The sequence below is a fragment of the Abramis brama genome, assembly GCF_963993115.1.
Source record: "Abramis brama genome assembly, chromosome: 7".
NCBI lineage: Eukaryota > Metazoa > Chordata > Actinopteri > Cypriniformes > Leuciscidae > Abramis > Abramis brama.
In genome coordinates, this window is record NC_139969.1 from 10,611,826 (window position 1) to 10,733,721 (window position 121,896).

General features: G+C 37.6%; 5 protein-coding genes across 10 annotated transcripts; 4 read left to right on the forward strand and 1 right to left on the reverse strand.

Moving 5' to 3' along the window:
- Positions 1 to 3,836: 3,836 nt before the first annotated feature.
- On the reverse strand, positions 3,837 to 80,506 carry pard3ab (par-3 family cell polarity regulator alpha, b). Of its 2 annotated transcripts, XM_084119219.1 has the most exons (25): positions 80,143 to 80,506; positions 64,005 to 64,106; positions 54,233 to 54,416; positions 53,943 to 54,124; positions 52,409 to 52,552; positions 47,220 to 47,299; positions 46,228 to 46,311; positions 45,380 to 45,505; positions 44,036 to 44,430; positions 41,642 to 41,781; positions 41,414 to 41,542; positions 40,789 to 40,824; positions 38,848 to 39,036; positions 37,894 to 38,064; positions 36,970 to 37,120; positions 33,162 to 33,345; positions 32,786 to 32,919; positions 30,775 to 30,819; positions 29,654 to 29,884; positions 29,282 to 29,501; positions 26,975 to 27,082; positions 25,929 to 26,159; positions 8,720 to 8,837; positions 5,755 to 5,882; positions 3,837 to 4,786 (listed from the first exon to the last, which is right to left on the reverse strand). In XM_084119219.1, the coding sequence occupies exons 1-25, from the start codon at positions 80,260 to 80,262 to the stop codon at positions 4,360 to 4,362; spliced, it is 4,059 nt and encodes a 1,352-aa protein (XP_083975345.1). In that variant the 5' UTR covers positions 80,263 to 80,506; the 3' UTR covers positions 3,837 to 4,359. The 2 variants fall into 2 exon arrangements, with proteins under 2 accessions (XP_083975345.1, XP_083975346.1); XM_084119220.1 differs by lacking the exon at positions 30,775 to 30,819.
- A 2,964-nt stretch (positions 80,507 to 83,470) lies between these two features.
- crema (cAMP responsive element modulator a) lies at positions 83,471 to 97,178 on the forward strand. 5 transcript variants are annotated; one of them, XM_084119268.1, is made up of 9 exons: positions 83,471 to 83,637; positions 85,652 to 85,690; positions 85,979 to 86,078; positions 87,682 to 87,798; positions 88,548 to 88,633; positions 89,640 to 89,788; positions 90,022 to 90,210; positions 94,710 to 94,866; positions 94,985 to 97,178. In XM_084119268.1, the coding sequence occupies exons 3-9, from the start codon at positions 85,989 to 85,991 to the stop codon at positions 95,127 to 95,129; spliced, it is 933 nt and encodes a 310-aa protein (XP_083975394.1). In that variant the 5' UTR covers positions 83,471 to 83,637; positions 85,652 to 85,690; positions 85,979 to 85,988; the 3' UTR covers positions 95,130 to 97,178. The 5 variants fall into 5 exon arrangements, with proteins under 5 accessions (XP_083975394.1, XP_083975395.1, XP_083975393.1 ...); XM_084119269.1 differs by lacking the exon at positions 85,652 to 85,690 and having other exon boundaries at positions 83,473 to 83,637; XM_084119267.1 differs by lacking the exons at positions 83,471 to 83,637; positions 85,652 to 85,690 and having other exon boundaries at positions 85,785 to 86,078.
- Positions 97,179 to 99,820: 2,642 nt separating this feature from the next.
- LOC311086388 (tripartite motif-containing protein 16-like) lies at positions 99,821 to 103,403 on the forward strand. Its single transcript, XM_084119264.1, has 6 exons — positions 99,821 to 100,467; positions 100,636 to 100,731; positions 100,929 to 101,162; positions 101,266 to 101,425; positions 101,596 to 101,655; positions 102,025 to 103,403. The coding sequence occupies exons 1-6, from the start codon at positions 99,880 to 99,882 to the stop codon at positions 102,555 to 102,557; spliced, it is 1,671 nt and encodes a 556-aa protein (XP_083975390.1). The 5' UTR covers positions 99,821 to 99,879; the 3' UTR covers positions 102,558 to 103,403.
- Positions 103,404 to 105,263: 1,860 nt separating this feature from the next.
- On the forward strand, positions 105,264 to 108,651 carry LOC311086387 (tripartite motif-containing protein 16-like). Its single transcript, XM_084119263.1, has 6 exons — positions 105,264 to 105,913; positions 106,081 to 106,176; positions 106,370 to 106,603; positions 107,045 to 107,204; positions 107,318 to 107,374; positions 107,516 to 108,651. Exons 1-6 carry the CDS (start codon positions 105,326 to 105,328, stop codon positions 108,067 to 108,069), a joined length of 1,689 nt encoding a protein of 562 aa, XP_083975389.1. The 5' UTR covers positions 105,264 to 105,325; the 3' UTR covers positions 108,070 to 108,651.
- Positions 108,652 to 110,650: 1,999 nt separating this feature from the next.
- Positions 110,651 to 119,878, forward strand: dnaaf11 (dynein axonemal assembly factor 11). Its single transcript, XM_084119266.1, has 12 exons — positions 110,651 to 110,786; positions 110,963 to 111,130; positions 111,228 to 111,305; positions 111,573 to 111,745; positions 112,695 to 112,876; positions 113,250 to 113,429; positions 113,608 to 113,682; positions 114,866 to 114,928; positions 115,062 to 115,131; positions 115,434 to 115,529; positions 116,663 to 116,745; positions 119,562 to 119,878. The coding sequence occupies exons 1-12, from the start codon at positions 110,777 to 110,779 to the stop codon at positions 119,752 to 119,754; spliced, it is 1,371 nt and encodes a 456-aa protein (XP_083975392.1). The 5' UTR covers positions 110,651 to 110,776; the 3' UTR covers positions 119,755 to 119,878.
- The last annotated feature ends 2,018 nt before the right edge of the window (positions 119,879 to 121,896 follow it).

The following is a 121,896-nucleotide window of genomic DNA, read 5'->3' on the forward strand; positions in this document are numbered from 1 at the left end:
TGTTGTTATTGTTAACTAAAAAGTTTTCAGTAATTGAAATAAGCTGAAATAAAAAGAATGCAAATATAAGATAAAAAACAAACAAACATTTAAACGCCTTGGCAACCAAATTAAATAAGTTATAGTATATTAATGCATTAATTGTTCATTAAAAACCACATAATGTTTCTGCTCTATCTGAACTAACAGTTGATCAAGCCACTGATCCAGTAAAGCAGAAACAACGAGTCTCTGCTAAACGTGAACCCATTCAGGTAGTGTGGCAGAACACTTGCCTCGGCTTCTCCTGAATTTGCTCTCCTGCACACCACTTTGTCTCACAGATGAGTCTGTCAGACTCTCCTGCAGTGAGTGTGTGTGTGTGTGTGTGTGTGTGTGTGTGCACGCTCTGCCCCACGGTCAGAATAAGATCTTTTTCATTTACGAATTATAAACCTCAAACTCAAGCAAACACATCTACTATGCTGAAACACACACACACACTCTCATAAATACTTAAAAAATTAAAGTCAGGAACGCTTTTGGGTGCGTGAGAACTATTCACTGTTCTTTTTATCTAGTTGTTTGTGTGAGAGAGAAAGCACAAGAAGAAGAAAAAATTGATGTGAGAAAAAAAAGTGTGTGTGTGTCCGTGTGTGTAATTAGCACATCTGTTGCTAGGTTCCAGGTGAGAGTGGCACCTTCAAAAACATCTGGAGGAAGGGCTGCTCCATCTGCTCCGGCCCAGCACTCTCTGCCTCTTTCTTTCTCTCTCTCCATCTTTTTCTTTCCATTTTTATCCTGGTGAACATGCACATTTTTAAATATTAAAATAATGCACCAGTCGTTTCAATAGCAATAAGAATCGTATGGAATTGAATGATATTCCACTAATCAGTGTTTCAGGCTAAAAGGGAAGGTGATGTACAATACATTCAAAAGTTTGAGGTCAGAGAGATTTTTAAAGGAATTAATATTTTTACTCAGCACGGATGCATTAAATTGATCAAAAGTGACAGTAAATACATTTATGTTACAAAAGATTTTTATTTCAAATAAACTGGATTAATGGTGCTGAAAATTCTGCTTTGCCATCACAGAAATAAAACATTTATTAAATTAGAATTTAGTTATTTTAAATTGTAACAATATTTCACTGTTTTACCATTTCACTGTATTTTTTATTCTATTTTTGTATTCTTACTGACCCCAAACTTTTGAATATATGCATATTAATTGTCTTTGTATTATCTTGCAGTGGAAAAATGTCTTAAAACATAATTTCACCCAGAAAACCCCATCAGACCATTTTAGTATGTCGTTTTGTCTACATCAAGTCATTAATGCAACCAAATGTGGAGTATGTGTGGCATATCTGGAGGAAAGGAAGTGAAAGCTTGACAACCTTTCTATTTTGACTGACCTCTGACCCTGGTGACCTTCTCTCCATCAATGACAGAATGACTAATTATGCAAAGCAAATGAAAATTCTAGAAAAAAAGGCTAGAAGGTGGAAACAAGATCAGCAAAATGTCATGATCAGGACAGCTGGCGTCAGAATAACTCCAGCACAAACGAAAACTCGGCAGATGATTTTGCTAAACTAAAACAAAACAGCAAGACTAAGGAGTCAGCTGACACGACATTAAAAAGTTACCGTAGTAAAAGTAAAAACATTGAAAAGTAGTAATATTGAGTTAATACAAATAAAAACACATTCTCTCCTGTGAATTCAAATCTTTGCGGTTTCATAACCAGAAGCTGCACAATGTTGTGGCATCATTGAGTCTTATTGTGAGTGACGACACGCTGACCTTTTGCAAGATGGCGGGCATGCCGACGTGTCTAGAGTGGTTGAATGTGGCATCTACGTATACATTTCTATGGATCTCTCCCTCACAGACACACACACACACATATGTGAAAACACAGAGTGTACAGCAAACAGAAGAGCATCCCCTTCCTTTATTTTACAAGAGTTTTGTACAGTCCAAAGTTAAACAGCTGCTGTGTTTCTAAACATCACCAATTTCTCAACAGCGTATAAACAACACAAAATAACAGACACAGGCAGAAACAAAAAGCAAAAAACCCTGTACAGAGTCCTGTAAACAAACTAACACAAAATATCCAGAAAATCATACATTAGTCCATTGGAGACCCCATATCTCTGCCCGCTCATGACCTCTGACCTTTAGAACACTTATGGAGATGGTTGCTATCCTAGGATACACACACACATAAATAAAAGAATCAAAAGGCTTTTAAAAGGTATTTAACGCTTCTTCATTAAAATTGTCACAATCTGGAAATTTGACATTTAAAAAGGTGCAAAAGAGGTTTTGTTCATTTGAAAAGGTTAAAAAGGGTTGAATGTACAAAACAGGATGAGCAGGGCAAGATCAGGAGCAAATTTCCATACTGGATACGGAGGAACAAAGAAGAAAACAAAGTGTCTTGATTGTTTAGTCGTGTCGTACTGAGGCTCTTTTCATGCTATCATCTTGATATCCTCATACACACACACACAGACACACCAAACGCACCCAACCATCTGTGCCTGGGCAGTAGAGTGTGTTGCGCACCATGTGTCCCACTGTTATGTGTCAAGCGAGCATGGGCTGGCTCATATGGCACTGCCCCCGTGCACGTACACACACAACGCTGACCTAGCCTCTTACACTCCAGTCTGAGAGAGTCTCAGCTCAACGGGAGCTCTTGACTCAAAGCCCAGAACTATCAGAGACTCAAAGTTCTAGTCTGAGAACTCAAACGCATCACTCTCATGCAGATTCACTATATCGGCAGCTGTCGGGGGGCGGAGCTAATATGCAAAGAGGCGGGGCTTAAGTGATGCTTCTGGCACAGGCTGTAAGACCGCGAGTGGGTAAGGACTTTCTATTTAAATGATCAATAAAATCCATCAATCTATCATGTGCTCCAGAGGAGTGTGTGGCTGTTTTTGAAATGGAATACTAATGTACTGCATACTGTGCAGAGTGCAGTATGCACTGAATACTGCTTATATGTGGAAAAAGTGCATTATTAAATTTAATACTCGTTTTGTATGTATTTTGTATTTATAAAATTATTTTATATCCAATTATGTGTAAGAAAGTCTCAAGTTTTGGTAGTCTAAACAAATGAGATGACACTGGGGGCCATATGACATAGCATTATAAGCTATATGTGTACAGAGTTATACATATACACTTACATATGCATATGCATATATATATATATATATATATATATATATATATATATATATATATATATATATATATATATATATATATATATATATATATGCATGTATATATGTATATGTACTGTACATATATACTCTGCGTATATATGTGTGTGTGTCTACACAAGCTATACATGCTTTTATTACATTCCATGTGTATAATCACATCGCTAGGTTTTTTTACCCATACACACACAGTGCTCGGCAACCCAGTATACACACATACATACAGTTAATAGTATATATATATACTACAGAAATGGTAGCATGTCATTTCAAACACAGTCTCTGTGTGTGTGTGTGTGTGTGTGTGTGTGTGTGTGTGCGCGCGCATTTATGCATGTTTAAGGGAGAAGGGAAGACAATCTTTTTGTCTGAACTTTCACAGAGCGCTGTGGCCTGTCAATACAGGGGCAGCTGGTGTGGGTGATGAAAAATTCAGTGTGTGTCATCTGGGAGACAGGAACTCACACACACACACCTGGCAGACAGCAGTGGGTCGTGGGTTCTGTGTCTGTGTGTGAAAGAGCTCTGAAAATTTAATGAGGAGCATCAATTAATGACCTGCTATCTGTGACCCCATTTCCTTTCTCTCTTCTTTTCCTTTGAATTTTTGGGATTTTCTCTTTTCACTGGATTCCCAGGAGTCTCTGACTGTGTATTTTGTACCTAGATTTGTCGAGTTCTTCAAACATATGACTACATCCAGTGGTGTCGCTAGGTTTTCTGGGCCCCCTGTAACTCAGTCCCTTTTTTCCCCAAAACTAGCGACTCCCCTGACTACATCAAATACAAGTTTAACTGACAACTTTTACCTGATGTGTAAGAATGAATCTGATAAATCCTAAAAAAAAGCTCTACTTCACAAAACTTCATTAAAACCTGTGCAAACTGCAAGTTCTACATGGTTCTAGAGAGGAACAGGTCTGTGTCAGGCTGATTGTCAGAGCATGAAGGTCTTCAGAGCGAACCAAGAGACTTCTTGCCTCTGGACGCACCAATGAGCCAATGTCGATCTGGGCAGGACCACTGTGACCTCATAAAGAAAAGGCACTCGGGGAGTCTGTGTACAAGTGGCACACAAATATATGTTTGTAAGAGAGCCTTTGTTTGCGATTGCCTCTTTGTTCTCATGACAAAAACGGGTGCGTTTTCTCAGGTGTGTGTATGCGGCTGAGTCGGACAACCTGTGAAGGGGACGGTGGGACGTCCTGTCTGTGGGGCCCTTTAGAATCCTGTGATTCGTAGTCCAGCCGCATCGATGGGCATCTTCCTTTGATTTCCTGTTCCCTGCGTCTCTGCTCCTGTCGCAGGAGCTCCTGGGCCTCCAGAAGGACGCGTGCATTATACACTCCACCCACCGAGGTACCGCCGGCTCCCGGGGGAACGGAGAGGCCATTCCTGCAGCCGTGACGAGGAACGGTGCGCGGGACGGAACGATGTCCCTGGTAGCTGGAGTAACGCCCGCTGTCCTTCGCTGCCTGGAAACTGTCTCCGGCTGGACACGTCCTCGTCCAATCGCTCTCTGACGCCGGGGTGGGCGTCTTACGAGGGTGGCTACACATGCGGAGAAATGGGAAAGGTGAAAAGCTTAGTGTATATGTTTAAAGACATTCATAGTTTGTTCATATTGAAACTGGAAACAGGGGGCGGGACATATCAAAGAACTGCTTCCTTTTTTTTTGTGCCAATATCCTTTAGTTTTCATCACAGTCCAGCAAAAACACTTGACAGCTTGTATTATAGACGAGCACAATGAAGACACTTTCAAAATGAATAAAATCCAGTCAATTCCTTCATAATCACGAGGAGGAATTTATTGGATGAATTTTTCAACAACAAAAAAAATTAACTTTTTACATTTTATTTAAAAAAAAAAAAAATCTACATTTTGTCTATTTTTCTTATAGAGAGAGAATATAAAGTTGCTAAAACTGAATTTTGTCAACTTTTTGGTGTACATTAGCATATAAACTACCATTCAAAAAAAATTGGGGTCAGTATTTTTGCTCATCAAGGCTGCATTTATTTGGTCAAAAATACTGTAAAAACAGCAATATTGTGAAATATTATTACAATTTAAAAGATCTGTTTTCAATATACCTATATTTAGAAAATATTTTATTCCTGTGGTGTCAGAGCTGAATTTTCAGCATCATTACTCCAGTCTTCAGTGTCACATGATCCTTCAGAAATCATTCTAATTTGATGATTTGCTGCACAAGAAACATTTCTGTGCTGCTTGAATTTTTTTTGGAAAGCATGATTCATCATTTATTTGAAACAGAAATCTTTTGTAACATTATAAATGTATTTACTGTCACTTTTTTCAATTGAATGCATCCTTACAGAATAAGTATTATTTTAAAAAACAAATCATACTGACCCTTTCTTACAGCTAATAGACATGGACTACAAGCCACAAGCCACCTAATTTTGATTTCACATGGTTGTTTAAGTGCTTCGACCAATAGGCCTAAATAACGAAAAAGCACCATTGGCATAGATTCCACACAAACGCGTACCGTGGCAGAGAGCTGTACTGTCTCTGAGCATGTGTGAAAGCATCTCGGGCTTCCTGCCTCTGTAACTGCACCTCCACAGACACCGAGTGACGGCCAGATGAAGCCTGCGAGTGCGAGCTGCAGTTCGACTGTAACAGAAACAAGAGTTATTACCATGTTACTTAAACACAAACAGGTAAAAGTTCAGTAGAGAACGACTTTATGGAGTTATGGAAGGAGCATACAGACAAACAAACACTTAAGCTAAGCACTTACCAGGTTTCACTGATGTTTTTTTTGTGTAGAGGTCTGTGACATTAGTGCAGAAATGTGTTTGAATGCAACATTATTACCAGTCCTATGACCTTTAGCGTATTACTGCGGTTAATGAAACCATTAGAGTAGATTATAACCTATAAAATATTCATGGAGTTGGTTATTACTCTTCATAACAAAATTACAGCTACATTACAGTCCTCAATAGTTATTATAAAATTATCCATTATTCAAATGACCACATCATTAAAAATATGTGCAATTATTCCAGATCTATTTATCTCTATATTCTGCTCTACGTTAATTCCCAAAATCAATGCGAAACAAAAACTGAAGTATATATTTATTTTTAGATGTAACTATATTTATTACATAAACAGGCTTTTTTAACAATAAAATTCTACTTAAAATATGTTTTAGTTCTAAACCCTCATACATTTTTCATCTCCAGTGGTGCTAGTTTTATTCCTTCAGATTCAGTGACTTAAAGCGGTTTATGTGATCCTTGGCAATCAAACCCATGACCTTGGCATTGCTAGAGACATGCTCTACTAGTTGAGGTATACGTCTACATACATTATGCACTGGAATGAGGGGGTCACAGCAGACGTTAGGTGAATGTTAGATAAATGTTAGCTGGATGTTAGGTGAATGCTAAATGAACATTGAGTGAATATTAGCTCATTTTATGGTGAGGGGTGGATTTGTAGTGATAACATAATTAAGCACTTCTGTAATGTAATTCATTAAGAAATCACACACACACACACACACTAACACTTGGTCGGCACGGAACATAAGGGTGTAATTATAAACAATAAAAGACTCATTTAACACCGCCTCTCTCTCTCTCACACACACACTGACGGCTTTGTTCCACACTCAGAACAGTGTAACTGCGGTAAATTGCTCATGACCCATAAGAATCCATTTCTTTTATGGCAACATTTACATTGAGTTCCCTGCTCTCGTCACGCTCGGTCAAACAGATGAATGCCGTCCCAGGCATGCTCAATCAAGAGCCGATCCACACGGAGAATTCCATTAACTCTAATGAAGGAGAACAGCATGCTGGGATTGATTGACACAGCTTGCCAGCCATGTTGCCGTGGAGACAGAGGTGTTGAAGGATGAAGGATGTGTGGAGCCGGGTCATTTAGCCCAGTTCATTAACACACACACACACACTTCACTGCCTAAAACAACATCAGCGTCACAGGAACGTACCATTTGTTTGCTAAACAGATTACGGCATTAAAGGTCTGATACGAATGCAGTAACGCTATCTGATTTATAACAGCCAATGATGTTAATGTTGACTCACAAACACTCACGAAAAATGGTTAGTGGTCAAAAGTGGAAATTTTTCTGTTTATTCTCACCTGTCATCTCTTGAAGAGAAAAACTCCAAGAAGAAATGATGGACATGTTTGAAACACACCTGAATTGGATTTGATTTGGCTAGAGAAACAAAACTGACTCATTAAAGAAAACCACCCACCTTTATTCTGTCGCCTTTTGTTTTACAAAAAAATAAAGGGGTTTTAGGCATAATAAAAATAAAAAAAGGCCTTAGAATTATCATGGGGGTTTTGGACGTTTGGAAACTGGGAAAAATTTTGGGACTTACAAGGGGGAAGGTAAAAGACATTGAAGACGTTATTTAATACAGTTACATAATCACTACCATTACAAATTAAAACAACAAAAATAATTCCATACATTAAAGGTGTTTGAAAAAGTTGAGAAGATGAAAAAGTTTAAAAGACAAATTTACATTAAGGAAAATACACACAATACTGTGTGTAACAGTTCATTGAAACTCTCTCCCTGGAAAGATGATTACAAATGAATAATGTTAAAAATATTCCACACAGAAGAGTTTCTGAAATGGACAAGACCCCTTTTTAAGGAAGATCATTATCAAGTGCAACTCATTCCTGACTTAAAGGAATAGTTCACCCAAAAAAGACAATTCTGTCATCATTTACTCTTGTTGCAACACAAAAAAAGACATTTTAGGAATGTCTGAACTGTTTTGCCCATACAAATGAAAGTCAATGGGGTCCACAACAACTGACCTTCATTGTATGGACAATTTTGTGTCCATAAAAAGAAAATCAGTCATACAGGTTTGGAACGACAGAACTTTCATTTTTGAGGTGAACAATCCCTTTATTAGGACCTTCTGCACAAGCTTAAAGGCATAAGGGTTTTAAATTTACCTCAATCCAGATCATCATATTGAGTTCACACTCAATCCAGATTCTAATGATCTGGATTTAAATTCAATAGCTTAAATACTAAACAATTTCAGTCAAAAAAACGTTGATTTTTACTCTCAGACACACATTCACTCTTTCATGCCACAAACACACACATACTCAGCCAATCACAGTTCTTGCCTTAATTCATGATCTGCCGAAGCCATGGCTGCGGTGATATGGTTGAACAGATGAATGGATGGGTGAACAGTCCAGATGGATGAACACATGTGATGTTAGCATTGTTAGCGGATAATGTCAGTGTCAAAAGTGACATGCTCCTGCATGCAGTGGTCTCAGGTTAGCAGTTAGCGTTATCCCAGGCCTGGGGGTCATGCACGTAACCGCCCCAGTCCTCAGACTGTCTTATCCTTCTTGGGAGTTCCCAGAGACCATGGGCGTACGTCCAGTGATCATGGGTGCACACACACAGCTCACACACTCACCCAGGTCTGCTCCAAGCTGTAGGAGCGCTGGTGATCATCTGGCTCTACCTCTTCTTGCCTGATCTGCTGGAACTCCTGGCGTAAGCGCTGAATTCGGTCGTGGTTGCTCGGCGTCAGCCTGTTTGAACAGGAGGAAGAGGTCACATGATGAGACATTACAACATTACATCATAATCCCTTTGATCCTATACTCTCCGGGATGACAGGTGTTGGAACTGCGACCCTGTCTAAAAGGTCGCCTAGTTACGCTCCACTAACTTTATGAGAACAAAGGTCAAGGTGTCACACACGGTGCACAGATGGTCCAGATACCTCAATAGGCAAAAGACATGGACTCTCTGGGCTCCTATGGTCCACAAGATCAGATCAGGAAAACCCATAGGAGAAATCACCAGACACGGACAGTATACGTATAGTACAGACGTGAATGTGTGTGCTTGTGAGAAGGAACCAGACAGATTTCCTCTTATTAAAATTCCATGATCACATGTTGAGTGTTTACGATATAGAAGACAGCAACTGGGGATTTTTACACATGAGCAGATGCCCAGTTTTAAAACACACAGATGCAGTATAAATTCTGTCATAGGAAATGACTGAAGATAATTTGAGAACACAGTCGCAGACTACTCAGCACATATGGATGTGTCTCAAGTACATACATACATACATACATATATAGATACATATACATACATACATACATACATACATATACACATATATATATGTATGTGTGTGTGTTATAATATATGATATACAATATTATATATATAAATTAGAGATGCACCGATTACAATTTTCTTGGCCGATTCCTATTTCCGATTTGTGTGACCAGCCAATACCGATTTTTGTACTGATTTTAAGAACTATATTTGACAGTATACACAAACAAAAATCTACTTTTCTTCAATGCAAACTTTTATTTTCATAATAAAAGAAATGAATAAACATTACAAATTTTCCCCACACTGCACTAAATTACAGGATCTTATCTCACTTAAATAACTCTCATTCTGTCAAATAAAGTGCTCTAGGACTGGAAAGATGTACAAATAACAATGAACTGAAAATGAGTTGCTTAACGTTAGAAGTCCAAATATCAGTCAGCTGTAAAACTGATTGCTGCTTCGGGATCGGCTTGTAACAGGCTGCGTGTGTAACATGACACGAGATTAAACAACTCAGGTAACGCTATGTCGTAAAAGTACCGCCTACTCGGTATTGTATATTTTGGGCAATTTATCAGATTTCTGAAGCCTCTGTCCTGAAATATGGAGAACGGCTGGTCTTCCAGGGCCATAAATTCAATAATTTTCCTCATAATTGCTTTGGTCTTTTCACTGCTCATACCAAGGAAAGACAGGAGACTGCTGACTTGTGGCTGGCTCCGAGCTCTGGCTAGCTTTAGCCGCTTTCCCTTTTTAACTTCTTCAAACTAGGCATGTTCAGCTGATGGTATTTTAAGTGTCTAATAGAGTAGTGCGGGTATGACCTAAATTTGTAATACTGATGTATTTTATGTCGTAGAATAAAACGTGAAAGTATCTTGAGTTTGTGTTAACCACAGACCTTGTTTCAGCCATTTACTTTGGGACGATGGAACCGGAAGTGCTAAAATGCTAACTCGTTTCTGTGTTTTGGCCTAAACATGCAGATCCATGCATGTTATTAATTCAGTGTTCACTCTGATGGATTCAATTAGTTTCTGAGAAGAAAAAATTTGAATGATTCAAACCGACTGTAATGCGTGAGTCTTTTTGTGCATTTAAAAAAAAAAAAAACGACTGGCTCGTAAGAGTAATCTGTTCATGATTCAGACTACACTAGTCACAATGTATTGTTGTTTTTGAGCCCAGCAATGGTTAGCATTATTTGGCGGCACCCAGGGTTTTGTAACTCGTCACATTTCAGACTGTGCAAACTCACAACAGAATTATAATTTCACACATTTGACGTGTCAGTGCAGATTCAGCAGCGGCTGAGCGGCGCCACTGACACATACAGAAAAATACATATAGGTCAAACACTCATTCCAAAACCACCACTGAACTCTTACTCTTGGCATTGAAACACTTAGACCTGATCTAATACATACACCAATCAATACAAACTCATCAAAAACACACAAATACATCAACACCATGGAGCCATTTAATCCAATAAGAGGAATCAATGAAGAACTGCTGTAATGTTTCCGGAAAGTCTAAAAGAATAACCGTGCAACATCTAAATGCATTACAATGCCCAGACGAGCAAAGAAAGCCAGTGCGAGTGTGTGTGTATGTGCTGACACGGCAGTAACAGTACCTGTGTGAAATTACATTTCCATTGTCAGCTGCATTGACTTAAACACATTTGTTATGTCCTGACATATTTCTTTTTTTCATGTGCACACACAGATACAGTTTGAGCCAAACAGGATGTCCCTCTGACCTCATCATAGGATTACTTCTTTCACTGCCAACAGCTGGAGCCATTTAAAACAGTGGCATAACTCTTAGATCAGATTGAGAGACTCACAGGATTACACACATTCATTCTACACACGATGTGGACACACAGGGGAGTATAAAGGTTCACGTGACCAGTTGAAGTTACTCTGCAAACCTACAAAGCATAACACTCAATAATAGTACTCACTCAGTACTTTCAATATGATTAATCACCATAAACGAATTACAACAGAATGACACAAAGCCAGAAAATCCAATACATTTATGAAAATGCAACATTCGTAATGTCCTAAAATTGCTATTTGTGCAGACTAGCTATTTGTCTTCACAAATAGCTAGTTTCTTTGCTTGTGTGGGAGACATTAGACAGAAACATTAACAAAAAAAATGTGATCTATTTTTGAAACCACCCCTCCCCCCCCAAACTCAAGGGCAAACAGCTTTTACACTAGAACTATTGTGTTACGAATGAAAGCACTGTATATTTACGTGTATTGATTACATTTTTTTAAATTTTAAATCATATAAAATGCACAATATAAAGTATTATAAAAATCATTCCAAACCTGTATGACTTACTTTCTTCTGCGGAACACAAAAGAAAAATAATTCTGAAGGACAGTGGAAACCAAACAACATTTGAGACATTTCTCAAAATATCTTGAGTGTGAGTAAATTACAGAATTTTCTTTTTTGGATGGATTCATTTTTTTTTATCCCCTTAAAAGATCATCACCACTGTCAACACTGCTCTACTTCCTCCTGGCATTTTTATCTAACAGATGTGAGCTCAAAGCACCAGAATCAGGTCAAAATAATCAATACGCACCAACCATGGATAAAAATCACAGCATAGTAATAACTTGACTGTTTTATCACTTTAAATGAACAGAAAGGGAGTTGGGAGTAAGAAGGGATGAAACCAGATCTGTTTAAACTGACTTCTCACAGGTAAACACACATGCTTATGAAAAACACAGTTTAAGTGGGCACTTGAAGTTAATTTACCCCATTATTTTTCCTCAGCTCTATAAGAGCTGCCATTCTGTGGTCAAGAAAGTGCGTCACAATCAAAAGTGCACTTCACTGTAAATTCATCATTGATATGATTAACGGTCCAACCCACTATAACAACCTGACATTCACTCTCTCACAGCCTCATTTACAATCCTTCCTCACACAGCCTCATCTACCACTGACTCTCAGAGCCTCATCTAGCATTCACTCTCTCACAGCCTCATCTACCATTCTCTCTCTCACAGCCTCATTTAGTATTCAGCCTCTCCTGACATTCATCCTCTCATAGGCTCATCTTGAATTCACCCTCTCACAGCCCCATCTTGCATTCACTCTCTCACAGCCTCATCCAGTATTCATCCTCTCACAGCCTCATTTGCAATTCATTTTCTCACAGCCAGATCTACCTTTCACCCTCTCAGTCTCATCTAGTATTCAGCCTCTCACAGCCTAATCTGACATTCACCCTCTCACAGCCTCACCTATAATTCTTCTTCTAACTGTCATCTACCATTCACTCTCTCACAGCCTCATCTAAAATTCAGCCTCTCCTGACATTCATCTTCTCATAGCCTCATCTAGCATTCACCCTCTCACAGCCTCATCTTGCATTCACTCTCTCAATGCCTCATCCAGTATTCATCCTCTAATAGCCAAATCTACCATTCACTCTCTCACAGCCTCATCCAATATTAATCCTCTCACAGCCTCATTTACAATTCATCCTCTTACAGCCAAATCTACCATTCACTCTCTCAGAGCCGCATCTAGTATTCATCCTCTAATAGCCTCATCTAGCATTCACCCTCTCACAGCCTCATCTATAATTCTTCTAACAGCCTCATTAAGCATTCACTCTCTCTCATTTACAAATTACCCTCTTACAGTCTCATCTAGTATTCAGCCTCTCACCGCCTCATCTGACATTCATCCTCTTATAACCTTATCTACCATTCACTCTCTCACAGCCTCATCTAGTAACCAGCCTCATCTAACATTCATCCTCACAGCTTCATCTAGAATTCACTCTCTCAGTCTCATTTACAAATGACCCTCTCACAGCCTCATCTAGCATCTGCCTTCCGCATAAAGTAATATGCAGAGAGGGAGAAGTCTGATTATAATGACTGTTATGATCTGCAGGACTCATTACTAAAATAGCACATCTAGAGGATGCAAAGCCTCTGCGTACAGTCATGCAGCAAAGCTTTTAAAACCACTGATACACAAAAAGATAGATATGAGCAGATAAAAATCTTTCTCTCTTCATAAAAGGAATGAGTGTTCCACCTGAGCATATAATGCAGCATCTAATATCCATATGTAAACAGCTTCTGCCTCGTGAAAGAGATTTGGAGACATATGGTCTCCTCACGGGTCATAATTTGTTTTGAGAGTAGTGTGCATGTGATGTGAGGAATTGTGATAACGTCGGTTTTAATGTACTTTAAAAGAGCTCCAGTCGCTATTAGAGCATATAAGAATCACTATTGCCGTGGTAACCATGCTTTCCTGCTGAAATGGATAGACCACATTATTTTGGGCAGTTCAGGGCTTGCTATAAGTGCACAAATGTGTCAGAAATGCTGCTGTGCACTCAAACACCTTATTGAGAATATAAACATGAAAGCACAAAACAAAAACATTCCCTATGAACAGACAATATATCTATATCCATATCAGGATTGACCAATATTATAACTTTTTTTTTTTTTTTTTTTTAATTGATGGAGTCTGATTAGGTTGATAGATTAGAAGCTAATATCAAGTCTTGTTTTTGAAACAGTCATACTGCCCACCTCCAAACTCTTGTAAAGCTTTTCTGCAAGTCACAGCTGCCTGAAGGGACTGACGGGGTCTCTGTTCAATCTCTCTCAATCTCTGAGTGAAACAATATGTGCGGACATTACTGTAGCCACTGATACGCACTTAAACACAAACAGACACAAATGGGTGGGCATGTGTGTATTTGTGCTCACTGGAAATTGAGAACAGGCATAAAGTCCTGCCAGCTAACACTGAGAGGTGACAAAAAAAAAAAAAAAAAAAAAAAAAAAAAAAAACAGGCGCCAAGACTGTGGCAAACAGTTTCACAATGCAGAGCAGCTTACACACACACATATACATGAGGCTTTTGAGGCTCTTCCTGCTTATTTTTATTGTACAAGCAGCTTTTACATGAGAGTTATTTATCCATCTACAGTACATACTTTTTTGATCAAACAAATACAGACAAAAAATATTAAAATGCACACATCTCAGACTGTTTTTGTAAGTTACTATTTTTTGCCTTTTCCTCCCCTATGTTTAAACATGCAGGCACATGAAGTTGTATTTCAGTACTAACAGCTTCAATTAACCATTGTTAATAACTCTTAGTAATGTTAGAGCTGTCAGGGTTTTAATTGTGTTTCAACACTGTTCAGACTCTGAATTAATAAAGAGTTTAATAAAGCTCTTTTTAATAAAGCGTTTAACTCTGCAATTGACTTTCAGAGAGTCGAGTTACTCCGCTTAAAAGGGATCGACACAGTAGGAAAACGTCTTTAAAGGAGATTGAAGGTTATAGTGAGTATCTGTTTAAACGATGGTGTTGTGTTTATGTCAGATGTGCTGCTAATTTGAAACATACGGGAGCATAAACTCTTCAGGCAGTGTGTGAGGAATGACTCTAGTGGTCCATTGGGCTTCGAGTTTAAGTCACATCAAAGAATGACCTTCACATAAACACTCTCTCTCTCTCGTGCACACACACACACACACATACACAGATGGTCGAGGTCCAGAGGTGCTGTTTAGGCTTGTGTGGGATCTGTCTTGTAAATGGCTCAAGAGGCCTTTGCACACTCACACACAGAGTCACAGAGACCTGTGTGTGTGGATAAACAGTTATGATTGATTTCAGCACTGTCAGAGTCAGTGTGGTTCATCTCCCACGAGACACTGGTAGCAAAGTGGCAGTCAGACTTCACCTTTGAAGATAGGAGATTGTGTACATATGCCTTTCTGATCTGTTTATTGCGGAAACACTTGCAGGATTCACTCACTTTAAGTCCAACTGAACCTTTTCACAGACTGTGATGACACGTTTACACAGTTATCAACACTTGTGAAACAGTTTTTCATAATCTTTTTTTAAATTTTTTTTTTATACATTAACAATGCTATACTTATCGTTATCATTGCAATAACAATGCGTTATCTTACATTGGCAGTAAATTACAAAAAACAAATTAACACTGCTGAAAATTTGACATCTCTATTTTATTCCCTCTTTGGGAAAGTCATAGAAATGCCTTTCTGTGGATTTCTTTATTTAGCTGTTGGGGAAAGTAGGCAGCAGGGAGAGTCATGGCCTAGTGGTTAGAGAGTCAGACTGGTAACCTGTTGGTTGCAGGTTCGATTCTCAATACCGACAGAAAATGACTGAAGGTGCCCTTGAGCAAGTCACCTAACCCCCAATCTCTCCCCGGGCACCACAGCAAAATGGATGGTCCACGGTTTGCAGTGTGTGAGTCTGTGTGTTCACTACTCCTAATGTGTGTGCACTAACTTGGATTGGTTAAATGCAGAGGACAAACCCTGAGTATGGGTTTACCATAATTGGCCTAAACGTCACTTTCACTATTGGAGCAAATAGGCTACAATACATATTCTCTTCAACCCGTGGATTTGAAAAAAAAAAAAACCCCACGGCAACAGTGTAAAACTTGGCAACAATGACCACAGACAGCAAATATGTGAATATACAGACTATAGACTTTTGGAAACAATCAAAAGAACATATTAAACTGCAGTACAACAACCACAACAAATAGTGTATGAAAAAAACATTTTTTTACAAACCCACAGACACCATTTTTTCACCCACACAGAGACCTAGATACACTTACAAAAATGTACATTTCCATCCACAGTTTCTTACTACTAAGACTGTAATACTTTGTAACATCAGAAAACACCAAAGTATATGCATTAAAAATGCCATTTGGTAACTAAAACTGAATGTTTCTGTAAGTGTAAAATTCTTTGGCCTACACTTTTTTTGTGTTGAACTCCCATGCGACTGAGAAAGTATAGCGCACCTCAGCTCAACAGGCTGCACCATTTGAGGTATCATTCATGTCAAGGATGCCTTAAAATGTAATATTTATTATGTGCAATAATAATGATGCAAGAGGCAGCAAAAACGGGAGGGAGGTGGACTGCTTCTAAACAACTGACTAGAAAATGTACTTCGATTTGAAAGAATTCAATGATTATAAAAGAAAATTCCCTTCAGCATGAAAGACCTTCACAGTAGTATAGACTCTTATGGCATTCGGGGGACAATAGGAACTTTTGGAGCAAGAGAGGTGACATTTCCGCAAATGTCCATCAACGCTTCTTCCTGAATTGTATGAGCGAGACTGAAAAAAGAGCAGAGAAACTCTAGATGACCTACTTTCACCCTGACTGGAGTAAAGTCATCAGGAAACCACCGGACCATGGAACTATCACATACACAGTGCACAAGGGATACACACACACTTTACGTACAAACACATAAGAGTGGACCATACATCCTCTTTTTCCTAGATATGTCTGGATTTGTAAATTGGCTAAAACGTCCAGGTTTTTTTGCATTGTTTAAAGAAAAAAAAAAAAACTTCTGGAACCAACGCTGCTGAAAAAGGGGGCGGGAACTGTTGAACTCTATGGGGATCATATAGTGGTTTACACGTGGTTGCCATGGTTACAGAAGTCAATGATGTGAGTGAAGGGTGTGTGGTTTCCATGGTTACCGTCAGGCATAGGTGGGCACATTAGTGTGGTGTGGTTGCCAGGGTTACGGCACTGTGCATTGCGGGTAAAGAGCTTTCATTAATGTGACCAAAAGATAAGGCTAATGGACTGGCGGTTCACGAGCAAGGAGTGTGTGTTTGTGTATGGGAGTGTGGTTGTGTGTGTGTACGAAGCATACTGACTCCTAATAGTATTAATCCTGTGCATTTAAGGGAGTCAGTACTTATTGATTTCTCATTACTTCTGCTAACAGAATCATGTGTGAGATGTGTGTGTGTCAGATCGATAAGGCCAGAGTGATTCCCCGTTCTGATCATTAGATCTGCTTTGCCGATCAGTATCTTGACATAGGAGAGGTTTTACATTCAGAAACATTTTTAATGTCTATGACACAGCCCTGTAAACTTTAACATGAGGCCAGTTTAACAAGTCTAGACACCAAAGTAAGACAAACAAAGAGACAATGTGAATGCAGGGATGAGTATTAAGTGAAAAAGAAAAGTTTTTTCAAACCTCTATGCTTCTAATCGTCTTCCAAGGCAGCAGGAGACTCAACTAGTGCTGGTTGACTTCAATATAGTTCAGAGTTAGCATGTTAAAGTAGCAATGAAATGGAAGTAGTGACAGATTTGAGTGTACAGATTACCAAAAAAGAAAAAATGAAAGGTGGGTACTTGGTTCTAGTCTTGCAGGGGTGAGTTTAGACTAAATATTGGGAGTCCTGCATAAGTCACCAGAGAGAAGTCTTGTTTTACTGGAAGACCAAGTTATAACATTTTGATTAAAAATAACGAGAGAAAAAAAAAGAATCCATATGTATGGATGAATCGTAAGCAATAAGATCCATAACATGGATTTATAAAATAGATCTTCATTTCATGCCGACTTTAATGGAATTCTTGGAACTAAAGTTCTTCCACAATGATCTATAAATCTGCAAACTTCAAGACTTTAAGTTTTTCTTGACAAACATTCCTTTTTCTTGGTAATTATTGTAATAGGTCACCCTAAAATGAAAATTAAGTCATCATTTACCCACCCTGGTGTTGTTCTACTGCAGTATGCCCTTCTTTCTTTTTCAGACCACAAAAGGAAAAATGTTCTGCTCGCACTCATCCATATACTGTAATGGCAGTGAATAGCGACCAGCATCAAGCTTTGAAAAAAGAAGAAAAATCTACATAGCACACAGAGACATTGTCTGAAATAAGTCCATTGTGAACCATTTCATAAAAAAAATTCAGAACTGAATGATTTCACTGAGCATTCTGGGATTTCTTCTTGAAGCATATATCTAATGCTGCCTGCAATTTTGGCCAAAATGAGCATAATGGCTAAGTAGGCAGTTCGCTAGGGTTTGGAACAGACATAATGTCTTCACAGGAGAGATTGAGTAGGTGTGTGTGTGAGTATGTGATCTGTTGGCATGAATGCTCTAATTGGCTCTCTGTACTTCCTGTAACTCAAGCAGTCAGTCTTGTTAGCGGCACCTCACACACTTCACTGTACCTTTCTACATGTCAGTCAGGACATGTGACGCGAACAGACCTACAGAAAAACTCTGTTAACCATCATACACGGGCTGAGGAAACTCCCACTAAGTGTGCCTGAAAAAATCAGCTCATATTTATATCCAAGCCATGATTATGAGTTACGACGTTTGAATATGAACTCATAATGACTCATTCATCTGAGTGACACATTCTACAGCAGCCATTAACAACACAGAGAGTGAGATAATATTTCTAAGCTAATGTCTTATAAACGCACGCATACACGCAGAGCTCACAGCATGACTGGGCATGAGCGTCGACAACAGAACCAATTAAATCTGAACATGTAGCCGTGCGCACAGGGGGACAGTTTTAATGTCACACTGGAGTCACTTCTCTCTGAAATATGAAGTCGCCTCACACCAGTAAAACTGTCGGCAGCCTAACGTGGTTTAACAAAAACCTCTGACAAATCGCTAACTTATGAGGTGCCATTTCTGTTAGGAAGTTACTTTAGATACAGTGACTAAAACAATTAAAGAGTTTTCATTAACTAAATAAAGCTGAAATAAAATCAAATATAAATTAGATGAAAAATTGTGCCTTGGTGTGGGAAGAGTGGGAGAAAGAAAGTGTGCTTTCCATAGATAATAAAAGGTAATAGATAATAAAATGTAATTTAATGGGAAAAACATGGAAATAGTTGTTAATTTTTATCCTGTTGTTTTGCTTGGTCAGTGTCTTTGAGGATTTTGGTTCTTTTGCTGTTGTAGGCTGTAAGGACCTTTGATAACTGAAATGTGTAGAAGTTACAGACCCTTTCCAAAAAATTTGAATATCATGGAAAAGTTTATTTATTTCCATAATTCCATTCAAAACGTTAAACTTACATAGATTATAGATTCAGGGCCCACAACTTAAACGATTTCAAGTATTTAGTTGTTTATTTGTAACTAATTTGGGCTTCCAGCTCATAAAACCCACGAAAACAGGATTTCAAAAAATTAGAATATTACATGAAATCACACAGTAATTACACAGTGATACCATGGTCATTGAACCAGGTTTTGGTTCTTTTGGCAGTGTGGGCAGGTGCAAATCCTGCTGGAAAATGAAGGAAGCATGAAGTGCTCTGAAAATGTCCTGGTAGACGGAGACGCAGCCGTCTACCAGGACATTTTCAGAGCACTTCATGCTTCCTTCAGCAGACAAGCTTTATGGAGATGCTGACTTCATTTTCCAGCAGGATTTGCACCTGCCCACACTGCCAAAAGAACCAAAACCTGGTTATAAAATATTAAAAAATTTTGAAATCCTGTTTTCGTGGGTTTTATGAGCTGGAAGCCAAAATTATGTACAAATAAACAACTAAATACTTGAAATCGTTTAAGTTGTGGGCCCTGAATCTATAATATATGGAAGTTTAACGTTTTGAATGGAATTATGGAAATAAATACATTTTTCCATGATATTCTAATTTTTTGGAAAGGGTCTATATATGGAACTGTAATGCGGACAAGACTTGCCTGAAACTAATTTAGCTGTGCATTTCCTGAATAATAACTGCACACCTTAGAAAGTTTGTCAACCATAGCCTGTAAAAAAAAGATGGACGACAAGTCTCCACTTTCTTTCATTGTAGAAAAATGAAGCCAAAATATCCCAGAAACAGTCGTTGCCCATTACGTCATTTGGAACCTGAATGCGGAGTTGCGGTATCAAAGTCATACGCAAACACAGCTGTCCATCATGACGTTACACCCCATTTTTATAGCATCAAAGAACTAACTAAATCCAAACTTCTTGGAAAAACAAACACTTAAACATTGGCCAGCGTGATCAGAACTACCTAAAATGATAGAAACCAGTGTAATTGGATTTTTTTTAGTTTGGCTTGCGGCAGACATCAAGACAGCTTAGTTTTGGAACAGAGTCGCTATTCATTCCTTCACATGCTCAAGCCTGGTGTTTTCACGCCAGATGCAAGATCTACTTTACAAACAGTCGCACATGACACCCTAGAATAAGGAGGAGGAGAACAAACCACACGCAAATTTGGTTCTTAAGTGTAGAATGCTAAATACACTGAGAAACTAGCCTACTTGCAGTGGAGCTATATCCTGAAAAAACTAAGGCGTATAAAAAGACAGGGAGAGGAGAGGCACGTTCCCGACAGAAGAACAATGTTCTGTCAGTAAAGTAGGTCATCTTGTTGAGGGGTCAGAGAGAGGGCATCCACTCATTTCAGCGGAACTCTTCAATTCACACACACACACACACGCACGAACGAACGAACGCACAGCACACACACAAACACATTTACATACTGATCCTATCCTATCCTCATTTTCTACTTTCTAATAAAGAGACAAATGTCAACAAACCCACTCCTATTCTAGACACAGTGCAAAGCATGTCCTGTTTACACCTGGTATTAACATCAGTTTAAAAACACAATTTTGTGTTTATGTTTTTATTTCTGGATATTTAGGGATAATAATTGGCAAGCCAAAAATAGCATGTTGCTACCAGGTGTAAACAGGGCCATAGAAGTCATCAAGCAATTACCTTCTAATAAAAGCTACAGAGACAGTCCCAGAAGCAATTAAGGGCATAGTGGTGATCGAGGAGGTCTGGGATCTCAGTAACTCTGGTTTTTTGGGTCACCCTGACTCAGTTCTGAACTTTCGACCTCTATTTGATGTCACATCTCCAGTGATTACAAGTTTAGGCACACAAAACCGAGAAGATCTTAAACCATATGCCACATCACACAAAATACACAATCTGATGTCTCAGTGGAACATTCAGCTTTTAACAGATGGTTATTATCTGCTAATGTCTGTTTATTGTAGTGCTCAAGATTGTCGTCTGCATGTGTGGCCCCTTAATTAATAATCACAAGTTGTGGCAGATTAAATCCATTAGATGACACTGCAAATACTGGATTTAGCTACATTATGGGAGGCCTGTTTGAGCTCACTAAGTGAAAGAGAAAGATTTCTTCTGTTTGTGTCACTTGTCAATGTTAATCTACGCAATATTTTCATCAATAACAGACGCACAAGCTCAGAGACAGAGTTCTGCATGAAAGAAGAATTCTTTCTTTTGTGTTCCACAAAAGAAAGACAGTCATGAATAATTTATGACAGAATATTCATTTTTGGCTGAATTATTCCTTTAAATGAGCATTCACTGACTAGCCAGAGCGAGAAGGAAAGCGAAGGAGAGAAAATTACTGAGAAAACTTATCTCAGTAATTGTCTCAGAGAAAAAACAACATGAAAAGGGTAATGTAGCTCTATATTGTGTTGAACGTCTTCTGATCCATTCATCATTAGAGCATGTAAGTTGGCCCAAATGAGAGATGGTTCAACCACCAGCGCTGTTGGGCTTCATTAATGTCACCCCCCTGCTGTTCATTTATAAACATTAAACCACAATCAGACACAAACTCTCAGCGGCTGGGACCACAGACCACCAGCCTCTACAAACACACTGACCCCTCAGCGGATCTTTCCAAAACAAACCATGAGTGGAGTGTGTGGAACAGCCGCAGGGTCTGGAATATCAGCTGTGTTATGCTCACAGAAAAAATAACTTCCAATATAAACCTAAAGGACGTAGCATGCAAAAAAAAGTATATTTTACTTCTATCCTAAGATTTTGATGTGCTATATATAACACTCACAACAGAAAGCTCCCTTTCCCAGTCCTCCCAGAGCAAATATTCAAAATAAGGCCTGTTTAAAAGTAGAGTTTCAGCCTATTTCTGCTTCAGAAAATGCATGATAAACCCATTTAGCTAGTTTATCTTTTACTATACAGGATTAAAACAACAAAGCGACAGGCAAACAAACACTTTCTGTACAGTAAATCAGAATCTAAGACTTCATTTAGCAAATGCTTTTAAATAAAAGATAACATTTCAGATAAACAGACTTCTCAGAATTCTCTAGAATGTACTACACACTTATAAACATAAGAATCTAGCTGATTTATAAGCAGGTTACAATTACAGTTTGGGGTCTGTGTCATGATTTAGATATGAGGATCTAAATGCAAATTCCTCATCCTCATGCAAATTATGATTCATGACAGTTGTCATCAAGTTTTTACTTAAAAGGGTTTGTCCATAAAGACAATTTTCCAATTTTGTTATTAAAGGATATACAAAAATACATGTATTTTCTGTATTTTACCCGTATTTTCTGACTACGGTTGGTTATGCTCTACTTGCCTATGGGGTGTGAAACGATTATATCAGAAGTCATTACGATACTGCATTCATAAAGTATATTAACGTCTACTTTTACATACAAGATCTAGTAATATTCAACAACTCGGCCCATTCCGTTTAAAGAGATAGTTCACACAAGACTGAAAGTTCTGTCATTATTTACTCACTCGCATGTTGTTCTTAACCTGTATGCCTTCCTTTCTTCTGTAAAACATAAAAGCAGATATTTTGAGAATATCTGAATAATATTTTTTGTGTTGTTTGGTTCTCAATGCTCTTCAAAATATCGTTTGTGCTCCACTGAATTTTTACAGAACTTTCCTTTTTGGGTGAACTATCCCTTTAAAATACTGTGAACTACACTGCACACATTCAGAGGACGTTAAGCAAAAGCAAATCAAAAGTCTTAAATGTACAGAAGCACAAACAGCTTATTCAAACCTAAAGGTTAGAGGGTAGTGTAGACAACGATCAGGTAAAAAAAACAAAAAAAACACCTTGACTAACATTTTCCACTCAACTTGAGAGAGAAAAGAAATGTGTAGAATATGTTGCTTTTAACTGAAATCAATCTATTTAAAAACCTACATAGGTGGCATTTCCTTACAGTGGCACATCTGAATTTCGCTACCACTCATTGCTTTCCTCTTTACTCATTTATTTCTTTTAATTAGCAGTGGTGTCACACTCTCTTTACCCATCTATAAGCTGTGAGTTTGTTTCTGACGCTTTGGTTTTTCTTAATCCCAGCTTTTTTTTTTCCACGCAGCGTGCCAGGGAATGCTGATAATGAGCTTAAACTTGTGTGTGTGTGCATGTGTGTGTGTGTGTGTGTGTGTGTGTGAGTTCTCAGCGTGAATGCTGTGGGATTAGTCAGATGTTTACCCTCTGTGTGCGTTTGGCTGCTTTAATTGGCCTCTGCAACGTTCATTCTTTAAAATTCTCTACAGGGCTCACAGTCAACTCAGCAAGAGTACACAAACACACACACACACACTAAAGATCGGCAGGAGAAGGGAGGAATGTTGATTACACAGGGTGGTGGGAGACCTGAGACATGGACAGCGGCCCCATGGTCATCAGCTCAGATGTGAACAGCAAGGGCTCAGATATCCTTGCTCATAAAGACAGAGAGAAAAAAACCTACATAAATGGTGTGTGTGCGCACGTTGTCGCTCTCTGACTCAAATATAAGAAGTCAATTTAATAAAACCTGAGAGAATCAAATCCCAGCTCAGAGAGGAGGGGTCAGGAGTGGAAATGAATAAGAGAGATTGAGTTTAATTCATTTAAACAGCCCGTCTTACACACACACACAGCGCAAGGCATTCATCCCTCTTATTTTCTCTGATCCTTCCATTAACAATAAAATCCTCAGAGTGAGTCAAGAAAGAAAAAAAACCCATACCAACAGATCACAATAACAGAGATTAAACAGATTACGAGTCGAAGATCACAAACACACGTTCAAACAAAGCCGCATGCAGTCTGGTGGGTGGACAGAGACCCCAGAGAGAGAGATATTTATAATTGAACTCACACCTTCAGACATCAGCCACCGCTCTGATCTCCACACACTCCACACATATATATATATAAACATACAACGGACAAAGAGAGAGAAACATATAGAGAACCTTTTAGTATGCACAAACATCTCCTAAGACTCCTCACCTTGCATCTTAATGCATCATTACACCTCAACTGGACTTGAACTGCGTTGGTTTGTGTGTGTATAAGCCCTTTATCAGGCTTCAAAAAGTAGTTCTGCTGACTGAACAGATATATTTCTCATTTACGTAAAGTTCTGCACTGATGGTCTTAAACCATACTGCAGCTGACAGCCAGAACGCTGCAACGCTCTGATTTCTAGGTCAGATGCTCGGTATATGTATGTGTGTGTGTGTACGTGTGTGTCCAGCTAAAGCAGTTACATTGTAAAAATGAGACTATTATAGTTGGATTTCCACTGTGACCTCTTTCACCTCTTTCTCTGGCGTTGTCCTGAGAGTTTAGAAACTAACTGATGCCTCCAGATTGCTCATTTTCCGGACCCAACTGTGCATTTCAATGGTTTTCACAATACAAGTTTACTCAAGAAAAAGGACTTGGTCTGAAACTAGCCAAAGTCTCTTCTGTGAAATGTGTGAATGTGTGCGCTTTAGTTTAGGGTCTGAAAATGTGGGAAAAAAACAACTTGCAGGAGTCCTCACTAGGAAAAAGTTTAATAAATGTATGAAAAATGTTTTAATTAAAATCTAAAATCTAAAAAGTTGTGTGCATAATGCTGATGCAAAAAATAAATCAATAAAATAATTAAAGCTGAATGAAAAACAAGAAACATGTTTCTGTACAACCTTATTTAAAATGCCGCACTCATTGTCTCATTCTCAATGTCTATGGATGATGTAGACCGATTAAAAGATTTAAATAAAAGATTAATCATAGTTGCTAAAGAAAAACTGTTACAATAGGTTACAGGGATAGATGTTTTTTCCTGCCAATTTAATGACACTAAAAATGACTTCATGTTGATGCCAATGTCATCATCTTGCCATTATATGACATAACAGCTTCAATTCGCCTAAATATCCTAAAACATCACATCGGGCATTTCAGTCTTTTCAGACTGCCACAGCAACAACAACTTGGTTTTAACTAAAATGACCTGACAGTTTGAAAGAAAGCTGATTGGCTGAAACCCAGAAAACAGGAAGCTGTAAGATCACTATATATGCTATACTGTTTGCACACACACACACACACACACACACACACACACCCACACAATGGTCTCTAAAGACCATAAAAGCACACCCACCCACACATTGTGCCCCCTTTAAGATCCCCTTCCCTGTGCAGAGTTGTGAGGATAATTCCCACAGTCCCGTTTTCTGCATCTCTGTGGAATGACACCCACTTCCTGTTCCCTGAGGGTTCTTACAGGAAGTGGCCTTCCTGTCTCTCTCCGCCTGTGTTTGTTTTAGTCTCAGAAAAAACATGCAACCCTCACACAACCCAAACAAAACATTCTCACAAACTGGGTTTTATGAAAGCCCTCGAGAATACTTTCAACACTTTATACGACTTAAGGAGAAACACCTCAGACAGAGTGTTTAGAATAGCATCTTGACTTCAAAATGGCAGGTTAATCCATTAATAACTCAGGAAGTGGAAGGACTATGATATTTAGAAATGAGTGTCGTTACAGTAAATACCTGTCTGGCGTGGAGGGGTGCCCGTTGCGGCCGTTCTGTTTGTGTGTGTACGGTGAGTCCGGAGGTGTGTGGATCCGATGGTACCCGCCGTGCTCCAGCGAGCCGATGCCGGCGTACGGGGGCTCCTCGGGAGGAAGCGAGGTCAGGGTGGACTGGCTAAAGTCCTGGATCTCAGCATAGTCTCGTTCTCTGGCCTGACGCTGGCGAATCTCTCGCGTTTTAGCCTGGATCCTGCATTGAAAAAGCAATAACAGAACACATATTAAAAATAACAGAAAAACAAACAAGGAATAACAGATAGATCAAGATGAACGAAACACTAAAAATGACGAAATGAAAAATTTTTTTTTTTCCAGATTTATGTTGTTCAGTTTGGTACTAACCTAAACACTCGCCACTTGTTATAATGTTATTTATAAAGTCTTATATTTTGGCATCTTATTTGTTTCTTTTTCATGTCACTGTTTTTTGTGTATATTGATGCTTTGACAACACGTTATGCAAATAAACACAAAAGATGATTTTGGAAAATGTCAATTTTTTTGTCCATACAATGAAGATCAGTAGGGTCTCATGTTGTTTTGGACCCCATTGAGAGCTAGTTTCTTCACACGGGACCTTAAAAAAACACCTATATAACCTCCATCAAAAGCAAGATGATGAATGAGTGTACGAGTAGGAGATTAAGAAAGAAATTGAAAGAGTGGTGATATCTCAGCAGGGTCTCACAGGACAGAAGGGAAAACGGGAGGGGGTTCACATGGCATTATTAATAAAACAACATGAACACACACACCTGCAGGCAAACATACACACAATGAACTTTAAATGACAAACCTATTACACAAACATATAAAAAATATCAAAGTATCATAGTGCTTTAACAAAACACATTGACAAAACAAACAGGACTCAAACAATCATGAAGGAAGAGGGTTTGAGGAAGTGGGTACGGCTGGCAGGTAAAGTGTCAGGAAATGCCTCTGATTAAAGGCTGATGATGGGGGAGATTAGCTCTGACTGTGTGTGTGTGTGTGTGTGTGCACCTCTCTTGTTCTTGTCTCATTCTGCGCATCTCCTCCTCCGATACATGAGTTTCCTCTGGCTTCCACTTTGCACCATCCAAACGCTCGTCCTTACGGTACTTCCCAAACCTTGAAAACACATTTCAGGTTGATGAAACGGTTTCAACATCAATTAAAAAGCTAAATAACAGTGCATCTTAATTATAAAAAACATAAATCAATTTTTTTGGAAGCTGCATTCAAACGCTACTTGGCTCAAAAATACTGAGTATTCAACAAAAACACCGCTTCAATTTTAATGGGCACTTCTCCTTAAAATAAAAGCTCTTAAACCTGTCTGCTCTATTTAAACCGACATTAAAGCTCTTAAACCATCTATTCTAATTCATTTAACAAACTAATCACTGTTTTGCAACTCTGCAAAGCTTTTCTGCAAATCTTTGCTTTATCAAGCATATAGATTCATTATTATTCCGCTGACATGTGCATGTGAGCTGACTGAGGTGTGTGTGAGAAAGCTGAGTTTTTCAATACGTTTGTATGCGTATGAGTTCTGATATTCGGCAGAGCTCATTAATATGTAGAGTGCTCATTAATATGTAGCAGGTAGCTTTGGCTCAGTGAGGCAGATGACAGCCATTAAAACACTCCACTGCCCCAGCAGCAGTCTAAAATATCAGACTTTTCAAAAATGATTTATCTATTGCTGACAGATTCAAAAACCTGCGTTCTTGCTCTCTCTCCCCTCTAGTCTTCTCGTATCTCTCTAAATAACTTCATGGAAACTCAAACTTTTCTTCTGTGTCTTAGATTTGACTGTCCATTCTGCCTAGAGCTCAGGAACATACTGTCACTCCACAGAGCACACAAACTCACAGCCCATTAATATTATTCATTATCAACCACATTATTCTTTTTATTAATAGTACAGGTAATCTAGTTAGATGCATTGTGGTTGACCGTCTATATATACTACTGTTCAAAAGTTTGGGGTCAGTCATTTTTTTAAAAGAAATGTATTCTTTTATTAGGCAAAGATGCATTAAAGTGATATTACAGATATTTGTAATGCACCAAATCAGCATATTATAATGATTTCTGAAGGATCATGTGACACTGAATGCTGGATTAATGATGCTGAAAATTCAGCTTCGCCATCACAGGAATGAATTAGTATTTAGTATTTTGGTATTTATTTATTTAGAAAGCAGCTTTCAGGCTACACAGTAACTCCAAAGTGCTGTACATTACAAATAATGTAAACAAAAGAATACATACACTACAGAAGACAACAGAACACCCACCAATAAAACACCCATTAATGTATTAAAATGTAATAGAGAACAGGTATGACTTTAGACGGCACTTAAAGGTGTTTAAAGATGGGGGAGATCTAAACACAAAGGGCAGGTTGTTCCATAATCTTGGGCCAGTGACAGAGAAAGTGCGATCACCGTTCAATTTAAGACGCACTTGGGGAATACTTCTTTTTTTTTTTTTTTACAATTACATTTTAAAATATATTCAAATAGAAAACTGTTATTTTAAATTGTAATAATATTTCACTGTTATTAATATATTACTGTTTTTACTAGGCTATATTAATGTTATCACACAAATGTGGCCTTGAGCATAAGGGACTTCTTTCAAAAACATTAAAAATTCTTACTGACCAAGTGATGTAAGCACTGAAAATACTCAAATATTGTATGCAATTTAGAATTTTTCCATTAGATATTTTCCATCAACAGTCTTCAGTAATTAATACTAAAAAAACAACAAAGTTTCTCTTGAGTTTCATGCATTCTGGGACTACATAAACTGAAACAGACATTTAATGTTTTGACTAAAACAAAGTCTTTTTCATTTATGATTTAGCATAAGTGAAGTTTGCTAAGGCAACTGCAGCGCATATCTAGAAACCAGGATATTAAAACATGTAAAGAAACTTTGCTATTTTAAAGACCCTAGCAACCACCTAGCATAGCTCCAGAAACTAGAAGACCTTTGCAACAACATAGCAACAATGGCCCAGCAAATATCCACCTAAGAAATGTGTTGGCAAGATTTGTATGTGCAAACACCACTCATTTCTTAACTCACTTCTTTCACTAGTTTTGTGTTTTCTGCCTATTGTTGGCAAAGTCTTTGAGTCGGAACATGGTTGCGTCGGTGGGAGGCTCACTAGTCTTTTTATTCTATTGTTGGATTTTGAGCTAATTAAGGACATGAAGAAAAAGTGCTCTGGGCTGATCTGCGCTCTTATCATCATTATTCTTAGTCTCTTTTATCTGACACAAAACACTGCTCAGATCTGCTTTTAATTACCTGAACATCTCTCCAAGGCCCTTGAGCATTCCTTTCTTTGTTTTACCCTTCTCTTTCTCTGGCTTCTTTTTGTCCTTCCCCCCTTTTTCTTTCTTCTTGTCGTTTTGAGGTGGGTTGCCATTGATCAGCTGTTGCTCGGTGACGGGAAGCGGAGTGAGATCAGCTACCGTGGAAACCGAATCCCGCCCTGAACGAGAGCTTCCTTCTGTGTCCTCATCCACTACAGGAAGAAAAAGGGAGGGGAAATGCTATTATCAGTCGCAAAAAACAAAACAAAAAAGCAAAAATCAACATCAATTAATCAAATTGGCAGCCGTTATCACTACATCTGCTGAATTTTAGTGCGTTTAAACCAATCAGGAGCAGCCGTACATGTGTCCATGCACTCCTCTTCATCTCCATTGGCTGCTGGCTTGTCGTACGATTTGTCGATTGCGGCTCGGAAGCTCTCGTTGCAGCCCCGCCCCCGTATGATGCGTGGCCGCGGCCGGTGAAAGGGCATGTCGCCGTTGAGAGTTACCTCGGCGACAGCCGTCTGTAAACTTTCCAGAGAGCTGGACTTCTTTAGGCCAAGAGATGGGCCAACGTCATATGAAGAAGAGCCTGAGGAAGAGTTTGTTAGTTAAACCACAAAGTACAATCGAGCAGTTAGCATGCAGTCCGCACAAATCTCAACCATAACCCAGATAAAAGTTTATTAAAGAGTGTGTGCTTCTATTGTATGTAGTCAGCCATGGAAGCAAAGGTGTGTTTCTGTATTAAGTGATGAAGATAAATGAATGTAAGTGGAGGACAGGAAAGATTGCATGAATTTATCTTCATCACGCAGCACGGTCTTACTGAAGCGTGTCAGAGCTCCCCTGCTATTTTAAATATAATACAGCTGTGTGTTTGTAATACTGCAATATTAAGATAAGATAAATTTTCACAACAAAATGCTTTACAATAAAACTAAAAACTGTTGTGCAGGGCAATAATATGTGTAAAGAATATATATAAAATTAACTAAAAGTTTGGGATCAGTATATAGATATATTTTTTATATGAATGGTTTTATTCAGCAAGGATGCCTTAAATTTATAAAAAATGACAGTAAAGACATTGATAATGTTACAAAAGATTTCTAGATTAGTAAAAGCTTCCACAAAAATATTAAGCAGCATTGTTTGCAACATTGATATAAATGTTTCTTGAGCAGCAAAGGAGCATATTAGAATGATTTCTGAAGGATCATGTGACACTTGAGACTGGAGTAATGATGCCGAAAATACAGATTTGACATCACAAGATTAAATTACATATATACATATCGTTATAAAGTATATATATAAAGTGTTGCTTAATAGGTGCTAAAATAAAAATGTTGTGACAAACAGTTGTGACAAACAGGCCTAGGAAAGTAATCAAAGGATGAAACACTGAAGAAGAACAGGCAGGGATGTAACAATCATGTAGTGTGGAAAAGAAGTGAGTGTGTAAGTGGTCATGCTTACCTGGGTGGTTCTCTGTGCATTGTGTGAGGTTAATCTCATCAGCCACTGTGTGAGGGGCACACATACATACACATACATTCACAGGATGGTTAGTTTGACCATTCAACATGCAGCAAGCAACCGGGCAAGTATCACCATCAACAAATCAGAAGACAGAAACAATCAGTCAGTGTTCATTAACAAAACCATGTGTTTCCATAGTGATTCTGCTGAGTCAGAATTACCCTTTTTCTACTGAGACGGTGCCGGTGCCCAAACTGACCTCATTCCACAATTTTCAACCAAAGAAAAGGTGTTTTGGTGGGGTTTTTTTGGTGAGAAAAACATGATTCGTATTTGTCTTATTTAACCTGCTGATATTAAAAGCAGGAATCACTGACATTATGGACCGAAAACATAATAATGCTCAACTCAAGCTAGACAGCTTTAAAAAATAAAAAATGAATATGTAGTTCAGCTCTAGAGTCAGTGGAAACACTGAACGGTTTCTCAGAGAAGACTGCAGAACCCTTGTCTGAGCCCTGGCACCAGCTCCATTTCAGTGGTAAAGTGGTAAGTGAGGAACATCCAGCAGAATTGGATCAGTGGAAACAGTGTTCAGATTAGAAAGCACATGCACAAGGGAGACCAATGCAGACTTAGTGACGGTGGATGGTGAATGGTGAATGGTGATGCTCAGAATGAGAGACATTCTGAGAAGTGCTCTTATAAAAGAGAGGAAAGTAACTTGAGCAAATGGATTGGATTTCAGGGTGGGATTTTATCTACTGGGACTGACCTTTAGAGTATCTAGGTCCAAGCAAGGTGTTTGGGACTGATCTTTAGATAAGGCAAGTACGTCAAACCTCTTGTCTTTGGGACTGACCTTTAGAGTATCTAGGTCCAATCAATGTGTTTGAGATTGACCTTTGGAGTATTTAGGTCCAAGTACTGTGTTGGGAGTTGGGACAGACCCTTAGAGTATATAGGTCTAAGTAATGAGCTTTGAGTTGATCTTTAGAGTATTTAAGTCCAATCACTGTTTTAAGGACTGATGTTTAAAGTATTTACTGTTTTTGAGATTGACCTTTAGAGTTTTTAGGTCCTAGAACACTGTTTGGGAATAATCTGTAGAGTATCTAGGTCCAATCACTGCGTTTGGGACTGACCTTCGCGATATTTATGTCATATTACTGTTTTTGAGATCGACCTTTAGAGTTTTTATGTCCAAAAACTGTGTTTGGGACTAATCTGTACACTAGAGTATCTAGGTCCACCAATTATTGTGTTTGGGACTAATCTTTAGAGCAGGGGTATTCAATTAAAGATGCAAACGGTCCGGTCTCTATTATTTCCTTCCCAGCGGAGGTCCGGACAATACTTTTTTGGAACAGTTATACATTTCAATCGGGCCAGCCATAGTACTTTGTAAAATAAAAAATCCTAACATTCAAAATAAGTAGCTGATCTATTTTTCTGCTCACCGTGTTTCTGCTACTTTTGTTGAAATAGCCGCGTCAACTGCAGCTCTTAATGGTGTGCTAAACGTCTTTAGCGAGAGAGAGAGAGAGAGAGAGAGAGAGAGAGAGAGAGAGAGAGAGAGAGAGAGAGAGAGAGAGAGAGAGAGAGAAGCAATGCGCACGGAACAGAAAGTGCTTGAACGAATCGTGTTTGGCTCCAGATAAATATATTGGAGGATGTAGCTCTGAAAGATCATTACTGTAAATGACCCTGAGCACTTGTGGTGTGAACCGCTCCATGTTTTTATGCACTGCTCACTTTAAACTGTAGAAACGGTAAAATGGCACAATTATGTCTCAAGGATGGAACCAAGTCGATGTCCGGACCACGGTCCGCCATTTGAATACCACTGCTTTAGAGTGTCCCGGTCCAATCACTGTTTCAAACTGATCTTTAGCACTGTGCTGTAGGGTTGATGTTTAGAGTAGCTAAGACCACGCACTGTGTTTTCAAATTGATGTTTAGAGTATCTAGGACCAAGCACTGCATTTAAGATTGATCTTTAGACTACCTAGGTCCATGCTCTTGGACTTGCGGGTCTTGACGATGTCGAGTTGGCCTACGTCTCCATACTGCTTGGTGCGTTTCTCAGACATGCTTTGCCTGCCAAAGCCTTCCCTCTGAAACACCCCCTCATCTTTAGCACTGGAAGAGATGAGGAAGGGATCGAGAAAGAGAGAGACATTAAATCACAGCACGGTGTCCAGCCCTTGGCCCTGCTCTAATAACAGAGGCTCCTTTGACAAACAAAGGAAAGGCCATGGACTCAATTACTGCAGGAAGATCGTCAGAAGAGTCGGACAGTTGATGCTCAAAATAGAAACAAAGACAATAGATACTTCAATAAATAAATTGCAAAACTTTCTAAACTGTCCACTTTTATTTACCTGTCGGGAAGCTCTTGGTCCCAGGGTGGCGGTGGTGGTGTCTCCACAGCGAAACCCATGTCATCGTGTGAACTGGATGACGATTGGTCAGACAACTGGGTGGGGAGAACACGTGGCCTGTCGTCTTCAATTATGACCGTGTCATCCTGAGGCATGTTCACCGTCGGTGAGAGCTGATAATGATCTATAATGAGAGATAAGAGCAGGAAGGGGTGTAGGGACAATCAAATTATGTTATTATTATAAAGTAATCAAGTAATTCAGCTAATCCCAATCATGGTGGGGGTTTCATGATGAGCAGATGGTAAAAATAAAGATAACAAAAAAAGTGTAAGTTATAATTTATGCAAAAATAAATCAACTCAGTCTGAGCAAAGCAGATCAAAGTCACAGAGAATCAAGAGCAACAATGAATAATTTCTGTTGTACCCTGCATGTAGTGAGATGTACAAATGAAAGACTTTTAAATGCAGTGCAGGCTGGGTGCAGTTTGCATGACTGCTTTTTCTATATTTGTTTGTGCAGAAACCTTTTGCCTTTTGATTACAGATAGAAAGTATGCATTTTAGACACGGGAAATAGTTCTGTTAGCTTGTTTTTAATCTGTTTAGAAATTTCCCACCCTAGTCTAAAATAAAGCCCATGAGAAACACTTTGCTTTTTCAGTATACTTTGATAAGTGAAACCGCGTGGGATGTAAACGATCACACAATGCACTACGGTTGGGAACAAAGTGCTTTCTTAAAAAAATACTGGACAAAAATGATTCTCTTCATGCCATTTAGTTTGATAATAGTTCTTGAGTATCTTTTTCCACTAAACAATGTACTCGAGATATCGTACACGAGATATCCAAGCAAAACACACACCAGTATGTGCCTTTCCTGGGAATCAAACGCATGACCTTGGCTTTGCAATCATCCGGCTCTACCAATCTACTTGCACCACTTTTTTCATCGGCCTTGGTTCCAGAAGTATTTCTACCATTTATTTTCCCAATAGGGACTTTCGTTAAAATTTTCGTTAAAGCGCTATAAGCCATAAACCAAACCACAACATTTTAAAAATTTGTTTTTAGAAAATTGTCTTTTTGTCCAAGGTTAAAGACAGTGTAACTAATTAACATTCCCTAACATTATTTAGGGAAATAACTACAATCCCATGAAGCCTGGCAAATGACAATCAAATTAAAAACGACAGAGAAATAAAACTATTGATTTAAAAATGTTGATTGTGTACTGTATACATATTTGTAAAATATGCATATACAGCATATAAAAACATTTAAGGTGTTAAAGAGTGTAGTAAGTCCATTATGTCATTTGCAGTGATTCATGGGAGTGGGCAGTCACTAAAGATTTCTTTTGGGCACAATTTGTTTGTTGCGATTCTCTGATTGGGGGAGATTTCTTAGCAGAATCATGGGTAAAGTAGTTTTTCACCAGGAATTCTTCTGTTAAACATGATTATTTAAAAAATAAGTTGTCTGATATCTTCAACAAAAGCACCTACCACCGATTAACAAACCAGTTGCTCACAGTAGGTCTGTCTTTAAAGGTTTACAAGTTATCACTAAAATAAATTCCCCATGGAGAAAATGAAAAGGACTTTTACTTTCGAAAGCCAACCAAATCCACTATACCCCTCCACCAAACAAATGTCTCATAATAAGCCAAGTCACCCAAAAAACAATTCAAATTTTCATAACATTTGTATAAGAGACATTATCCTGCTGTCTGTTTACACCTAACCTCACCCGTGCAGATGCACACCCAGTCAGCACACAAACTACAACATCCTCCTCCTATTATTGACACACATCTTCTGGGGAGTGTTTGAAAACAGGTCTATAGATAGACAGTCACATTCTGATAGAAGTGAGTCTGTATCTCTCTGCACGAGCCTTCGAGTAGAGCGAGCTAATGAAAGCCTGTCTGTGTGAGTGTAAATGGATGGTATGGTATGAGCATGACTCTGCATATATATATGGTGAATGGAAAAGCATATGCACTTCTGTATGTGGCACCCTGCTACTGTCATTTCCCATGAGTGGATTCAGTTGTTGACAGGCGGGATAACAGCTCCGGCTGGGCGCTCTCTCTGTCACACAGAGAGCTCTCAGTGAACCTCCACAGCTCTGCATCTGTTTGTCCAGGGTAACACTCATATGTTTTCTGTTAGACCACATGTTTCTTACACACTGCAGCCCAGAGATGCCAGTTCTTCTTCTGAAACCTGATGCTGCGTTCAAATGTGATCATAGAGAGCATCTGGTGATGGTTAACTTGCAAAATATTGCAAATAATTACTTTCCTGAAAAAAATAACAACGATGCATTTCCCAATGCGTTTTAGTTGATCTGAAGACCATAATATATGTACTTATGCGTGTAATTTTAATAAAATGAGATTAATTTATTAATTAGACTAGACTAATTAGACTAATTAATATATATATATATATATATATATATATATATATATATATATATATAAATAAATAAAGGAAAAGGTTTTATGTATTTGAGGAAAAGTGTCAGTCTAGCATCTGTTGCTGACTCATAGTCTATACAGTCTCAAATTGCCTGTGCTTAGCACTTAGTCTTTAATAACATGAGATTTTGGCCAAAACTGAGCGCCCACATAGCTATAGTAAACTTTATAGCCTCTAAGTTACTGCCTCAGATGCGGCCGTTCTAATGACGGACAAAACATGCATGTCCTAAGTTCTCCATTGAGCTTGATTTTGGTCAAATGTTATTAATGACACATGCAAGTATATATAGTATATCAACTATATTGCCAAAAGTTTTGGGATGTCTGCCTTCTCATGCAGATAAACTTTAATGACATCCCAATCTTAATCCGTAGGGTTTAATATGGAGTTGGCCCACCCTTTGAAGCTATAACAGCTTCAACTCTTCTGGGAAGTTTTCCACAAGGTTTAGGAGTGTGTTTATGGGAATTTTTGACCATTCTTCTAGAAGCACATTTGTGAGGTCAGGCACTGATGTTGGACGAGAAGGCCTGGCTCACAGTCTCCGCTCTAATTCATCCCAAAGGTGTTCTATCGGGTTGAGGTCAGGACTCTGTGCAGGGCAGTCAAGTTCCTCCACACCAAACTCGAACATACATGTCTTTATGGACCTTGCATTGTGCACTGGTGTGCAGTCATGTTGGAACAGGACGGGGCCATCCCCAAACTGTACCCACAAAGCTGGGAGCATGAAATGGTCCAAAATGTCTTGGTATGCTGAGGCATTAAGAGTTCCTTTCACTGGAACTAAGGGGCCAAGCCCAACCCCTGAAAAACAACCCCACACCATCAAACTTTACACATGGCACAATGCAGTCAGGCAAGTACCGTTCTCCTGGCAACCGCCAAACCCAGACTCGTCCATCGGACTGCCAGACAAAGAAGCGTGATTTGTCACTCCAGAGAACACGTCTCCACTGCTCTAGAGTCCAGTGGCGGCACGCTTTACACCACTGCATCCGACGCTTTGCATTGTACTTGGTGATGTAAGGCTTGGATGCAGCTGCTCGGCCATGGAAACCCATTCCATGAAGCTCTCGACGCACTGTTCTTGAGCTAATCTGAAGGCCACATGAAGTTTGAAGGTCTGTAGCTATTGACTCTGCAGAAAGTTGGCCACTATATATATATATTATTAGTTACTAAATATGTAAGTCTTTTGAAATAAATAAACGTTTACAAAACATTTATATTTAGACATTTTAGAGAGGTTCTGGGCACTTTTTAGCTGGTCAGAAATTACACACTTTAAATTTTAAGTGTTATAACTCACTCATTTTTCGGTTATTTGTGCTGGCTTGCGGCCTCAGGTTGTCATCAAGCCCCTCGATTCCGTATAGCGAGTGCGAGATCCGTCGCTCGTGGTCATCAGGGGACGGACTCAGGGTCCGCTCTAACCCCCGGGGACTGCATCGGCTCTCACCCTGACAGAATCCAAAAGAACATGAGGAACATCATGATTCAATTAAAGCACACAACCTAGATCATAGATTTATCTTCTCAGAGATGTAATTGGCTACTGTGGTTTGCGTTGTGGTGACAGAGCGGTCAGAATCAGCTCTGCTGGACTCAAGACTCCTGTCTTGTTCAGACGCAGACACTTGACACAATGGGAAAATCTTGTGCATTTATGATTCTGCTCTGGGTAAGACAATTACCATCAGCCAAACAATTTATAACAGCCCAGTGACAGAAAACAGCAAGAGACCATCATAGTTTCCCCTTCAGAATTACAGAAAATACATCTAGAAGGTCCTTGTGGACAAACTTGAGAAATGCAGTGACCTGATTACCTGCTCTTTAAACGGATCAGACGTTCTCTGGAGAAAAAGAAAAAAAAAGAAAAGAAAAAGAAAACAGCATGCGGACAACCTTAATGTGTGTGTGTGCGCTGAAGTAGAGATGCTCTGAAACTGTGTCTGTTTCTAAATTCAAGGCAAAACTGGAGGATTTCAAATGTGAGCCATGACAAAATACGATCAACAGAGAGAGAGAGAGAGAGATCTGAGATGCAGTGAGCTTTATATTCTGAACCAGGTCAAGTTGAAAATATTTATTAACATTTTATTTCAACCCAAAACACTAATGAATGTCATTTACATAAGTAATACATTAAGCACTATTCACACATTGACATTCACATGAACAATGATCAAAGCTTTCAGGAACTCCTCAGCTTGACTCTTCTCCTCTTTACCTCGAGGCGTTTGTTGATTCTTCTTGCCACGATCAGCTGAATCATCCCTCGCTTGTTGCCCTCCGTTGACATGGACTTGCGCAGCGTTTCCATGGCATCCTGGTTTGTCTTCCCTAACAACGACTCCCCATTGACTGCGATTAGCTGATCGTTGACTCGCAGCCTTCCGTCCTACACCAGAGAATGAGATTATGAAGACCATTCATACATCATTCAAGACATTTAAAATAACAAACTAATAACAAATAAGACAATGAACACTAACAAGTAAACAATTTATATAACAATATTCAAAAACATTAATAAAATATATACGCTACTGTTCAAAAGTTTGGGGTCGGCAAATTTCAAAAAAAAAAAATGAATACTTTTATTCAGCAAGGATGCATTAAATTGATCAAAAGCGAGAGTGAAGACATTACAAAAGAATCTTATTTTAAATAAATATTGTTCAAGGAATCATGAAAAAAATTATTAATTTCCATTTCCACTAAAATATTAAACAGCATAACTGTTTTCAACATTGATAATAATAAATGTTTCTTGAGCAGCAAATCAGCATATTAGAATGATTTCTGAAGGATCATGTGACACTGAAGACTGGAGTAATGATGCTGAAAATTTAGCTCTGTCATCACAGGAATAAATTACAATAAAATTGTTATATACAATTAAATTGTAACAATATTTTACAATATTACTGGTTTTACAGCATTTTTGACCAAATGCCTTGGTGACCATAAGATACTTGCTTCAAAAACAGACCCCAAACTTAAGAACTTAAGTGCTTTTTCATGATGGAAAATAATAATATACAAATATATAATATTAAAAACATTATATAAAATAAATTATTAAAAAATACCCCCCACCACAAAATTACCACAAAGATCATGAAAAAAGCAGATTTCGACTGGATCTGCTAAAAAAAAACATATTGTGTATACATCTAACCTTACATGCTGCTCCTCCATTGATAATAGACTTGACGAAGATGCCCAGGTCAGCGTGGCTCTCCTTTGACCTGTTACCCTTGACACTGACTCCTAATCCCGCCGAGCCAGAATCACTCAGAGGCACTTCCAATGTCAGGAACTCCCGCGTCCCGTCTGGGGTTAAGACCAGCTCCTCCTCTTCTACCTTCTACAAAGAGAGAGAGAGAAAGAGACACACAACTGTAATTGTCATCTGTAGTTTTGAAGATGAAACAGCCATTTAAAAGCAATGATTAAGGTCTCAGGTCAAAAACTGAGGAACAAGGACAGCCTGGAGAGAAAGGTTCATTGGAAAAAACATAAATATCTTCATTTTAAGACACTACCATGGTTTGTGGACTCTGGGGTCGATCACACACTACACATCCGTTGTCCTGAGATTATTTTAAGACATTTTCTCACCCTCAGGTCATTCCAAACCCATTTCTTTCCTCCGTGGAAGACAAAAGGGGAAATCATCAGGAAGCCTCATTGGAAAAGAGTCACCAGTACAATTTTTCAAAATATTCATTTTGTGTCTCACAGAGGAGTATTCCTTTTGTGTCTCACATAAAGCAAGTAAATAATGGCATTGGCTGAATAGTCATTTTTGAACGAATTATCCATTTAAAACATGACAGGATAGCAAGTGTGCAACAGACTTTAATAAACACCATGAATCTCTGCGCTAGTAGTTTTCGATTTAAGTCATTCTCCTGTCCATTACCGTCGCTGACATGCACAGCTGCTACTTTCACCTGCTTTTGAAGGAAAATTCAGCATATGTAAATGAGGCGGGGAGGAAAGCCTTTGTGAGAAATGATGCCTGCCAAACCTCTGCTCTCTGATTCAGACACATAGATAATAAACCCATTACGTCTGATGCTCTCCTGACCTCTCTAGTGACTCCCTCATGTTAGCGTCTGCCAGTGTGTGAGTGTATGTGTGGGAGAGAGAGAGCGAGAGAGAGAGATGTGACGGTTTTAAAAAAACATCTACTGAGTGACTGCTCTAGAAAGTCTATCTTTATTGAGCTTTATTTACCTTCACTTTAATGTAACAACCTCTGACACACACACACACACACACACACACACACACACAACTTGTGTTCAGAAGGTAATGGATGACTTTCATTTAGTTCTCTCCTGCTCTCTGGACTGGCACTGCTAAAGCAGATCTTATCAGCCTTGAGGGGTTAATGCACAAACAGCGGCGAGTGACAGAAAGAGAAAAACAGACAAAAAGGAGAGAGAGAGGCAGGATGAGCTTTCACACTGACAGTGTTTTCTGAAGCGAAACAGCTGCGGCTCTATACAGACAAAATGTGATTTGAATTTAAGGTGCACAATAATAATAATCACATAACCAAAAAAAAGTTCACAATTAGATGCTTATAAATCAATAAAAAATACTTCACTGAGGAGATCACAGCATGATCTGTCTATTAATAAACCAGAGAGACAGACACAAACAGATTGAGATACATAGAGAGAAAGTGAGTCAGAGTAAAGAGATAGATCACCCATACATTTTTGAAAATGAAATAATTTAGTCACCTTTTTGGAATCGAAATTAGTAAACGATAAGAATCAGAATTGATGAAAAGAATTGGAATCGTTATAATTTAAACGATACCCAACCCTAATGGCGAAAAAAAAACTGTGTGTGAAAGGATAAAGTCATGAGTTTTGGAACAACATGAGAGTGAGTACATGAATTTACCATTTTGGGTGAACTATCCCTTAAAGAAAGTGCGCTGGACTGAATCAGAAGTGTTAAAGATCCTCAGAGACACATGTATGTACCTTAGTGACAACTGCACTGAACCTCTCTGTTAACAGTTCCTGCATAAGTGAAAAACCTCACCATGTACAGATGTAGAGAAGTGTGTGTGTGAAAATGCGTGCGCAGTTCTTACCCATTCTCTTGTGTTCTGCATCGCTGGTTCTGTGTTCTAAAGAGAGCGAGGGAGGAGAGGACTATGGTAAAACTGCAACTGAAAAACCATGAATGCTTAGAAACAAACACATGCACACATTGCAACCAAAGATGGGTCCTGAAGATCACTCAAACTGGGGTTAATATCAGAGGGTGAATTCAGTTAAATTGGCTTTTTGCCTTTAATATGAATGTGAAAAGTGACCCAATTTACCTGAATTGACCCTTCTAAAACTAAGAGGGAAAACAACGTAGATGTTTTCAAATCAGTGGTAAAATGAAACTAAACACTAAAAAGGAAAAAGCTAAAACTGCAAATAGTGGTTGAAAATCAACAGAAATAAAATAAGCGAGAAAAATAAATAGTCCTCTTTATAGAGTTTTCACTGAAATGCAAATAGAAATGGTGTGTGAAGAAAATTTGAAACTGCAAAATTTTAATAACCTTGACTCTAACACACTACTTGTGAAAGAAGTGCAGTGAGCCTCAGTTATATGTCGGAGATGCTGTGCGATAGTGATGGACAGTTTTGTGAAGACATTAGCAGGAGGATTTCACACATCTCATAACTGTCACTCAAACACACACAGAGACAGATCCTCACCATCTCTCTGGGTAGAAAGGAGTCTTCCTGTCTCAGTACCAGAAGACTCACAGTCCCACCCATGGGAGTCGCCCTCAACAGAGAAACCACCTCCTCTTGACAACGCCCATTAAGATCCACCCCATTGACCTGTGCCAACCACAAAATCATTTGATCATTTGATAAGTCATTCTATATTCAGACTTTTTTATTCATTTATAAAACTAATTTTATTAATATATTCTTCACCTCTAGCAATCTATCGCCTGCTTTCAGTCGCCCGTCCTGTATGGCAGCGCCTCTCGGCAGAATGTTCTTCACGTAAATAGGGGCGGAGCCTCCAAGAGGGACGTCTCTTGATGTGATGCTGAACCCGAGACCCTCAGGCCCTGTCAGACACAGAGAACACAGTTGAAAGACAAACAAAACCTAAGGACATATACAACTATCCATTTCATTCAGAGAAACAAGCGGTTGTAAAATTAAAGTCCTATTAAATGGCTTTTATGGTTGTGCACAGAACCAATGCAGTATAACACAAGCTTACTGGTTTGGTGTCACTTTCTGGTAAGGCAACAACAACAATTATAAAAAATAAGAATAATAATGGAAATAATAACAATAATAAATGTTTAAAAAAATAAAATAAATGAAAAATAAATGAAAAGTAAATTAATTAATAAAAAAAAAATTAAAAGTAAATAAAAAAAATAAAAAAATAATGATTGTAATAATAAAGAAAATTTAGTCGCAAAAAAAAGAAAAAGTCATGCAGTCCGTGAGGATGTTTACGTCGGGTCCTTGTGGTAAGTACAGTATGTCGGGCAGGAAATCCATCATCCATCCATTTCTGCCGTCTCTGTCTCCGTGAACTGGAGCGCGTCACAAAAATGAACCGAAACAGCGTAAATAGGCTACTTGGCCCCACAGACATGAGAAATATATCTATAGAAAGCTTGAAATGTCTACTTTTAAACAAAACAATTAAAATAAAAAACAAATACACTCTGATTACGTAATCTGTATGAAAGGTGCATTTCTCTCTAAAGGCACATCCACTGAACTGCGAAGATGACAAATTCTTTGCAGCCAACACGGACTCGATACTAGCTTATTAATAAATAATAAAAATGTCTTCCTTGCTACTTTTTCAGACACATTCATAATCATTACTTTTGCCAGTGCTTTGCGGACAGCTTTATGCATGTACTAGGCTATATATTAAGCCTATATTAAATGCTTATTATAGTTTAGTACCCCCCCTCCCCCTCCCCCTCCTCCTCCTATATATTTAAGTAATTAAATTAATATAAATGATTAGTCGACTAATGGCTTAAATGACCAATTACTAGAAAAATCTTTAGTTGGGGGCAGCCCTAATAAATTAGTAAAAAGGCTGACACAGAGTTGAGAATATTTCTGGTGCAAAAACAATATCTATTTTTTATTTATTTAATATTATATACAAAAATGTGTTTAGAAAACTCTTTTAATCAGTTTAAGTCAGTTCCATACTGAAAATAAAAGTACATGTGAAAATACTGCAGTTTAAATGCATTTATTTCGCTCTCTAGATTTTATCCACCCCATTTTTGAGTCTGCTTTCTGTGTCAGATTTCTGTCTGTCTGCGTGTGAGCAACATCAGAAGCTTGCGGCTAATATAAAAAATTGAGCTAGAGCCTGTTGATGGAGACTACAAGGCTGGAACAGAAGCAACCTGGACTATAGGAGGTCTGAATAGCAACACAAGATCGTGACCTATTGACCCAACAGCAAGGGCTATATCTTCCAAGGTTCAGAAATTGGAGCCTGTGTGAGACGGCTGAGCTAACACCATCTGAGCATGAGAGAGAGAGAGAGAGAGAGAGAGAGAGAGAGAGAGAGAGAGAGAGAGAGAGAGAGAGAGAGAGAGAGAGAGAGAGAGAGAGAGAGAGACCCCCACAGGTAGAGTTCAGTCACACTTTACACAAAGAACACTGCAAGATTTCCGGTGTGTGTGACTTGGGTCCAATAAAACACTGAGAGAATCAGACAGGCATATGGAAACACATCACACTGACACGAGGCGCTGCCTAGCAACGATCCCTGCACCGCTGTTCCGTAACCCCGCTGCCACCCCATGCACCCGCTGGGCCACCTGTCCACACACAGGTGCCAAGACTTGTGCCAACTGTTGTCAATCATTTCACATCCCACACCTTTACAGCAGGGACACACACACACACACACAAACAGGAAGGAGCTGTTGGCAGATAACAGAGCAACATTCTCCCAGTTGAGCAGACTCTGCAGGATGGCAAAAATATGCTCAAGAATCCAGGGCATAAACCATATTTTAAAACAACATAATTTAGTAATACATGAAATAAAAACTAACTTGCAATAAAATATAAAATGTATATAATTCATTGGGATTTTCCAAGTTAATTTAGTACAATTAATTATATTAAAAATGTAAAATAAAAAATTGTAATGCCTATTTAATGATTTAATTGTCTCAAACAATAATAAAAAACTGTATCAATCATCTTCAATTTGAGTATCTTTTCAGTAAATATTAATTTATGCAGTCAATTTGATTAAATACCAGTATAACAGTTTTGTTTATCAAGTGACAGCCAACTTGAAGTTTTTACTGATACCTTTTCTAAGCTGGATTCCGAGCTTCCGCCCAACCTTCTTAGTGAAGCCGGATGTAGGGGCGGGGCTTAAGCCTCTTTGGGGAGACGAGGCATGACCTGATGGAGGTTTCCCTGATGAACCAACAGAATGATGAGGGGGAGAGCTAGTGTCCAAATGGTTAATGGGTGGGTGTGGCCTGTGCTGTGCCAGTCGGTGAGCGGCGTGATCCAGTCCGGCATTGTCGACCAGATCATTGGCGAGGGAATCTGGGCTGAAACGTCCAGAAAGGTCAATGTTCGCTCTGGGGTTGTTCTCATTATGGGATATCTGCTCATACTGGGATCTCATGGGGGATGGAACCACGTGGAACAGGATGACGGGAGAACGCATTGCCTGACGAAACATGTTCTGAGCTCTGAGAACATACAAAAACACAAACATTTAGGTTAAGGAATACCTTAGAATTAAATTAAACTTGTGCAATTGTACATTTATGTGTGAGTGGATGGGTTTTAATGCATCACCATTCAGACATACAGCTAAACAGAAAATATAGGAGGCTCATTTAAAGGGATAGTTAACCCTAAATGAAAACTCTGTCATCATTTACTCACCCTCAAGTTGTTCCAAACCTGTATGAATTTCTTTCTTCTGAAATTTCAGAATTTCTATTTTTGGGTGAACTATCCCTTTAACATCAGAGAAAAGGAGACACAAATGGGTGGGTATGGATGGTTGGATGGATGGATAGACGGACGGATGGACAGAGGGAAAAATGGATGGATGAATAAAGGAACAGATGGATGGATGGATAGATAGATGGATGGATGAGTGATGGATGGATGAACAGATGAGGATGGACAGATGGATGGATGATGGATGGGTGGATAGATTGATGATGGATGAACAGACGAACGGATAAACATGAGGATGATGAATAAAGAGATAGATGGATGGATGGATGGATGGATGGATAGATGGATGAACAAATAAAGAGGTGGATGATGAATGGACGGATGAACAAATAAAGAGATGAATGAATAAACAAATAAAGAGATGGATGGATGAATGAACAAAAAAATAGATGGATGGATAGACAAATATATGAATGGAAAGATGAATGAACGGATGGATGGAGCGATGGATGCAAGATGAATGAATGAACAGATGGATGAATGCATGGATAGAGGGGTGAAAGGATGGAGGGAAAGAAGGAATGAAGTAGTAAGTAGAAAATCATCTGTGGTTTTGACTGACCACAATCAGATGATTAATCAATAATAGCGGCAGGCCAACAGAGTTGAAGAGAAAGAGTTAAAGTGACAAACAAGCACTCTGTACACATATCAGAGTTCAGGTCTTACTGCTCAAAGCGGACATTCCGCAGGTCTCCGTTGTTGATCCGAACGATGCAGTCATTCTCCTGAAACAAACCTTGGATATCAGCCTTTCCTCCACGCTCCAATCGCTTCACCAGCAGACCCAACGTCCTGCAACACACACACACACACACACACACACACACACACTCTTGATCTATGCCTGGGAGCCAGAGATTTATTATTCATTTAGTCATAAGCGTCATCCATTTGAAATGAAACATTAATTTGATTGATATCGAATTGAAAGAACTTGAAACTAATGCAGCATCATAAAGCACTTCTGAACGAAAGCTAATTTCTCAAGATAAATAACGCTCTTCATCTTTTTAACTCCGTGTTCTGTTGCTAGCTCGCCGCCTGAAGATAGAAGCAGATCACAGAGATACGAAGCGGCTTTTAGCTAGATTAGTTTGCCTTTTGACCGCTCACATACAGATGCTGTTTAGATACTCCATCTCGTCTGGACAGATTCTTATGGACTCTCTGCAGAGGATTCAATGACTCTTTAGAATCACCTCAAATCAAACAAGAATCACTCAGAACACATACAAGGTGAATTTAGGTGATGCAGAAGGAAGATTTTAAAGTGAACTAAAGCAGAGCTCTTGTTGGGTTAAATTAATATTAAATGTATTAATATAATATTCCATATGCAAACTATTTTAACAGTTCAGGCAAACATACACCAAATATATTACTGGTTTATTGAGTGCTGGCCTCCATGAACAAGCTTTATGTTGAGTTGTTGAGTTTCATCAGCAAAAAACTATTATTTTATTTTTACTTACGGCCCTTTTATTGATATAACATTGGGTTTTGGTGACAGTTACCTGCGGTCTCGTCCGCTGAAGGGCACCACGTGGATGCCGAGTGGACCTCCGTCATTAGACACTTCCACCAATTTCACGATATCACTGAAAGACCAAGACAAAAAAAAAAAAGAAACCGTCACACTCAGAGTAAATATGCATACAGTTCCACATAAAGATCCATGGGGGCGGAGTCACAACATGCAAACAGAACAAATGCTCTGATTTGCTGAGATTCAGCTGTCACACAAACTACACTCTTTTGTGATATAGACATTGACATTGTAGACATTGTATGTTCATGCATCTATATAGACCATAAATGCCTCAAAAATGTCAAAATATGTCCTAAAATGTGAGCTAGCATTTGAGTCATTATCTTTATCAAGAGCCCCTTTCACACAGCAATCCTGGTAAATTACCGTAAAATTACCTGAACGACTTTTCCGGGAAACACACAAATGTGCTGGTCACAAATGCAATGGCGGAGTCTTTTTAACGGTAAGATATCACCAGACCTTGTCATACTACTGATCCTGTTCTTTGTTCACACGCTGCGTCATACCAGTAATTTACTGGTAATATTACTACTTATCATGCAGGGAAATGCAGCCAGAACTGATTACCAGTATTTTTAAAAAGATCCTGTTCACGTATGATCTCTTAACGGTAACTTACCAGTAAAGACTATGTATGAAATGGTTCTAAAGATTCACACCAAAACTCTTTCATTTTGGCATCAATGTCATCATATCTAGAAAGTGTCACACAGAACTGTGAAAGACTCGACTGAGAATATAGATGACAGTTTATAAGAGATTCATCCAAAACATTTCAATCTGATCTCAGTGTTTAGAAAAAAAACTGTCATCTTTTACAATAAAACTCAAGAGCTGAAATGTTTCATTACCTGCAAATCAAACTGACAGCATGAAGGAGAGATTCACATAAAATAAGAGATAACATCACTGTTGCTGTCAGTCAGCGAACGCATGTGTGTGTGTGACACTTACTCCAACGATCTCACTCCCATGTGTTCCAAACATGTATCTGCACGTCCTACAGGCTCTATCCTGCCGTTCTCCTCCTCATCCTGCAACAAGAACAAAACTGTTTTACCCACAATGCATTGCACTCAACAAAACCCCATCCAGCAGGACATTTGACATGACATCAGTGAATAACAAAAGAACACGTATATATGACATGACCTGGGTGAAGACTTCTACTGGAAGCTCTGAAGTTCTTCTTTTTCGAAACAGTTTGAAGGAATTCATCCTCTGTTCATACATGAGATGTTTCACCTGATACACTACGATCAGGTGAGAGAGAGCCCATGCTCACTACGGTCACTTGATTATCCAAGTAGTGCCAGACTACCAGTGACACACACACACTCTCATTAAAGTTTCAGTAAACCAACAGGTCCATGTTCTGCTGCCATGGCACCAATTATATGTTCTCACATACACACTTTCAATGTCTTTGAAGATAGTTTTCATACAATCGAACTATTTTGGACCTTATACTGTCATACAATCTGTAATTAAAGAAGAAAAACAACACACACATGTAACTCTAGGTCCAAACACAACACTGGGCCTGAGACAGTTACATGAATTATTCAGCTCAAGGGAGCGGTGGCAGTGAACAAAAAGGATAGAGAGAAAAAAAACAAAAGAAAAGGACAAAGATTTAAAGCGTCGTTTCTGAAGAGAGTGCATGTGCATACGTGCTCTAGTGTGTAAAAAGAAGCCTATGATTGAATCTGGAAATAAATGCGTATTAGTCCTCAGATGCCATGTCCGAAATTTATAGCAAAAAATCTGCCATTAATTCGATCTCAAATGGATTAATTAATATAAGTTTTAACTCCACCACTCCGTGACATCATTAACCAACTTAGTTGAACGTTGAATGAGTCACATCGTTGAACGGGAAACGCAGCCCTGATTAGTTCGCCTCATGTTGCTTCACTGTTACATTGGTGGTTTATCTAGGGCAGTTGGTCAATCACTCTTTTCCTCCGGGAACAAGGGTTTTCAAAAGTGTAATACAGAGAAAAAAACAATAGAAGGAAGTGGAGAAAATAGCTTTGATACACAATACACCCTCTACGGCAGACATAACCATCCCGTTTTATATAACAGCTGTCTGATATGACAAAGAGTGTGTGTGTTTGACAGCATAACTGTATCAGACCGGCTCTGACAACATCCAACATGCTTGAAATGATCAGATTCGGTTGCCAAGCCATTGTCCTGCTCGGATCTGATCCAAACCTTTCCCTCGCAAACAGAGATTGTTTTTCACGGTGACTGTGTAGCCAAGTATTTTTCTGGGATTTTCTTAAACTGAAATGACTAATATCATAAGAAAGCAGAGCCTGAACAGTCTGTTTTTTCCCCTCACTGAAGCTGCACAATAATACATAAATTCAACGGTAAACCACGATGGGACAAATCCACATTCACAGGATAATGGCCTCGTAATTCAGTCAATTATAAGTATATGGTTGAGTGTTACTCCTGCTCTTATTTTGGAGATGGCAAGCCTCACTTTAATTTGCTGAGGTGTTGCTATGCATGATGAGAAAAAGGCAGAAGTAACAGAGGAAACTGTTTAGTCTTTCATTATTAATCGGTGAGAGACAGACCAACCTCTGGAAGAGGGTGAGAATTTCAGAAAAACATTCCAACCAAAAGGGAGTTGTTTCCATCCATCCATCTGTCTATCCATCCATCCATTCATCTATCTGCTTATCAGTCCATCTGTCCATTTATCCATCCATCCATCCATCCGTCTATCGTCTGTCTGCATTTCAGTCCGCCTGTCTGTCTGTCCATCCATCTGCTTATCAGTCCGACTATCCATCCATCCATCCATCCGTCTGCTTATTAGTCCGACTATCCATCCATCCATCCATCCATCTGCTTATTAGTCTGTCTATCTATCCATCCATCAATCCATCCATCCGCCTGTCTCTCTGATTATCAGTCTATCCATCATCCATCCATCCATTCGTCCGTCCGTCTGCTTATCCGTCTGACTATCTATCTATCTATCTATCTATCTATCTATCTATCTATCTATCTATCTATCTATCTATCTATCCATCCATCCGTCTGGCTGCTTATCAGTCCGACTATCTATCCATCCATCCATCCATCCGCTTATCAGTCCATCTATCCATCCATTCATCTGTCCGTCCGTCCGCTTATCTATCTATCTATCTATCTATCTATCCGTCCGTCCGCTTATCTATCTATCTATCTATCTATCCGTCCGTCCGTCCGTCCGTCCGTCCATCTATCTATCTATCCGTCCGTCCGTCCGTCTGCTTATCCGTCTGACTATCCATCTATCTATCTATCTATCTATCTATCTATTTATCTATCTATCTATCTATCTATCCATCCATCCATCCAGCTGCTTATCAGTCCGACTATCTATCCATCCATCCATCCATCCATCTGCTTATCAGTCCATCTATCCATCCATTCATCCGTCCGTCCGTCCGCTTATCTATCTATCCATCCATCCATCCATCCATCCATCCATCCATCTGCTTATCAGTCCGACTATCTATCCATCCATCCATCCATCTGCTTATCAGTCCATCTATCCATCCATTCATCCGTCCGTCCGTCCGCTTATCTATCCATCCATCCATCCATCCATCCATCCATCCATCCATCCATCCATCCATCCATCCATCCATCCATCCATCCGCTTATTAGTCTGCTTATCAGTCAATCAATCAATCAATCTATCTATCTATCTATCTATCTATCTATCTATCTATCTATCTATCTATCTATCTATCTATCTATCTATCTATCTATCTATCAATCAATCTATCTATCTCTATCTATCTATCTATCTATCTATCTATCTATCTATCTATCTATCCATCCATCTATCCATCCATCCATCCATCCATCCATCCATCCATCCATCCGCTTATTAGTCTGCTTATCAGTCAATCTATCTATCTATCTATCTATCTATCTATCTATCTATCTATCTATCTATCTATCTATCTATCTGTCTGCTAAACACTAAACACAGTGGACTGACAAAGTGAACATGAATGTAAGGAGATACTAAAGAGAAAAAAACAATTACTGTGATACAACTGAACTACAGCAGCACCTACTGGAGAGAAACTGAGATAAGAGGAGAAAGAGAGATCTATATATAGTCTTATCTCATTAGCAGTCTAAAGCTGAGAGTGATTTATAATCGCTGTTTTACCTTTATGATTAATTACAGACACACACTCACTCTCACACTCCCCTCCTCCACACAAACCCTCTCTTGCTGGATCTTCTCTCTGATACACCAGCCTTGTGTCTCTTCTCTCTATACGTGCTCAGCGCAACTGATTCAGAGCTTGCACAATTCTCGGTGTCTAATAAACACAATATAACACAAATAGACAAACATTATCAGCTTTATTCAGACCTCATTCACAAAAATGTTTCTTTTAAACAGTAGAAAATCTTTGCATGTTTCTTTATTAAAAAGATGAACTATTTATATTTCAGGTTTTTTTTCACTAACATTTTTGTTCAATATATTATAAAATGTAATTTATTTGTCACATGATCATTCGTAAATCATTTTAATATACTGCTCAAGAAACATTTTTTATTACAAAATTTGAAAACAGTTTAATATTTTTATTAAATTTAATTAAGCTTAATATTTTTGTGAAAGATGTGATAAATTTTTTTCAGGACTTTCAGAAAGTTTTATTTAAAAATGGAAATCTTTTGCTACATTATAAATGTCTTCACTGATCAATTTAATGCATTGTTCAGAATAAAATAGTTAATTTTTTTCAACAGTAGTGTATATCAAGTTTTGAGGTATGTGGCATTATGTAAGAATTTTGATACAGAAAATCAAATGTAATGGTGCACTTTTGTTAAGAAGATTCTCGTGATCATCTCTGACTACCAGTGGAAATGTTACTAATTAAAATAAAAGTTTTTTGAACATTTTCCTGCCTCAAGAATCAGTGTGCTTTGCCTTCGCATGTGAACTGAAGAACAGTGGTTTTGTTGTCAAGTCGAATATAGCCCCCCATACTTTAATAAGAGCCTGTTTACAAAGCCTGCATTGCATTGTGACAGATTCATGAAACAATCTGTGCTAAAAATGTGCCGCAAAATCTTTTCAAAATTTGGACGTTTAAGCCGTTCTTTCCTAACACTGGGATCTCTCTGAAGAATATGGAGAGCAGCAGGGACCACACACAGCCAGAAAATGCTGAACTTTCACACATTTTATTGTTATTTTCTCTGGTGTTTAACAATAATAGGATCCATCATGCTTTCCACTGATTACCTAACCATTACTGGCCTACCAAAGTATCTGATCTCCCAATAGGAGACACTAAATCACTGACATCTGATTTCGGTCTGAAGTTAAATATTTGTGGAAGTTCACGGATTAATTTTTATAGCCTAGTCTCAATTAATCATTTTTGTGTACTTGACAAAGTTTTAAAATGTAGAATGTACATCGCTGTTTCGCTGCTGGCAAAACCAGCAATGCAAGTTTGAGAGGTGGCGCCCCGACAAATCTCGGGAGAATCACGACTTGCTTTACGGCATGACGTCACATACATCAGCGACATACGAAGCAGCCTCTATGGAAGACACTAGCATGCATTTCAGACGTGAATCATGGCAGAGTCGATGAAGAAAACGAAGAAAGCGCGGTCGGAAGAGCGCAGAAATGGTTCTGCGTGAGTGGTATTTACGACAGTAACGTTAAATACAAGTACTCCACAGCGACTCTAGGGGTCGCTGTTTGAGAAAAACAGAAACTGCATAGTGTGCCTTTAAGGCTGCACAATTAATCAAAATAAAACCGAAATCGCGATATGATACTGTGATTATCAAATTGCAAAGGCAGTGATATTAAATAATAAAATAAATTAATGAGATGCATGTTTCAAGAGTTATTGTTGTTATTTTATAGTCATACTAATATCTAAATTATTTGTTAAAATTGTGCAGCCTTACAAACAAGCAGAGGAAACCTGGAGCTTAATGAAGCGTATTTTAAATCACATTTTTATCAGAAAAATTGCAATTAGATTTTCTTCCCAAATCTTTCAGCCCTACTTAAAAAAATTTTTTTCAATCGTTTCATGATATATGGGAATGTGGATCATTATTGTCCCAACCTGTTCTTGTCGCTCCAGCCAGCAGTCCACCATGGGATGATTGGCGCTGAGTGAGGAACGGGCCTTCTCACGCTGAAACTCTTTCTGATTGGACCACTGCCCAGCATCACGAGGAAGACTACGATATGTGTCAACACTTTGGCCCTGAAGAGAGAGTGACAGAGAAGGAAAGATATATAGAATATTATAATATTTTTAGCTCCCTGTTGATTCTCTACTCAGTAAACTGTTGTAAAGTAATAATAATAATCCAAATATAGATGGAAGGTCAGATTACAATTTAATATACTATACACACACATATATACATATAGTAAACTGCCATGTATGCCCAAATCTTTTTTTTGGTACTGCGCTGACAGATAACAAGAAAAGGCTGTAAATCAATGCCTAATACTGCAATGGAATAACTGAGATGAGAGGGAGTGTGTGTGAGCGAGTGAAATCCATAACTCATTGTCTGGAGAGTTTTATGACTAGCATTGACATAAGCATTACTCTGCTAAAAGGAGAGAAGACAGAGAAATGATGGGCACATCAGCAAACGTATTAAATGAACTCACACACGCACACAATAAATTTAACAAACAGCAGCACAACATTCTCTGCAGTCACATGGCTTGTTTTATAGAGCTCTTACTGTTTGTGAAACGTGGGGTTGTGAACCCATCAGCAATGACAGTAAATATTCATAGAGGTATCATAAAGGGTGATGTGACCTCTGCCACTAAAGATGACAGATTTATCGGATATGATCTGAGAAACGACACCAGCAGGAACCCAATGGCCTCAAAAGCGGCAATACCGCATATCGGCTCCGAGAGCAAATTCAGCCTAAATATCTTTGACAACCTTTGAACATTAATAAGCATCAGAAATGGGCATTAAAGAGATAGTTTACACAAAATACTATGGCTTCATTTACCCTCATGTCATTCCAAACCTGTATGACTTTTTTTTTCTGTGGAACATTAAAGAAGATATTTTGAAGAATGTTTAACTGTTTGGTCTATACAATGAAAGTAAATGGGGTCCAAAACAACACTGGGTCCAAATGACTTTCAATGTATGGACAAAAAAACAACACTGAAGCGTATTTCAAAATATCTTCTTTCGAACAAGAATGTCTTATCGGTTTTTAATGACTTGAGGGTGAAAAAATGATGTCAGAACTGTAATTTTTGGGTAAAGTATCCCTTTAAAAGGCCTGTTCACACCAAGGACGATAACTATAACAATGAATATATAGTTTTAAGAAATCGCTCGAATCGTAAAAGAATAGCACAGTCCACAACACAACTATAAAGATAATGGCAGAGATCATTTGGAATCACTTTCACAAAAACATTTTTTCCAGCTGATGAATGAGATTTTTTTTTTTACAGCCAATCAGAATCCATCCTGCTTTAAAGAGCTTGAGCATTTAAAGCGGAAGACAGCATTACTGCAGTGCGTGCCTAAAATAAACAGGATGATATCGTTCTTGGTGTGAACAGGCCTTAAGTCAATCATGTTCTCCACAGCCGCTTCATACCTTCCTTTCCAGGCTGTTGGTGCCGGTGGAGAAACGTGGTTTCAGGAAGCCAGCGGTGGTGGACCAACGTGTGGGGTTTTTTCTGGAAGGTTCTTCGGGTTGTGCGCTCGGCTCAGAGAAAGACATCGCTGTCAGGTTCAACATCGCCGGGTCGCTACTGCGACGAACATGCAAAGGCATGTCTGTGAGAAAGGAGAGACCAATGAGTGACACAAAAAAGCCAAAACTTCCACAGCAGTGGCACATATCAAAGACCTAGACCATACTATCAGATTGTCTTGGTCTCTTACTGGTTCGAAGCGTGGATGTGGTGACCTCTATCTCGCTATGAGGCAGGTACGGCTGGAAGGCAGATAGTGGGGTGGAGGTGGACGGCTCTCCAGAGAAGATCTCAGGCGACTGTGTGCCCGTGGAACTCGCGCTGGTGCCGTCACCTCCGACATGAGGCTCTTGTTCGTCAAACAACGCAACCAACTGCAAAGAGAAACACAGAGATGGAAAGAGTGAGAATGATGCGTTTACATTTAAGAGGGTTAAAAGTAAAAAGGCTTAACAATAAGGATGGTCCTCTGCCCCAAACTCAGTGAGAGACGTTTTTCAGGCCAGTCACTTCATGCTGTTTCAGATCAGTGCTGCGTTGCCACTAAAAATCATATATCATTGATGGTTTACATCCATTTTTATTCCTTGCAAACTTAAATATTTCGTTTTCTGTGATGTCTACTGCATATTTGTCACTAACATAAATGAGGTTTTGCTAAAATTGCAAAAATGACATGTGAAATACCATATTTTTCCAACAAAAGTGTGTTATAGCTATATAGTTTTTAGATTGTTATAAAGTTTCTATTTGCAGAAAAAAAAAAAAAAAAGTAACACTTTACAGTAAGGTTCAATTTGTTAATATCAGTTAAAGCATCTGGTATCATGAACTAATAACGGAAAAAATTTAATCTAAATTAAATATTTTATTAATCTTATTCATGTTTGTTAATAATGTATTAACTAATGTTAATTTATACAACTTGAAATTATCATGTGACTGAAGACGAGTAATTATGCTGAAAATTCAGCATTGCATCACAGGAATAAATTACATAAAAATATATTAAATTAGAAAGCAGTTCAAATTGTAATAATATTTTACAATATTATTGTTATAACTGTATCTTTGATCAAATAAATGCAGTCTTCGTGAGCGAAAGAAACTTCTGAACAGCACAAAAAAAAAAAACATTTCTGAGCCCTGAGTGATACAAACGATCCCGTACATGTTTATCAATGAGACTGTTTTTATGATGTTGTCAGTAAGAACCAATACGAGCACTTGTCATTAACTGAGATGCAAATGTGAAGTTTAATATGAAAGACAATTGCCGCTTGCTTTACCCGAAATCTCAATGGCATCATATCATACAACCTGACCAGTGCCAGCAATCGTAAAAGACAACAAAAATCACGATCGCCAGCTTTTGACAATATAGAGCTTATAAAAACTTGATTATTCCTGACCACTGGGAGTCATGCAGCTTTAAGAAGTCTGAAGAGAGCTTCAGCATGTGTGTGGTGTCCTCATTTAGAGCAGGACACTCATCTCCGTGTCCCTCAAGACACTCGAGTATTTGGGACAGAAGGAAACATCTCAGCTACAAAGTGAACATCTGGTCTCAATTATGTGTGTGTGTGTGTCAACATGAATGATAATGCTTGCAGCACTGGTTCAGTTGGTGGGTTGAAATGGTTGGACACACCCAGTGAATTTGAGGCTTGGACTGACTGATAGAGGTCCGGACCAATCACAGGAGTGCTGCTGAAGGGCACATTACCCAGAATCCACAGGGATGGTCCCCCTTTGAGGATTTTAGTGAGTATGTTTTGCAATCCAATCTTGGATGTGGGAAATCAAGCACTAAAATGTGCGTGCATGCGTTTCTGCATTTCTTTAAGATGATTGCTAATGTCTGTCAGAAAATGAATGTTAATGTATGTTTTGTATATTATTTTCTGGTCTGGATTATCTCAAACATGACGCTTCTGGAAATACACTCAAGGGAACTACTTGAGCGCGTATATACATTACATTACATATATGTATGTTTATAGCTTTGCATTGTTAGCTTTATATGACCAGCAGTCAGTGAGGCTTCCAGTGTTTCACAGCAGATCTTCTGAGTGCAGCCAGAGGTTCAAACACACACACACACACACACACACACACACACACACACACACACACACACACACACACACACACACACACACACACACACACACACACACACACACACACACACACACACACACACACACACACACACACACACACACACACACACACAATGAAACGGCCCACATAAACCTATTTACCTGTGACACACGTTCCCATGAGACAGATCTGCTCTCAGCACGTTTGAGGCTTAAACACTAAAGCTGCTCTCTCTCTCTCTCTCTCTCTCTCTCTCTCTCATACAGTCAATTATAAATATTACAGACAAACTATAAAACTGTGGGGGAAAAAAACATAATTTACTTTATTTAAATACAAATGGATTACAGATTTTCGCACACACATGATATTTTCCCCACTGTAGAAACAAAAGGGCAGTGCAGAGAAGAAAAAGAGAGATGGAAAAACAATAGAGATGAAGGGGAAAGATATATGAAGATGTGAAGAATGTCTTTAGCTGCAGTGTGTGTGTGTGTGTGTGTGTATGTTTGTTTGTTTCTTGCTGCTTCAAATAATCTAGACCTCAACGAACTTTAACATTACAAATAACACTGCAGTGCTGTTATTCATAGGGTTGAGTAATTCTTTACTGGTTACCTAAACAAACATGACACCTCATGCATTGCTGATATACACAGACTCTCTCTCACACACACACAGACACACACACACACAGAATAGCATTACAGCTGGATAAAAACAGCGGCGTTGAGAAATCCCTCCATGTGTTTCACAATGGCTCTAGTAAAAACAAGAACTCGCTGACCCAAATCGCATCTTAAACATCTTCCACACACACTGGAGGTCAAGAGAGGTTTGTGTGAGCCAAGTGTGCTGACAGGAAGTTCCCAGGAGAACATTTGTATACTTCCTGTGTGGATATTAATTTCCTCTCTTTAAAAGGTTGTGATCTTTGAGCTTCCCAATCTGTTGAACCCACCTCACCCCGACCCACACAAACACACGCTCTGCCCTATAGCTTAGTTTACACATAACTGACCATATGAGTCTGAACCTGACCAAAGGAGAGGAGACCACAGTTCATCTTCAGCTGGACAGTTACGGACAGACTGGACATGTTTTATGGGGACTTTCCATAATGATTTTTATACTGTACAAACTGTATATTTTATCCCCTACCCCTAAAACTACCCATCACAGAAAACTTTTCTGCATTTTGACATTTTCAGAAAGCATCAAAGTATGATTTATAAGCCGATTTCCTCATGGGGATCAAAAATGTTTCCCACAAGGACAGAAATGACTGGTTTTACTATCTTTGCGGAGATCATTTGATCCCCACAATGTAGGGTTTATCAGGAACACACACACACACACACACCAACACACACACACACAAACACAGAAGTGTCTTGTACCCCTTCAGATTAAGATTAATGTAGTAATGCAAAATCCTTTTATTAAGTGCACAAGATTAGCCATTAATATTCTTTGTCCATTTTCCTAAAAGAGAAATTTTAAATGCTTATCAACAAAATGCATGCCATTTCATCAACATTTAAGAGTGTGTTGGCATTTAGATGGCCCCAAAGACTAAAAGCCACAAAATAGCTTTTTATTCATTTCATGGGATCCTTAAAGGATAACTGATGCCAAAATGCAATCTAGGGTCTTTATGTTAATCTACCCGAGGCAAACTTTCGTTTAAAAGCATAATTAGAATGGAAATGCCACTTTTAAGTTTGACCGTATTTTCGTTTTCGGTCAAATTGCCTTTTGAATGGGAGTGCTAGGGGCACGACTATGATAGCATCAAAATCGCTATTTTTAAAACACTAAGGAGGCTCGACACAACATGAAACTTTGCTTGAAGTATCACCAGGGACTCTACATATGAACTCGAGCATTGAGAACATTGCTTGTGTACACAGAGTTTACTAAAGAGAAAGATTTTGAACAACTCACTGTAGCTGTGTCCGCCCGCATTTTGACAGTCAAAAATAGTCAATCTCCGAATGTGAATGAACTGACTCTGAATTTTAGTATTGTTTCTTATATGAGGATCCTTTTTCAAATACAAGGTCAATATTGATTTTCACTAACGACAAAACAACAAATTATCCGTGAATGTATATGGAACTAAGCTTTAGTAGCTTTCCATCTTTACTCTCCTCCCTGTTACGTTGCATTCGGAGATTGACTATTTTTGACTGTCAAAATGCCGGCGGACACAGCTACAGTGAGTGGTTCAAAATCTTTCTCTTTAGTAAACTCTGTGTACACAAGCAATGTTCTCAATGCTCGAGTTCATGTGTAGAGCCCCTGGTGATACTTCAAGCAAAGTTTCATGTTGTGTCGAGCCTCCTTAGTGTTTTAAAAATAGCGATTTTTGATGCTATCATAGAAGTGCCCCTAGCACTCCCATTCAAAAGGCAATTTGACCGAAAACGAAAATAAGGTCAAACTTAAAAGTGGCGTTTCCATTCTAATTATGCTTTTAAACGAAAGGTTGCCTCGGGTAGATTAACATAAAGACCCTAGATTGCATTTTGGCAACAGTTTTTTTTCGCATAGTGCCAAGCCACATCTTTTAACCCGTGTAAACCCACTGTCACTGTAAACACACAGTCTCTCGTGGCTCATTGCTTCAATCCCTCATGAGGCCTGTTGCTAATGGAAACAGGTTTGTGTTTGAGACGGCCACACCAGCTCACTGAACTTAAAGGGTTCGTTCACCCAAAATATTAATAAGTTGTCATCAGTTACTCACCCTCATGTCGCTCCAAAGAAAGACTTTCATTCATCTTCGAAAGATAAATGAAAATATTTTAAATGTAACCTGTGAAATTTCTGTCATTGATCAGCGCACATAAACAAGCTCAACCGTACTTACTGAACACGACAGAAAAAACCTCATTGGTTCTTGCTGAAGCTCAAACGCGCTGCGTAACAAGAATGAACCTCATTGGTTCTCACACGTCAAGGGAACATGCTTGAGCTTCTGTTTACCACAACTGATTTGACTGAGTTGATGAATGTTTATATGTGAATAAAAGCCTAAATTCAATCTGTTCATCATAAAGCGATCAAGTCTCTTTAGAAAATTTGGACTAAACCACTCAATTCATATGGATTAGTTTTACGATCTCTATGAACTTTTTGAAGCGTCAAAGTGTCAGATGCGTAGCTGCCAATGGATAGACAGAAATCTCTTAGATTAAAATATCTTCATTTGTGTTTCATAGACGAACGAAAGTCTTACGAGTTTGGAACGACATGAGGGTGCATAAATCGTGACTCATGAGGTTTATGAACTAAACCTTTAAATTATAACATATATGAAATGATTCACTGGTCATTGTTGGCAGGGTAAATCTCAGTCACACTCTGCATGATCATACACACGTAACAGATCATGTGGTCAGAAGTGAATGCAACACACCCAGCAGCACCAATTCAAGGACACTTCCTGTTAAGACGCCACCACTCACACACTTCCTTAAGCATTGAGGAAAACATCCACACAAACAAGACGTTCACACATACACCGTCTGACCAGAAGCAGCATGATGTTAAGATGCTTTAACGTCCTGTTTATAACCGGCGACCGCTTCCCGTCCAGGAGAAGAGAGAGGACGTTATCACAGAAGGGGGCATAAAAGAGCTTTTGTGTTGCTTAATACCTGACAGAGGGCCAAACATGAGTAGTAGCATTGTTTTAAAACAAGCAATGTTGATTAAAGAAAAAGTGTGGGGGGGGGGGGAGGGGGAGAGAGAGAGAGAGAGAGAGAGAGAGAGAGAGAGAGAGAGAGAGAGAGAGAGGGAGAGATGCATGTCTAGGCAATCACAGCTGAATCGTTGGTGCCCTCTACTGTCCTCTAGCAGACCTAGTCAGTGTTTTTCTTTTTGTTGTGGCCTAAAAAGTTTGATTCACACAGAAATTAATTTCATAATATATAAGAAAATAGAACTTATTCAGTTTAAAAAAAAAAAAAAAAAAAAAAAAACCTAAACAAAATGTGTTTACAATAATGCACTTACAAATGAAATGTATGGGGCAAGGCATTGCACCAAAATAAATGTTAAATAAAAAAAAAATACTTTAAAAGAATATAGGCATAAAACTGAAAAAATTCAATACGAGGCTGATGTGATAAAATTGCTTATCAATCTAGTCAAGTAAAATTGTGGTCTGTAAGAATTGTTTTAGGGTTCTTTTTAAAATAAGTCTCTTATGCTCACCAAGGCTCCATTGATGATCAATAATACAATAAAAACAGTAATATTGTGAAATATTATTAAAATAAAATTATATATATATATATATATATATATTTTAAAGGGGTGGTTGATTATGATTTAACTTTAGTTAGTGTGTAATGTTGCTGTTTAAGCATAAACAACATCTGCAAAGTTACAACGCTCAAAGTTCAAAGCAAAGGAAGATATTTGCTTTTAAAGAAATCGTTTTTTAAGGACTACAACAAACGGCTGGTAGGGACAACACGACATTCCATACACGATTAGTGACATCACCAACCCTAACATTTACATAAACCCCGCCCCCGGGAACGCGATTTATAGATATCATGCATAAATTCTTCAACTAACCATTCAGAAATGTCCTGTTGCAATCTACATGTTGTCACTTCTTCTTGAGTCTCTCCATCATTGTCTGACTCTGGTTTGAACATAAAAGGCTAAAAGTTTTAGAAATTTTCAGTGCATGTCTGTGTGAGGTAAAAGGACACGAGCTGTTGAAGCTTCGCCCCCTGTGCTGGGAGCAGCAGCTCATTTGCATTTAAAGGGACAGACACAAAAACAGTGTGTTTTTGTTCACTCTCAAAAAGTGACAAATTTAACATGCTATATAAAAATATATGTGTGGTATTTTGAGCTAAAACTTCACATACAGACTCTGGGGACATCAGAGACTTATTTTACATCTTGTGAAAAGGGCATTATACCACCCTTTTTAATATATTTTAGTATTTTAAAAAAAAGTATATATATATTTTAATATATTTTTAAAAATGTACTATTTATGAATAAGTAATGAATAATATATATACAAAATTAATTATATTAATTAATTTCAATAATTTATTAATAATTCATAATTCATGATTATTATCAGTTGGACAAGATTAATGTGTTTTGCTTATGTTTATTTGAAATAGACATTTTTGTAACATTGTACATGTCTTTTGATCAATTTATGCATACTTGCTGAATAAAAGTATTAGTTATAAAAAAAGAAGAAGAAATGAAGAGAAAACAAACTACTTGGTACCCTTTCTGACCCCAAACCTTTGAACAGTAGTGTAATAGAGCGGTGCAGGTATGACGTCAATTTGTAAGCCAAAACATTTAGTTAGTTTATAGACTACCTTTAGCTTTTTACTTCTGGCGACTGCATTTAGGCTTCAAAATTCATGAAAGTTCTGTTCATCTGCGACAATTATCTTGATGGACAAAACGTGCAAGTATCACTTTTGTTGATCACAGAGCTTGTTTTATGCTATAATACAAAAAAATGGAAAAATCTAAAATTTAAATGGCATAAAAATGACCACACTAATTTTACTTTAAGTTGTGGATAACTAATGTAATCAACTTACTAAAATAAAATCTAAAATCCCAAAACTAAAATATTGAATAAGAAAAACAAAAAAGCAAAACAAAAAGCTAAAACTTATAGTCATAGAGAAAAAGCTACAGAAAACAAAACTAAAATGAATGGACAAATATAAAAAAATAAATAAGAAATAAATTAAGAATACAAAATGATAAAAACCCCGCTCTAAGTGTGTATCCGTGCTTTCAGCCTGAGAATGGACATTGGTTTACCACAGACCATTATACAATTTTTTTTTTATTAGCCAGTCCACATTTCTGCACATACATGTGAGTTTCTGTTCTTTTGTGAGATTGCAGGTTGAATGAGTCACACTAAGCCACATTAAAGCGGTATTGTAGCACTTCCTGTTTGTGGACAGTGTTTCCTGTGACCGCAGGTGCAGTGTGAGTCATTCAGTCAATCTGTGTGAGATACCAGGATGTGACGTAATCACTGGCTGACAGAAAGGATGGCCTTTTTATGGTAAAACTAGACACTATCAGCTCTAAATGTGTGAGCATAACTCTGGTGGTATGATCTCACACGCTCCTTCAGGCACAGATGTGAAGTGTCTTTTATTTCACATAGAGAACTAAAATAACGCACACACGCCCAGACACACCCACCACATCAAACACACAACTACATTCTAGCAAAGTGTCTGTGGTCTCGGTAAGCCGATATCATCTGTTCTGGGTCAGCAACATGTTGAAATGTGGGAAAGACAGCGCACCGCCTGTGTTTGGCCAGAGGGGGGCAGACATTCACCTAAACACAAAGCCAGAAAACAAAATCCCTCCTTGCTGTCTGAACCATTCATTCATTGTGTTTATTAAATGTTTGCAACAGATCAATTTAAAGACTTTTAATATACAGTACTACTAATTAGAGATGCACAAATATTAAAGTTCTGTCTGATACCAATGTAATGAGCCACTATTCAGCAAGGACTCATAAAGTGATCAAAAGACATTTACAATGTTACAAAAATGTCTATTTCAAATAAACTTTTTTATTTATCAAAAACAAAAATATTAAGTAGCACAATATTTTTTCAACTGATAATAATAATAATAAATTATTAATAAATTATAGTAATTAATTTATATAATAAATTATAATAATTTCTAAACAAATATTAAATATTAATAAATAATACTTAAAACAATTAATTGTCTTACATTTTTCTATATTTTAAAATAATATAATAATAGTAATAATATTATATATAAATATATATATATATATATATATATATATATATATATATATATATATATATATAGTTTTTTTTTATTTTATTTTTTATTGAGGGACCCAAGCCATAGGAATGTAGGAAACATCCAGAACATCATAGACTATTATTAATAAAATAATAATAATAATAATAATAATAATCATCAAATAATAACCTAAAGTAATATTCTACATTATTTTGTCAAAAACTAAAATCAATTTATTTAAATATTATGAGTGAATTTAGGCATCACAACATTAATATATATTTTTATTTAGCTTTTTGCTAAGGAATTACACAACAGTGTTATTAAATTATTAGCATTTTTCAGGATTACCTTTAAATTAATCTAAATGTAAAAATAGGGTAATTAATCATGCAAAACTAAATATCCAATATCAACAGTGTGATGTGATATATTTTTAAAAAACTATATCAGGCTGAGAAACAATATTGTACCGATATATCATGCATTTTTACATCTAATGCCTCAGATTAACAATACCAAGTTCCACACAGAATCTACATATTTTCCTTTGTTTTGTTTTGGGAGTCTGTGGAATTCTAAGGAATCCTTATGGTAATCTGTTAAATGGAACTGAGAGTTCTTTACTCCTGTAGGTGAAGCTGAAGGCATTAGCAAGTTGACTCAATTTTTGCAAAACAAACACACAAAAGGAGAGAAATGTGTAGAATTTTCTGAATGACGCAGATTGGAAATTTGTGGAATCTTTCAAACAACCTAGTGATGCCACGCCTCAGTCGAAAGAATCAATTCAGGTCTAGCGATGCCTCAATTGAAATAATTATTGGAGTTTAGAGCAGTGTGTGGATGTGTTTGTGAGTCCATTCTTAAATTAGGTCATGGTTATTGGGAGACAAGAGTCATCTGATACCTGTAACTAAAATACATACTACTAAACCAACACACACACAGGAGCGCTGCTTGTTTTAGAAGAGAATGTGAGCAGTGTGTGTGTGTGTGTGTGTGCGTTTGACAGAGAATGCATGTCTCACTCTGTCTTTGTCATCAGCCACATCACACAGAACATCATCCAGGTCCAGAATTCCTCCATCACCGTGTTCCAGCCGGTACACCTGAACCCAGTACTCTTCACCCTGAGAGAGAAAGAGAGACAGAGAGAACATGTTCAACTTTTGACTGACTTGAACTTAAGTGAAAGTATTCACACCCCGGCAGGACCTTAAACACACTAAACACATACAGACTCCATCAGATACAGGACACTCTAATCAATGAGGAAGAGCACACACACATAATGAAGGTTTAACTAATCAGGATAATGCACCTGAATCTAGACCATCAACCAGACAGAACAACACACACGGGTCATCATTACAACCACTCTACACCCCACACACACACACACACACACAAACACACTGACAGACAGCAGAGAGCAACTGAAGTTCAAAGTCACAGAGAACATGAACTGAACTATTGGACAGCAACATCTGTCAATCAAAAATGAAACACATTTTCCAGTCAGGGGGCCTGTAACAAAAACAAAAATAATAGTCATATTTAATCATATCAAAGTCATATTTAATAATAAAATAATATTTTATATAAATAAAAATAATATATAATAATAATAATAAAAAGGTGATAATTTTCAATAATATCAATAATAAAATTCATAATATTTTATATAAATAATAGTATGTATGTATGTATGTATGTATGTATGTATGTATGTATTTATTTATTTATTTAAAATATGAATTTAAAATTACTTATATATTGATTATTATTACTACTACTACTACTACTATTTAATGAATAAGTAATACTATTATAATCATATTTTATATAAATAATAATAAGTATAATGACTATTAATTTTCAATAGTAAAATTAATATTTTATATAAATATGTTTTATTACTATTACCATTTTAAATATTAAATTAGGCATAACTGTAGTGACCAAAAAAATCATAGATACCATTATTAATATTATTATAATCCTCAAAAATAACAAATAATAATAATAATAATAATAATAATAATAACAACATCAATTTAAATAAAAATAAAAAATAATACAAATTAACACAAGTAAAAATAACAATATTTATTGGGCAAAGATCTGTGTAGTGCTGGGTGAGTCAACTTTTTGGTCACATCTGCTTGACCTCAAAGCTTATGGAGAAAACCTGAAAACCACAAAACTCCATAATTTGATTTTATGAAGCGTTAAAGATGCGGAGAAAAGAAATTGCGCACGTCTATAGCACAAACGGCACAGGTGTAACGTGCCAAAGTTTAGCGGTTTAAAACAACAACAAGCACCTCTAATAAAAGCATTTAAAAATCATTAGAGCATAAATACAGTTTCACCACGGAGTCAAAACAACAATAAATAAGTAAACGAGTCATTTTGCAATAGCCAATCAAAAGTCACGAGTCACAACGTAACAAGGTTATGAACCAATCAGCGCTGACTCTACCTGCTTAGCCCAGCCCTTTTCCTCCCTGAGTCTCTTCTGCAGAGAGAAGTGATGCTTCCACATCTCTAAACATCACGATCTATCTTTCTCCACGCACAAAGAGAACAGACCCGGCTAAACACGCTTTCTGTCTCCTTCTCTTCATTCCTTTCTTCCTCTCAGCTCAGAAGCAAACAGTCCTAAACGAGGACGCGTTCAGTAACGTGAGAAGTTCACTCTCAGAAAGACCCGTGTGTGTAAGCTGAGAGCATTGTGCCTTTAAAGACAAGCGAGTGTATCTGATACGGGAGAGTCCATGTCTTATTGAGCATCCGAGGAGGAGAGACATGTACACAGCAACCGGATATTCAAACTTACTTTACACTGTTTGTGTGGGTGTATATGCGTGTGATGTTTATTAATGCTTTGGTAATGTAATCCCTCACTTATGATGCTAATAAAGCGTGGTAAAATCTCTAGACAGAGAAAGCACATGTCCGCCTACTCAAACAAGGGAACGTCAGTCTCCACCAACAGAGAGCAAAGTGTTTTCATGAGAAAGTCTTTATGAAGCCTCTTTTTTCAACAAACTGGCTCTCTTTCTGCAGGATACAGGAAATAAGAGTCATTTAACATTGCAAACTCACACACACTCATGTTCGGCTTAATGAGTGTTTACTCTAAAGAGGTATGCGGGCATCTGAAATATTTCAAAATGTGACAAAAAAAAACAGTAAGGAATGTGTCCTTACCGTTGTTTGTCACATTCTGAAACATAGAAAATGCCATGTATTTCACAGGCTGGTTCAGAGTGTTTGCAGAGTTATGACAACAGACAGCATATGATATATACAGCAAAATACAGAGTAATTAAGGCTGTGCGATTCATGGAAATCATAATAAAACGATGTAAAAGCATGATTTTTCTGTCGCCTAAATCTAGTGCGAGAACAGAACAGAGTGGGTTTACTGTTACGACATGGAAGAAAGCACAGAAACAGGGAAGGTGAATTCAGGACAGGATAAGGACTTGGCCAACAAAAATCAACATCCATGGTTTGGGTATATTATGGATGCAGGAGAGATGATGTAGTATCATCACAGAGCCAGGTAACATGCAAGACCTGTCACTGAAGCAAAACAGAGAAGGGCCCGTTCACACAGAACGCACTGTTGCGGTTAAAAACACGAGACGTGTCTTTTACAAGTTGAACTTCTTTTCCTGCCGTGGAGAACACTGTGTCACTGTGAGTGCAATGGTCAAAGACGTCAGTCTAGTGCGTTTACATAAGGCACATTCAGAACCAAAAATCCATAATAAAGGCATTTGTGAACTGAAAAACAGAAGAAAAAAAGTTCAAAAAGGCATAAAGAAATAAATACAAAAATTGCAATTTTGATTTAAAAAAAAAAAAAATCACGATTTTTTTTTTTTGCCTTAAATGCCTTAATTTGATTCATTGACGTGATCATATAACATTCAATTACAAATTCTATACAAAATTCAATTAAAATTGACTGGAGATTGATTTGAATTGGACATTTGAATCATTTAAAAAAGGATTCATTTTAATAAGATTCAACATATAAAATTGAATAAGAAATAATTCAAAATAACGGGATTCATTTTAGTTGCAGATTTGATTCAGGAAGAAAACATTCGACTGATAAGATTAAATTTGAGAATAGATTTCATCAGATTCGAGAAGTGATTTAAGCAGCTACATGACTCTACAGAGACTTAGGGTACGTTCACACGACAGCGATGTACTAAAACCAGAAAAGCTTTTCATTTGAGTTTTTAAAAAGTTTTACATACAGAGGACATTGTACATACATTGTCGAAACTATCCCTTTTCACACAGATCCACGAAAATGACTAAAAATGCTGTATTATTCATGCCAAGCCAGTAGTTGACGATGTCACTTTGTAAAGAAACACTAGTCTGAACATGTAATACGCATGCGCATGACATCAACGTTCTCACAAATTCACGTTTTTGTAGTTTACATGGAGACGGTAACGGTAACGTTTTCAAAAACTTGCACTTTGAAACCCATTTTCCCCCCAAAACGCTGTTGTCGTGTAAATTAATGGCCATAATGCATTAAAAAGTGTTCCATTTGTAGTTGGAAACAGTGTTGTGTAAACACCCCCTTATAATCATATTATAATCACAAATAAAATATATGTGTGCGGTCAATGCAACTTACTACCTCATAAAAAATAAAATAAATAAAGTACAGTCCAATGGTCATTCCAGGACAGGCCGAATCTCTCCGTCTTATATTCTTTCAGCTTTTGGCTGAATGTAAAGCATAAATATCAAGATTACACACTGAATATTGTGAAAACGCAACTAATCCCAAACCTGCACTCTTAAAAATAAAGGTTCTTTATTGGCATCTATGGTTCCATGAAGAACCTTTAACATCCATGATGGCACCTTTCCATTCCACAAAGGGTTCTTTATGGATAAAAGTCCTTTACACGAATACAAAAATGGATATTTTCAGAATTGATCACTGAAAGTTTTTTTGGGGGAACAATAATAAAATAAAATGTTTCCTTGTTATCCTGATTTGGGAGCTTTTTCACAGTGAATCCTTTAAACATTTAGGCTATTTATTAATTAATCTGCAAAACCAGTAATTAATTCACACTTAACAACCAAGGCTTAAAACACCTTGTAAATCGCTCCTAAATCTCTATACCTTTGCCCCACTCTTCCTTTCATAAGCATATCTGTACACCAGCACAGTGAAGCAAATCCCTGTAGCACAGCTGCACTCTTACATAACCCACACACAATGCTGTCTGATGTTTTCAGATTTCTGCATTTTATTCTTTCATTCGGTCTTTCTTTGTCCAATGTTTCAGAACAGATGACAATGAATGAACCCATAAACTCGCACTCCATCCGAGCTGCTCTCCCCCAGAGCGCACATACACACACAGTCAAACTCATTTCAGCTAGACTCAATTAAGTCACATCCATTAATGCCTCGTCTAAGAGTTAAAAATAGAACGTGGGTTAACACTCATCATTCTGTCTTCAGCTGGATCTGCAGGCAGAAGGACAGACTCACAAAATGACTGTTAACCTTGTAAAACCAGTCACAGGTTCAGCACAGAAACACAATATTAAAGGGACAGCTCACTCAAAAACCATAAATCTGTCATTATTTAAACAGGTTGATCAAAACACAAATGACTTTTTCTCCTGTGGAATACAAAATGTAATTTAAGAATATCCCAGTCACTTAATAAAAGTGAATGAGGAGTGGGGGTGTCAAGCTGCAAAAAAGACCCAAAAGCACCATATAGCCCACATGAATTATGCGTTATTGTTACATTTTGTGTGGCGAAGAAAATTCAAGTCGTTATTCACTGAAAATCTTGACCAAGCACAGATATTTCTGCAAAAACTTCATTAGTAGCAAAACGGGGACATTCACAATTTGTGTAAAATATTTTCATAAAATAAACGTTTCAAAAGTTTAAGGTATAGCTAAATTATATTGGATGCACTAAAACCAGCCAATACTCATAAACTGTTATGGCCGAAGACAGACAAACCGATAAAAATTCACAATTTTGTCGCCATAAATTAAAAATAAACACTAAAAACTAAAGGCAATTGTTTTAAATGTGAATTTAGGCATTACAATAGTATAATGTACAGTATGAAAAATGGATATTAATTTTGAGATCTGCAAAATTTACATTTAAGAGCGTTAAATTATTTGTGTTTTTAAAGAATAACTTCAAGTAAGCATTAGATGACAAAAAAGGTCATCTAAATGTAAAAACCATGCACAATTAAATCAACTGACATGGTATCAATATATTGTGCATCTCGATTCATACATTAAAAAGCATTTGAAAAGTATACCAATATAAAGTTTCTACGTTTTAATGTGACCTTCATATAACAAAAAGAAAAATGTTAAATCTGTTAGTTTTAATAAAAATGAGCCTCTGGGACATAAAAGTGCCCATATAGCTGACAAAACACCTGTATATACACTGAATCCTGTGTGTTTATACAAACACTTGAAGCTGCTTATAGCAGAAAGCTGCCGTCTTTGACTATTCCAGCGACATTAGAGCTGATGTTTTAAATATCATGACAAAGATCTTACAGACACGACCATATAAAGACACAATCCCTCCATCTCTCCCTCTCTCGCACACACACACACACACACACACGCACATGCAGCGGGAGATTCACACAAATGCAAAAACCGTGCTGCTAAAAGCCGTCTCCTGAGGAATAAGTCCTTTGTGAGCTTCATGCAGCCTGAAATACCCCTCTGTGGATCTCATGCTATTCAGAATAGCTTGGCACCCAGATAAACAACTTGCACAAACACACAGTGTTCACTTGTATGGGCAGGCTTTGCCACCCTTTTGGGGACACATTTCTGAATATGTACCCAAAAGAACAGCATAACCTGTCAAAACTAGTAAAAAATAAGGTCTTGTTTTATATCTGCAAATTACAATAAGAGTTTTGGTTATAGTTCACATTGATACATACTAACACCATGATATTTGTTAGTGTAGTAATCATAGCTTAAAGCAAGAAAATAAATGGAAATTACTGGCAATAACATACAAAGTCATATGTGTCCTAAACAGAAGGTGCAGGGTCGTTCTGACATTTACACCTAAACAGACACTTACTGAATGTTTGACAACTAACCAACTTAATCACGTGGGTCTGTGCTGCCCATCTATAATGTGTGACTGTCACTTTAAGAAGCATTGAACCAATGAACTCATCTGTGTATGTGACCCACAGCAGTAATGAGAACTTTACACCACAGTGTCCACACTGCTGTTTTACAGGCATACTGTGCATTTATGTCAGTTGTGTTCTGTGGGGTTTAAAACACAATTTTACTTTGTAACAATTGGTCACGACTTGCAGTGATATTAAGAATGCCTTCAAGTACAGAAAGATGATCCATAAATATCACAACTCTGTCCATAAATTCACCCAATTCTTCACATTAGATCTGAGATAATCTTTCTGTAAATTTAACAGCTATTTAAGTGTTCTCTTAACATATGCCAAAAATGTACCTATACCCAGGGCTGTACGTTAATGTTTTTGCTCATAGCACTGGTGATCAGTTCATCAGTTCAAAATATAACTGAAATAAGACATTAATGTTCCACACAGGGCACACAAAATACAAACTTTTTTTTTTTTTTTTGCCAAAAATGGCAGACTGCAGGTAACCACCCGGGCTGCGTTCAGCCCCGACAAAACGTTGCACAACGTTTTTTAAACAGAAACGGTGATGCGTTGAACACACTGTTCTGATGACGCAACTATGGCAGCTGAGAAGGCCATTCTTTGTGTTCTTTGTGAAGAATTTTTGGAGCCTGATGAAGTCGGTATAAATATGTGTTTACTACTACAAAATATGCCCGATTACAGTTACTGCACTTGCCGCCCAGAACAAAAGAGAACAGCCCAATCGAGTGAAGGGATTGCTGAAGCTGAAATGGAAGCACACATCTTACCAATTCAGACTAAAACACATTTAGCCTCACATACTGACTTCATTTGTAGTTCATACTGTTTTAATACCCTGTATTTTCTTTCTAATTTTTAGGAAAAGCACTTAATTACCATTGTTTATTTCTATACCAAATGTCATACACTTGCAATGAAGCTAAAAATATAAACAACTACATCATTATGTTGATATCCTATATTTTTACAATAAAACTTACGACAAACATGTCTGTTGTTGCGTATACCGAGCTGCATCGAACACATTTGTAAATTACTTTCCTTGAACCCATTGTGCGAGTTCACTTTAATACCGCGTGCTTTATATACATGTTGCTGCTGATTGGACTGCAGTTCTGACACACCCACCAAACAAGAGAAAACGAATCGCAAACCCCGTTTCCAGGAAACATGACGTTCAACCCGGAAACCGTAGCAAAACGTTGCACACCGTTTTGAACTTGAACGTGCTGCTTAAAGTGCCCCATTATGCTATTTTAAAGTTTCCTAATGTTGTTTTGGAGTCTCCTACAACAGGTTTACATGCATCAAAGGTAAAAAAAAAAATTCGCAAAATTAATTTTCTCATAAAATACACTTGCACATCACCACATTTTCAATGATTCTCAAACGACTCATCAGATGAATCAATCTCTCTAAATCCCGCCTTTCCGCGAGCTGCTCTGATTGGCCAGACAGCTCAGTCTGTTGTGATTGGCCTATCTTGTACAGTGTGTCGATAACAAAAACGTTCATTACCATAACAACGTCGGCTCTGCTTGTCCTGAGGCTTCCTACACCGTAAACTAAACACAGTAACGAACAATGACATCGATTTTACCATATCAGTAAGACAGTAATAATGTGAGTTAACCAGTTAAAAGGAGACCTACACAATATAAAACTCAAAACTAAGTATTATGAACACCATCTTTCAAGAGCAAGCGGTTTGCGAATCCTGCATTGAATTTCGAGATTTGAGAAGCAGTCGTCAGTAAAATAAAGGGAACACAGCAAAGGTTTAGGATTATACTGCTGTGGTATCGTGGTAAAGGTGAATATTAACCACTGATTCTTCACACTTGTCCTTGGGCAGTGAACAAAAAACTGGCTTTAGCTTCACATTATAGAGCACAGCGTCTTCTCGACATGATGCTGTCCAGTATCCACAGGAATCAGCTGCTGGTTTGAGGTTTAAGTTTTCCCTGGTGTCTGCGTGCGCAATAAGTGGGTGGGCAATATGCTAATGTTTCGTCTTGACGTCACAACGAAACGGCTCGTTTGAAAAACAATTAATTTCATTGACTCAAAGTCGACTCTAACTTTTGAAAGACAACAACTTTATATACGGTGCACTTTCAGATTTAAAACTTTGCAGGATGTTTTCATTCACTTAGAGCTATGTTACACACTACATGAAAGGTCATTTTCAAAAATCTATAATAGGTTTAGTTTCTATAGCCCAATATCACTAATCACAATCCAAACAACATCCATCTGTTTTGGTTGAGCACTTGAAAATACTGCTTCATTTTCCTATAAATCATTAGAAAGTTCCACAGTTTTATTATAAAGTATTATAGTATTATGAAAAAAATCTGTGACTGTCAGGAACTTTTGTCAGGAAATCTTATGCATCCATTGGGAGACCAAAAAAAACTCCCTTCTCTACACAGGAGAAAAACCTATGGATTCGCAATCGCATATGTTTACTCCAAATTTCTTTAGAGAAAAATATTACTTTTCTGATTTTTGAACACATTAGTGAATACATTACACACATGTAAAATAACGTCTGTTGCATTCATACGCGTAGCTGGAGGGCATCCTCCTTGCGCATTAAGTCGACAAGTGAGACTTGGAGAAGTCATAAAACTTTATGATGTTCCAGGAAATCATTTATATGGATAAAGACATTCAGAGATTGCTAAAACACAGATAGAGATGTTTTCTGACTGATGAAACATGAAGACAAAAAACAGGATTTTAACAATATCTGGTTTATCTGTGTTTTTCTAGACATCTCAGGTATTTTCATAAGAATAAAGTATATTTATAATGCAATGCAATGCTATAAGTGACTCAAATTCACAGCACTTGCAGAGATGGAGCAGCATTTACTGCAAACCGATCGATCCGCTCTGATATCAGTGAATTTTACGATTTCGGTTTAAATTTGGTTAATCGTGCAGCCCTAGATTAACCTCACAAACAAACAAGCACACAACAAAAACTAAATAAATGCGCAAATTTGTATTAATCGCAAAAAACTAATTTCTTTCACGTACGACATATATATCGGACTGTACTAGTGGCAATAAAAATAAATACCAACAGAACAACTTTTATTCTTTCTCACACAAATTAAGATTAAAAGAGCAGATTATAGAGTAAAAAAAGACTTCACACGGTTCCTTGCACATTGCACAATACAATGTTATGACCTTAAACCTTAAACCTTTCTATGGCTTTTCTGGTGTAGTAAACTTGCTCTGTAATTCACCTGGTACAGCACTGCAATTACGTCCCGTGAAACATGAGTCACGAACAAAGAAGGAAGCTAAAACGACATGGTTGCTTAGAAAATGTATTTATCTCACTTTTGATTTTAACATTACTCGTTAGGTTTATGAAAGGTATGTACTTATTTTTAAATGCAAAAAGCATTACCTGGACATTTCCTTTCCAAACTGACGCAATACGTAGAACAAACAACTTAATAAAATGCTGCCAGATCAACGTTCATCTGTTTAGGATAAAACTGAACATGCTTGTTAGCGCAACATAATATTTATCAGAAATGTCGCCACAGGCACGTTTTTCCCAATGTTTTCTGAAAGGTTACAGCTGAGAGTTTCTCCAAAGAAAGTTTAGCAACAGGCTGAGGGTTTCTTTCCACAGGGAACTTACTAACACTGTGTTTTCCAAAATACATTAGTGCACCAACAGCGTCATTCCCTGTGGAGAAATCTAGGATTCAGTAGAAATAGGAGGATCTACCCCACCCCCACCCCAAAAAAGAGGAAGCCAATCACAACTCAAGGTCAAGATTTTCCTATGCCACAAAACCTTACAAAAACACAACATTCAAAATGTAAACTGACAGATGTTTTCAATCCACACTTATAGGTTATACTTCAGCTAAAAGTTTCTTTCTCTTTTTTCCCTTTTATACAGCAATAAGTACAAATACAAGCTTTACGGTAAGACGAAACCTCTGGTGGCCTGTAGCACAGTGCCTAGTTGTGTCAGGAGGATTGGGAATCACCTAGAACCCCATGCTAATGAGACCTGGGCCTCGGTAGGTTACCTGGTAAAGCTACACAGATTATACATATACAAATATCTATCTATCTATAGATCGATAGATATAAACATTTATACAAAATATATATTTTACTGTATGTTATTATTAAAATTGTACAAAACTAAATTGATTGTTTCACATCAAATTCATGTCATAGTTTTAGCACTATGAGCATGTTGAATAAATATAGCAGTGCTTCAGCAACTTTCTTCAGAGTTTTCATATCACTTTTCTCAAATGAGAGAAGAACATGCTAATTGTGTAGGATGTCTAAAAAGCATGTCTAATCATTTTCATTTATAAAACCTTAATTTAATCAATATAAAAAAAATAAAAAAATAAAATGCATGTATGTATGTGTGTGTGTGTGTGTGTGTGTGTGTGTGTGTGTGTGTGTGTGTGTGTGTGTGTGTATGTATGTATGTATGTATGTATGTATATACATACATATATATACATACCTATATATATACACACACACGCATACTAAAATGAAGATATTTATGATATTGAGCATATAATAAATAAATCACAATTAACAATCAACTCAAAATTAGAACTCCTCCCAGTCATATTCAGATCACAACCATTATAGCTTTCAATTTTTTTTAAGCAATTCTTTATTAGATCCTTATTGGACACAATCCCTAATTTTCACAATTCAGTGGCTTGTGTAACTATTTTTCTGTGTCAGTGTGAGAGCTGAGCCCTCCGTCTACTCGATCACATCCCAGAGATATTACAGATACAGACACCCTCAGTAAGATGAGTGACAGACAATCAACTTCATTGATCAAAGCAGTGATTACAACAATCTATAGGAATCAAAATCTGCTAATGGGCAATTAAATATAACAAATCATGTAAAAACGTGTTATATATTGATGATTTTAGTTCTAATATTCCAGGGGTGAACTATATTTGCTTTTTGGGTCATTATCTGGTCATTATAAAAAGCGCTGGAGACTTTCGAAATGCTTTTTGTGTAGTTCATTATACTTATTTTATGGAATGATGAAGTTTATTTCGTGGCTCAAATAAATTATGTTACTCGGAGACGTAAATTTGTTGAATTTTGAAAATCAATTTCTTTTTTCTTTTTCTTTTTTTTACCAGGAAAGCGGTTATTGTCGCGAATAACAAAAATCTTTTTTAACCCATGAAAATGCAGATCCTGTTGTAAACAATAGTGAAATAACTTTTTTAAAACAGCTGTTGTTCCATTAATAACCTTTAGCAGATTTTGACTCATGGACTCTTTCCCACGCTGATCTGAACTCATTTATGCATGAATCACTGAATGAGGAAAATATGCTGTACTTCCCTCTGCGTTCACATGTATAGAAATCCAATATTCTACAAAACGTTTGATCAATTTCTGTCTTATTATGCATGCATTTCTCAAACAGCGTGTCAACAAAAAGATTTAAGCTGCCGACAGCAAAATGACAGAAAAAAGGCACCATAATACAAAAAAGACAGTCAGAATCCAGTTCTATAGGCACAGCTGCTGCATGAACACTTGTGTCTGAAAACCTGCCAACACACTGCAACAGACCAGAGGAGTGATCAGCTGGGATAGCTCCATTTCATATGCAAGGTTACATTAAATGCCCTTGTTTTCAGTTTGATGCCTTTCCATATTTCTGTTGTAAATCTGTTGTCATATTTGAGATCCAAACAGGGATTATAGGGCCCATTCAATACAGCACACACATACACACAGACTAATAACCCTTCAAATTTAAAACTTACAGAGATTATAAACAGACAGGAATAATGTGTGCTGGTGCTCTGATGGATAATAATTCCAGACAACAGATCAGCCCTAAAACCGAACCCCACAGTCTCACACAGAACACCTTCGTTTGTGTGTTTGGTTTAATGAGCTGCTGAAAGCCTAGAACCTAAAAAGAGAACGAGAGCAATGTGAGCAGAAAGAAAAAAAAGGCGAGCTGAATGGAGTTAAAGAGTAGCAGAGGTATTTGGGGAAAGCAAATGGAAAGAGTGACAATATAACAGAACCAAGGACACCGCAGCAGATCACACATTCACTAACACCGTCCCTGTCTTTCTCTCTCAGAGCACACACACCGTTTTTAATTATTCACATGACTCCATTTCCTGTGATAAACTACAAATGGACACCAGCATATCAGCTACATCACAACAGCACCCCACTTCCTTGTAATAAAGCAACACAACGGCAACATTGTCTCAACGACACTCCACACACCATCACAATTTCAGCTAAATGATCTCAACACCCCAAACATGCCACATCATCATACTGACTTTAGTTTTCCCTCATGATAACAACACTCCAAATCAGCATAATATCAGCGAATTATCATAACAATGCTCCACGCCTCAACAATAAGGATGTGTTTTACTTGTAGGCTACTTGTCTCATCATCAAATACCTGGCCCCATCTAATATGTGTATGTATATATATATATATATATATATATATATATATATATATATATATATATATATATATATATATAACTGTGCCATGAACTTTAATTATTTATTTGTTTATTATATATTAAATATATATTTGACTGTTTTACAAAAAGAAAACAAGCTAAAAAAATTGCAATTACAAAAAAAACATTAAATAATAGAAACCATATTATAGAGACCATAACAAATGTCTTACAAAAATGTCTCATTTGTTAACATTACTTAATGCAATAACTAATATGAAATTAAATTAACAATATTTTTTACAGCATTTATTTTAAAGGACAACATTTGATTTTAAAAATATATTAGTAAATGCTGAGATTAACATTAAATACAATTAATAAATGTCATAATTGTTCATTCATTGTTACTTCATGTTAACTAATGTTAACAAATTAAACCTGATTGTATTAGCAAAATGAGCAAATAATTAACCATTTTATCCATTTCAACCATATTAGCTGGAATTATAGCCTAGTAGAGCTATGATGTGACCTCAAGACAGCGGTAAATGAAGCATTTTGGCTGGAAAATACAGTGATTTATCATTTTCAAACCATTCTAACTGATACTTCTGTTCTTGCTATTTTTGACAAAGCCTCTTCTATATAGCCAGCTAGTTATCTTTAGCTTTGGTGACATTTTTATCAGCGACAACGTTCAATATACAGATCACAATTCCAAATGTTTATGTTTTCAGCGCAGGACAATTGACAGTTGGGTCAACTGGCTCAAACTTCAAAGACAGGCCATCCTTAACTTCATCATATTATTAGATTTTCCATAACAATAACACTCCATAAGACTATAATAACTGCCCCATTACAATAAAACTCTATATCATCATGACAAAAATCTACATCATCACAGCCATATACAACAGCAATGTTCTCTTTTATAGCAAACAAAGTGGCAATAACTTTCATTTAACACTGAATCTTTCACCACACACAAACACACTCACAGGTGGCGAGCACTGTAAACACATGTAAACTATTCTGCTCATACGCTACTAAAGGAGAAAATTATTTATTCATGTGAACAAACATGCTTTTGTCTCTCTCGCTCCTGCTCGTCCTTTGTATATCGAGCTGAATCTCCAGGCCTTGGATCATTTAACTTTAAAAGCTGCGTATTGAACGCTATTACTCTAAGTGCTGCTGATTCTGAATGCTGATTTCCCACCGGCGCAAATCATACTTTGAGGTATTCTGGGAGATCAACTAGTGCAAAAGGTGGTCAAAACACAAATCCAAGCTGTTAACGTCTATTTTCATCTCGGACACACATCTACTGTAGACATTCTTGGATTCAGTCGCAATTAAAGTTATAAAACTAATTCAGTAAAGAGCAGAGAGTGATTTTCTTAGTCTTTTGTTCTTTTATTAACATGACAGCAGCAGGAATATTAGACTGCTGTCACTTTAAGAGTTTATGCACGGATCTAATATACTGTTACACAACATGCGTTACCTTTCTCAACTATTTAACATTCCGAAACTGACTGTGTTTAACAGAATACTTGTCAAGATGGCATTTTGACATCATTTTGTGTGTATTTGACCGTTTATGCGCGTATCTGAAGCTCATAGTATACTTCGCTTATGCGCATTCCACCCCGTCTCAGAGCGCATGCACAGGAGGCCGCCTAGGGAACAGTATCTCTTTCGCGGCTTAATGCGCTTTAAATAACGCTGTTTAATATCAAGCACGTCCCGCAGTTTAGCAACAACAGACTGCATTTTACAATACTCACTTATTTGGCTGATTTGGATGACGGAATGCGGGAGCGGCACAATAATCGTTTCACATCGATTATCTTCTTTTCATAATTGTTGGAAGGCAAAAATCAATTACGATTAATCCCACAGCCCTACTAAGCACATAACATTACAATAATAATGAACTAAACAACTTACAGAGATCCTACTTGCAGATTTATTTCGGCGTTGATGGTGTTGACAAAGAAACGCATAAATCCGGGTCCGAGGACTTGAACAGCTCCAGGTAGAACATCACGTGTTGCCATCTCGAAATTACAGTTATGACATGGCGTGAACACAGCATAAGCTTGTTGTTTTGGTTCAGAGTGAACTGTAAAAGGCGGCTGCTGTTTGTTTGTGGCGCTCGGTGACTGTCTGTCTACAACTCTGGATAGCCTTACGGAACGCGCGGATGATGCGTGATGTCCGACGAGCAGAGTGCAGGGAGGTATGGAAATACATTTGTTGACAGACAGGTAGGACAGCGTATCATTGCACTCAGACCGAATGCAATGATTGGACGAATATTTTTTTGGTCCTGAGACTTCCACAGAAGATATATGTACATGTTTTAATATTTAGATCACTTCTATTATTGATTGCTATCAGGATGTGAAGAGAGTTTCAACCAGTATAACAAAAAGAGTTTTTAAAAGAAATTGCCTACCCTACCTCTATATATATATATATATATATATATATATATATATATATATATATATATATATAAAGAGAGAGAGAGAGAGAGAGAGAGAGAGAGAGAAAGAGAAAGAGAAAGAGAGAGAGAGAGAAGAGAGAGAGAGAGAGAGAGAGAGAGAGAGAGAGAGAGAGAGAGAGCCTCAAACGCCCCACAGACACACTGACGCAAACTTTTTTTTCTTTAAACTTGCAGTTTAATCAACGAAGCTGAACGTCCAGAACTGGGCGCGCGGACAGTGAGCTCTTTCTCGCGCTACACAGACAGCTTTGTTGATTCCTCAACGACTGCGTTGCGGTTTTGTCGCGTCGCTCTCTTTAAGTGTAAATATGTTGTAACTCGGTTTAGATGTGCCAAATGTTTAGAAGTCATACTGTTAGCATAGCTGCAGCAGCAGCAGCTCTCATTAACTCATTGAAACAAAGCGCAGGACTCATACACATTATGAGAAAAGTTCAAGACGATTTTTTTTTCATTAAAAATAGCATAAGGACGCGTCAACTGCAGCAACCCGCCATGTAAACAAAAAGTCAATGTACATGATATTGCACCCTGGTATATAATGTCATTTCTAAAGGGTCCCAAAGTAGGGTAATAACGTCTGAAACGTGGAGTAAACTTCGCTCTCTCTTATATTAGGCTACTTCATATTTGCCCTATTTCTTACTAGTTTCTAGCAATCTGCTGTAGACATAAAGAACAAAGAAGACGTCCCAACGCATTAGAAGAGGGTAAAAACGCACAAAGCTTTATTAACTTGTGAATAAATCCGTTTTTCCCCCTGTTCGGTGGAGCTGAAGTGTCCGGACTGTCCCAATCCCTTCCCCCGCTCACTTACTCCGTCTCTACACCGCCATATTTGCAGCCCTCACCGGCGCAACTATGTTTCCAAAGCACAATCAGATGATACACTGAAACAGCAGCTCACCTTAGCGATCGCTCTCCTGTACCGCATCGCGGCCTGCTGAACGAGCCAGTGCACTTTAATGTTGCCATCTCCGCAGGGAACCACGACCCGAGTTCTTCCAAAACACACCGTCACTTTCATAGTTCCAACTCTCCTTAGACCTTCCCGAATCCAAGGGAAACTCGGGATCAAAGGCTCCAGTGGTCTGATGCCCAGATCATTAATAATCTTTGGTTCAACACCTTGACGGCTTATTGGAAGTTACAATCGGTACCCGTTCCGTTTCATCGCGGCGGCCGGGCGCTGTGTGGCGGTGTATGACCACCTGTTTAGTGTTTTGGGATCTGTGTACGGGAACCGCGCCGTGTTCAGTCGGTTCGGGAGCAACGAAAACGAGCTTCTAGCGCCCTCTGGCGGTGGTAAATGTCACTGCTTGTACTTGGGATGACAACATAAAGTGTTTTAGTTTTTTTGTTTTTCTTTTGCAGTTGTTTGCCGTTTTTTAAAAGTTCAGGTCCATGTTTTAGGTCCTCACATATATAGTGAAACATGTGAATTTCAATTTGTGAGGGTTGGGTTGGGTTAGGTTATTAGATGCAGAAATGCAATCACAATCTCTTAAATCACAACATTGACTAAATTGATCTTCAAATTAGAGCCTTGTGAACAAACCAAAATCTTCAAGTCTGCATGGAGAAGTATGTTCTCCAAATGTTGCAACATTATACTTAAAAGTTAAGTTAAAATCAAATGACCTTCGGATTTAAGTAAAACCTCAAATAATGTCTTTTAGACAATTATTGCTCAATTGAAAAGAAAACCTCTCTAAATAATATAGTTATATAAAACTAATACTATTAACAGGGATTTAAGATTTCACTCCAACTTGAGACAGAATAATACTTGGACTTGACTTAGAATTGGCCTTGGAAAGACTTATGACAAAAAACAACAAAAAAAAAACACTAAAGTATGTCTGTATGGAGAGATAAAACGAAAATAAAATAAAATGAAGGATTAAGTTATCAATTTAATAATTTAAACATAAACATTTAAATAAGTAAATCACTTTTTATATGGACAGATTAATATAGGCCTATATATTTGTATTGTATTTGTACTTTGAGTTTTCTGAAACGCGCTATATAAAATAAACGTATTATTATTATATATGTGTATTAACCTGTCCATTTAAAAAGTGATTTATTTATTTACATTTTTTATGTTTAAATTTTTTATTTATTTAAATTTGATCATTTTTATTAATTATTTATAATTCTTATTAATTTGTTTGTTTAAAATTGTATTGATTAATTTAATTGTTTTGTTTATTTTAAAATATGAATTAAGTTTTAAATATGTTTAAAACTTAACTCATATTCTAAAATAAAAAATGGCAGTTGCTTTTCTTTATCCAATAGTCAGTCAAGTGTCATTAGACAGTTCACTTGTGGGGGCGTCCAATCATCATTCAACTCAATTTTAAGAGCAACCCCCTCTCTAAAATAAAATGTCTATTACATTTTTCCATTTAAAAAGTGATGTATTTATTTATTTCCATTTTTATGTTTGAATTCTAAAATATATAACTCATTGCTTAATTTTTTTGTTTGTTTTTAAATCACTCCTGTCATTTGTCAGTGTCAGCATGTGGACATTAGCTTCCAGACATATGGACAGTTGTGCATATATTTATGTATTTGTGTGTGTCAGATTTAACTTTCTGCTTGTAGGACAAAGCTGTACTAAAATAGAAACATTGGGAACACAAAAACACACTCAGGGCCTGATTCAGATTAGTTCTACACACCCAGTTGAGGGAAGCTTTAGTGGAACAGCTGTAGGATTACGAACGCATGCTTTGATCTACGTATAAGGCACGGTGAGCAGATGCTAGATCTATTACTGAAGAACTGAAGCACTGAAGAGAACCGTTCTACCGACCCTCTCACACACAGAGTCAGTTCTGTGAGTTGCTGTCTGCATGTTTAAAGCCATGAAGTTTTGTCTTTGTTGAATCCCAGAGGTGGAGTCTACAGTGACTCATCATTTATGGATGAGCATCTGCTTTTCGCTGACATAGTCAGTGGCCTCCTCCTGTTTTTCAGTTATCGGTGTGGTTTCCAGTCCAACAAATTTGGCAAATAGTTTCCAACAAATGCAATCAACACTGACTTGTGAGTTCTTTGCGCAGCATGTTACATTACGACCTCAAAGTGGCAATCGCTTGCAACAAACAACTAAAACTATCTATCTATCTATCTATCTATCTATCTATCTATCTATCTATCTATCTATCTATCTATCTATCTATCTATCTATCTATCTATCTATCTATCTATCTATCTATATATCTATCTATCTATCTATATATCTGTCTGTCTGTCTGTCTATCTATCTGTCTGTCTGTCTGTCTGTCTGTCTGTCTGTCTGTCTATCTATCTATATATCTATCTATCTATCTATCTATCTCTGTCTGTCTGTCTGTCTGTCTGTCTATCTATCTGTATGTCTGTCTGTCTGTCTGTCTGTCTGTCTGTCTATCTATCTGTCTGTCTGTCTGTCTGTCTGTCTGTCTGTCTATCTATCTATCTATCTATCTGTCTGTCTGTCTATCTGTATGTCTGTCTGTCTATCTATCTATCTATCTATCTATCTATCTATCTATCTATCTGTCTATCTGTCTGTCTGTCTGTCTGTCTGTCTGTCTGTCTGTCTGTCTGTCTATCTATCTATCTATCTATCTGTCTGTCTGTCTATCTATCTGTCTGTCTGTCTATCTGTATGTCTGTCTGTCTATCTATCTATCTATCTATCTATCTATCTATCTATCTATCTATCTATCTATCTATCTATCTATCTGTCTGTCTGTCTGTCTGTCTGTCTGTCTGTCTGTCTGTCTGTCTGTCTATCTATCTATCTATCTATCTATGTCTGTTTATTTATAGCTTTCTGTCTGTCTAACATTATACAAATTATATTATATCTACTGTGTGTGAGAACTGAGAAATGATGTCGTTCTTCTAGCGCAAGATGGCGCTACTTCATCAAACTTCTTTATTTATATTTTATTTAAATATATTTAAAATAACTGAAATATGATACATTTTATATTTTGTTTTGTTTTTTTATTTATTGATTATAAAGTTGTTTCGATTCATCTTTAGGTAGGCTAAGTCTTATCAGTCTGGAGCACTTTTCATTATTAAATTCGAATCATTTTTATTATCAAATTTAAGTCTCAAATGCATTACTTCATTATGGAAATAAATTAATTTTAGCAAATAGGACAGTGTGTGGCATTTGGTGGGTGACAGCGGCCTCTCAGCGCCTATAGGCTCCGCCCAGCATGTGTGTGTTTGTGTGTGTGTGTGTGTGTGTGTGTTGTAGGGGCCTCCGGCTGCATTGTTCACATTTCCCAGGCGCATCATCAGAGCTGACGTGGGCTCTACGTGTGCAGTGAGTCGGGCTTCCTCTTCACCCGTAACGAGTGACGAGACTCTACGTAAAACTCGGGTAAGTTATTGCTGGCATGTCGATCTGCCGCCAGAGAGGACCTGGAGATGAGCGCAGCAAGACGAACATGACATGTAGCTACTGTTATATTAGTTTCTCAAATATAATATGTGCGCGAGGCGAATCTGTCTGGACGCGGCTCCAAGTTTAAACAGCGCTAAACTAGCTGTTGAAAAGAAAATAAACCTTCGAACAACGAAAAACGCGCAGATTTCATATTCTAAATGTTTATACTATTCGTCAGAGTTAAGCTGAAACATAACATAAGTACGAAAGCAAATTCAATTCAGGGTGGGCGATATTAAAAATTAAATGAGCCTGTGGAGAATGACGCAGCTTGATCCAGGAATGTGCCAGTATATACAGTACACAGCTTGCCTAAAGAACTTAAAAAGTTTGCAAGTTGCTTTACTGCTGTATTTATTTGTGAGCCCATGAATGTTTCAAATGTAGCCTATGTCATATCCTCGTGCCACCGTTTGCTGTTACATAAGCGCGAGCTGTTCAAAGTTTGCGCGCGTTTGTTTCTGTCAGAAGAAACAGAAGTTAAGAGAGCGCTGACATAATGCAACAGCCATAAATCAACATAGGAAGGAACAGTCTCGAATAAACTACTAAAGCAATCGAGTAAAATATATTTCCTCATAAATTGTACTAGTCTGCTATCTAGAATAGTTGATAAGTTTGTGCACTGTTCCGAGAAAATAAGGAAGTGCACGCGGCCGTTAGAGCGCGCTCCGTTTTTGTGTGCGTGACGTGCAATTTTTAATTACCCTATAAAAAACAACTATTAAATTACATATAAATTTTTTACCTATAATTTTTATTTCCATTATTTAGAATTCTTTGTTTATGCTTAATTGCAGCAATTTAACTCTTGCAGTATTGTATGAAAATTAATTTGTTTTCCCTTCAAGTTCTTTAGAGTTTAAAGTCCCTCTGTCCTAATCAAACCCAATGGACCACTTGCACTGAGGTTCGTGACGCACTTCCGTTTGGAAATAGTACGTCTCACTTATTTCCGGTTATGTTTACTTTCAATGTACTGTGGTCAATGAGTGGTTGAACAAACATCACCTAAAATGAGTGTCCGCAATCAGATTTAAAAATGTGGCAATTTTTATTGACAGGAAAAGGTATATTCTGTGTGCAGAATTTTCCAAACTTATCGGAACATGAAGTTTTAATCCAGCCCAAGCCGATCTGAGAAAAATGATTTCACCGGGACGCTGAAGTGTATGAGAAGAGATGAATAACATCAGTACGAACCACAAACATTTATTTATTTGGATTAAATATTTTAATCATTCTGTGTCATTTTTCAATGTCAATCTTTTCACTATGTACATGTTTATGCCCAAAATGCTATAATATTCAAAGTAGTTGACTGTCATTCTCTTCTATGCTGTGTACGTTATTGATTAAATAGCCTAGCCTATTTAACATTGTTACAGGCACCTCGCGAGCATTCATTCATTCAGCTATTTTAAAGACTGGAATAAACACCAGCGCACACAAGCAATCCTTTTAATAGTCAATTTCATTTCAAAATGTAAACCCAACAGGTATGAAATGTCAGAAAGAGAAAAACACTGTTAATGAGAAGACCAGCATATAGGACTGCTGCAGCTTAGTGGATAAATATATTTAGCCTATTTATTATTCAGAATGCACAGTTGGAAAGAAAATACATTTATAGGAACATTTTGGCAGGCTCAAGATAATTAATACAGAGATCATTATTCATTGTTTTGATCAATTGGCAGCCATGAAAAGCAGAAATGCTTAGACCTGTTTTCCGGTTCAAACGCTGGGCGCTCCGCATAACCCCTATTGGCAGCCATAAAACATAGTGATAATCTGCATTCTCATGTATGTAGGTGCGCTGAACGCTCCCGATATGTACTAACTAGAACACAGAAGTAGTTGTGCAAGTAGTCCATTGGTAGATATTATTGAAGCTTTGGCCCTCTGTTCTAACTTTTTTTTTCATGCATTTTTCATTTCTCACAAGATCGTGGAAGGGTATGTTTCACAATTCACCCTGATGCAGGTACTGTATATAAGGCTAAAACGGCCATTTACACTGTCAGCAGGTGAAAAATCCACTGTGGAAAATAAGAAACTGCTTCACAAGTCTCAGAAAACATATACTGTACATATCAACACAAACACTAACAACGAACAGTTTTATTGCCTCACATCTTGGACCACTCGATTGGCAAACCTTTGGCTGAAATGATGGATTATTGCATCAAATGCAATTTAGGCTTTTTAAAATCTTGTGACGTATGACTGTAAAGAGCGCTGACTGTGCATTTCCTCTCTGCTCTGTCGCTAGGCCGATCGCCATGGAAACTGCAACCATAGCGCAACAGGAAGCCAGTGCAACTGAGAAAATTACAAGTGAGATACAGTCAGATTCTGACTCACTCACACAGGTACAGATATGACGTCTGTTTCATTTTGTATATAAAGATCATGCCAAACTGAACACACATACATTAATGTTTGAATAAACTATAGGGAAAGTGAATGAATGAAGAATTTATCTACTATTGTACACCTAAAGCACTTTATAATCATTTCAGGACAGGAGTCTCTCCTCACCCACCACCACCATTTGAAAAATGTTTCAAAATCTTATTTACAATTAAACCGACACTGTAATACACATTCCTAACCATAGAAAAAATATGGTTTGACTATCATATTCATATACCGTGGTATTAATGTGGATTTCTAAGTTACTTTGAATAATAACATGATAATACCATAAAAAACATGGTAATATTATGGTACTTATGTGTGTTGTTAGACTGCAATATTTACAGACTAAATGTAAAAATAAAGATTGTGCAAAATATGACTTTATTGTATTAAGTGTTAAACAAGTGTTATTTTAGTATTTTATACACTATTAAAGTTTTTATTAATATTTTGAATTTGATTTGATTTTTATATTTTTTGTTTTAATTTTAGTTTGAGGTTTAGATTTTGTTTGTAATGTGCTTTTGCCAATTTTGCAATTTTAGTATTTATAATTAAACTTATTGCCAGAGGAGAACTGGCCCCCGACTGAGCCTGGGTTCTCCCAAGGTTTTTTTTCTCCATTGGGTCACCTGATGGAGTTTTAGGACACCATTAGGTCACTTGATGGAGTTTTCGGTTCCTTGCCACTGTTGCCTTTGGCTTGCTCAGTTGGGGATATTTTGGGGATATTAATTTAATTTTATCAATCAATAAATTTACACTAGAAACAACCTTGTTGTGTTATTTTGGTTTAATGCTTTGAAGCTGCTTTGATGCAATCTGTATTGTGAAAAGCGCTATATAAATACACTTGACTTGACTTGACTTGACTTATTTTATTTTAGTTAGTTGCTTATTGTATTTCAGTTAGTTTATAGTTTTTGTTGAATCTAATATATTTTATTTTATTTAAGAGATAGTTCCCCCAAAGTTGAAAATTCTGTCATCATTTACTCACCCTAAAGTTGTTCCAAACCTGTATGAGTTTCTGTTATTCTGTTAAGATATTTTAAAGAATGTTGGTAATCAAACAGTGGACGGTAGTCATTGACTTCCATAGTTGGAAAAAAATATGTAACACTTTAGTTTAGGGTCCAATTCTCACTGTTAACTAGTTGCTTATTAGCATGCATATTACTCGGATATTGGCTGTTTATTAGTACTTATAAAGCATATATTAATGCCTTATTCTGCATGACCATTTCTAATTCTAGAGACCATTCTACATCCCTTAATCCTACCCAATGCCTGAACTTAACTTAACTACCTTACTAACTATTAATAAGCAGTCATTAGGAGTTTACTGAGGCAAAAGTCATAGTTAACAGTTAGTTGATAGTGAAAATTGGACCCTAATCTAAAGTGTGACCAAAAAATACTATGGAAGTCAGTGGTTACCATCTTTTGTGTTCAGCAGAAGAAAGAAATGAGTAAATGATGACAGAATTGAACAGTAACAACACTGGGTTAAACAGCCTCAGACATGTCTTACCCTCTGTCTGTCTCTCTCAGGTGAACGAGGGTGTAGCTGTGGTGTCATTACCTGATGGACAGACACTGCATGTGCAGGGAGTCATTCAGACAACACAGCCCTCTGTTATACAGTCACCTCAGATACAAACTGTGCAGGTACACACATACAGGTTTTTTATGTATGTAATACATTTGTACAGGACTGTTGTAAATATAAGCCTTAGGAAAAGTTACCATCTATACAGTCCAGACTTATTAAACCATAATGTGTGCTGTTCTGTGAGCCATTCAAGCACAATCCTGTTATTCATTTACCTGTTATTCATCACCTGGAGAGGCTGACCAATCACATTGCGGGCAGTTAGAGCTGTAGCCAATCACAGGGCACGTTTACTCATCCTGGGATCAATGGGATGAAGGAGAAGCAGATTGACATAGTAACAAGAAGAGTGAGAGTAGCTGTATAGAGCGGTAATGAGATTTGTGTGAGAGTCAATGCATCTGATCTTCTTGGTAACACACACACACACACACACACACACACACACACACACACAAAGCCCACGTCAGACAAAACAAATCAGCTCAGGAGAAGATGGAAAACTCATGGTCACTTGGCACAATTGTTATCTATAGTGACACCCATATGTAAAATACATATTTCATCAAGCACTAAAGATGGATTTTGAAAGAATATCCTCATTTTTTCATTCAATGAAGCCTTAAAATGACGAAAAAGCTTTCTATATAGTCTCTATGACTGCTGAGCTAATACTAAAGATGTGTGTAAAGAACACCCAGAAATATAAGTAGTTATTCACTGAAATTTTCCCCTCCACATGTGATTCTTTTAAAGGCTCATTTGGCATTAAGGCGAGTACATATGTGTGTTTAAATGTTTTTAGGTAGCTTCTGATACCGGTGGCCCAAGTACAACACCATCCGATTCTCAAAAGAGGAGGGAGATTCTGTCCAGACGCCCGTCTTATAGGTGAGATCCATTCTTGAACGACACAGTGTTATTTTAGCATTATTCATAAACTATTATAGTATTTATTAATATTTATTAGCTTTTACTATTACTGAATTAGCTTTTACTTTTAGATTTTCATTTTAGTTTAAGTTTTAGTAATTTAACGTGCTTTTGTCATTTTTATTGGTTTTTAAACATATTTAAATTTAATAAATTTTTATTGAGTTTTAGTCATTTAATACTTCAACTTCAACTTATTTAATATCTAGTTCCGTCATGAAACTCTAGAGGGTGCAGGATGACAGGTCTTGTACGAGCAGTCATATCATTAGCGCATGGCACAAGCTGATTGGCCTCTGCTGATCCTGCAGCCAATGAGATTGCTTGCCCAACATTTAAATAGTCTGGTTCATTGTTTGCTGTAAGCTAGTCCTGCAGCGCATTATCAGAGTTCCTCTGAAACCCTCCACCTCCCCCAGCTCCACCTGCCTAGATCTGCTACGGGATTTATGCATATCCATTTATGCAGCAGCAGCATATCTTACATGCTCACAGCAGTGAGTCTGTGTATCTATTAGCAGTAGCAAGTCCATACTTGCTCTAGCCTGCCAAGACCATAACATGTTCAATAACTTGCTAAAACTATTACTATTCCAAGAGTTGTCATGATTGAAATTCAGTCAGATAAAACAAGGCAGCATTTCTAAGTTTTATTTATTTATTTATTTACTTTTTTTTTTTTTTTTTTTTTTTGGTTAAAGTGTTTCATTTAATATTTATAATAGATTTTTTCAGCTTTATTTTAATTAACGAAAATTATTTTTGATAGTATTAGCTACGTAAAAACACTGGTGGCCAATCAGATATCTCATAACTTGACATCATTCATTTCATCCCTGGAGTCAACAACAAAATACTCCAAACCCAATAATACCCAGAAACCCGCACACATGATAGTTCTTGTCTGAATGTGTTGACATTTCGTGACAGATACTGATGTTTTAGTTTACAAATGCATTTTCAGGAAAATTCTTAATGAGTTGTCATCAGATGTAACTGCTGTGCCAAAGATCGAGGAAGAGGAGAAAGTTGAGGAAGAAGCCCCGCCCACCTCTAGTGTTGCTACGGTGACGGCACCATCTTCAATCTACCAGACCAGCTCAGGGCAATACAGTACGTCTGAGTTCATTGCTCAGATAATTATCACATTGTGTGGCATGACGTGTGAATTCAAGTTATTACCCTTAAAATGAAGGGTTTTGTTGTTCATCAGCCCTTTCTTACGAAACAGCAACACATTAGATACTGCACAAATGTTTCCCAAATTTATGAAACTCTTATCAGTTGTTATAGCAAGTGTTTGGGAAATTGAAGATAAACTATCTTATTGTTTTGTGTCTGTGCAGTTGCAATCACTCAGGGTGGAGCGATACAGTTGGCCGGCCCTGGAGGAGAGGCCTTGCAAGGGGTTCAGGCTCTGACTCTTCCCAGCCCCGCCACACCCCAGCCTGGGGCCACTATCCTGCAGTACGGCCCCCAGCCTGGAGACCCTGGCCAACAGCTACTGCTAAGTGCTGGACAGGTGCTCGTTCAGGGTAAGACACTGGAACTTTTATAAACATCTTTAAAAGCTTTAATCTGAACCACATCTCTTCTGAAGTCAGTCAGACAGACAGAAAGAGGTTAAAAATCTTTTACAAAACGTTAAAATTGTTGTAATTTCAGCAAAGTGTGTATATGAGCTGTTAGCTGATAGCAGGCCCTGATCGTGGAAGGACAATAAATATACACGTTGCATTGTGGGAATCTAGTTTGATTTGCAGTCAAGTTTGTGTAGGAAGTGAGGTTTTTTTTTTGTGAAATGACATTTACAAAATAAGGTTGAAAATCTCCTTGATTTGCAAAGATAAGAGTTTCAGCATGTGAACCCACTCACTATTGGTTGGAAATCCAATGTTTTTTTGAATATTACCCTAAATAACAATAATAATAGAAGTACCCTGATACCCTGGTAAACCCTGGTAAAGTATCTGTGTTGAACATTGCAAAAATAATTTTCTTAAACAGTATTTTGGTCTTGATTTTCAGTAAAATATCTAAACATCCTTGAGATATTTTAAAATGAGCTTTCAGAGAATATTAGAGAATATACACTACCGTTCAAAAGTTTGAGGTCAGTGAGAATTTTTGGGGGAAAGAAATAAAATAAATCAAAACTTTTATTCATCAAGGATGAGTTAAACTGATCAAAAGTTACAGTAAAGACATTTATATGTTCTGCTGTTCTTTTGAACTTTCTATTCATCAAAGAATTTTGAAAACAATTTGTACACAACTTTTTTCAACATTGATAATAATAATGAATGTTTCTTGAGCATCAAATCATCATATTAGAATGATTTCTGAAGGATCATGTGACACTGAAGACTGGAGGAATGATGCTGAAAATTCAGCTTTGATCACAGGAATAAATTACAGTTTAAAATATATTAAAATAGAAAACAGTCATTTTAAATTGTCATAATATTTCACAATATTACTGTTTTTTTTTATTGTTTTTTATCAAATAAATGCAGCCTTGGTGAGCAGAAGAGACTTCTTTTAAAAACATAAAAAATCGTACCGATCTAAAACTTTTGACCAGTAGTGTATATATTTCCTAAAGCAAGTTTTATTTATTTTAAGGGTTTAAATAATTTTACTGCAAAAAAAATTAATAGCAATGAATAGAGAGAGGATGAAGTGTTTGTGTTCATTAACATTTTTTTCCTCAAAGTGACTATTCTAATGTTTTTGTGTTCGTTAGTTCAATAAAAGTAACTAAAAATAAATGTTTTATACTTTGCTCCTGGTAAAATTGTAATATTGACAAAGATGGAACATTTAAACATCAGCTCTGAGCAGAATAGATCATAAGAATAGATAGATTGTTTCAAATGATTTCCCACCTATTGAAACAGATAGGCCTTTAGAGATATCCTTAAAGATATTCATCTATGTAAACAGAGTAATATGACGACTGACATGTGAGTCTCTATGTGTGTGTGTGTGTAGATGACCATTTCAGATGCCTGTGTAGTGTTATGAGGTGAAATGGGCACAGTATCCTTTTGTTTGAGCTGCAATGCTTTTGCGTCACCATGTTCTAAAAATACATACTCAATAACATATCCCTCCTTCTCTTGTCTTCTTCCCCTCTCTTTTACCATTTTACCATGAACTTAAACATTTAAATTCCATGCAGTTGCAGAAACTTGTTAGACTTGTTGTTTTAATGTTCCTCAGGCCATAAATTTAAGCATAGAAGTTTAATCACAAACCTAGTGTCTTCTTTCTCTCAATCTCTCTCTCTCTCTCACACACACACGCATGGGTGTGGGGGGGGGCATTCTCCAGAGGGAGTGTGTTATTTCCCTGTGAGACTGCCGTGATGTCATAGTGATGTCAATGCCCTTAATAGTAACCTGTAATCTGACTGAGAGAGAGAGAGAGAGAGAGAGAGAGAAGGACGTAGGGAGGGAGAGAGAGAGAGAGAGAGAGAGAGAGAGAGAGAGAGAGAGAGAGGGAGGGAGGGTTAATGGCAAAACATTAAGTGTCACAACTCAAACTCAGACAGTCAGAGAGAGTCTATGAGAGAGAAACTCACTCAGTGAACCAGCTGAAAGGAAGAGAGAGTTTTTAGAGGAAATAAAGACGAAACAGAAGATAGTGCTCAAAAGACAAACACAACTGGATTACTACAGCATAGAGATGGCAGTGACCGGGGAAGAGACCGAGTCAGGTGAGAGAGAGAGAGATGTGTGTGCATGTGTGTGTTTTATGAGGGAAAAGTCAGTGATGCTAATGTATATATGCTGTATGCATTTATGAAGTTCTGTATTTTGCCATTTGGTAAATAAGCTGGTAGCATGATGAAATAGACATTGCTTTGTATTGTTTTTTAAGTGAATATTGGTACTTATTTAAACTTTAATTTAGTTTTTATGTAGTTGCTTCTTAACTTTTTTGCCTTTTACTTGTAAATTTAAATTATGTGGTATAGTAAATAAATGTTTCTATATTCCATGTAGTCTCAATTAATATGAGTTTATATATTAATAATGGATGTATAATAATAATAATTTTAAATATAGTAATTATTATAAACATAAAACTAAACAATAATAATTATGAAATGCTGTTTACATTTTTTATATGGAGTAGTCTCTGCAGAAAATGTCAACAATCTCAAAAGTAATGTAGTGAATATAATATTAGATTATTAATAATAACATTTAATATAGTGAATATTACAATCCTACAAAACTGATAAAAATAAACAGAAGTTATATTATGTGCGAAAGTTTGTAAACACTCTGAGAAAGTGGGACATCAGACGGAAGGACACTTGTTTTCGGGCTTCTTTAGCTTGTTTCCTTTTATGTGGTTGAAACTTTCTTCTCAGTCGTAAACACTCATTGACATGCTCCTGTTTTACGAAATCAGGCTGCAAATCTGCCTGTCTATTCACACACATGAATCATTGAGAGAAAGGCAGACAAAAGCAGAGAGAGAATGAGGGGGGAGGAGGGAGGAGCTTTCTGTTTGACGTCAGTCTGTTTCCTGGAAGCCTGCCGAAGCCGAGACGGAGAGAGAGAGAGAGAGAGAGAGAGAGAGAGAGGGAATGGGGCGGGGGTTTGGGCAACGACGCACACAGTGACATCAGCATTTTGTCACATTGTCTGATAACAAACGCACACACACACATGCACGTTAAGTCAAGGCATATCCAGTCTGTTGAAGGACGTTTACTGCTGGGAACATTGACTGATAGCTGCATTAAAACTGTCTGTACTGCACCCGTGACCTTATACTTATATTTGGGGTTTTGAATGTTACTTCAGGTACTTTTAATGTTGTTTGTGTGGGTGGATGTTATAGTTTTTATATAACTGCTCTGTTCGTTGTTATTGTTTTGGATTTATTACATAAACTAATGAGTCCAATTAGACCTGCTCTTTTAAACCTGATTACAACAAAATAGAAGTCAAAGCTGATTGGTTAGATCCAGTTTTATGTGCCTCTTTACTCTATCCGTGAGTTTTTAGACACAGATAAAACATTTTTCAGATTAAACCAGAACTAGAATTGCAAAAATAATGATGATGATTATTATTATTATTATTATTATTACATACTGTTTTCTCAAGATAACAACTGTGATTTCTCTTTGTTTCCATATGTTTGGAAATAATAATAATGCATAAAATTAATAATAGTAATTGTTGTTGTTGAGTATAATTATTGTCAATAATAATGAATTATATGAACCTATACATTTAATTATACAATAAATTAAACTACTTTATTCACTTATAATTTAACATGGAATTATGCACTTAATTTTTTATTTATTTGGTGTCTCAGCTCAAGCCCATATATCATCTCTAATCTACACTTTTCATTTATGAGTTTTAAACCTTTTGCAGATGAAACCATAACCAGAATTGCACAAATAATGATTACTATTATTATATTTTCACGATTTACTCAGCTCTTTGCTTCCATATGTTTTGAAATAATAATAATTATACAATAAATAAATCAAATTATTGTTATTATCAATAATAAATAATTATACACTATTTTTTATATATTTTACGTCCTAAGGATATACAGTATATCACTACTGATCTACATTTTTCATTCATGAGTTTTCAGATACAGATTAAACCATCAAAATATTGTATGTTGCATCACTGACCATAAATTATTGGTAACATTTTACAATATAGTTGTAAATGCTAACATAAACTAACCATGAACAATAATTTTTACATTTGTTTTTTTTTTGTAATTTAATTTCAAAATCAGTTTAATTTTTTAAATATACTATTGTACATTTTAGTTTCTAATGCATTAATGTTAACATGTATGTAGAAATGAACATTAACTATGATTAATATGACGTAAATGTATTGTTCATTGCTAGTTCATGTTGTCAACTATTGTGTAACCAATTTCACTGTAAATTAATGTACACAGCCAAACTTTAAAATGTTACCCTTACATCTGTCAAAATATATAATGCATTTTGGTTTATTTGTGCATGTAGCTGCCACAGGAGACATGCCAGCGTATCAGATCCGCTCCCCGTCGTCAGGGTTACCACCAGGTGTCGTCATGGCAGCGTCGCCGGGGGCCATGCACAGCCCACAGCCGAATGCAGAGGAGGCCACACGCAAGAGGGAAGTCCGCCTGATGAAGAACAGGTACACACACACCTGAGTCTCAATGTGTGCATGTGCTTCAACTCGGGCATTTTTCTTTTTGGGGCTTAACTATCTCTTTGAGCCTGCTCCTGTTTGACCCTTTATTTGCGTGTTGTAGGGAGGCGGCGCGCGAGTGTCGCAGAAAGAAGAAAGAATATGTCAAGTGTTTGGAGAATCGCGTCGCTGTGCTGGAAAACCAGAACAAGACTCTCATAGAGGAGCTCAAAGCTCTCAAAGACATCTACTGCCACAAGCAAGAATAGCCCTCACAAACACTGCGCAAGGACTGTGTGATACACAAACTACCTGTCTCTTCTCTTCTTCTGTCGCACCGCCTGGATTTGATCGTTTTCGCTCGTTTGTTTAGCCAAATGTTTTTATAAGAAGTTGCTAACGTTGCTTTGAGGATGCTGAGGTCTACTGCTGTCTGCATTTTATCCTCTCACACACACACACACACACACATACATTTTAAGATTGGCATATATTATTCCTGTCCTCCGTGCTTCGAAAAAACTGGAACTCTTCATTGATATGTGTGGAAAAATGTATGAGCTTTACTTTAAGTTGGAATCAGAAAAAGCTAAGTTTGATGAGTAGATGTGAACTGGTTGCACACTGCGCACATAAGCAGCATGTTTACAGTCTTGGTGCATAAATATGTAGAAAATACGCTGTAAGCCCATTTGAAGCAACATAAAATAATGGAGTTATATACTTATTAATTGATGCAGCAGGTTACATTTGTAGTGAGTTTCTCTTCAGTAAGTCTGATTGAATCCAGGTGATTTAAGCAGTTTATTGGATGTATATTTAAATTAGATTTCAATCACATTTGTACATTTCAATATTTATTTGATAAATTATGGTTTTAATAAAGAAAATAGTAAATGTAGTACCCCAGAAATCTCTATTTTCTCGTTTTCTGCCTAGATTCCAGATTCAGGTTATGCTGTTTATGTGCGCAGTGTTAAACACCAGTTTCCACATAGTAGTTTTTATATCGGTGAAATTATGTGTTGGATGGAATGAACTATTTTAAGTTGTTTATTAACAGGCATGAGCTCATGGCTGATTGTAACAGTGACCCATAACTTCACCAAGAAACGTGACATAATGTTGATGATTACATAATATTGATGTAAGTTCTTAAAGGGATAGTTCACCCAAATATTTTAATTTTGTGTGCACTATTTTTCTTCTGTGGAACACAAAAGATGACATTTTAAAAAAATGTCAGTGGTGTCCAGTGTTGTTTTGGACCCCCATTGTCTTTCATTATCTAGACAAAACCAGTTCTTCAAAATATCCTCTTTTGTTTTGCGCAGAAGAAAGTCATACAGGTTTGGAATGACATGAGGGTGAGTAAATGATGACAGAATTTTCATTTTGGGGCTAACTCTCTTTAAGGCTGCTCTTAACTCCCTTTATTTCTATTAAATCACGCAGATTTTCTTTTATTCATTCAGCACACTTTTATTTAGAGTGTACAAGTAAGAAAAATATGCATAAGCACTTCTCTGTCAATTTCCTCATGTCTGTAATATAAAGTGTATGTTAATATGCAGACAAACTATAAATTAGCCATTTGTAGGTTGATTGCTCTGTTTGTTTGAGCATCCCAAAAATAGCATCTTTGGATCAACCAATGGAGTGAGTTTGAGGCGGAGCTACCTTTTTGAAAATGTTAATTTTTTCTAATCCGTTTTGTGATGCTAGAGGAAGAGAAATTACACACTTCAGCTTCAATGCTTTGTTTATCTGTGCTCCAATTCATAAAATGTGAGGAACAGTACATTTTGCATGGTGAAGGAAGGAAAATGGTGTAACATTATGAATTGTGAATTTTACTTGCATCACAAATATTGCTTTTGATGTAATATTGTATATTATCTCAGTAATGAATTTATCTTTCATTGTTTATTATAATATTAGAAGTGAAGTATGGAAGTAAAGAGCCATTTATGAGTAATAAAAGTGCAGGTTCTCTAAGTCAGACAGGGGGCACTAACTCATATTTCAGCTGTTAGGATGCCTGTGTGTGTGTATCTTCTGTTTCTCAGACTGCTAGTCATCATGAATTCATCTTCACTTACAGCCAATCATGTTTCTGTGTTTTGATGCTGTACTATTTTATATAGTCTGGTCGGAAAATGGATTTGGTTTGATATTTAAATAGCTTATGTTTTCAATTAACCTCTTAATTAGACTTTACAGATTGATGTTAATATAACAGATTGTATGCCCTGCCTTTCTTTAACACTGTACAGAGCGCTGACATCTATTTTTAATAAAATATTTTTGTAAATGTATATGATCTTCCCACATGGTCAAACCTGAATTTTGAGAAGCTCTATTTATGTCTTTTTAGGATGTAGTATGTATAACTAGCTGTATATAAAAACAGTAAATATCCCCATTTAAATAATTTAGACAAGTTTTTGAAATCCTAAAAAAATGCGTATGCATTTTTTTGTGCAAACACATTTTTTGCACAACACTAACACAAGTACACACTTGAATGTAAATGTATTTTTGAACAGATCCTGTGAGTGTGACCTTCAAGAATTTGTTTTATCTGAAAATGTTGTATTGCACACATTCTTAACCAGATGCTTTGCTGATCTTAAATGATCTCCAAGCCTGGTTGGTCTGGTCTGGTGGCTGTCTTAGCTGGGAGATTAGCTTGCTAACCAGCTAAACTGCTTTAACACCAGCTGGGCCTAACTGGGAAACAGTTTAAACATCATCAAAGACCAGCAAACAAGCTTAATCTGTTTTAAGATGGTTTCAGTCAGTTATCTCAAAAATAATAAAACTAAAATCTTTCAGCATACTTGTTTCTGTTTATTTGTCTCTCTCTTTCAAATTTCCTCGCTTAACTTCTACTATAGCAAATTACTTTGCATGTATAGCCTAGGTATAGCTAAAGCATCTTTATCTGTTTTTAGCTTTATCTGAGGGTTGAATATGAGTGTTTTCGAGACTTTTGTAATCAGCATGAAGTAATGTTTTTTGAATGATATTGCATTACTGTCAGAGCGGTCTGGCCTGGGCGCTAGAATGTGCTGTATCATGCGTTTGGCACGAACAAGCAGAACATGGAAAATTCCACAGTGTGTTAGAGCGCCCTCTACTGGAACACGACAGTTTTACACGCTGGAAAACTGTGTTCCTGTACGACACTGTCATCTAGTGGATGTTCAAGGCAAGCCGTTTTTACATTTATTATTAAAATCTCTGTTAAAATGATCTATTTTTGTTACTAGTACGTATTCTTTCACTAGTGTACATGATGATCCAAATATCAGTAGTATTTAAATAGTATATCACAACTGTATTCTTTAAATCATGTATGCAGCTTAGAGCCCGAAGCCATTTGTTTTGAGAATAATGGCTGGCTGATGAAGTTATTGGCTGGCTAGCCGGCTCAGCCAAAACCTAAATGGCTGCTGCAGCCGCCAAACTTTTCATAGCTGCAAATGGCTGAAGCTGCCACTTCATGTCTACAGATGTCTATGTTATACTGATTTACTAGATCTCAATATTTCCAAGCAATGCATGGCTTACACTATATTTTACACTATATTTCTACAAAATGCAATACAATGTAATAAAGAAAACACCAGATTTTACTTTCACAACGTATGTACATATTTATTTTGTAGTCTGTATGCTACTAAACATTTTCAAATAGCCTACAATGTGTTGTGTTTAGGCTAAATGTATGTAGGCTAAGTTGTATACAATAACTTGGCATTATCATGGATGAAGCTTATCATATTACACCTTGAAGGAGCAAGTGATCCATATTTGGATCCAACAGAATTGTACAGAAGAGAGAGAGCTTCCTAACGGTGCATGTGAGAGGGTGACGGCAGAGATCGCGGAGAAGTATGTTGATTAAGAACGCAAAATTTTGTTGAATTTATGAGAAATCTACAGACGCAAACAGACGAAGTGTAGTAAAATAAAGACCTAAATGTGTATTTCGGACTTTTTTTCACCACAAGTCTGAAAGAAGACATGTTATTGAAGACAAATATCCAAAAATCTCAAAATTGACCAGTAAAAAAAAAAAAACGATGCCTGCCGTGTCTCGCCTTAATATAAACACATCAGTATTATTTTGGACAAAGTTTTGCACATTTCACTTCAATTTACACTGAAGCATGCGTCGTGAATTAGAAACGGTGGTTTGTTACTGCAGTAATATCACGTTCAGTGCTATAAATCTCCGTTCCAGAATATTTGGTTCATAACATCAATCTTTGATTCAGGTGTTTGTGCAACCGTGCCCTGAACAAAAGTCTGGGTAGGCCTAAGTTAAAAAAAAAAGTAAGTAGGAATTAGGAAAGTATGTGAGAAGTGAGATCAAAATTACCTTGCTTGCTTCTTTCCACCATTTCACCTCAGTGCGAGAAAAAAATGCATCGCTTCTTCTGTACGGAAAACGAGCAATTTTAATTGGTCGTCAATTCACTGTGAGTCTGTGTATCGTAGCAACGAGCACAAGACTGTGCTGTTATGAATCCAGTGAGAAAATAGATCTCATGTATTGTTTATATTTCGTGTGTGTATGTCTCTATGTGATAGAATTATTATTTGATGCAAATAATTCTAGCCGGCTCAGCCAAACTTTATCAGATGGCGGCTCAATTTGGCTTACGAAATTATTGGCTGGCGGCGGCTGAAATTCTAAATGGCGCAAATGGCGGCGCCTGGCGGCGGCTTCGGGGTCTAATGCAGCTACCATATCAATCCCATTGCATAAACATTTAATTCTTTCAAGAGTTACAAAGTTATAAAATTAGCTCTCTGTAGCTTCGCATTCTTACACTGTCCTACCAGGTCTGTCTATTATGATGTTCTACAGTTGACATTATATTATAGGAACCCGTTTGCACCATAGACTGTAAAAAAAGGTTTGCACACGTACAGAAACAGGAAACGTCTCAGTTCGGAGAAAACGAAAGTTATGCAGTTGTAGCCTACACCTCTCTACACAACAAAATGGCAGACGCCAGTACTTTATGGTCTCGGGATACATTTAACTGTTCAATCTGTCTGGATCTACTGAAGGATCCAGTGGGCATTCCCTGTGGACACAGTTACTGTATGATCTGTATCACAGGCTGCTGGGATCAGGATGATCAGAAGGGAGTCTACAGCTGCCCTCAGTGCAGACAGGCCTTCACTACAAGACCTGTTTTAGGTACAAACACCATGCTGGCTGAAGTGGTGGAGAAACTCAAGAAGACAAAACCACAAGCTCGCCCTGCTCAGTGTTACACTGAATCTGGAGATGTGGAGTGTGACGTCTGCACTGGGGACAAAAACAAAGCCATCAAGTCCTGTCTGGTGTGTCTGAACTCTTACTGTCAAAATCATCTGGAACAACATGAGATTTTCTTCAAAAGTAAGAGACACAATCTAATGGACGCCACTGGACGACTTCAGGAGATGATCTGCCCTCAACATGAGAAACTGCTGGAGATTTACTGTCGTACTGATCAAAACTGTATATGTTATTTGTGTACAATGGATGAACACAAAAACCATGACACTGTATCAGCTGCAGCAGAGAGGACTGAGAAACAGGCATGACTTGAATTATCCCTTAACAGCTATATAAATGAAGATCATTATAAAAAAATATAAAGTTTCTTTGTAGCTATTTAGGTTTGTCAAAATATTAAACTCACACAGAGTTTTACTTGTTTTTAGCATGCAGTAATATAAGGTGGGGATTATTTGTCATTCCTGCAGAGAAAATTGGGTGAGATGCAAAGAAAACACCAGCAGAGAATTGAGGAGAGACAGAAGGAGCTTGAGGAGCTGAGAGAGGCTGTAGAGTCTCACAAGGTGAGTTTAGAGCAGAAGAACTGCTGGAAGAGCTGTTTCAGACTCAGTTAGGACTCTCCTCCAGTCAGTCCGTGAGGAGCCAGTGCTGGAGCTCTTTCAGTCCCACTGAAGCCCACTGTGGGGAACAGGCTGTGTGAGGGACCAGTAAGAGCTGAGTGAATGGACTGGTTCTAATGCGTCTCTGTGTGTCCTAACAGCGCTCTGCACAGGCAGCAGTGGAGGACAGTGAGAGGATCTTTACTGAGCTGATCCGCTCCATTGAGAGAAGCCGATCTGGGTTGACACAGCTGATCAGAGACCAGGAGAAGACTGCAGTGAGTCGAGCTGAAGAACGACTGGAGCGACTGGAGCAGGAGATTGAGGATCTGAGGAGGAGAGACACTGAGCTGGAGCAGCTTTCACACACAGATGATCACATTCAATTCCTCCAGGTAACAGAGATCTGACAAACAGCACAGTGTCTTTAAGAAGGTTTCCTATCAAATGATTCTGTCTTTAGCTGGTGCTTTTATTGTTTCTATTGTGTCTGTGTAGAGTTTCCAGTCTCTCTCTGTCCCTCCTGGATCTACAGACTCGTCCAGCATCACTGTCAGTTCTCGTCTCTCTTTTGATGATGTTGGAAAATCTGTGTCTCATCTGAGAGAGAAACTGGAGCATTTCTGCAGAGAGGAAATAGAGAAGATATCTGGAAAAGGTAAAACACTAATTCATCCTTTTATGAGCGAAATAGGTAATGCATATAATGTAATTTTGTAATATTTTGTAGATCATACAACGCATATCAATAACTGTATGTGACATGGTTTTGATAGTTTCTCTTTATACAGCATGTGAATTATAATAAAGATCTGTTGGTTTCCATAGTAACATACATTGAGATTATTCCTACTCCTGAACTCAAGACCAGGGAGGATTTCCTTCAGTGTAAGTCTCTATTAACAAACAAACATACTGAAACTAAACAAGTTTTAACCCACTCTATAATAAAATTGCAAAATAAACTCCATAAAATACATAAATATGAACAAAAACAACACAATACAAATTCTTGTTTCACATGAGACTTTATTCAAATCAGTTAAATAGTCAACAAATGAAATTAAAGTACTTAATAATAAGAATAATTTTATTATAGTCTTATTCATTTTTATAATGCTTTATACTCATTCACAAACACACACACAGCTTTATGATGTCAATAACAGTGACACTCACTCACATGCAGTCAGGTGTAAAGCACCTGCTCTCTGAAATACTGAATTACATGTTGATTATATGCTCTGTCTCAATCAGATTCTCATCAACTCACTGCGGATTCAAACACAGTGAATAAAAAACTGGTACTGTCTGAAGGGAACAGAGTGATTAAATACACTGACAAAGTCCAGCCGTATCCTGATCATCCAGACAGATTTGATCATTGTCAGGTGTTGTGTCGAGAGAGTGTGTGTGGACGCTGTTACTGGGAGGTTGAGTGGAGTGGTGAGATGGGTATATCAGTGTCATATCAGAGCATCAGCAGGAAAGGACATGGAAATGAATGTAGATTTGGATGTAATGATCAGTCCTGGAGTTTGTCATACTATGACTCCAGTTTCTCATTCTGGCACAATTACAAAAAGACTAAACTCCCTGTAGTCTCCAGCTCCTCTAGACTAGGAGTGTATGTGGATCACAGTGCAGGAACTCTGTCCTTCTACAGCGTCTCTGACACAATGACCCTCATTCACAAAGTCCACACCACATTCACTCAGCCTCTCTATCCTGGGCTTGAGTTCTTTAGGGGACACAATGAAGTATCAAAATTTAAACTGTGTGAATTATAAATATGATACAGAGATTTTACAAATAAAATCAGCTTATTCATTTGAGCTCTTTGATAAATCAGCAACTGTGAGAAATTGAAGTGTTTCATTTTCTAATCAATACTGAACTTCTCTCATTAAAATAACATGGCAGATTTCTAAAATAAAAATCTGCTCATACGCTCTAATGATGACAGTTGAGTACAACAAAGTAATTAATAAATATGAAAGTTGCCATTGAGAGTAACAACACAAATAATGTCACTGTATTGTCTTCACACGTACAGGAGTCACAATCAACTGTGTACATTGTTCTAAAAAGGGTTTTATAAAATCACTTGGACTAAGCAGAACTGAATAATACCCAGCTGTATCCCACTGCAAGTTTTTAGGTTTCACACATGCATATTCTTGTACTGTATGTGTTCTATTTCAATAAAATGAAGCCCTTCATTTTTTCAAGAGGGCAGGAAAAGTATACAATTATTGTATTTCATATTTGTTATATTATCAAGTGGTTTGGTTTTGATTTATTGTTGTCATATATGACCTAGACAAAAGTCAAAAACAGAAAGTTTTGAAATATACCTATACTGTAATCCACTGTTAACAAGCAAACTAGAGCTAGTCTTTTTGGTGAACCAGTATCAATAAGTTAAAAAAAAAAAAAAAAAAAAAAAACATGCATATTTCTACATCAAAGAATATTTTACTTTATCAGCTTTAGTAGGAGTAATAAAATCTCTCTGTACTTTGTGTATATTCACATTGTGAGTGTGTGTTTCTCCTGATGTATTCTGTTTTACCACAAGAAACACTCTGTAACTCTGGGTACAGTTCACTCAATAAATATCACTGCCAGGGCAATTCTCTCAAGTCTCTCATTCTTCTTTTACTTTCTTCTTTTCATGACTGCATATCTACCAACTCCTCTTTGGGTTGATATAAGCAATAAAGTTGTTAAATCAGTTAATATCTTGCTCACTTCAAATAAATCAAATCAATGTTCCAAAAGTTACTGCCACCAAGCTTTAGAGACATAATACTTGTTAAGGTTTTGTCATGTTTGATCTGTTTGAGATTGAGTTGGTTTCGCACTGTTTTCTGATCCTGTTTCCTTTGTTCCCGCTTCTGGTTAGTTTCTTACTCATTAGTTCATTGATTTAGTCACACCTGTCCTATTTTACCCATGATTAGTTTGTGTATAGCTAGCCCTCAGTTTGTACTTTAGTTTGTCCGTTAATGTCGTTGTGGTTGTTCTGTTCTAGCTCTTTGTAATTTCTAATGTAACACTATCTAATGTAAATGATAAATCGCGCTTGACATTTGTGCTAGCTACTGTATACGGTCACCAGGCCACCACACAGACTTTATCAAAGAATTTGCCGATTTTTTATCGGAGTTACTGCAGATAAAGTCCTAATTGTTGGTGATTTTAATATACATGTAGATAACGAAAAAATGCATTGGGATTAGCATTTAGAGACATTCTGAACTCTATTGGAGTTAGACAACACGTGTCAGGACCCACTCATTGTCATAATCATACTTTAGATCTAATATTATCACATGGAATCAATGCTGATGCCGTTGAAATTCTGCAGCAGAGCGATGATATCTCAGATCATTATCTAGTCTCGTGTATACTTAATTTAGCCTATAGGTTGCAAAGCCGACTTCGTGTTACAAATATGTTAGAACTATCACTTCTGCCACTAAAGATTGCTTTATTAATAATATTCCTGATCAGTTTCATCTCCTCAGCATCCCAGATAGCTTAGAAGAACTTGATATTGCGACTCTCTCTTTTCCAGCACTTTTGACACAGTTGCTCCTTTGCGCTTAAAAAAGATTAAAGAAAATAGTCCAACGCTTTGGTACAACGAGCACACTCGGGCCCTTAAGAGAGCAGCCAGAAAAATGGAGTGCAAATAGAAGAAAACAAAACCAGACGTTTTTCAGATTTTGTGGAGAAAGAGAACAATTGCATACAGAAAAGCCTTAAAAACGGCTAGATCTGCTTATTTTTCGACTCTCTTAGAAGAAAACAAACACAACCAAATTCCAAATTTCCTCACTTAACTTCTATAGCAAATTACTTTACATGTATAGCCTAGGTATAGCTAAAGCATCTTTATCTGTTTTTAGCTTTATCTGAGGGTTGAATATGAGTGTTTTCGAGACTTTTGTAATCAGCATGAAGAGATGTTTTTTTTGAATGATATTGCATTACTGTCAGAGCGGTCTGGGCGCTAGAATGTGCTGTATCATGCGTTTGGCACGAACAAGCAGAACATGGAAAATTCCAGTGTGTTAGAGCGCCCTCTACTGGAACACGACAGTTTTACACGCTGGAAAACTGTGTTCCTGTACGACACTGTCATCTAGTGGATGTTCAAGGCAAGCCGTTTTTACATTTATTATTAAAATCTCTATTAAAATGATCTATTTTTGTTACTAGTACGTATTCTTTCACTAGTGTACATGATCCAAATATCAGTAGTATTTAAATAGTATATCACAACTGTATTCTTTAAATCATGTAGGCTACCATATCAATCCCATTGCATAAACATTTAATTCTTTCAAGAGTTAGAAAGTTATAAAATTAGCTCTCTGTAGCTTCGCATTCTTGTCTGCCTGGGTCTGTCTATTATGATGTTCTACAGTTGACATTATATTATAGGAACCTGTTTGCACACGTTTCTTAAATACAGAAACAGGAAACGCCTCAGTTCGGAGAAAACGAAAGTTATGCAGTTGTAGCCTACACCTCTCTACACAACAAAATGGCAGACGCCAGTATTTTATGGTCTCGGGATACATTTAACTGTTCAATCTGTCTGGATCTACTGAAGGATCCAGTGACCATTCCCTGTGGACACAGTTACTGTATGATCTGTATTACAGGCTGCTGGGATCAGGATGATCAGAAGGGAGTCTACAGCTGCCCTCAGTGCAGACAGACCTTCACTACAAGACCTGTTTTAGCTAAAAACACCATGCTGGCTGAAGTGGTGAAGAAACTTAAGATGACAAAACTACAAGCTCTTCCTGCTCAGTGTTACACTGAATCTGGAGATGTGGAGTGTGATGTCTGTACTGGGGACAAAAACAAAGCCATCAAGTCCTGTCTGGTGTGTCTGAACTCTTACTGTCAAAATCATCTGGAACAACATGAGAGTTTCTTCAAAAGTAAAAGACACAATCTAATGGACGCCACTGGACGACTTCAGGAGATGATCTGCCCTCAACATGAGAAACTGCTGGAGATTTACTGTCGTACTGATCAAAACTGTATATGTTATTTGTGTACAATGGATGAACACAAAAACCATGACACTGTGTCAGCTGCAGCAGAGAGGACTGAGAAACAGGTATGACTTGAATTACCCCCTAACAGCTATATAAATGAAGATCATTATAAAAAAAATATAGCTTCTTTGCAGCTATTTAGATTTGTGAAAATATTAAACTCACACAGAGTTTTACTTGTTTTTAGCATGCAGTAATATAAGGTGGGGATTATTTTTAATTCCTGCAGAGAAAATTGGGTGAGATGCAAAGAAAATACCAGCAGAGAATTGAGGAGAGAGAGAAGGAGCTTGAGGAGCTGAGAGAGGCTGTAGAGTCTCACAAGGTGAGTTTAGAGCAGAAGAACTGCTGGAAGAGCTGTTTCAGACTCAGTTAGGACTCTCCTCCAGTCAGTCCGTGAGGAGCCAGTGCTGGAGCTCTTTCAGTCCCACTGAAGCCCACTGTGGGGAACAGTGTGAGGGACCAGTAAGAGCTGAGTGAATGGACTGGTTCTAATGCGTCTCTGTGTGTCCTAACAGCGCTCTGCACAGGCAGCAGTGGAGGACAGTGAGAGGATCTTTACTGAGCTGATCCGCTCCATTGAGAGAAGCCGCTCTGAGGTGACACAGCTGATCAGAGACCAGGAAAAGACTGCAGTGAGTCGAGCTGAAGAACGACTGGAGCGACTGGAGCAGGAGATTGAGGATCTGAGGAGGAGAGACACTGAGCTGGAGCAGCTTTCACACACAGATGATAACATTCAATTCATCCAGGTAACAGAGATCTGACAAACAGGACAGTGTTGTGGCGAGCAGGACGAGGCCGAGGGCCGTGGGAGAGCGGCACGAGGCCGGTGGCGTGATTAATGATGAGCCACACCTGCGCGACACACCGGTCTCGTATCTCTCACGGAGGAGCGGAAGCATAAAGGAGGAGCGACGACAGTGAAGAGCGAGAGAGGACAGGCCTGAATTTGTGTTGTGTTTTGTTTTATTTTATTGTGACAGTAGTCGTCCGTGAGGGGCTGCTGTCTTTTACTTTCGTTTTGTATTTGTTTTATTTTTATCATTAAAATATGTTTGAATGTTCGCCGGTTCCCGCCTCCTTCTTCCCATAACATCTGAACATCGTCACAAGTGTCTTTAGGAAGGTTTCCTATAAAATGATTCTGTGTCTTTAGCTGCTGTTTCTATTGTGTCTTTGTGTCTGTGTAGAGTTTCCAGTCTCTCTCTGTCCCTCCTGGATCTACAGACTCGTCCAGCATCACTGTCAGTTCTCGTCTCTCTTTTGACGATGTTAGTAAATCTGTGTCTCTTCTGAGAGAGAAACTGGAGCATTTCTGCAGAGAGGAAATAGAGAAGATATCTGACAAAGGTAAAACACTAATTCATCATACAACGCATATCAATAACTGTATGTGACATGGTTTTGATAGTTTCTCTTTATACAGCATGTGAATTATAATAAAGATCTGTTGGTTTCCATAGTAACATACATTGAGATTATTCCTACTGAACCCAAGACCAGGGAGGAGTTCCTTCAGTGTAAGTCTCTATTAACAAACAAACATACACTTTAACAGTGTTACTGTCCATAAAAACTAAAGTAAATATTTTAAGTAAAAGTATTATTTTAATGATTAAAATACTGAATTACATGTTGATTATATGCTTTGTCTCAATCAGATTCTCATCAACTCACTCCAGATTTAAACTCGGTGAATAAAAAGCTCCATCTGTCTGAAGAGAACAGAGTGATTAAATTCACTGACAAAGTCCAGCGGTATCCTGATCATCCAGACAGATTTGATGGTTATCCTCAGGTGTTGTGTCGAGAGAGTGTGTGTGGACGCTGTTACTGGGAGGTTGAGTGGAGTGGTGAGATGGGTATATCAGTGTCATATCAGAGCATCAGTAGGAAAGGACATGGAAATGAATGTAGATTTGGATGTAATGATCAGTCCTGGAGTTTGTCATACTATGACTCCAGTTTCTCATTCTGGCACAATAACAAACTGACTGAACTCCCTGTAGTCTCCAGCTCCTCTAGAATAGGAGTGTATGTGGATCACAGTGCAGGAACTCTGTCCTTCTACAGCGTCTCTGACACAATGACCCTCATTCACAAAGTCCACACCACATTCACTCAGCCTCTCTATCCTGGGCTTGAGTTCTTTAGGGGACACAATGAAGTATCAAAATTTAAACTGTGTGAATTATATGATACAGAGATTTTATAAATAAAATCAGCTTATAAATTTGAGTTCAATGATAAATCAGCAAATGTGAGAAATTAAAGTCTTCTCTCATTAAAATAACATGGCAGATTTCTAAAATAAAAATCTTCTCATACACTCTAATGATGACGGTTGAGTATAACAAAGTAATTAACGAATATGAAAGTTGCCATTGAGAGTAACAACACAAATAATATGTCACTGTATTGTCTTAACGTACAGGAGTCACATTCAACTGTGTACATTGTTCTAACTGCAAGTTTTTAGGTTTCACACATGCATATTCTTGTACTGTATGTGTTCTATTTCAATAAAATGTACCCCTTAATTTTTCAAGAGGGCAGGAAAAGTATACAATTATTGTATTTCATATTTGTTATATTAAGTGGTTTGGTTTTGATTTATTGTTGTCATATATGACCTAGACAAAAGTCAAAAACAGAAAGTTTTGAAATATACCTATACTGTAATCCACTGTTAACAAGCAAACTAGAGCTAGTTTCCTTTGGTGAACCAGTATCAATAAGTAAAAATTAAATAAAATAAAAACTGCAAGTGCAAAAATGCACTTTGTGTATATTCACATTGTGAGTGTGTGTTTCTCCTGATGTATTCTGTTTTACCACAAGAAACACTCTGTAACTCTGGGTACAGTTCACTCAATAGATATCACTACTTGGGCAATTCCCTCAAGTCTCTCATTCTTCTTTAGCTTTCTTCTTTCCTCTTTGGGTTGATATAAGCAATAAAGTTGTTAAATCAGTTAATATCTTGCTCACTTCAAATAAATCAAATCAATGTTCCAAAAGTTACTGCCACCAAAGCTTTAGAGACATAATACTTGTTAAGGTTTTGTCATGTTTGATCTGTTTGAGATTGAGTTGGTTTCGCACTGTTTTCTGATCCTGTTTCCTTTGTTCCCGCTTCTGGGGTGCGTTTCCCGAAAGCATCGTTGGCCAACTATGGTCGCAAGTTCATCGCAATGTCCATTGAACTCTTTAATAGAGTTACGAGGGAACTTGCGACCATAGTTGGCTATCGATGCTTTCGGGAAACGCACCCCTGGTTAGTTTCTTACTCATTAGTTCATTGATTTAGTCACACCTGTCCTGTTTTACCCATGATTAGTTTGTGTATAGCTAGCCCTCAGTTTGTACTTTAGTTTGTCCGTTAATGTCGTTGTGGTTGGAATGTGGTTGTTCTGTTCTAGCTCTTTGTAATTTCTAACGTAACACTATCTAATGTAAATGATAAATCATGATAGGTTGCAAAGCCGACTCCATGTTACAAATATGTTAGAACTATCACTTCTGCCACTAAAGATTGCTTTATTAATAATATTCCTGATCAGTTTCATCTCCTCAGCATCCCAGATAGCTTAGAAGAACTTGATATTGCAACAGAAACTTTTGACTCTCTCTTTTCCAGCACTTTAGACACAGTTGCTCCTTTGCGCTTAAAGAAGATTAAAGAAAATAGTCCAACGCTTTGGTACAACGAGCACACTCGGGCCCTTAAGAGAGCAGCCAGAAAAATGGAGTGCAAGTAGAAGAAAACAAAACTAGACGTTTTTCGGATTTCGTGGAGAGAGAGAACAATTGCATACAGAAGAGCCTTAAAAACTGCTAGATCTGCTTATTTTTCAACTCTCTTAGAAGAAAATAAACACAACCCTAGGTATTTATTTGACACAGTAGCTAAATTAACAAGAAATAAAGCTGCTTCTTCCAAAGAGCATAGCAGTTTCCAAAAAGTTTCCAAAGAGCATAGCAGTAATGACTTTTTAAACTTCTTTCTATAATTAGAAAATTATAACTACAGTATGCAACCATCTACTACAGTATCGCATCAGGCAGTACATAGTGTCCCTGAGGAAAAAACACATCTAGTGTGTTTGCTGCAAAAAAACCTCTTTTTTTAGTTTCATCTGACCACCGTTTGAAGTTCCAGTCGTGTCTGACAACTGAATTTGCTGGAGTTTGTTTTTGGATGAGCGAGGAGGATTTTTCTTGAAACTCTCCCAAACAACATGTGGGGATGTAGGGGTTGTTTTTTTTTTTTTTGATTTAAAAAAAAAAAAATGTTGTGGTAGCTAGGCTTCTGACCCCAAGACTCAACTAATCTCTGCAATTCTCCATCTGTGATCGCTGAAGAGTCATTGTGATTATTTATAACGACGTTTCACGGGAGAAATAACAAAACGGGAGGGGGGCGGGAGATGGGTGTGAAATACGGGAGACTCCGTGGGGAAACGGGAGTGTTGACAGGTATGTATAGCTCAGTTAATATTGTAATTTACACAAGCGTTTTTCAAACCTGTCGGTCGCGCAAAGTTTAAACGGGTTCCAACCCTATGGTTCCAACTCAGCATCTCCAAAATCTACATCCATCGTCTGTCTTGTCGACTGTTATTGTTCACTCTGACCGCTAGATGACAGAATTGCTACTTGAATATAAACGGAGGAACGAGAGCGCAAATTTGCCTCTGCTTCTTTGATAAAAAGCTACAAACATAGTTTAAAACATGTGCAAGGATTACATCGTGTTAGAGCTGTTCTTGTCGAAATGAATATTGAATGATTGTCCAGTTCTGGTGTTGCTCTGCTGGAATGTTTAAACGGAAACGCCTGAAAACACAAGCTCCAGTTCCTGCATATTCTGCAGCGTGTCCGTTTCTATAGCAACGCCTTAACACTACCGCGAGCAAGCCATGGTCCGCAGTAAGTGCTTTATTCTTTATGTGAAGACTATATTTTTATAAATTATTTTAAGTAATCAGTTATATATTATATACATCTTTAAATAAATAATGTTTCTTCCCAAATAAACTCCAATGGGATTTTTTTTGTATTTGCGGTTTAGCTGGTAAACTAACTACTGTCTCTCTTCTGCTCAGTCAGTGAGGATCTGATCCGCCGCAGAGCAGAACACAATAATGGTGAGATCTTCTCCCTGGAGGAGGTTTCCCTCCATCAGCAGGACATCGAGAGGATCGAGCACATCCACAAATGGTGCAGAGACCTCAAAATCCTCTACTTACAAAACAACCTCATCCCTAAAATAGGTAATCTGACATTCCTGTACATATCAATGGGAACACAACAACTAGCAGTTAACGTTAAATAAATGGCTGTTAATATAGTCTAACTTTGTTTCTGCAGAAAATGTGGGCAGACTAAAGAAGCTGGAATATTTAAATCTGGCACTGAACAACATTGAAGTCATTGAGAATTTAGAAGGTGACAGAATGTTTAATTGATTTTCTTTTCATTATTGACCTATTGCCAACAGTTTATATATTATACTTAATTTACTTAATTTTAGCAGTATATCTACATAGATTTATCATTTTAAAATGTAACTCTTTTTGAATGGTTTTGTTTGAAAGCATGGTGTTTTGTTGCAAATATACTCTAACCAGAAGATACTGTATGAGGTTTTTGTTTCACTCCAGTTCATGTACTCTATATGCACATAGTAATATATTTGTGTTTATTTGTTTGTAGGCTGCGAGAGCTTACAGAAACTAGACCTGACAGTGAATTTCGTGGGAAAGCTGAGCAGTGTGGAGTCTCTGAAGCAGAACCTTCATCTCAGAGAGCTCTACCTGGTGGGAAACCCCTGTGCTGATTTTCACGGATACAGACAGTATGTGGTGGCAGTTCTGCCTCAACTACAGGTACTGCACAGTACAGAGACATTTTTAGCCTCGTCCAATGAATGAATCAGTGGCGTGCAGTGGTGTTCTGAAATGAGGCAAAGTCCTTAGTTTTTATGTTTTATTTATATAAATCAAATGTAAATTCATGTCCCAGGTACACTTAATGTTTTCACATCTTCCTGGTTAAATAAACATGAACCTACATAAAAAAAGAATCCAAATCAAATTCTATTTAGTATTTAATGTAATTAATGTTCTATTTATTAAAACCAAACATAAATCTCATCAATATAGTTTTTAAGCATTTTTACATTTATTCTAAATAGTAACTAAAAGGCACAATTTAAACTATATTTTATTTGTATTTTTGATGTTCAGCTGTTCTTTTTAATAGTCAACTTATTTTCATCAGTTATCGGGAAATCATAGACGAAGATGCTACCTACCTTTAATTTCACCAAGCAGATTGCTCACTAAAAAAACCCCACAGTCATTATGTTTTCAGTCCATTTTGAGTTTGATTTTGACATGAGATAAAGCAGTGATATCTAAATGGCTGAAATGTTTATTTACTTTTTAATTAGTCATCCTAAACGGCATCATTTTGTTCATTCAGACCGATTCGCGAACATGAAAACAAGAGGTGGGATTTATCGCACAAACCAATCACATCCAACCATAACCAATCATAACGCGATGGAGGCATTGCCTTCAATCACGTGACTTTCCCCATTCATTCTCAGTTAACCCCCACTAAAACCACTGCTTGGTTTAGGGGGTCTGTTAAAAGTCAATGGGCTCAGGGGAGGCATGAGAGACGCGGACTCTTACTGTTACTTTACCTGCGGGTGTTCCTGTTGGACAGTGTTGCTTTAGAAAAACAAGTGATTTATACACTTATTTTGAGGAGGCACTGTTTCCGGAGGAAACGCCCCTGGAGTGAATGATTGTCTTCTGTGCTTTGCAGTGGTTGGACGGGAAAGAAATTGGTCGAGCTGAGCGTATCCTGGCCCTGCAGGAACTGGATGCAGTCAGGAGACGCGTTTTAGAGCAGGAGGCGGAGTATGTAGAGAGGAGAGAGAAGCAGAAGAGGAGTGGTTTGAAAGAGACCTCGACCATGGAAGAGCAGGAGCATCCTCAAATAAACCAGTGAGTGTCTTTAAGAGAACTGGAGTTTGGAAAACTGAATTGGGAGGGCCAAAAGACAATTTGGGTTGTATGAGATGAACTTTAACAGACTGTACCCTGAAAATGACCTTTTAGAAATCAATTTAAGCAATAAATTTTCTCAGCAATCGGTATAATTCACACAGTGGAAGGTACACACAAATTTTATACTAATTCACCCCAAAAATCCCCTTAGTAAAAGCTTATTTAAGAATGAAGCACCTGACATTGAGGGATTTTCTGTGAATGTGAACGTACTATGGAGTTTTGGGTAAAACAGTGAGGGTTATCTGCTTTGTGCCTGTCCTGTGAGTTTTTCTCTTTAATTAGACTTAACTGCAATGATTTCTCACAGATCACTCTGTGAAAACCAAAATGGGACCCATCAAAATCCAGAATCAAGCTCCAAGGCTCACACAGACGCAGAGGATAAGGAGAGGGAATTCTGGGAAAAGCCATGCGCATTCACACCGGAATCCAGACTAGAGACCCATCGCCATCTGGAGGACAAGAGGAGGGCCAATGAGAAAGAGAGGTACTTTGCTAACTAAGAAGGGGTTTAAATCACTGTAATGGTCTCTATATCTAATTATCACTGTGATGCCATTTCACCATCTTTACATTTTTATGAGATACAAAGAGAGAAAGACATTAAGCTTTTGAATGTCTTTGCTGTAAACGCCTTCACTTATAGCAGTCGATTCTTTCTACAGGGAGAAGCCTAAAACGAAAACCCCCAGAACTCTGATCACTGCAAACGGACGAGTGCTGAACGTCAACGAGCCAAAGTGTACACACACACACACACACACACACACACACACACACACACACACACACACACACACACACACACACACACACACACACACACACACACACACACACACACACACACACACACACACACACACACACACACACACACACACACACACACACACACACACACACACACACACACACACACACACACACACACACACCTTGACTTTGTGTCCTAGTGGACAGATAAAACCTTGGTGTAGCAATCATTTTGAATTTCTGATCTGAAAGGGTCAGGACTCATGTAAGTTTATTTAAACATTAAAAATTCAAATTCATCATTTTGAAATTGGACATTGCGTTACCATGGAAATGGTGCTGATAACCCTTTAAAAAACCTTGGGGCTCCCAAGGATTTTAAATCAAATCTTTTTCAAATCTTGACAAAACACTGTTGCATATTTGGCCACTGTTTTGTGATAGAAGTGATTCTGTGACAGAAATGTATTAATTTGTCACAGGGGAATGCATCAAAATGATTTCAGTGGAGTATGGGTGTCACTGGTGGCTATTTTTGTGATATCAACTTCAAATTTGGAACACAACTTGGTTAGACATATGGCTTTAATTTTGTAGCAATTCCAAAGCAAGTCCAAAATATTTTGTAAAATATATATTTTGTATAAAATTTGCTTTCATTTGCAGAGTGTCATCTGTAGAGTGTCTTCTCAGCTCAGTGCATTTTCAAGTCTATGCTTAAAAAGGGGTGACAGTTAACAGGTTAAAAGAAACAAGCCAACATTCAAAACCAAACCCCCAGAACCCATGGAGAAAATACAAAATGCAAATGTCCAAACACAGGTGTGCATGAGGTCATAGCTCAGTGAGGGTATGCAAACAGAAAAAAATATTCAAAATGGGAATGATACATTTGAATTTTCTGCAATGATTGAATTTTGGCTAAATAAGACTAGGGCATGCAAGTCGTAAAAGCACAACTGAAAACACAATTCTATTTATAGTGAGAATCAACAACATGTAAGATGGCTGAACTAGGACACAGGAAAGATATAGCCTATATCATAAATCTATATCAACAGAGCTCCACTCCAAGCAGCGACACGAATGAGGTCACACACATACTCAAACACTACAGTAGCGGTTTGAGTTTGGATATAATTATTCAATCTGATCTCTGTCTGCAAGGTTGGACTTCAGTCTTACTGAGGACGAGAACAACTGCATGCTTCTGGATTTACATGTTTACAGGTACAGATACACTTGCCACAAAATAACCCCAAAATTACTTCTCTCTGCATGAACTTTAAGTGTATTTGGTCGTCATTTAGTAACTTTTCTCCTAACTGCACACACACTCACATTGCTCTCTTCTGTGCTGTAGGCACATGGACACCTCCCTGCTGGATGTGGATGTTCAGCCAACATATGTGAGAGTGACCGTCAAAGGAAAGGTAGATTATCCATCACTCTTTCTCTCTCTTTCCATCTCTCTCTCACTCTCATCTGATGAGTTTGACCTTTAAAGCTGATTAGCCAGCAGTAAATCTACACTCTTTATTCTGCCTCATTTCCTCACAAATCTGCCGCAGACCAGCACAAAGTAACGGCTCTCGCTTCACCACACCCCAGATGTACATGTGTGTGTGACTCAGTATGGATGGAAATGAGTTTATGACTAGTTATACTGTAGTTCACTTTTACAGTGGCAAGTGCTTGAAACCCCACATTAATTAAAGTGTATGTGTGTGTGCAGGTGTTCCAGCTGGTTTTGCCTGCAGAAGTGACACCTGACAACAGCACAGCACAGAGATCCCAAACCACCGGCCACCTGCTCCTCACCCTGCCTCTGGTACGGCTGGTACACCTGAAACACTCCTCAAACACCTGATGTCTTTGAACATCATTTCCATTCCAGTTTTCAGATATAAAAAAATATCTTACTGACCCCAAACTTTTGAATGGTAGTGTAATGTTTATTCCCTCAGTGACCATGTGTAATAAGTTTAATGAAACCTGATGATCTTTTCCAAACTAAAAATATCATTAAGCTTATATTCGACAAATAAAACAACTGATTGTCAGTATGTGCAGCATGAACTTCAGCAAGAGAAATCTCATCAAATATAATATCTGTTAAAATGATCCCTTTAAACATAATCCCAGAACTATGCCATAATATAGTTAGCTGAGAAAGTTGACATGTCCTGTGGTGTGACGTGCTGTACATTTCAAATTAATTATTGAATGCAAAAATATAATTAAAAATGTTGCAAGATGCAAAAAATGGTGACCATTCACAGCACTACAAACCTTTTCTTATATATTTATGTACACTAGCTCACCATGACTGCATTTACTTACAGTGAAAACAGTAATATTGTGAAATATTATGACAATTTAAAATACCTGTTTTTAGTTTTGATATAAGAAATTTATTCCGGTGATGCAATGCTGAATTTTTAGCAGCCATTACTCCAGTCTTCAGTGTCACATGATCCTTCAGAAATTATTCTAATATGATGATTTGCCGCTCAAGAAACGTATCATCACTGTTAAAAACTGTGGTGTTGCTTAATAATTTTGTAGAAACTGTGATACATTTTTTTTAGGATTCTTTGATAAACAGAAAGTTCAAAAGAACAGCATTTATTTGAAATAGACATCTTTTGTAACATAAAAAAAAAATATATATATCTTACTGACCCCAAACTTCTGAATGGTAGTGTAATGTTTAACCTAACATCCTAAAAAAAATATGGTTCATAGATGTCAACTACCCACTTGAAGTGCAGTGAAACTGGAATGGGAACCTAAAAACAGTTGTATAAAGGTGCCTGCTAACAGCTTTCTGAAAGTCTGGTTGAATGATCAGTTCATTTACTAATTTTTTTTTAGTAGATAAGTTTTTGTATACATATCTAGACTGTGTAAAACTAGCCTGTGCCTTAAAATATATCTGATATATTTGTGTTTATTTTCTAGGCACATGGAGAGATAAAACCAAAGAAACCCACAGTAAGGCCGACCAGTGTTACCAGTAACCAGAATACAAAGAAAGAGACCAGGTAATTCAGTTGCAGTTCAGCTGCCTGTCTATATGAATGTGTGTGTCACATACACACATCTGTATTCATGTATTTATATTATGATCTTGGTCTTTATACCACTCCAGACCAAATAAATGTAACCTTGGTCAGTGTTACTGTTCTGTTACTGTCGGGGTTAGTTTTTAATCTTGGTTCACATATCAAATACACAAATCTTAAAACAGAATTCTGCTAAATAACTTATGCATTCCACTAAAAAAGACAAATCTGGCATTCATATGACATGAGGGTAAGTGAGATGGTGGCAGTGTTTTAATTTCTGGTTGAACTATCCATTTAAGATGACAAGAATCGAAGTTGTGTCCTTGAGCAAAACACTCAACTGCAGGTCACTCCAGGGACACTGAGCTTCTCATTAGGAATGTGGCTTTAGAGCTAAGTTTACTAAAAGACTAAATTGCAATATGTACACACATACACGCTTATCTGTCTTATAATTGATCTCTCTTTATAGACCCCCCTCTCGTCCTCTAGTTTTATCTCTGCAGTTCACAGCAGCAAGTCTTGTGGGGTTCACTTTCACACAGAACAATATCCCTTGTGTGTGTGTGCACGCACGCCTAATGGGTCTTAATGCATGTTTGCATTAACCTGTGTGGCTGTGGAATTAGTTTGATGACTTTAAGGTTTCATTCCATTGTGCGATCATGTGTCTATGTGTGTCCTTCAGTCGCTTTATCAGTGCAGTAAGTGAACACCAGGGTATAACATTAAAGACCTAATAAAAATGCAAATAAGATGCAAATAAGTCCGTTACTGTCATTCCTCTCACAAACACATACACTTCTGCTCTGACTTCATCCTGATGGATGACATTATCTGAACCTGATTATTACTCCTGACCTCCTGACACACTGTGCGAGGTCAGATGCTCTTGGTCTCACATATACACAAACGCTCGTGTTATTATTTACTGAGACCCTCAGGTCATACACACACTAACACACCTGTGCTTGTGTTCCTGCCCCTGAGGAAATCATTGCACTTTCTGTAAATCATCTGTGTGTGTGATAATGTACCCGCCGAGGCACTGATTGGCTCTGAAAGTACAATGTAATTGCACACTATCTGTAATTCAGAGTCCAATCAGGTTTCAGTTGCCGCACTAATTAAATTTTCAGTGATTCATTCTTAAACCATGAAAGAGGTGCAAGTAGAGATAAAAAGAGGGGCTCTAATACTGTACTATAAATAACATACTGTATTAGTGTTATTGTGTGGTCAAATAAGTAAGCAGAAATTGTCCTGGATCATACTAGCAAACAGTTTACATAAAGCCCTGCTGTGTTCAGTTTGAATCCACAGCATGTCAGGGCTGATTTATCTGTTATTTTGATGGGTGGGGTATCATACTGGGATTTGTGTTTCCATGCAAGTACAACATGATGATGTTGTCATGGTGGACAGCAGTAGTGTATTAATGGGCATTTATCAGCTTACCTCACTGCTTACTACTTTTCAAGCAGTGACTAAACATGAGCCCTTTCTCAATATGCGTTCTTGTCTGTACTTGTGGACTTGTGAAACTTCATCATTCGCTGCCCAAGTACTGGTCCAATTCAAAGTTCTCAGCTAGCCAAGTACAGTTCAAATCCCTGGATGTGTTTTTGCTCTACCTCTTTTATCGAAGATGCATCAGGAGGTAACTTGTGCAAACTTGAGACAGCCAGGTATCCCAAAATGCATCTCGCACCAAACAGCAAGCGTCAATGGCGGAGGAGAAAACCTGCATATTTTTAAAAATTCTACTGCCATTGTGTCACGAAATGCATGTTTGTTTAAAGCTCAAATCTGCGGTTTATTCTGAGCATTCAGAACTCATGCACTTCGGCTAGACCTAACATTTGCAGCTGATGTTTCTATAACTGCAAAATACCCCTCATTTATTATTGTTTTCACCCATACGGTCTGTTTTGTCTGAAAAGTCATTTGAGAGGTTTATAGATTAAGATTATAAAGTCTCTTACGTAACTTTTCTTTTGAATATGGTGCACTGATAGTCTGGCCATCACCAGACCAAGCTCAATCTTTTAAGATTGAATATTAGTCTGGGGAGTCTGCTCTGTATTTTCTACTGTACAAGAGGTGTGATCAACGGGCATAGTTCAAATGACTCTGTACGCAATTGGATAGTCCTTCAACCAATCAGACCAACGATCCAGATGACGTACTTTACAGCGAAAACTCCAGGCAGGAAACGTGTCAACAAACGTGTTGATTTGGAGCATTGATAAGCAATTTGCAGAAGCAGCAATGGCATCGAGCGATTTTTGCAGGTTGTGCAGAAAAAACAAACATGAAAGTGAGTGGTATTTACACCCACTCGAGCGATTTGTTTGCTAAACTAAAGAAGCCATTGAGCATCGTCGAGAGGTTAAAAGGAATTGGATTGGATTAAACCCGCCAATAGCGCACCAGGTGGATAAGCTAGTTTGTGATTGGTCCCCGCAAATTTGTAATGGAAGCAGGATAGAAGAATGTACAGGTTTCCAGCCTGAGCTGCAGGGCGAAATCAAATCGCCGGCTTTACGCAGATCAGTTTACGCAGTCTAGTGCTCTGATGAATCACAATAAGAACTAGGACATTTATTCATGAAGTAAATGGGGTCAAATTTGTCATATAGGGTGTGTCTTTGTGTTGGATGGGATTTTGCAAAGAGCAGGTGGGGAAACCGACCAATTTTGCAGGGATTGTGCTGACTGAACAGTTATGGACTAATAAATTCTTAAAATACAACAAAACGGCAATCTCAGACAGATCTGTCTCTCTGCAGGGCAGCGCCAGGGCGTGAATTATTGGAGGTGGATCCCGGTCTGGCTGGGAGTCTGGCCAACATTGTTCCCAAAGGAAAGGAGTCTTCCCACAAGCCCCTGCAAGTCTCACAGCCTCACCAGCATTGTGGCGTCGAGGAGAGGCCAGTGTCAAAGGACTTTTTGGATGATCCAGAAGTGCCTCCACTTATGTGAACGAGTCAGAGAGAGAGAGAGAGAGAATATGAAATGAAATGACACAGCAAGTGAGCATAAGCGTAATCTCCCTCTCTGCTGAGCTTGTGGAACTGTGCGTGTGATGAAATAATGTGAGATATATTTAGCACTCTTCATTAGACGTATAGTTAAGCAGATGAGTAATTGTCAGTCTCATTAAAGCTCGCTGAATATTTCACTGCTACAGATCCTTCACCATCAATGTGTTCTCTCTCTCTCTCGATCAAACACACTCACTCAGATACTCATTTATTGACTTACAGTCATGTCTGTCTGATATAAAGGAGGAGATGTCACTTATGCCATGTCTAAACTGAATGCGGGCATCAAAACTAAATCGCTCCCATTATAATCAATGAAGCTGCCTGCAATAAAAAATGCCTGTTTTGGTGTGTTTTTCAGGATGTGTGAAAATGTATTACTTGTGATGTTTCTGGCCTCTGGCCTACTAATTTAAATTGTCATTTGTTTCTAACTATTAGTAGTCGTAGCATCATTACAATTAAAATGATTGAACTTTTCTAAAATAGGCCATGCAAAGTGAACTTTTAATAGACCTTGTTATTCACAGCAGCGCCAACTTTGATTTTTAAAGGGAATGAAAGCGAGGCTGTGATCTCTTCAGTGGGTTATACTGTTCTGCTGACGAAACGCTGCCAAAAATAACTTTCAAAGAGATTTCAGTAAACAAAAAACCCCAGACAATATGAGTTGTGGAAAATTATACACGATCTAGGAGCTTTATAGCTTTATATATATATTTTTTTACAGTGGATGCCATTAAAAATATAGTAGGCCTAAGTCTACCCCTCACAGCCTTGCTTTCATTCCCGTCATATCGCTGCTCTGAATAAGGTCTATGTCAATGAGTTTCCATTTGAAAATAAACTGCCAAAGCCAATTAGTCTGTGGTTAATAAGCATTATGAGGTGACACAGTTTCAGAGCTGCACACTTTAAAGAAATTACTAATACTTTTAGAATAGAATAGAATAGAATAGAATCGGGCATTTATATAGCGCTTTCATATGTACTACTGTACACCCAAAGCGCTTTACAATCATGTCAGGGGATCTCTCCTCAACCACCACCAGTGTGCAGCATCCACTTGCTTTTCAGCAATAATGCATTCAATTAGACAATAGTGACAGTGAAGACTTTTTACATTGTTACAAAATTCATTTTTTTCAAATGAATGCTGTTCTTTTGAACTTTCTATTCATCAAAAGTCTTTGAAGGTAAATACTGTTTTGTGTGTGTGTTTGTGCGTGAAGAGGTCAGATGTGTAACTGCCAACTAATGAGCTCATTTCTCTGCAGTATTTCTATTTTCAGGAAAGCAAGAAGATATAGTTCACACTAGGGGTGTCGCAATATACCGGTGTTGACGATAATCGTGATATTCAAAGCATGAAATATCGACATCGTGTTAATTTAGAGTGTGACAATATACCGGTATTGGCGATAATAACCACAATGTTTAAAATGAATAGGACTCTTATGATAACATGACACGTAAATACTACAGCGCCAGTACCTGGTTGACCTCTCAAGTGGCAGTATTGCACCCGCGAACACCTGTCAAATAAGAAGACGACACAGCGCTCGTCCGCGCTCGCGTAGCTAGAGTGAAACACTCTGTCCACAACCGAAAAAAGTAAGCTCACCAGTAATAAGAAAAGGGTTCTTCGACTTCATCAAAGAAAACAGCACATTAAAGATGGTCGCACACCGGACGAGAAGCGCAGCGCCACATATTTAAAATTAGAACACATTCTGTATGAGTGTACACCTTTTACAGTCTATGGTGTACACACACCGGCGGCGCCCAGCAACGGCTCAGGACCTTGTTCAAAATCCTGCCCCGACACAGAGCGCCATTTACATCGTTTTATATTAAATTTACATTATATTTGTCTCAAATCATCCTAAATTATTTCACCCTGTGCTGCAATATACATTTAATTTTACATTTATTTACAGAAATCAGCTGCTTGAATGAAAATTGCTGATGTTATCGGATTTTCAGGTGATATTCTCAATGCATTCAGTTAACGGACGCTCTGAGGTAAAGTGTTCAGATGACAGACTCAGCAACTATTGTATTTAATTGTACAGTATAA

Bases quoted from the DNA above. Each gene is read 5' to 3' on its own strand.
- pard3ab (XM_084119219.1), bottom strand. From the start codon at position 80,262: ATGAAAGTGACGGTGTGTTTTGGAAGAACTCGGGTCGTGGTTCCCTGC. The intron at 40,825-41,413 runs GTGAGGATCTGT...CGCTCTCTTTAG, and splicing joins CCTTTCTACCCAGAGAGATG to AACACAGAACCAGCGATGCA. The intron at 39,037-40,788 runs GTAAGAACTGCG...CTCTCTTTGTAG, and splicing joins TGCAGAACACAAGAGAATGG to AAGGTAGAAGAGGAGGAGCT.
- crema (XM_084119267.1), top strand. From the start codon at position 85,929: ATGACTGTAAAGAGCGCTGACTGTGCATTTCCTCTCTGCTCTGTCGCT. The intron at 90,211-94,709 runs GTAAGACACTGG...TTGTGCATGTAG, and splicing joins TGGACAGGTGCTCGTTCAGG to CTGCCACAGGAGACATGCCA. The intron at 94,867-94,984 runs GTACACACACAC...TGCGTGTTGTAG, and splicing joins GTCCGCCTGATGAAGAACAG to GGAGGCGGCGCGCGAGTGTC.
- LOC311086388 (XM_084119264.1), top strand. From the start codon at position 99,880: ATGGCAGACGCCAGTACTTTATGGTCTCGGGATACATTTAACTGTTCA. The intron at 100,732-100,928 runs GTGAGTTTAGAG...GTGTCCTAACAG, and splicing joins AGGCTGTAGAGTCTCACAAG to CGCTCTGCACAGGCAGCAGT. The intron at 101,426-101,595 runs GTAAAACACTAA...TGGTTTCCATAG, and splicing joins AGAGAAGATATCTGGAAAAG to TAACATACATTGAGATTATT.
- LOC311086387 (XM_084119263.1), top strand. From the start codon at position 105,326: ATGGCAGACGCCAGTATTTTATGGTCTCGGGATACATTTAACTGTTCA. The intron at 106,177-106,369 runs GTGAGTTTAGAG...GTGTCCTAACAG, and splicing joins AGGCTGTAGAGTCTCACAAG to CGCTCTGCACAGGCAGCAGT. The intron at 106,604-107,044 runs GTAACAGAGATC...GTGTCTGTGTAG, and splicing joins ATAACATTCAATTCATCCAG to AGTTTCCAGTCTCTCTCTGT.
- dnaaf11 (XM_084119266.1), top strand. The intron at 111,746-112,694 runs GTACTGCACAGT...TGTGCTTTGCAG, and splicing joins CAGTTCTGCCTCAACTACAG to TGGTTGGACGGGAAAGAAAT. The intron at 113,430-113,607 runs GTACTTTGCTAA...TTCTTTCTACAG, and splicing joins AGGGCCAATGAGAAAGAGAG to GGAGAAGCCTAAAACGAAAA.